The sequence below is a fragment of the Pinus tabuliformis genome, chromosome 4_2 (assembly GCF_031772625.1).
Source record: "Pinus tabuliformis cultivar Carrire ecotype Pingquan chromosome 4_2, CPIR1, whole genome shotgun sequence".
NCBI lineage: Eukaryota > Viridiplantae > Streptophyta > Pinopsida > Pinales > Pinaceae > Pinus > Pinus tabuliformis.
The window spans coordinates 270,801,675-270,945,853 of NC_142304.1; the positions used below are offsets into that span (position 1 = coordinate 270,801,675).

The 144,179-nt window shown below is 38.8% G+C and overlaps 1 pseudogene; it reads right to left on the minus strand.

The window, feature by feature from the left end:
- Positions 1-87,873: 87,873 nt before the first annotated feature.
- On the minus strand, positions 87,874-89,722 carry LOC149169025 (cell division cycle 20.2, cofactor of APC complex-like; annotated as a pseudogene).
- Between the last annotated feature and the right edge of the window lie 54,457 nt (positions 89,723-144,179).

The following is a 144,179-nucleotide window of genomic DNA, read 5'->3' on the forward strand; positions in this document are numbered from 1 at the left end:
GCCAAATCCCGATGGGTGAAAAACCCCTACCTTGGGTTCCAAGCCCACAAGTGACCCTTGTGGCACTTTTCCCTCTAAACCACGAACCCTAAGGCTTGGAGTACCTCCCAGGCTACAAAAATCAACAGTTTTTTGGTTTCCCATGGTTTTGTTCTCATGGAATTCATGTAATAGATCCTTTAAAAGGATGGGAGTAACTCTATTTTAACGGGCTAGGGGATGTGAAGGTGAAGCCTCACTTGGCTAGCTTGGCTAGGTTTTGGCCAAGGGATCTGATGGAATTCCATTAGTTTGGATTTTCCCCGAGGTTGGGTTTTTCCTACGGTCAATATTGTGTGGATTGTATTTATGCTTTGTGTTTTTTTATTGGTTTAATTTTACTTTGTATAAAACATTATTTCTCTCTAGTAAAATTTCTGCATCTTCCATGTTGGATCAAGAAGAGGAGCGAGTCCAACCTTCCATAGAGTATCTATCTCGAGATTCATAAGCCTAGTTGTAAGAGGATACAATGTTGTAGAAGAATATATAACTATAAGATAAGGAAAACATCATCTTTGAAAAATTGTGTTGAAATGACAACTTCCAGACAAGGCTAAATGGTATTCCAAGGAACCTTACCTCATTTAATAAAATATTTTCTAGACAGAAAACCTCCCAAAATGGAGAGGTGTAATTTATAATGGATAATTGTATTATTTTAAATCTATATTGATGCTTCGAAAGTGGAAAAAGTGAAGGAACAAACTTGCAATACTAGTTTTATTAATGGGACCCAGTTTGGAGAATTATAGTAAAAAACCTTTTGGGGCCATTTTGATGAGTTAAATGACATTTTTTTGGGGTAAATATTTCTCACCAAAGTGAAAGACCATGTGAAATTATTCTACTCTTACTAACGTTTCCAATGGTGTAAGAATCACATCAATTAGAGTTCATATGGAAAAGTTATGCCTCATAGAAATTGACCTATCATGATTGAGCACCATGGTTCAAGTGGATACTAGGTTAGCCCTTATTACTCATGCATATGGGGCTAGCCACATGGGAATTTGAAGAAGTCTCTAGAGGGGTCAAACGTTTAACTTTGATTAAGAGTTGAAGGAGTCAAACCTAACCCTTAGTTGGCTATGAAACAATGTTATAACCAATCCACTACGAGGAAAAGAAGGTTTCATTCATTTCGATTGTAACATGTTCCATAGTAGAAAAAGAAAAATGGAAGTGGGAATGAGAGAGAATAACAAAGATATCTAGTGTTCTATAGTATCCTATAAAGCCACAAGCCTCAAGCAACTCCATAGAGAGTGCCTTCTCCTTTATACTTGCATTATTTCCATTCCAGAGAAAGAGAAAGCAAAAAAACCTCACCTTGTAGCTATTCTTTCTCTCGTAAGTGTTTCCGAGAGCATATCTTGTGTTCATTGGTGGTTGATGTGTGATTATATTTTATTTTTCACTATTTTTTTCATTTTATTTATTACATGGATAACGAAAAAACAATAATTATTAAATTTGGAAGCAAAGGAAAATTAATCCTCATAGCATAGATTTTAGTTTATTTTATCATATCTATTCTGACAAACATTCTAATGGAATATCCATGAAAATTTATGGATCATATTCATTGTTTGATTACTAGAGGAATCAAAAATTGGATTGGTCTCGTACTCGTGTGACACATTAGTCGATTCTGACCACTACCACTATAACCCCATGATGCCCCAAACATCTAGCCATGGTAAACTTAGGGGATTTGAACCTAGAATCCCGTGGTGCATAACACTTCGTTTTCACAGTGATCGCTAATTGAGTTTCCCTCAAGGGGTTATGGATCATATTCATATTAAATAAATGCTTCATATGAAAAACTTGTTGGAATTTGAGGGATTAAGTTCGGTTAATCCTTTCATCAATCACTATATTGTCATTTATTTTGAAATGTTGAAAGTCGTTGATGCCACCAAGTATATTTGTATTGTTTTCAATTCCCTTCTATCAAGAATCTACCATTCTTTGTCTTTCATAGTTGTTGCCTATTTTTCTATTATGGCCAATGGTAGGAGAAAAAAATCGATATAGATAATCTTCCATTTGCAAATCCCATAGTTGGTAGTTTTAACTATTAAACTTCTCAACCCTAAAACCTTCTTCCACTATTGCTCCTAGTTGAACTAGGAAACCTTATTTCCCATGAGTTTTATGGATCAAAGAAACCTTTAGCTTTGATACCATTTGCGAGGAATAAGATCATGCCACAATAAATCAAAACAAATGAAAAAATAAAACATAGAATGACACAATACAAAGCGAACTCCAATATATGTCGTTCACCTGATTTGGCCATGTCCACAAAGAAACAACCAATCATTCCTTTTAGTCTATCCAACAAAATGAAGGAATATATCCTACAACATAGTTGTTGCAACTTCCTCTTCACTCTCTCCTATTCGCCTCTCCCAATTACAATGCTTTCTCAATAATCCATCGTCATAATACAATGCCATCATAAAAAGAGGGATTTCTTCTAGTAAAAAAAACTCCAACATAAATTCTAGCATTATATCTACAATTTAATGATGAATGGTCCCTATCAACTACAAAATTACAATATTTTACAATAACTTGTTTCCAAGAATGTATCTCCGGAGGCACTTCCTTGAACCCCTAACCAAGGGGGACTCTAAAAAATCATTTCTAGCCCTCATGGACCCCCTAGCAATAGTATTTGGGGGGTAAGCCTCCTCACACCCACCCCATCCCCCCCCCTTCCCTCCCCCCTCTCACACCCACCCCCTTCCCCCCTCTCACACCCACCTTTAGAAACTAGGATACAAACATGGATAAAAATAAGACCTTTTAATCAAGAAGATACATAGGCTCCATAGTCAACAATATGGTGCATTTTACCTATATTTTTGGGGTTGTACAAGCCATACATAGGTTGTATATGCTTTGGTAAGCTACTTTGGTAAGGTACCTTACATTTCCTAGAGGTTATACATTGGTTTCTAGGTGATTGAATATGTGTTGGATCAATTATTTAATTACCTATTGCATTTATAGATTAAGTAATTGGCACTTTGAATGTTGGTTTGCCTAAATGCAAAAAAAAAAAAGATTATTATAACATTATATGGGCTATAAGTGGTTCATGGCTATTACATACATCATTCTCTTTTATTCATCAAATCAATGATTTAAACCTCCACCACCATTTCCTATAATTTGGATCATATTTATAATATGGTATCCTTGGTATGGCCATAGACCCCTTTAAATGCTTAAGTATTCTTAACTACAACTCACACCCAAGATTGTTAGTGTTGGAATCCCCCATATCGACTCCAAGGACATATATATTTGTATTTAATTATAAATTGGGCATTGTGTATTTTTTGAATTGTGCATGAAGGGTTTGTTTAAGTAATTGTTCGTAGTACTATCAATGTAGATTCATTTTAAACCCAAATCTATCAAGGACCTAGAGGGATACTATTTCTTAAGGTGTAATTTTGTTATTATTTAATTACATGTCATGTATTATTTCCTTCATATTAAATGATAAAAAAAAAAATTATACCCTCATAAATTAGATCCATCTTGATAGTTTATGATGGATTTAGGTTGTTTTTTAGATATTGTCATGTACATATGTAGTTATTTATTTATTTTGTTTATTTGTATTTTTTATTTTCATGGGCATATATAGATGTATAGTTATTTATTTTTGTTTTCATAATGGGTTTAATAGCACCTCGTTACTCTCCATGCAATCAACCATGAATAAAGTACATATTTTAGTTCCTTTTTAACTAAGAAAAACAATCCTAGTTTCATTAGTAGCTTATGAGCTTATTAATAAGTCTTCATTACTTTTATTATTAAGAATCTAAATAAGAAAACATTTTTTTCTACTTCCATTACCAACTCATAATCAAAAGTAAATCTTTGTTATTATTATTACTACTATTATTATTATGTAAAATTGACAATATTTTCTAGTTCTAACTCAAAAACATTAATATAAATTTACTCTAAAGATGACTTGGATTTTTTTATTTTTTTGAATGGAGTATCTTTTTATTTTATTTTTAGTATATTGTTATTTAACAATAACATGACAACACCCCCCCATATTGGATTGTAAAGTGCCTCGCAACATAATGATGCTTCTTATTAATGGAAGTAACAGATAGATGTATGTATGGGAAAGTTTACCACTAAAGTTGTTTTTGCACATATAAGACCATAGAGTGTTGTGTAATCACTTTCAAATAATAGAGTATATATATGATTTTTGCTTGGTTGAGTAGGAGTGTTATGTAGATGAAATTCAAGCATATAAATTCAATTGACATTTTGGATCAGAGTAATTTTTTCCTCTACTCTTGCATTAGATGTGTCATAAGTAGAAGATAAACTCAACTTCAAAACAAATATGGAGTGCTTATGTTAAATAGAGATATTCCTACTTAATTGGCATTACAAAAAAATAGTTGAGAAATGAACCAAGTATGGAATAAAGACATCCTCTCATGCATGCTAGTGATTAGTAGTTGATAAACTCTGCACCCATATTATATCAACAACAAAGAACAAATCATTCTTGATGATGGACATTAGTAATTGGTTCAAAATGACGATATAATATAAATGGATGTAGTAGCTCTAGAAATCTCCCCACCCAATGACATTTCATGCATAAGTCTCAAATATGAAATAAAAAAACCAATTATATTATCTACATAGAGATCCTTGTTGGTGGAAATAGGCAGGCATAGTGGATTATCTCTAAATGGGCACTCATTTGAACTTGCACATACCATTAGAAGTTTTTGGAACTAGCCTTCATTGAGAATGGAGACATTGTAACCATTCCAAGAACAAAGATTTGCGTACATGACAAAAAAATAAAAATCGGAAGTTAATTTCCATAGAGAATCCATGTTGGCAAAGTGGGTGGGCTATAAGACTCTCATTTATAAATTAGTTGAAGGAAAAAAAATCTACTTTTGAATTAATGAGACCCCTAAATCGAGAACAAAACAAGCATGATGAGCACTTTCCCATTGATGAAATGACCCTACAAGCAACCTTATTGTATATATCTAGTGAAATAGTAGAAGGCAAACGGAGGGGGGAAAAGGATCCAAATTTGTGCTTTTTAAGGATTTTGGTAACTATAATAAGTTGTATGATGAATTTTATGGTGGATCGAGATAGATGCACTTTTTATGTTTGAGAGTGGGTTATTTTCCTTTGTTTAAGGTTTTTCCCACTATAAATAATGACTGGGTGCTATGTTCAGGCACTCCTTGAAGTGAAGTCACTAATTCAATTCCCCCCCCCCCCTATCGGGGTGAGATATTGGACATGATGAAGATGTAGTTGGTCAAGCTTACAAACAAAAAAAAATGTCTGTAAAACATTATATTTTTACAAGATCCTATCATTATGCCTTTGGTTAAATACTTAAGAAGTTGCTAATACAAGTCGCAAATAAAGAATTTTCAAATTTAATTAACTGTAAGGATTTCATCCGATAACAATTATGAAAGAAAATGGATGTAGATTGTGTATAAAATGCATGTGTAGGGAATCCAATGTATCAACAATTAAAAGGAAGGAACATAAGTGTCTTGTACCAAAAGTCGTATCCAACAAATCTTACATAACTATTCTAATGTGAATCAATAAAGTGAAGTGAAAAAATTACCAAGTAATTTTCAAGTTTGCAATTACTCCCATGAAACATGGATGAATTTGGCAATCCTAACTTGAAAGTCACCATACATGAAGGAGATGTTTTTATGTTAAGATAGATACTCATATTAGTGGCTTGAATTATTAGTGTTTTTTTATTATTATAATTTATTGACAAATTTTGAGTTAATCTAAAACACTAAATGTTGCTACATTAAGTTAAGGCACGTGCCAATATTTCCTTTGAATTACCATAGAATTAAGAACAAAACAACAAGAGTTTCATCCAAGCATTTCTTATTCATCATTTGCAAAATTCATTACCAAAATTTATTGGGAGGTGAAAATAAAAGGATTAAACCATGATTCAAATTTAAGTAAATATAATTTATCTTCTAATGAAAATCTCCACTACTTGGCATACATAAAGGTATAAAACACTACTTTGGAAAAGGAAAAATGTATAACATCCATGAACTAATGATGGGTATGTTAGATTTTAGAGGTACTAGCAAACATTTTAATATATTGAACATAAAGTATGATAGAAAATATTTTAGGTTAGGCATGCCAAAATCCAACACTACTTTATATAATGTGTAGCTACATAATCATATATAGTTTCACTTATTGTTATTGATGAATTAATCTAAAAACTAAACGCTGCTACATTAAGTTAAGACATCTGCCAATATACCTTTGAATTACCTTAGAATTAAGAACAAAACTATAAAAGTTTCATCCAAGTATTTCTTATTCATCATTTGCAAAATTCATTAGAGGAGTTTATTTGGAAGTGAAAATAAAAGAATTAAACCATGATTCAAATTTGAGTGAATCTAATTTATCTCCTAATGAAAATCTTCACTGCTTGGCATACATAAAGGTATGACACACTACATTGGAAAAGGAAAAAAGTATAACATTCATGAAATAATGATTGGTATGTTAGGTTTTAGAGGTACTAGCAAACATTCCAATCTATTGAACATAAAGTATGATAAAAAGGACTTTAGGTTAGGCATGCTGAAATCCAACACTACTTTATATATTGTGTAGTTACATGATCATATACAATTTCACTTATTGTTATTGATGAAAGCTCTAAATTAGCAATAGTTGCTTGCTTGTACCTCCATCACCAAGTCTAGGTCACAGTAGTCTTGTGGCTAACCTTTAATTGCAATATCCACATGTCACAATGGATGTGTTCGTGACATTTGAAATCACGAACCATCTCATTGTAAAGCTAACCCCTCCATCCCTTTTGTTGTCTTACACAATTTGATATTTTTATCAATGCATTGTAATTGCAATATTTTTGAAACCTCCCCACCCCTACCTTGATATATAAGGCTTAAAGAATTGATAGATACTTACAATTTAGATGTGATATAGTGCATGTATTTGTCACATTGACATTTCTGCAATATTATTCTAAACTAATAAGAATAATAAAAATAATTAATAATAATTGCAATTAGAGGTGACATATTCCATATATATATATATATATATCACATTGAAAATTCTGCAATACAATTTTAAGATATAAAAATAAAAATTCATAAAAGACCTGCAATACTCATATTTGCAAGTCCATATAAAATAAAACATATAATTACACCTAAATATCAGACTTGTACATATTTCATATAATTGTTGTCAAATCCATCTTCAAATATTTTGTCTATTCAAAACATACATTTATTTATCCAATCTAATACCATGTTTTCAATACTATTTTCAAATATTCCACTTTATACTAAACCTTAAACCTTATATTTATTTGTTAGATTTTCACAGTATTCACTATACATATTCAAAAACTTATTTTTGGAAGTTGTGCACTTTTTGTGTTTTCATGTTGTCATGTTAAAATAGCTACTTTTTAAGGATAAATTTAAAAATAATAATAATGATGATAATTTAAGAATATTTGATATTTAATTTATGGATTTATAATAAATATCTAGTCTTAATAATAAAATAGAATATATTGACTCATTACACCTTAATAATAAAATAAAATATATTGAAGCATTACACCTTAATAATACAATAAAATATATTGATGCATTACACCTTAATAATAAAGTAAAATATATTAAGCATTACACCATTATGTATGAAAATTAAAAGAAATTATGCATTTCACTTTTTACAGTTGTTTTTAAAACATTTTACTCTGAAGAAATGTTCACTACAACTTATAGTTGTTTTCAAGAGTAATTCATATTATAATTTATGACAGTGAAATGTATATATTGTAGATTCAGTAAAGGAAATGAAATGTATATATTGTAGATTCAATAAAAGAAAATACAGGGCATAGTTATTCAATTCAATGTGAAATTGTAATTCAGAACCCTAAGCACTAGAATAACAACAGAATTTTGAAGGTTAAATTAAACTATTTTCAGAAAACCTTTATCTAAACACTTGGATTTATATCCACACATAGGGGTTGGCCTTTCAAAAAATGATCAAAAACTTTGAAGTAATGGAGGTTGCTCATCAACATTTTTTCCTATATCTGGGTTATTCCGAATGCCTTGAACATTAATCCTAAAGAGACTTCAAGTTGATTTGAATTTAAGAAGTTGAAAGGTGGAAAAATTTCCTCTAGATTGATGGCATTGAAAAATGCCCTTGGAATATTATGGGGCAGACATCAATAGATATTGATTATCAATGCCCAAAGGGAAGAGGGAGGAGCTACAATGAGACAATTGTCAGTAAAAAATGTAATACAATAAAATGAAATTACAAGACAATTCATGCCATAAAAGATAATAAAGATGATTCACAGACAGTATCAACCAGAGACACTTACCAATTTAATTGTGCTGGAAAATTCTAACACAACTGGCTAAGTAGAGAACTAATAACAAAAGAGGGCACATTAGGATCTTGACATAACTAATAACAAAAGAGGGCACATTAGGATCTTGACATAACTAATAACAAAAGAGCCCACATTAGGATCTTGACATTAAAAAAATGCAATTGAGGAACTATGCTACTCTTCTTTGTATGATTCTTCTTAGGAGAGTTGAACCCATCCTCGAACATCTTAGAATGCCGGCAAGATCCCATGTTCCTTAAAGGCACCTTGAACTATCTTCTTTAACATGTGTAGTAAAGAGAAGTAATTCATCGTGTTAGACAAATGTTATGGGAGTGCTAAGTATAGCAATGCATAACAAATTAAACAGTATCCTGCAAATTCAAAATGTCTCTCATTTAATAAATTTTGCTACGTTAGATTGAAATACTGGACAATGTGTCATTTAGCCTTCAAAGCTAGAGGAAAACCTAGAATTTATCTTAATTATTTCCACTGATCCTTCAGAGACCTCATTTGCAGATTACATCTCATTGATCCAATTTTAATTGTTGACTAAATGGATGAAAATGTGTTCGCCAGACATCTGGTAAATGATAATATTATCAATCAGCCATATATAATGACTTATAAATCATCTGCAAATTTTGAATAAATTTGACAAACTGAATGGTACCAGTATACCTGTCAGTGTTTCCTTACCTTGGAAGGTAATTTACGAACAGGCAAAGACAGAATTCATTACCAGAATTCATTAACTGAATTCATTACCAAAATTTACTGAGGAAGTGAAAATAAAAAATGAAACCATGATTGAAATTTCAACTTAATTTGATTTAGATGGTAGTGGTAACCTGTATTATCCGGTAAGAAAGGTATTGCAAAACACATTTAGAAAAAAAATTAAAACAAAATGAGAACATCCATGAAATAGTAGAGATGGGGAATGTAGAGATGGGCATGTTTCTTCGTATTGGGGCAAGCACAGCATATTTCTTCTTAGCTTTCACCTCGGTCTTCGATTCTGCTTACCCCGCGTTCCCATTACCATTCGATACCCCTGCCCTTGGAGGGCTCCTGGAGACTTGCACCTCAAGTTTCATGTTGGTGTTCCTGGATTTTACCTATGGCAACCGACCAAAAGATCCCTCGCTATACCTTCCAACCAAACTTTTCAAGGAGGGCTTCAAATGGTGGAGTGAACAGCGCCCAGCATGGCGCTCTTTATTCATCTTTACATGCTGGTTTTTGTGGAAATGGAGGAATGTTCACATCTTTCAAGAGTCCAAGACGCCCCCTGCCACTGTCCGGGTTCATATTTCTGCTTTGCTCGAACTTGCTGGTTAACCTCCAGTCATGGTTTTGTCTATTTTTCTCTTATAGTTTCCATCTTGGTTCATGTCGATCATTTTTCTCTTGTGATCTTCCTCTCTGTATTTGGATGGTTTTTAAATATAGACTCAAAATGATGATATATCTGTAAGCTATCTGGTCAGTTATTTTTTGTAAGAGCTCAGAACATTTTACAGTATCAGTCCTATCTGTCTTATCTCCAGGATGAGACTGCCATATTATGTACCAGATCTTTATTTTCTCTTAATATAATCTATGATGCTTTTCTCTCTGAAAAAAAAGAGATGGGCATGTTTCATTCCGAGGTAACTGCAAATATTCTGTATAATATGAAAAAAAAATGTGTTATGCAAACCAAAATATGGCAACAACTCCAAAAACCATCAAAGTTTCATAGAAAAATACAGGCACAGGATGGCTATCGGACAAAGCAAAAATGCCAGAACTTGAACCGACATGAAATGCAAAGACTGACTGGTCTCTCCAAGAGCCCAATAATAGATGCCAGTAATCATAAGCAAGATATAATGACCAGATAGAACCAATAAGCGTCAACAACTTCGAAAAACATTCAAATTGTGTTTGGCGACATAGGGCAATCGTGATGGATCAGGAAGACAAATTGATGAGAGCGGAGGAATACAGAATGTAATGGCTCATCGGTCAAACATCCCAATAACAAATATTAGTAACTAGAGGCAAGAGATGATCCCCCCTAAAATTCGAGATTTGTTTGGAGATTATTGATGACGCCAGCAGTTCCATGAGAGCCAAGGTTTAAAACCATGGACATGACCTCGCAACAGGTACACAGCACAAAATGTCCATATTGCCTGTCCTGGCAGGACATGAGAAGCTCTCAATTTAGTGTCTGCTTATTTAAGAAGTTAGTCAGTTCAGTGCAGTCAATATTTTTTAATGTTAGAATTGTAGCCACTTGAGTCATATTTTTTAATGTTAGAATTGTAGCCACATGAGTAAGAGTAGTACTTACGTTATGTGATTAGTTACTCTGATTAATATCAATCAAAATCCTATCAAAATGCACCAGATGCCAAAATATTGTTCTGGAAGGGGTACCATGCCAAGGCCTTGACTGCCGCACAATGTTCATCTAATTGGTGGAAATATTGAGAGGAAGGATTATGGGATGCCATGCTCTTGTCCCAAATGTAGATTAGATTGTCATTTCCCCACTTGTAAGTTGTTGGGCGAAAGGAGACTATTTCAATCCACAAACCTCCTGAGTATGTCCTTTGTATGTTTGAACAATGTAGTCATGGATGCGAACATCATGATTGATTATAATCCCATCCAGCCCTCCTGTGGTGAGAATAAACAAGTTTTATTTACCATCCAGCAAGTGCACCAACGCGCTCATGATGACCTTTCAAGGCTCTTAGCTGCAATTGCCATTACATTAGAATGGGAAAACCTTGGCAGAGATAAACAAGTTTTATTTACCCTTTTATCAGATTGCGAGTCCCATAACTGTACACAGAATTATTCAACCCAACGGCAATTTGCCTCCGATCGAGTGCCCAACTAACGCTAGTAACGGGACCCTCTTCTTCATCTGCAATCAGAAGCTGAGATATAGAGCTATCAGAAGCATGCCACAAGTATACAGTGTTGTTCAGGGCTATGGACAAAACAATGGTGGAACTCCAATCCAATAGATTCATGTAATAATCATCCAGAAGTTCGGGCGCATCCAGGGTTCTATCTGCAGACTGTAATCAACATAGATAAGTTAAATTACTAGGTGAAGAAAAAAGGACAAAGAACAATGGTCCTCATATAGGCATATCCAGTGTACTAATAACAAAAACCCCAAATACTATGTAGTTTATCTGGTGTCCGAAGAGTATATCAATGATTAACAAAAAAAAAAATGTGATCATGGCTTTGTTTGCAAAGGGGTACTTTTCCTGTACTGAAATGATTTCTAACATTATTCTGTTATAAAAAAATTTAAGAAATTGGAATGGATGTGGTAGCGATTTCAGCGTTGCAAATGAAAAAGAAAGAAACCTGTAAAACGCATTCCTGTATATGGGATAATGCTGCAATTGCAAATAGGATCAAGGGCTTTGATTCAGTAACGAGTAAACATCAATGGTATTCAAGATTTGATTATGGAATATCTAGTGAAAATGACTGTAAAAAAATATGAAATCCAGGCCTACCTGAGGAATATATCTGCGTGCTCTTCTACAAATAGGGAGAGATTAAGCAGCACATTTTCATGTGAAGCCTGGGAAACAGTCGATGATTTTCCATTAAAAGAAAGAATTCTGCAATTGTTGTCAGCAGATAATTGTCCATTGAAAGAAAGAATTCTGCAATTGTTATCAGGAGGACCGGCATTATTCAATAAAGTGGCTGCCATCTCCTTCTTGTATGCTTTTTTGGAAGGGGGGGGGGGAAGAGGAGAGGGCATGGGTATCATCATTGTCATTTTTCTTTTGCGTAATCCTGAATCGATGGATCCTCTTGCCGGGATAAATCTGTCACTCTGTGATAGCAAAAACAATAAAACCAAATCTTGGTTCACACTTCCAATTGAACGTGCCAAAAATGGGTATCCACTTAAAAATTGTTCGATGGTTAAGTAGGGAGGCTGAATTGGGGGAATGACACGTTTGCAGCATATAAATTATCTGTTAAAAAAGGAGAGAATGCATATGTTGTGTTTATTCATTGAAGTACCCTCTTTCTGCAGAGGACAGAGACCCCGTGGGAAGCCTTTTAGAATTCATTGAACTGCAAGAGGATTCCATTACTCCTACTCTAGTAAAATAACCAGACAAAACACAATGTATGACAAACAATCAATGTGCCTAAATTTAAATTCGTAAAACAAAAGAAATCAATAGTTGCGAAGGAATGTGAATTCTAAAAGTTAGCGTTGCGAAATTTAAAAAAACAAACAAAACAAAACAGTAGTTGCAGATGAATTCCAAGAAGTCTGGTTCGTTTAAAAAAAAAACAATAGTTCCAGATGAATTCCAAAACGTCTGGTTCCCGAAACGTTAGCGAAAAGTATCATAAGCCCCTGGTATCCTCCTAGCGTTCTCTTTGCCCCAGAGCAAAGCTATCTGCACAATCAGACAATCATATGGAAACTGTGAATTGATAGTAATTGATAGTAACTAGATTTAGGCCAGTGGTCATATAGCCAAAGTAGATGTGGCATCTTGTGTTTCTTGTTCCCTGTTCCTAGAATTTAATAATAATTTTCTATGGTAATTATTGTTGGAACCTTAATATGTGAGGGTAATATTTTTTTTGGAAAAACCTTTTTTAGGATTTTTTCTTCAAATTTCACTATGTCAATGTATGTTTTTATTTATTTTTATTAATTTAGATTTAATATTAAATTTATTGAAAATAATCTTTATATTAAAAATATTGAATTAGCTTGGTATTAAGATTGAATTAGATTGAATTATAATTTATTAAAATTTTATATTAACTTATAATATATTGTGGATTTATATAAAGAGATCTAATGATGTTTAGGGTATGGGCAACAAGGTAAGGGTTTTGGACTCTTGAGTTTGAGGTCATTGATATGGAATCACTGTGGTTACAAGTTTAAGAATAGCTTGAGAAAGGTTATCGCAATCATCTCTCTAATCCAAACTAGAGCAAACGCATTAGCAAGAAACATTTTAGGAGGATTTTCTAACAAGGTTTATCTACCATGATTCTCTTATTTGGATTTTTCCGATAATTTTATTGTGACATGCTTTTTTTGGAGGCTATCCATCATGGAAGAACACATTGTGGACTATGGGGCAGATAGCCCTTATCAAGTCCAAATATTTTGACAACTCCACTCTAAATCTCAAGGGACACTTGCCAATCTCAAGTCTAAATATTGAGGTGGTGATCCTTTTGTTCTATACTGAGATGGATCTCCAAATAGACCATGTAGTACATACATCATTTTTAAGCTTCGAGTGCCTTTCTCCACTACCCTAGGAAATTGAATATCTAGATCCTTCGGAGTAGAATAGGAAGAACTTCTCCTAGGAGGTCATTCAAAGAGTGGAATCCAAGAAATGGAGTAAAAGGTTCATTCGTGCCAAAAAACAAAGGTGAAAATGGTGTTAGGGTTTGATGTGTGGATTGAGGACGTCTTAGACATCTTAGGAAAGACTATAGTGGAGTGTTTCTATGGTAAGATTATCTCGCTAGAATCCCTTAAAATATGGATTGAGGATAATTGGGATTCGATACTGGATATGCTTTGATGGCCCATGTTTTAACTAGAGGATGGATGTGTTTTCCTCCACATTTAGACTTAGGCGCAAACAACCTTTCAGGTAAAATTCAAACTTGGGGGCCATTAGGTCTTGTGGTACAAAGATGAAGCATAAACTTTGACTCATCAAGGGAACCAATTTTCCACACAAACAATATGGAACATTTTGTTTGGGCTCCCATTAGTTTCTTGGTGAAAATAAATCTCGAGTTCAATAGGAAATAAGATCAACAAATTTGTGGAGTTAGAGTCAAATTGGGACTCAAAAAATGATAGAACATGGGCATGGACTTAAGTTGAGGTGGACCTGCAAGATGGTTTGTTGGAAGAAATAGAATTGGTCTGTGGATATAACACCCTCAAGATGACCCCTTGTAGATGTTTGTAGATACTTTTATTAGGTTGGTGAACTAGGTTGTGTTGATCCTACGTGCCCCTGTATATATATGTGCATATTTTCCTTTTGGGTCCATGTGCCTATGCTTATACATCTTGAAGCTAGAATGCTTGTGTGATTAAGGCCAGAGAGATTTTATGTAAAAATGCTAGTGAGACTAGCTATGAATATATGTAATCACACCCATGTTATAAGAAAATACACCATGGCTGCAAAACACCAGATGAAAAGAGTATGAGGGGGTATGACTCCATAGTCAGAAAGGTGAGGATGTGGAATTAAGACATGGTTCGTAAGCCATGGCAATAATATTATATTCCAAAAGTGACTTTATGGACATAACCAAAACTAAAAAGAAAAGGGCATCTATAAGCCTAAGTCATACCCTGATTTTCTATCCTAAGTCCAAAAGTTAATGGAAAAATAAGGCTATGTCAGTTCCCATGTGGTGAGGGTGAGCTCCTTGGTGACATTTGGAAAAATTACTTCATGCATACTTAAGTCATGTTTTCTATGATTGTGAGGTTTCATTCCATAGTTTTCGTCATCATCCAAACAACCATTCTCTTTGGTACTTCCCTACTTTTGTTGAGACTAGTTGAGTATGAGCTTAGATATCCATTGAAGCTTATGACTTATGTAAACTATTGGAAGTTCCTCATTGGAATTATGAGGGAAATTCTCCTTTCTCATCTTGGGAAAGGATGGAGCTTGTTGGGGGAACTTATTGGGTAAGAATTCCGAGTGTGAGGCCTAGGGGGTTTCTAGAAGATCCTTGAGGGTAGTTGGAAATCCTAGAGTTACAGCTCTTTGAGACTTTCATGATGGACTATACTAGAAGCCCAAAAAGTGTAGTGGCATAGCCTAAAGGATTAAAGTGATAGAGAAGGGGGTGCCTTACCCTGGGTAGTTTAAGCTAGGGGATGCAGGGATGTAGTTAGGGAGGTTATTGGAGTCAGCGCTTGTTTGGTACAAACTATGTGTCCAATGTTGGCTCTAGGTGATCTTTTTTACTTTGGTAATCATAGCCCAACTCGAAGGTGACCCACTACTAAAATATTTACAACAGTGTGGTCTATGGCTAGGTGGAATATCTCAGGTTTGTAGCCACTTAGTCGATATTTACAAAGACAAGTGCTCATGTGTCTTGCGTGATATTTAGTTGGTGTAATTATCTTATTAATTATTGTTAACTTTTCAATGGGTTGCACTTGATATATGTGTTCCTATGCCATTTGCAAGAGATTGCATATTGTTATACTTGAACATTTATATCATTTATGGAGCATTATCACCTACATCATTTATATTTATGTAGTCGATAGATAATAGATAAAGTATGTAGCTCACAAAAGTTTGATGGTTGGAGGAATCCACATTTATCATTGACAAGTAGATCCATTAAAACAATCAATGACAAGTAAACAATATATTTAATTAGTTGACTCAATTGATAATACATAGGTGTTTGATGAGTAATGAATTCTCATGTCTAGTCGACTAGTTAGTTATCCTCATCGTTCATTAGGTTAAGTCAACTTTTGGAGACAAATACTAGAGGAAAGAATTAGTACCATAATGAAAATATTCAAATACCATTGTTAATTGAGGTGCACTATATAGCTAATGGTGGATAGAAGGTTTTAGGTGTACCATAAAGTGATAGCAAAGTGTCAATTTCAGCATTCGGCCTCCATCAACTAGAGAAAAAGCACAAAGAAAATTCTTAGAATCATAGCTGGTTGAAAATGTGTAGAAGCCTAAAATTAGCTAAGTTTTAGATTACCAAGATGACCATGGAGAGTTGGAGGAAAAATATGGTCAACTATATCAACTACCTATTCAATTTGTGCATTATAGTGATCGACTAGCATTATGGTGGTAAATTCCATCAACATTCAACTGATTCAACTATCAAGTCAAGTCATATTTATATTGGAATAAAATAGTCTATTATTTAGTTCAATGAGATAATAAATTTGTTAGTCACCATAACTGATAGTCTATTGGTTAGTTGAATCGAATGATGGCCAACTAGTTAGTTAACTCAATCAATGGTTGACTAGTTAGTCATCCTGACTAATGGTTGACTGGTTAGTTAGCCCAACCAACAGTCGATTTGTTAGTTACTCAACCAACGATTGACTAGTTCATTAACCTAACCAATGGTTTACTAGAATATTACATTGGTTGTGTTTAACATTATGGTTAAATAACTCTACCATTTGGTCAACTCATGTTTGCAGTTTGTAATACCCCTCACTTAATCCCCAAATTGTAATGTATATATACAAGTGACACTCAAGACGATGAGCCAATACATGATAGCAAGGCTAGTGAGTCAGTTTATGTTGACACCAAAGTGTCTATGTGTATAACTGTGTTAGGTTTATGGGCTAATGTATAGATGTGATTTTAAGGCCAGAGTGCCTGTTTGCTTAGGCTAGAGAGCGTGTGTTCAAAAAGGCCAATGAGTCTAGTAGATGTAATATGCAAAAAAGTTGAGTTTCATAAAATAAGACCATAGTTGCGAACTGTGGGATAAGGAGAATATGAAGGGCTAAGACTCAGCAAGAGGGAAAGTGGGGGTGTGAAACTAAGAGATGGTTCCTAAGCCAAATAACTATTACCAATACAATATTCCTAAAATAACTTTATTTGATGATGTTAAAATATATAGTAACATTATAATATATTTTAATGTAATATTAGTTATCCTAAGCTATAAATAAAAAGTAAGTAAGGCATTGCACATTTTCAATGCTACTGATGAGATTATTGTGTCTTTGCTAAGCGCAAACATACAAGGACTAGCTACTATACCGTAAGGATATTTGGTGGATCTAGGTACAAGTGCACTTCTCCTTGGGTTGCTTTGGGGAAGGAGAGAGCCCTAAAGAGAGAAGTGTAGGTATAGGTGTCCTTGTGTGGGGTTTGGAGGGTACTCGAAAGCCCCTAAGGGTAGCTAAAACACCTAGAAACCATAAGACTTGGAGATTCCCTAACTATTCTAAGTTGAAATCCCTAGAAGGATAGTGGCATATCTCGATGGATTGTGGGTGCAACAAAGGGAGTGCACTATCTTGGATTCAGTAGATTGATAGGGAAGTGAAAAAGTGAAGGAATAAACTTGATCGATGATTGACTATGGTTGTAGTATGGTTGTTATGGAGAATTTGATATTGATTTCATGAAATGTATCTATCATGAGTATGTGACTAGTTGCATATGGATTATATGTCGCTTACATGTTGATTTTATGTCGCCTACTTACATCCTTGTATGTTAGGTTACATTCTTGAATATGTTGATTACATGTATCAGTCTTGTAGGTTGATTACAAGAATTGATCACTTATGTTTGACTACATGCGTTTATGCATATGTGTAGTTGATTAGGCATTGCTTATGCATGTTCTTGGTTTCATGGGGAAATGTGTACAATGGAGTAATGGTTGTTGTAATGCATGAGTTCATAGCATGCATTGTTGATATGGCCTTGCATTGATGACTGGACCCTAGCTAGAGTGATGTTTATATGTTGATACATTTATTTGTGTATGTCTATATGATGTTATGATTATGTTATACATGTATCACACTAATTTGGTGGTTTTAGAGACAAGGTATCCTCCTCGAGCTATACTAAGGTATGTTGGTTTATTTTGATTTGGTTTATTTGACATATTATGCATTGCAAAAGAAATATCACCTTGCTAGCAAGATGGTTGAATACAAAAACTTTCTCTATGAATCCAAAGAGAAGTACAGTGTTGGGAATCCTTCTGATTTGGAAGTTACACTGAGAAGCTTGAAGGAAGAGATAAGGAGTTGTAAGGCAGATAATGACCGGATCATACAGGCACAATAGAAGCAGGTAGAGGTTAATTCTATAATTCTTCAGAGTTTATCAGAATTGCAACGATAAGAGTCGCCTCGGATCAGCCATGGATATGAGGATGGAACTAATGTGGCATATGGTAGTAGGTCTCCTGGTAGACATAGGTTAGATAGATCTGACATAGTGAGAGATGGCAATTTGATGGACACTCTCGATAGGAGGGGCGATGAGTACATGTACTATTCTAGTTCTAGTTCTGATAGACATCATGATCGTGATAGCTATCATCCTTACAGGAGGAATGGTACAGGATACTTGTCGAATGAATTCAAGAAAGCAAAACCACCTACTTTTTATGCATATGTGAAGAAGTCAGAAGAGGCAGAGGCTTGGATACTCGAGATGAAAAAATTCTTTGAGTTGCATGAGTACATAGACAACATGAAGGCTAGAATAACTATCTTCATTTTGAAAGGTAAAGCATACATCTGGACGGAAGATGTTAAGCAGGTCAAAGACATCAGGACAGATGACTTGAGTTGGCGGGAATTCAAGTGGATTTTCAGGAAGAAATATTTGTCAAAGAGGTACTGCGACATTAAGGCTGAATGTGATAAATATGGGATCAATGACATATGAAGAGTACACCACCATGTTTTTGGAGCTATGTAGGTATGTACCGTATCTTACTGATGAGAATGCTAAAGTTCAGATATTTTTCATTAGTTTTCCATTAGCATTTAGAGATCAGATTGTGTATGATCAGCCTTGCTCACTTGAGGAAGTCATTGGGAAATTGAAGCATTGCTATGAGCAGTCAAAGTGTAAGAATGAATCTCAACATGGATGGAAGGGAAAAGACAAAGGTAGGGATAAATGGTAGCCTAAGAGGACAAGGCCTCAAAATGTAGATGGGAAAGAAAATATGGCACCACAAATGAGATTTAATGCAGCAAGATAGGGAAATGGGTCACAACAGCATCAATAACAGCATAGAGGTGAGGGCACTGTCCGGTTGGAGTGTTGGACATGTGGTGAGGAACACCTTAGGAGATATTGTCTACAACATCAGGTTGGAATGCCTAATATATACAAGGCACAGGAGGCACATAATTTAGGGAATGTTGGTGACAGTATTCCACGTATCTATGCAACAGTGGACAACATGCAGGCAGAACACTAGGTATCTATCATTGAGATGGACGGTAAGCTTTGTGATCAATTTATTTCTATTTTGATTGACTGTGGATCTAATTATAGCTATGTTAGTCCTAAATTGTTGGATAATTGTGGTTCGAGTAAGGAATTGCATGCATAATCTTGGTTATTGCAATTGGCTACAAGTACGAAGAAGCGAGTTCATAATTGGGTAAGATCTTTTGCATTTGATTTGAATGGTATGACTACCGCAGCACATCTAAATGTGTTACCGTTGAGATCATACAGTACGTTGTTGGGCATGGATTGGTTGCATCTTCATAAAATAAAGGTAGACTGCTATGACAAAGACATTGAGTGTGTTGATGATAATGGGCAAGCAAGAGTCTTGTAGGGTAATAAGAAATCCACATCAGTTAGGATGGTGATAGTTATGCAAGCAAAGTGTAGTTATGGGAAAGGGTGCAAGCTATTTGTAGTACACATTTCTAGTGATAAGGGTAAGGGGGTTGAGGATGCAAATGTGTTGAACAGGTATCTAGTTTTGCAGTAGTTTCAAGATGTATTCCATGAGGACATTACCGCGTTTCCACCTCACAGGAAGGTAGACGTTTCTATTGAGTTAGTGCCAGGGGCATCTCTAGCATTGGAATCACATTACAGGATGAGTTGGTTGAGATAAAGTTGCAGCTAAAGGAAATGTTGGATAAGGGGTACATTAGGACAAGTATATCACCTTGGGGCGCACTGGTATTGTTTTTGAGGAATAAAGATGGTACTATCATATTATGCATTGATTACAGGCAGTTGAACAAAGTGACTATCAATAACAGTTACCCTTTTCCGAGGATTGATGACTTGTCCGATTAGCAAAAGGGAGCATAAGTGTTCTTGAAGATCAACTTGAGATCCAGATACCATCAAGTACGCTTCAAAGAGGAGGGAATTTACAAGACTACATTCATGACCATGTATGAGAATTATGAGTTTGTTGTTTGTCCATTTGGATTAACTAATGCTCCAGCTACATTCATGTGCTTGATGAATAGTTTGTTGCATCCATATTTCGATAAGTTTGTTATTGTCTTCATTGATGATATACTGGTATATTCTAAAAATGAGGAAGAGCATGCCAATCATTTAGTAGCATGGTTGAGGTTGTTGAGATAACATCAGTTATATGCTAAGCTCTGCAAGTGTAGTTTCTTTCAAACTGAGGTACATTACTTGGGGTATGTTGTCTCCAAGGAGGTCATTGCAGTAGATTCAGAGAAGATAAGATCCATCATGGAACAGATAGCTCTTAACAGTGTGGATGAGGTTATATATTTCATGGTTTTGGCAAGCTACTATAGGAGGTTCATTAGGATCTTCTCGCAGATTGATTAGCCTATAACATCATTGCAGAGGAAAGGTAAGAAGTTAAAATGGACAGAGGAGTGTGAGGCTAGCTTTGAATAGCTTAAGAATTTTTTGACACATACACCAATGCTATAGATTGCGAATCCGGAAAAAGAGTTTGTGGTATGCACAGATGCTTGCAAGAGAGGGCTTGGTGGATTCCTTATGCAGGATAGACAAGTGGTATGCTATGAGTCTTGGAAACTAAACGAGCACAAGTAGAACTACCTGATATATGATCTTGAGTTAGCAGCGATCATACATGCATTGAAGATGTGGAGACATTATCTTATTGGAAAGAGGTTTGTACTTATGAGTGATCACATTGGGTTGAGTTATTTGTTTGACCATTCGAATTTGAGTTCTAAGCGGGCTAGATGGTTGGCCAAGATCATCAAGTTTAATTTTGAGATCAGTTACATCAAAGGTAAAGAGAACAATGTGGCATATGCTCTCAGAAGACGGGTACAGGGAAATCACTTGGCAGCTATGAGCTCCTGTGGGAAAAATCTATAGGATAGGATCTTGCAAGCAGGTCAGCAGGATGTCAGGTACTTGGAGATTGTGCACAAGTTGCAGCAAGGTGCTGGTACAAGTACAAGTGATAGTACAGGTACAGGTAATGGTAGAGGTACTGATGGAAGTATAGGTATAGGAACAGGTACAGGTATAGGTGTAGACAGTATAGATTATTGCCTTACAACAGATAGATTGATCAGGTTTCGAGACAAGATATATGTACCGAATAACAGTGAGCTCATGAAGGTGATCTTGAGGGAGTTTCATGTAAGACCATATTTGGGACACCCAAGTTATCAGAAGACTCTGACAACAGTAAAGATATTTTACTATTGGCCAAATTTGAAGAGGGATGTAGCAGAGTTGTGGCGAGGTGTTTAGAATGTCAACAAGTGAAAGCAAAGTGTAAACATTCAGGTGGACTGCTACAACCGATCGTAATTCCATATGGAAATGGGAGGTTATTTCCATGGATTTGATCACAAGGTTTCCTACGACAGTGAAGCAACATGATTCCATCATGGTTATCATGGACAAGTTGACAAAGGTTTCACATTTCATTCCTGTAAAGTCTACATTCTTCGCTAGCAATGTAGCATAGGTATTCATTAGAGATGTGGTTAGGTTGCAAGGTGTTGCAAAGAAGATTGTGTCAAACAAGGATGTGAAGTTCACTTCTAGTTTCTGGAAGCAGTTGTTTGTAAGTTTGGGCACAGATTTGGCCTTCAGTACAACTTATCATCCGCAAGCAGATGGACAGACAGAAAGGTTCAATAAGATGTTGGAGGACATGTTGAGGATGTATGTGATGCATTAGCAGCGAAAGTTAGAAGAGTATCTCCCCTTGGTAGAGTTCGCATACAACAATGGTTATCAAGAGTCATTGAGGATGAGTCCTTCTGAGGCATTGTATGGGTGGAGTTGTAACAATTCTATCAATTGGAGTGATCTAGTTAGCAGGGTGTTGATTCGACCAGAGATGTTGGCAGACATGGAACAGTAAATGCATGTGATCAAGAAGAATCTAAAGGAAACACATGATACGCAAAATAGTTATGCAGATAGGAACATCTTGTTCAAGGAGTTCTAGGTTGGGGAACAGGTGTACTTGCGCATCAAACCAAAGAAGAACTCCTTGTGTATTGTATCATGTGCCAAGATGGCACAACGGTTTTGTGGACCCTTCAATATCATTGAGAGGATTGGGCGAGTACCTATCGACTTGCACTCCCTTCGAAAATCAAAGTCCATGATGTTTTCCATGTATCTTTACTTAAGAAGTATGTTAAGGATGTTAATCATGTGGTTGAATGATCTGTATTACAGGTGGAACCAGATGGATAATTCTAGCTGGAGCCTAAATGTATATTGCAGAAAAAGGTGCTCATGCTCCGGAACCGAGAAATCAAGCAAGTTAAAGTGCAATGGAAGCACTTTTGGCCCGATGATGCTACATGGGATATGGGAGATCAGATGCGGGCTATGTATCCTTCCTTATTTTCCAGTTGAGTCAAAGAAACTTTGATATGGTGGTTTGGTATATGCTTTGATATGGTGGTTTGGTATATGCTTTGATATGGTGGTTTGGTATATGCTTTGATACGGTGTTTTGGTATATGATTTGATATGGTGTTTTGGTATATGCTTAGATATGGTGTTTTGGTATATGCTTAGATATGGTGTTTGGAATATGTTTTGATATATGTTTTGGTATATGTTTTTGGTATATATTTTTGGTGATATTTCTATATGTACATATGTATATGGATGTAAATGTAGGTTTTAACCCCATACAGAAGTTACCTGCATACGGATTCTAAAACACAGAAAATAAAAAATGTGAGAGCATAACACATAAAACACATATACACAGATATTTTCCCTTGGATCCCAAAACCGGGACTACCAGCTTGATTTTTCATTATGTTCCTTTCAATGTTACAATACATATTTATACATGCCGAAGCATCCAATACCATGGATCGAAAACTATCGTGTCCAAAACCATGGACCGAAAACCATCGCGTCCAAATCCATGTGCGAAAAAACATGCACAAAACCATAGGTAGGTCTACCCAACCTAATATAGGGTCCATAGAGGGTGGTTACGTGCACCCCTCAAAACCCCTATAACCCCCCCGCTACGCAATCGTCGCAATGAATGGGGGGCTCCGCCACCCCTCTAACTCCCCAGTCAACTACGTGGGCTAGATGTGGAAAGAATATAACACAACCTAACATTCTCCCAGTTGTTGTTGTCTTTCCACAGGGGGCCACAAGAGAGCTTAGTCATTTATCCAGCCCTACAATGCCCATTGTTTCTCTACACCAAGAGAACTTCTCAAAGCTCACAGATATTGTCAATGCATTTGTAGTATTCTTCAAAGTGTCCACCTTTACTAGCAACACATTTTTGTCTTCTATTATATCCTTGACAAAGTGATATTGAACATCAATGTGCTTTGTCTTTGAATGATATGCAGGGTTCTTTGCCAAGAAAATTGCACTTTGGCTCTCATAGTCTATTCTTATAGCTCCCTGTACTAACCCCATACCTGAACACAATCTCTGCAACCAAACTGCTTCCTTGCTTGCATGAGTGGTTGCCATGTATTCTGCCTCTGTAGTTGATAGTGCCATTACAGATTGTTTCTTACTCATCCAACTGACTACACCTCCAAATAGGTTAAACACATACCCACTTGTAGATCTTCTCTGATCCAGATCTCCAGCCCAGTCTGCATCAACAAAGCCACGAATATCCAACACTTTCTCCAATCCTGGTCTTCCTTGGTAGCACAAACCATAATGACTAGTTCCAGCAAATACCTGAAAACTTACTTCACTGTTGTCGAGTGCTCCTTCCCTAGTTTTGACATAACCCTGCTCAATACTCCCACTACATGTGCAATGTCTGGTCTAGTATAGACCATTCCATACATCAGGCTACTGACTGCACTTGTATATGTAACACGAGACATGTCCTCTTCCTCTTCTTGTGTCTTGGGACACTGTTCAACAAATAACTTCACACCTAGAGGATTAGGAACCTTCACTGGTTTACTATCTTTCATATTAAACCTCTGCAGTATTGTCTCAACATACTTCCTCCGGTTTAACCAGAGCTTCCTCTTTGCACGATATCTTTTAATTTCCATGCCCAAAATATAGTTTGCAGCACCAAGATCTTTCATGTCGAATTTGGAGGACAATTGGGTCTTCAAATCTTGGATAATTTCTTTGTCATTTCCAACCAGCAACATATCATCCACATACAAGACCAAGTAAATAACACGGTCACCAATTAATTTAAAATACACATAGTGATCTGCTTTGCTTCTGGTGAAGCCAAGTCCCCGTATAAATGTATCAAATTTCTAATACCACATCCTTGGTGATTGTTTTAACCCATACAGAGACTTCTTTAACTTGCATACCAATTCTTTCTTACCCTTCACTGCAAATCCTTCAGGTTGCTTCATGTAGATATCCTCTTCCAGATCCCCGTGAAGAAATGTTGTCTTCACATCCATTTGTTATACCTCAAAATCAAAAGTAGCAGCAACAGATAAAAGTAATCTAATAGAAGTTACATTGGCAACAAAAGAAAAAATATTACCAAAATCAATTCCTGGCACCTGGGAATAACCTTTTGCTACCAACTGAGCTTTGTATTTCTCCACCTTTCCTTCTACATTTGTCTTCTTCATGAACACCAATTTGCTGCCTATGGGTTTCCTTCCAGCCGAAAACTCCACCAAATCCCAAGCCTCATTTTTGTGCAAAGATGCCATTTCATCAACCATGGCCTCTTTCCAGAGTTTGCCATCCTGTGAATCTACTACTTCCTTCATAGTTCTAGGATCATCGTCAGTAATAGATAAAGCAAATGGACTATACCTTTTTGGCTGCCTTGTTTCTCAAACTGATCTTCTCACACCTAGAGTTTGTGGCTCTTCATCTTTTGATTCTTCCTCTATTGTAGAGTCTGATTCTTCCTCCTTAAGCTCAAACTCTATCTTCTCAGGTTCCTTTGGTTGGACTTCATGTTTAATAACATCTTTTACCTCTCTGAACACCACATCTCAATTGTACACAACCTTCCTTGTTACTGGGTTCCAAAGCTTATAACCCTTTACACCATCCTTATACCCAATAAAGATGCACTTTTCAAATTTACGATCCAACTTGGTTCGTTTCTCCTTCGAAACATGTACATATGCATCACATCCAAATACCCTCAAATGTGAAAGAGAGGGTTTCTTACCAGTCCATACCTCTTGTGGAGTCTTATCCTCCAACACTGATGAAGGTGATCTGTTGACCAGGTAACATGATGTCTCCACCTCTGTCCAAAATTCCTATCCTAACCCGGCACCACTAAGCATGCTTCTTGCCCTTTCCATCAACATTTTTTTCATTCTTTCTGCAACTCCATTTTTCTTAGGTGTGTATGGAGTAGTCTTCTGTCGTGCTATACCACACTTCTTACAGAATTCTTCAAATTCGTTACTGCAAAACTCTCCACCATTATCTATTCTCAACACCTTTGTCTTCTTCTCTATTTGGTTTTCCACTAGAGCCTTAAATTCTTTAAACTTGTCAAAGACTTCAGATTTCTTCTTAAGGAAATATATCCATGTATTCCTTGAGAAGTCATTTATAAATGATACATAGTACACAGACTTACCCAGTGTGGGAACCTTCACAGGTCCAAACACATCACTATGCACAAGTTCTAATATATGTTTTACCCTCTTACCACCAAAAGGGAAACTCACCCGATTCTGCTTCCCATATACACAATTTTCACAGAAATCAAAATTCAGAGAGCTATTACTCATACCTTCTACCATACCTTACCATGAAGTATTCGAAGGCCCTTCTCTCCAATATGTCCAAGCCTTTGATGCCACAACATGGTCTTCTCTCGAGACACCACAAGATTTTATGCTCCACTTTCAGGAACCACAGAGCTGTTTCACCCATCAACAACAATGCTACCTTGCAGATTGTACATAGTTCCAATTCAAAGTCCTCGCATCAATACGAGTGCCTCCTGAACCATCTTGCAAGTATCCTTCTCGAACAATGTTTTTACACCTGCATCATCCAACTTGCTTATAGAAATGAGATTTCTGGCTAATGCAAGAATATGTAGAACACGCGGAAGTGTTTTAACCCTTCCACCTTGCAACTTCAACTTTACTTTTCTGGGACCAATGATTCTAGCCTTCCTGTCATCCCCCAAGAAGACATCACCACCATCATATTTCTCATACTCATAGAACCACTCTCTATGGGGAGTGAAGTGAAAGAATGCACCTGAGTCAATCAACCATGCCTCATGATCTACATGTGTACTTGAAGAAGCCAACTACACATCCCCACCTTCATCTGAGGTGGTTTTTGCCTCTGCAGAAGTAGCATCATCAGATTCCTTTCCTTTATCAGGATCTTTAGATTTACAGTCCCTTTTGTAGTGTCCTTCCTTTCCACATTTCCAGCACACCACCTTTACAGGTTTTCCTGGAGATTTAGATCTCCCTCTCGATGACTTATTTTTGTTTTTGTTCTGGGACCGTCCTCGTATAGATAAGGCATCACCATTATGGCTCTCCATATTTTTCCATCTCATTTCCTCCGTCAGCAATGATGAGACTATTTCATCAAACTGCAAGGCAGTTTTTTTCCACTGGAAAAATCATAATCTTTCATTATATTTGATAAATTACATGTTGTATATGCTTTTTAGCATATGCATTCATATGGTGCATTGCATCAGCAGTGTGGTTGCTGATCAAAGATCATGAAAAGAAAACAAGTAACAATGTACAGATGGGGGAAAAGTCAAGCTTTTCACCCTTTTTTCTTCTCAACCTTTCTCCACCCACCCTGAGACTCTATTGGAGATGTAAGTGCTAGCGCTGTATCAGCCACAAGTTGGGGGTTTTCTATCAGAATCTGATGTGTCTGATATGTGTTGATGTTTTGATCTCCTCATATCAATTGTTTATGGTATCCTTGCCGACTGTGTGTCTATAGGTTCTTGTGGATTTATGTCTTCTACTTCTGGTTCTTTGTTTTTCTGATTGGTCTCGTTGGGGGTGACATGTTCCACCTCTTCTTCCTCCTCATCATCCGAGAGTGGTGGAGGAAATTTCCATCCCTTGGCTTGTTTCCCCGTTTTCTTCTTCCTATGAGTGTCTTTTCTGGCTGTTGGGCACGTGCTTTGTAGGTGTCCTATTTGTCGGCAGGTTCTGCATCTGAATGTTGTATTTTCATAATCTAAAACCTATTTCTAGCACCTCTGTCTATGCTTCAGTTGAATTTGGTCTAGCAAGCCTTTGCTAATGTCTACTTCCACACATATTCGTGCAAAAGTGTAGATTCTTTCCTCTAGTATTTGGGTGTCCATTTTGATGTAACTCCCAATAGTATTACCGATTTCTACAAGTACTTGTTGACTCTAGAGGTTTATTAGGAGATTGTGCAGTCGAAACCAAACTAGCATCTTAGAGACAACCATTGTATTTGCATCAAAATTTGGGAACCATGGTGTGATGAAGAATCCTGTGGACCCCCAAGACCAAGGTCCTTCCTGTATTACGAAATCTCTAGCCTCTGTTGTAGGGAAGTTTACTATGAAGAACCCTTTGGAACAGAGATGTATTTCACATTGTGTAGTTCAGTTTGTGAAGATCCAATGAAATAGATCATTCGGTTTGGGCCAAAAGCAGTTAAATCTACATATTATTGCTTTTCTTTCATATATAGTGTAGTGTTCATCTGTTTCTGGAATATCTATGATATATTCTGGGGTATGATTTGGTTGTTCCATGATATATGCCCTTGCGTCCATGCCTGTTTTATTTGGTGCTACTTCGACTGTATTTTTCCCTTGAAGAATATTTTTGAAGGATGTACTTCCTGTTTTCTTCCCTTGATGTGTTCCTGTAATTTTTGTTGTACCAGTCCCACTTCCCTCACCTCGATAAGGGTTTTTGCTATTGTCTGCCACACCCATTCTTATTCTCAGATTGAGAATTATTGTTGACAGAGGTGCGATTTTGTAGTCCCTGAGGTACTTTGTATCCTGGAGTACTCTGCCCCCATGTAGCAGATTTTTTGATCTGGTGGGATATCCAACTTGTTGTAATATAATATTCAGCAATTGCTTTACAGAGTCGGTCTCTTTTACCCAAAGTAATTTTTTTTTTTTTTTCCGGCAGGGGTTTTGACAAAAACTTGGAAGCTATGAGTACTTACCGGGGATCCAGACTTTGTTGCCAACTGAGAATGGTTTTTCCATGGATCTACGGATTCACCTCACCACTGAGTGTGCTCTGCATTCCCTACGTTATGGACGTTGCTTCCCTTGGGGTGATTGTCCTTGCTAGGCTCAGATCCATCCTCTGCGGTCTCGTATTCCCCTGTTCTTTTCTTGTTCCTGGAAGAAACCCTCTTCCAATACATTTCTTTTGTCCAGAACCGAATCGGGTTTTCTGTGGAGGGCAACGGATTAGATCTCTCCTTGTTGGGCTTCTCGTCACCATAGATCCTATTCCACGTGGAATTTCCTCCATAAATAGTCCCTGGTTCAAGAGTTAGGTTCTTGTTTTCACCGCTTTGGCTCTGATGTCCTGCTACAGCAGCCTTTGGCTCTGGTGCTCGTGGCATTTCCTGCAGAAAAAATGCATGCAACGTTTTGTCCTTGGCATAGTTGTTGGGGCTCACCATGAGATTTATCAGGGGAAGATCTGCTTTAACTTCACCCTGACTATTGGCCCGGCACCCATCCTGCGCTACCCAACCTTTCCAAATGGCATCCTCTAATCCTTTGCCAATTTTTTGATCTAATCGAAGCAGATGCCTGACTAGCTTCAAAAAACCCATTCCTATGATCCCTTTTCCTTCTCTGGAAAAACCGTATTGGATCTGGAGGGGTGAGTTCAATCATGACCTGAATGATAGTCAATCTACCTCAGGGGATGCGTATTTTGGTTTGTGGAGGAACTTGGCAGCTGTTGTGCTATGTGGACCTCGAACCCCCTTCCTGATTACTCCTATTCCCCCTACCTCTGGTTTGGTGTGCGGCAGCGTTGCAGAGGATAGATTCAGAAACCCTAGACATCACTCCCGTTTTTCAAATTACTCTAATCCAAACTGCAAGGCAGTTGCATTGCTACCTATTGCAATAACCAGACTATCCCACGAATCTGGTAGAGAACACAACAAACTAATGCACTTCTCTTCATCTGAAATTTTAATATAAACAGATAATAATTGACTTACCACAGTATTAAATGCATTTAGATGCTTTGTCATTGAGTCTCCATCTTTCATCCTTAGGTTATACAATTTTTTCTATAGGAATAGTTTATTCACCAGAGACTTAGATTGGTACAAAGTCCCTAACTTGTCCCACAAAGCCTTCGTCGTAGCTTCCCCTTATACATTCAGCAATACTGAATCTGAGACTAATGAGCCTCATAAATGGGTAATTATATGGGCTCATTTTACCTCCTAACCTAGTCAAATCAACCATTCTCTTAGCTTATTGTATGATTTTCTAATTATATTTATGCTTATAGAGTGAATTGAGTTAGTTATTGTGCCATGCTTATTTAATGCAGATTATTGATGAGTTCAAGGTCAAAGTCAAGGATCCAATGGACAAATGGCAGAAATAACTCGAATTGGACAAAGGAGAGGACTTATAGGAGGTAATCCCCCTCATTTATTACTCCTCATTTCGAATTCCCCTTCATTTAGCTCGGAGTACAAGCAGCAAAATCATGCACTAGAAGGCAGCCGAGCAAGTGGAGGATGACTGATGATTATCTTGAGTTTTGGGAGCCAAGCCTCCCTGATTTTAAGGAAGCTATTGGTAGCTTCATTTGTATAAGTAGAGGGGCCTAGGGCCTCACTAGGGTTGGATTTTTGTTGTATTTTTTCTTATGTAAACTCTGCTCCAACTTCGAGCTTATTATTTTGTGACAGTTTCAGTAATCTTGCTATTGTGTTGATAATAAAGATGGAATATTTTTTGAGCTAGCACTGAGTTACCTCAGAGGGCTAAATCTCTTGTCTTAGGGCCCAATCCAAGCATCCAAGCTCCTCTTTACTTGTATTTGTATTTTTTATTTCAGTTTGTAGATTAGGTTGCTCTTAGATTTATTTCTTTTATGGTTAAGAATAGGTTTCTTTTGATGATCTAGTAGTTTGCTTCTATTTGTGCTTTCTGTAGTAGGTTAAATAGTGATCAAAAAAGATTCAAAAGGCTAGCAACAGTGCCTTGGACTCTCTTCCTCCCTTTGGGACCATGATATGAGGCAAAGACCCTCTTGTTGCCCCAAAAACATAGATTTTCCTCCTTCATAGGACTTATAGTGTTTGCAGCTTTTTAATAGTCCAACTTTGTTTTGCTCTAGATCTTCTTCATCATGCTCACTTCCTAATTTGCAATAGTCTTCTTTCATGCTTTCTTTTCCTGCAGCATTTCTCAGCATTTCCTTCCATAGATCATAGTTTAGACTATTTTGATGCAAAACTCTGTTTTTCTAGATGCACTCATTTCATTGTTTGCTTGCTCTTTTTCGTTGAATGTCAGTTCCTTTGTAGCAAATATCTTCCAGCAGTAGGCCAGCTTATCATCAATCACACCCTCCATCTGATCCATGCCCTATAGGTCTCCCAAATCTTACCTCAATTCTACCCTAGTTTCCTGCATTTTTCCATAGAACTTCTTCCATTCTCCTTGAGCAAACCCAATCATCTTTCTCTCTCCTGGTGATTTATGGTGGACCCTAGGCGCCCTAACACCTCATTCCAAAATTCAACCGCCTTTTTCACCCACTCTCACACCCTCAAAACATTGAAAACCACTCTCGGCCTCCTCCTATAGGCCTCATGTAGATTCCCTATTTTCCTGCTGTAGATTTCCTGTGTCCTCCTGTAGATTTTCCTGTAGGCTTTCTTTTGAAGGCCGAGTGTGGGAAAAGCCTCCAGAAGGCCACCTGAGACCTCCTAGGATCCATCCACGCCATCCTACATCCTCTCAAGTCCCAAAAGTTCCCTTCAACACCACCTATTTGCTGCCACACTCACACACAATAAATTACATGCATGTCAAATTCACATAAAAATACATGAAAATCCAAAAATATGTATTTTTCCTATTTACTTCCAAAAGTAGCATAGTTAGATGTTGTTTACTTCTTGAGTAGGTAATGGCATTCCTTTCATGGTTTTCATAGTTCTTTCTGCAAAAGTTGAATTAGTTGGTTAATTAGGGTTTACTAAGTTTGCTTTACATTTCAGTCTTTCCCCTTTCTGCAATTAAAATAGCATCTGTAGAGTAATATTTCTTTCCTTACATCACATACAGAGCTTCTTCTGGAATCCATAGAAGTTGGCTTGAGCTCCTAGTGATCTTGCACCGGTTGACCAAGTGACAACCTGTAGTGAGAACTAGTACTTGTGCATACAACACCGACGCTTCCAAGTTTGTTACGAACTACCGGGTTGATAAGAGTAAAGTAGGCAGCCCAAGAGTTGCAACAGTATTGCTACAATACTGGTGCTCACCACTTTTTTGCGTCGTTGCCGGGGAAGCGTCAGATTATTCTGTGATTACTACTTTCTTCTATTTTCTATTGCAACATTCTACTAATAGTTTATTTCAACAAAAGTAGATTAGTCCTTTCTTTTCCTTCAGTTCTACATTTCCTTGCCTTCCTTTTCAATTCTAAAAATTTCATTCAAGCAAGAGTAGACTAGTCATTCATTTTCCTTCAGTTATGCATTTCCTTGCTTTCCTCTTCAATTCTCCAAATTTTGTTTCAGCAAGTTCATATCAGTTAGTGGCAATTTGTTTTGTTCAATCACAATTTCATTTTCTACAGGTACTGTCAGTGTGGGAAAAAAGAAACAAAGAAACCAACCAAAAAAGATTTCCTTTCATGCCTCGTAGGAATAGAGATAACTCAAGGAAATTTTTTCCCAACACCACCACTGCTTCACACAGCCAACCTTCTCTCTTCTTCAGTGGCTGCGATCAAGAAGAAACCTTAGGTGAATAGCCAGACATATTTGAAGAACCTATAGGGGAAGAAGAAGAAGAAAACATTCTTTTGGAGCCAATGGCTGAAAACAGAAATGCTAGGGGGAATGGAGAGAGAATAGAAGGTACCTTTCCCATTCAGGAGACCAATGGGGACACCAAAATGAAGAATATAAGCCCTTCTGCCCTACCTCATTTCCATGGTTTGACTACAGAAGATCCTAACACCTTTTTGTTCGAGTTTGTTGTCATCTTTCGAACCTATGACTATGCAGAAGATGAGCAAAAGTTGAAACTGTTCCCTTCTACTCTCAAGGATGTAGCACTACGCTGGTGCATGGGATTACCTAGCAATAACATCACAACTTGGGCTCAGATGCAACAAGCCTTTAACAACAAGTATTGAGACTATTGTAGGTCGAAATATACTAAAGAAGAAATTTTCTGAATGACCATAGGAAGTGATGAGTCCCTGGAAGACTATGAAGAGAGGTTCCAGCTCAGTTACAAAAGGGTCAGGGGTACACTTGACCCTGAGTCTCTGAAGTTGGTCCTGCTTAAGGGAATCCAGGAAGATCTTTTAGACACCCTCCATCTACTGGCTGGGGAAGACATCTACCAACTATCCTATGAGGACATAAAGACTATTTTTAGAAACCATTCTAAAGCAGCCAGAAAGAAAGGTAGGGGGAGTCAACCCATAGCTAGTACCTCTTCCTCCAACTCATCCATTAAAGGTGAAATCTGAAACATGCTAGAAGACTTCAAGAGTGAGTTTTTGCAGACTCTTGCCATGCAAATGGATACCTTACATATAAAGAGAAAACAAGAGGAATTAAAGAGGGCTTTGGCCATTTTTTCCCCTAGATGCACCAGGAGGCATCCTAGGAATGAATGCCTATTGAACTCTATAGAGGGTTGTTCAGTATGTGAAGAAAATCATTCTATAGATAAGTGCCCTTCCTTGCCCAGACTTAAAGCTGTATATCAAAGGGCTGAGGGAGTCACTGAACAGCTCTATTACATAAACCAAAGAAGGTTGCATGGACCTTGACCATACTAGCAGGGGATAAAAGGGACATCTCAGGCATACTACAACCCCAATCAAGTGCCCCCTATACCTTCTTGGGGGTCCCCTGCTCATCCTTCTTGGTCCACACCACCTCTTGGTCCTTCACATATCAATATCATGCCCAACTAGCCACCCATTCATTTCAATCCTATGCTTAGCCGCAGCCTCAGTGGAATGCATCTCATCAGGGGTGGAGGCCCCAATACAACTCTTTTCCCGCTCTTATGCCTCCACCATCTGCCCAACCACAACCGTTACCTTCTGCTCCACCAAAGCAACCCCAAATGCCTGCCTAGCCAAATCCGAACCTAAACAATAGACAGGCTTAGCAAGTGTATAGTGGGGAACCATCATGCCCAACTTATGCTGTGGAGATTCAAGAAATCAACTTGGGATTTGAGAAATTTCTCCTAGATATCTAGCCTCCACCCAGGAAGGTTGAGGAAGATAAAGAGGAAAGCGAACCTAAAGAAAATCCACCCTTTCCTGAGAGACTATCTGCGACAATCTAGCCTACCCCAGAAGAGACTGAACTCCTGGGAGAATTGAAACATTTATGTGTGAATATACCACTTCTCGAAGCCATAAAAGATGTGTCTATCTACAATAGGTTGATCAAAGAGAAGTTCTTTAGGCATCCAAGAAGTTGCAAGAGAGACTCCCCAACCATCAATGTCATAGGACAACTGTCTGACCTGATGTTGGGGCATGTAATCTATCCAAAATATTTGGACCCTGGAAGCCCAGTAGTTGATGTCCACATCAATGGCACAATGATCTCGCATACCTTGATTGATCTGGGAGTTGCCATTAATATGATGACAAGGAACACAATGCTCAAACTCACCTCCAAGGCTCCTTGAGGAAGACCACAACAGTGCTACAGCTAGCAGACCGCTCCACAGTGACCCCTGAGGGGATGGTGGAAGATGTGATGGTCTCCATTTATTCTTGGGAGTACCCTGCTGATTTCTTAGTTCTCTAGCCAAAGGAAAAGCTCACTGGGTATCCTTTCATTCTGGGAAGACCCTGGTTGGCTACAACCGATGCCTACATCAGTTATCAAGCTGGGAACATGACCATAAAGAACGGGCACATGTCCAAGCAGTTAATCATAAATCCTCCTGCCCAACCCTTTCTAGAACATGATCTACCTCTCTGGTTGGAGGAGGAAGATGAGGATGAAGTTTATTCTGCACCGCTTTGTGGATTAGAAATCTCCATGGGGGGAAAACAGCAATATGAGGATGATATAATTGAAATTTTGATTCATAATCCACCTCCCAGTGTATCACCATTAAATGACATAGTAAGAGAGGCCAAAAATAACCCCTCAACTGATCTCTATGCGGTTGACTCCACTTCTCTCTGTGTTAAGAATATAGAGTTCGGCCCAGAAAGAACCTTGAAAATCAATCCATGCCTATCCACTTCCCAGGAGAAGGAACTGAGCAGCCTACTGAGAAAACATCTAGATGCCTTCACCTGGAGTTATAAGGAGATCAAGGGAGTGCACCCTTCAATATGTACTCATCATATATACATCAAGGAATATTTCAAACCAGTCAGGTAGCCTCAAAGGACGATGAATCCAGCACTTAAATATACTGTTAAGGAAGAACTATAGAAATTGCCTAATTTAGGATTCATCTATCCCATCTATGACAGTGAATTGGTCTCTCCTTTGGTGCTAGTGCCCAAGAAAAATGGTAAGTGGAGAATCTATGTCGACTATCGGGAATTGAACAAAGCCACTAAAAAGGACCATTTTCCTTTACCTTTCATAGATCAAGTGTTAGACGGTCTGGCAGGGAAAAAAAATTTCTCTTTCCTAGATGGGTTTAGTGGGTACAATAATATTCAAATAAGCCAGGAAGACCAAGATAAGACCACTTTCACTTGTCCTTGGGTTAACTTTGCATATCGAGTCCTTCCTTTTGGTTTGTGCAATGCTCCAACCACTTTCCAAAGAGCGGTATTGAAAATATTTTCTGAATTAGTTCATGATGCTGTAGAGATATACATGCATGACTTTACGCCTTATGGTTATGACTTTCAGGAAGCTTTATCTAACCTAGGAAAAGTTCTAGACAAGTGGATTGAGATGAACCTATCCCTCAGTCCAAAAAAATGTGAATTTTTGATGACTGAAGGGACAGTGTTAGGTCATGCAATATCTCAGCAAGGACTGCAGGTGGACCCCAACAAAATTGCCATCATCCAAAGGGTCCCACCTCCTCAAAAGGTGAGAGATGTCAGAAGTTTCATAGGCTTAGCTGGGTATTACAGGAGATTCATTAAATATTTTAGCAAGCTAACCTCTCCTTTGTTTGACCTCTTAGGCAAAGATGTTGAGTTCATATGGTCAGAAAACTGTCAAGAAGCCCTAGATACCTTGAAGAGCAAGTTAGTGACTGCCCCAATTCTCAAAGGCCCAAACTGGGCCCTACCTTTCTACATTCACACAGATGCATCGAAAAAAGCAATAGGAGTAGGCTTAGGACAAATTGATGAAAATTTACCTTATGCCATATACTTTATAAGCAAAAACTTGTCAAAGGCAGAGTTAAACTATACAGTGACCGAGAAGGAACTCCTAGCTGTCGTGCATTCCTTAAACAAATTCAGACATTATATCACAGGCTATCAAACCTTTGTGCACACTGATCATGCTGCAATTAGATATTTAATGAACAAACCAGATGTAAATGCTTGCATTATTAGATGGTTGCTTTTACTGCAGCAGTTTGATTTGACCATTATTGATAAGCCTGGTAAAGAAAATGTTGTTGCTGACTTTTTGTCTAGAGTAAATTTGCCTGCAGGTGAAGAAGGAATGGTGGATAACCAAATGCCAAATGAACATCTGTTTTCTATCTTAGTACTCTCTCCATGGTTTTCTGATATAGCAAACTACTTGGTTTCAACACAGTTCCCACCACACTTGTCCTCAAAAGAGAAGAGCAAGATAGTAAGGAAAAGTGCCCCTCTCACCTGGATTGGGGGCAATCTCTTCAAACTTGACCCAGATCAAATCTTGAGAAGATGTGTCAGGGAGGAGGAAGTCTTTGACATCCTCCTGACCTGTCATGACGAGCCTTGTGGAGGTCATTTTGCAGCAAAAAGAACTGCCTTCAAGATATTGCAAGCAGACTACTACTAGCTCACTCTTCATCAGGATGTGAGGAGATATACCAGCCAGTGTGACTGGTGTTAGAGGATGGGGAAACCTACTCCAAAGGATGAGATGCCCATGCAACCTCAAGTGACCTTTGAGCCATTTGAGAAGTGGGGCACGGACTTTGTGGGTCCTATCAACCCTCCTTCAAAGTAGAAACAATACATCATTGTGTGCACCGATTACCTGACAAAGTGGGCAAAGACAAAATCAATCAAAGCAGTGATAGAGGAAAATGTAGCTGAGTTTTTGAGAGAAAACATATTCTACAAGTTCGGGTATCCAAAAGAGTTGGTCACAGATCAAGGCTGTCAGTTCACTTCCAATTTGATTAAAGACCTGCTCACACATCATAAAATCAAGCACAGGACTTCCACCCCTTACCATCCACAAGCCAATGAATAGGTGGGCGTCACTAACAGAGCATTGGAAGGGATCCTGACCAAGGTAGTGAGCAGCAGCAAAAAAGACTGGGCGGATAGATTAGTTGAGGCCACTTGGGCCTACAACACAACATGGAAGGCCACCATAGGGTTCACACCATATGAACTGGTCTATGGGAAGAAGGTTTTGCTATCAATAGAATTTGAGTTCAATACACTAAGGATGGAAGCTCAGCTATACCTAGACCTCAGCCATGCACAGAAGGAGAGATTACTTCAGCTCAATGGATTGGATGAATACAGATTGCAAGCCCTTCTCCATACAGAGGTAGCTCAGCTTCAGAGAAAGATATGGCATGACAAAAATATCAAAGAGAAGAAATTCCAAGAGGGAGATTGGGCACTACTCTATGATTCAAGATACAAAGATTTCAAAGGCAAGATGAGGACAAGATGGCTGGGACCCTACACTGTGGAGAAATGCAATGACAATGGTTCAATTCTGATCAGAACCATTGAGGATGAAGTCATCCCCATGCTTGTCAATTGACATCAGTTGAAAGTTTACAAGAAACCCATCTCCAAGCAAGAAATTATTGAAGAATTGAATAAAACAGTGATGGTAGTGGAGCATGTCTCAGGTTCCACTTCACCCACTCACTGAAGAAAAAAATAATAATAATATGGACTCAAGTGAAAACCTCCATGAGGTGATTGAGTCCCATCATTGGGTTAAAAACCTCTTCTGAGGCGGCTCAATGATGCCAAAAAAAAAAAAGAGAGAGAAAAAAGAATAAGGTCTCTGGGTGAAAACCTCCCTTGGAGGCGCCCAGGGCAAGCAATTAGGGTGAAAACCTCTCTGAGGCGCCCTAGTTGTTTTTCAAAAAAAAAACACAAAAACAAAAACAAAAGAGAGAAAAGAAATGAATTTTTGTTGCATTGCAGGTTTGCAAGAGGACTACAGGGAGCAGAAGAAGGTGCCAAGGGGACCTTGACATTCATACCAGCACCCATCTCATCTTCTCCACACTTTTCTCCATCATTTTTGGCATTTCTTTCACCCCACTGTGCTTCTTTTTCAAAAACTGTGTTTTCTACAGGAGGCTCTGTGTTTTCTACAGGAGGCTCCTGTAGGAATTACAGAGAGCCAGAAATGGATACAAAAGGCAGTTTGAGGGACAGGGAAGCTTCATGAAGAACCTATAAACCCTCCTATAGTCTTCAAACCTCCTTGTCATCATTTCCAAGCCTGCATCACACCCCAAGCATCATTTTTCTTCCTGTCCAAGAAAAACACAGAAAAAAACAATTTTTTAGTAAAAGAAGAAAACAAAAAATAAGAGAGGAAGCAGCACCATCCACCTCACCTGAAGCCTACCTACTACCTCTCCATCTTTATCTATACCTATAGCATCACCCTCAAGCTCCAAGCACAGGAAGAAGCTTAAGTTTCAAGGGGAGAAGCAGCTATAGGAGCTCCTATAGGAATTCCTGTACCAGCTAATCCCATCAAAACCCAGCACCAACAACAGGAGAATGCACACATGAAGGTTGAGAAGGCACCTGAAGCTCAGACCCAGCCAGAGAAGAACCTACACAAGACACAGCCACACATCAGCAAGCAGATAGCATACATCAAAATAAATAAAGGTATGCAGCAAAGAGAGAGCCACAACACCTCACAGCAAATACATTCGGATCACAGGTATGTGACTAAATCGCTCCTCTATTTGCATTTGTGTAATTATAAGTCATGCAAAAGAAACGAGATGTTTGAGATTGAACAAGGGAAAGGTGGCCAATTAACTTGGCCACCTTCATATAGTTGACTCCACTCATCTGAGATGTCATCCACACATGTGCATAGTCAACTCCAGAACAAGATGCCAAGGACAGGTAGTGGAGGAAGTGTGAACTCCAATGCAATGATGGGAGATGATTATGAGGAGAAGCCATGATGACAAAGCAGGTGGGGACCAACGGTCTGAATATGGCCAACGTATACCTCGCCGGCTCACCCCTCATGACTTGAAATATCCATAAAGGGTAATAAGTACTCCTCCCCGAGCATTCTCACCACCTTTTCCTTCATTCTCTCCTCGTAACTCAGCTACAACAGTCTCCTTGTGCCCCCACAGCCTCGTAACCATCGTCCTCCATCGATCTCTCCCATATTCCTTCTCTCGACGTTTTCTATTGGAGCACCGACAGGTTCTATAGGAGCACCTACAGGAATTCTACAGGAGGGACAACAGGCTTCTACAAGAGGGGCAGTGAGTTGTTTTGAAGGGAGAAAACACGAGTTTTAGCACGATTTTCGGTCTGAAGAGGTAGGGCTCATGCATTACCCCTATTGAATATCAATATATGCAAGAATTGGTTCCAATTTTAGGAGGAAATAAAGTCTTTAGGAGAGGAGAAAATACGAAAAAAAATCTGTTTAAAAAAAAAAACAGAGTCTCCTCTGTTTCTCTGTTTTTCTAAAAATTTGTTGTCTCCATCTCCACATTTGGTTTTCCAAAAGAGTATAAACAAAATTATAGGAGGGTTTATGAGAAAGGAGCCCACTAACTCCACTAGGCTCCAGGAAAATCCATGAGCGGTGGACATCTTCACAAGGGAAAACTGGATGAATTTCTTTGAGAAATTCCAAGGGTTTGATGAGGAAATTGCCCAAGAGTTTTCTCTCTCTCTGGTGCCCCACACAAGAACTCATGCCACTGTCACCTTTAGAGGCCTTTCCATGGAGATAACCCTTGAATTTATCAGTAGGGTCACTACCCTTCCTCTTGGGCTGCCTTGGAGTAAGGATGAGAAACCAATTGGCCAGGCTGCCAAGAAAAATTTTTTCCAAAACAATGAAACCCCTGTAGAGGATAAAAATGGCATTAGAAGGGCTAGCATACCATATCCTTGGGATGAGGTTAGCTATCAAATAATCAAATACATTTCCTGTGAGGGGAGTTACAACATTGTATATGGTTATCACTTTAGAATCCTCCATGAATTAAGGTATGGCATGAACACTCCAGCACCTTAGAAGCTCAGTATACCTTACTTCCTCCTGTAGTCCCTCATTGACTCCAGAAGTAAGGTACAAGAAAGAAATTTAGAACAATTAGCTCACCATGGCTTAATCAAAATCCTAGTAGAGGAGGCCCTCCATACCTTTACACTCCCTATAGCATGGGAAGCTTTCCGAAACATGACAGTTGAGGATGACACAAAGGCCTTAACCTATGATGTCAGTCCTAATGGCAGTGAGGAGGAAGAACAGCAAGGTGGAGAAGGTGAAGACACTGGTGACATAGAAGAACAAGGAAGGAAGGAGGAGGGAACTAAAATAGAGGAGGAGAAAGCTGAAGAAACAGAATAGGAAGAGATATAAAAAGAGACAGACAAAGAGACAGAAGAAGGAGAAAAAGAGGTAGAAAAGGCAGAACAAGGAGAAGATTCACCTAAGACTCTGGAAAGGGAGGCAGCAGCTACCCTCACTGCCCTCAGTATACCAACAAAGCCAAAGCAAAAGAGGAAAAGACATGCCTCCATGTATTTCATGGTTAGGGAGAGCACAAGAATCAAAACAAGCAAAGCTCAGCCCTCTTCAAAAATGCCAATTACAGTTGAAGATTCACCCTTTGCCAAGGGGAAAGAATCCCCTTCCGAGACACCTATCACATATGAAAGGGGGACTCCTAGATCTTCCACATGGAAGGAAGAGGTAGTACTACAGGACCCAAAACTAGTCCTACAGGAGGCTCAGATAGTTCTACAGGAGACACAGTCAAAACTACAAGAGACCCAAAAGCTTGAGAAAAGGATGGAAGGACAGCCACAGGTAAATGAGGAAGCAACAGAGCTACAAGAACCTGATCCCCAGAGTAGTCTTGCCTCCTATTACAATCTACTTGAGGGAGGAAAGATAATCCCACAAAAACTTGTAATTCCACTATTCTTTGAATTAGAGAAAGAAAGAATAAGAACAAATAGGTGGATGCAAATAGCCAAACCCAAAGGAGTTGAGGATGTTGGCCATATGGAAAACAAACTTAGAGAAATGGGCAGAGAGTTGAGTACTCTCAGAGACATGGAAGAACTTACAAGAGGTCACCTTGAAATTGAAACTGAATTGCTAAGGAGGCAGCTGCAAGAGAAAGAGACTCAACTGGCATGCATAGCCAGCTTATCCATGGAGGAATTGCAATGTGTAACACCAAAAAAATACTATGGCCTCTATCTCAAGGACCAATGGTTACAATTCTAGATAAAGACTTTGGCTCAAAGAGGCACAATGCCTTTCCAAGATTACAGGCAGTTTATGGATTTGTGTGACCAAAGCACCTTAGAGGATAAGACAAAGATGGCAGAATTCTACCTACATAACATGGCCCTCACAGACATGAATGTGTGGGACCCCAATGCCAAGCTAGGGGACCTACAATTAATGGCCATGGCCTCATGGATGAACCATGAGGAATTGAGGGCAGCATAAATAAAAAGATTGATGATAAAAGAGCAGAATGAGCCACTAATGATAAGAGCTAAGCCATCATATCCTATGGCACTCATTATCACACACAACCTGCTTGCCAACGACCCTCAGATTGCCCCCAGATATTCACCAATCAGGCACAAGCCATTGCGCACTTTGAGGATATGCAAAGGCTACTTGGGGATGATTGTGTGCATGCATGCATGAGGAGATGGAACACCTTACCACACAAAGTTTGCAGATCAGGGAATATCATTCCCCCATGAGGCTGGAGGAGGCATTGAAAAGAGTGCCAATGTACAAGCACTCCATGCAGAGGCTAAAGGTTAACTGGATTTGCCTCAAACTGAGTCCCCCACTACTGTTAGGCATGCTAGAAGGAAGAAGAGGAAGAGCAGTGGAAGGAGATAGACATGAAGGCAAGATTCTATGGCAAAAAAGAGCAAGCCACATCAGAAGCCTAAGATGCTAGGGAGGCCACCAGGGCCATAAAAGATGAGGAGATTGACTAAGTTGCTCAGAGGATGAGCAACACTTTTAGTAGGGGGTTGATGATGAGCCTCATAAATGGGTAATTATATGGGCTCATTTTACCTCCTAACCTAGTCATATCATCCATTCTCTTAGCTTATTGTACGATTTTTTATTATATTTATGCTTATAGAGTGAGTTGAGTTAGTTATTGTGCCATGTGGTCTAACATGTATTTAATGCAGATTATTGATGAGTTTGGAGGTCAAAGTCAAGGAACCAATGGACAAATGGCAACAATAACTCAAAGTGGAAAAAGAAGAGGACTTATAGGAGGGAATCCCCCTCATTTATTACTCCTCACTTTGAATTCCCCTTCATTCAGCTCGAAGTACAAATAGTCGAATCATGCACTAGAAGGCAGTCGAGCAAGTGGAGGATGACTGATGATTATCTTGAGTTTTTGGATCCAAGCCTCCCTGATTTTAAGGAAGCTATTGGTAGCTTCATTTGTATAAGTAGAGGGACCTAGGGCCTCACGAGGGTTGGATTTTTGCTTATGTAAACTCTGCTCCAACTTCGAGCTTATTATTTTGTGACAGTTTCATGTAATCTTGCTATTGTGTTGATAATAAAGATGGAATCCTTTTTGAGCTAGCGTTGAGTTACCTCAGAGGGTTGAAGCTCTTGGGTTAGGGCCCAATCTAAGTAGCCAAGCTCCTCTTTACTTGTATTTGTATTTTTTATTTCAGTTTGTAGATTAGGTTGTTGTTAGATGTATTTCTTTTATGGTTAAGAATAGGTTTCTTTTGATGATCTAGTAGTTTGCTTCCATTTGTGCTTTCTGTAGTAGGTTAAAAAGTGATCAACAAAGATTCAAAAGGCTAGCAAGAGTGCCTTGGCCTCTCTTCCTCCCTTTGGGACCATGATATGAGGCAAAGACCCTCTTGCTGCCCCAAAAACACTGATTTTCCTCCTTCATAGGACTTCTAGTGTTTGCAGCTTTTTAATAGTCCAGCTTTGCTTTGCTCTAGATCTTCTTCATCATGCTCACTTCCTTATTTTCAATAGTCTTCTTTCATGCTTTCCTTTCTTGCAGCATTTCTCATCATTTCCTTCCATAGATCATAGTTTAGACTATTTTGATGCAAAAATCCAGTTTTCTAGATGCACTCATTTCATTGTTTGCTTGATCTTTTTGGTTGACTATCAGTTCCTTTGCAATAGATCTCTTCCAGTAGTAGGCCAGCTTATCAGCAATCACACCCTCCATCTGATCCATGCCCTATAGGTCTCCCAAATCTCACCTCAATTCTGCCCTTGTTTCCTGCATTTTTCCATAGAACTTCTTCCTCTCTCCCTGAGCAAACCCAATCATATTTCTCTCTCCTGGTGATTCTTGGTGGACCCTAGGTGCCATAACACCCCATTCCAACCTTCATCCACCTTTCTCACCCACTCACACACCCTCAAAACAGTGAAAAATTCTCTCGGCCTCCTCTTGTAGGCCTCCTGTAGATTCCCTGTTTTCCTCCTGTAGATTTCCTGTGTCCTCCTATAGATTTTCCTGTAGGATTTATTTTGAAGGCTGAGTGTGGGAAAAGTCTCCAGAAGGCCACATGAGACCTCATAGGACCCATCCACGCCATCCTACATCCTCTCAAGTCCCAAAACCGCCCTTCAACACCACCTATCTGCTGCCACACTCACACACAATAAATTACATGCATGTCAAATTCACATAAAAATACATGAAAATCCAAAAATATGTTTTTTGCCTATTTAATTCCAAAAGTAGCATAGTTAGATGTTGTTTACTTCCTTGAGTAGGTAATGGCATTCCTTTCATGGTTTTCAAAGTGCTTTCTGCAAAAGTAGAATTATTTGGTTAATTAGGGTTTACTAAGTTTGCTTTACATTTCAGTGTTTCCCCTTTCTGCAATTACTATAACATTTGTAGAGTAATCTTTCTATCATTTCTTCACATATAGAGCTTCTTCTAGAATCCATAGAAGTTGGCTTGAGATCATAGTGATCTTGCGTCGACTGACCAAGTGACAACCTGTAGTGAGAACTAGTACTTGTGCATACAACATCGACACTTCCAAGTTTGTTACGAACTACCGGGTTGATAAGAGTAAAGTAGGCAACCCAGGAGTTGGAGCATTAATGCTGCAATAATGGTGCTCACTAGAGACACACAATCGTATTGTGCTCTTTGCCTTCTGATCCAACTTCTTCCATTCTTCATCGGACACTCCCGTTGGTTTAGTACCCGGAGCTACCGCGATCCACTAATCTTTATCCACCGACAGATCCTCCATCTTGAGTTTCCACAACTCAAAACTTTGACCATTAATTTCTCAATCTCTATCTTTCCACTACTCTCTATCTTCTTTCACCACCAAAATCGATCTCGCAAATCTCCCACTGAACAGGGTCGACCACAGGCCCGAGTGAAACCCCTCAGCAACAAAGGCATCCCCTTGAAGCCAAAACAACTCTAATACCAAATGTAGGTTTTAACCTCGTACAGAAGTTACCTACATATGAATTCTAAAACACAAAAAGTAAACAATGAGAGAGCATAACACATAAAAATATATACATAGAGATTTTCCCCTAGATTCCAAAACTGAGACTACCAACTTTATTGTTCATTATGTTCCTTTCAATGTTACAATACATATTTATAAATGCCAAAGCATCCAATACCATGGACCGAAAACCATCGCGTCCAAAACCATGTGTGAAAAACATGCACAAAACCATAGGTAGGTCCGGCCAACCTAATATAGGGTCCAAAAACAAAATTTTCCAAGCGCTACCCCAGACCCCATAAAGGGGGGTTACCTACACCCCTCAAACCCCCTATGAGCCCCTGCTATGAAATCAATGCAACAAAGGTGGGGCTCCACCCCCTCTCTAACCCCCTAGTTAACTACGTGGGCTAGATGTGGAAAGAATGTAACACAACCCAATAGTAAATATTGCCATGAGCTATGTTATAAGGATCCACTATGCGGTATTGTTATAGACATTTTTGGGCCCTACAACCCCAAGCATGAAATTTCCATAAACCAAGGGCTCCTAATTCCCTAAAAGTGTTGTTCTAACCCCTAAAGGAACAAGGTCAACAGATTACAGCTTCTCCCAGAAGTTCTCCATGATAAACTGCTCGGAATTGGTAAAAACAGGATCATTGCAGCTGCTCCACTGGCTAGGTGTGTTGCATCTCACCCAAATACACTGTGACGGTGCGTTACATTTCAAAAGTCCCTTCTGTGGGGTGCGATGGGCGAGAAATGACAAATGGCAGTGTCATTCCGCGAGGTGGGGAGGCAATGGAAGCTTCCAGAATCTTCTCCTGTGACACTTGCCTCACTGAATTCGACTAAGGATGAGTAAGAGGTCCTCAGTCTCCAAGTGGAAGTAAGAACTATCAGAGAGAAGACACTAATCAAATCACAAGCTGACTCATCCCCCTTACAGATATCTATATATGGATCCCTCATCCCAGAGATCCAGAGGCTGGAATTTTGCATATTGTAAGGAATTGTTGTTGGTTTTCTGAGACAAACATCAGATTGTTGGGTGATCTAAGCTTTGTTTGAGTTGAAGAGGGGCTTCTTTGCTGGGAGGTTGATGCTGGGTCAGAACAACTGGTTGTAACTCCTCCTGGCTCTTTTCTTGTTTATCAATAAAAACTATTTGAGTTTTCCTCCATGCTTTTGTATCATTGATTCTTGTTACATTTGTATGGTCAATTTACATCTGATCCTAGATTGTTTATGATTATAGATCCATGTCTTTGTATAGTGCTATGCTTCTGTGATCTTATAGGTACTTTGTGAAGCTGGGCGTGCAAGGGAGCAGATAGCTGAGGACTATCAAAGAAGAGAGGGATCAAATTGAAGGATTAGCGCAAGACAGAGGTTGGTTTTTCTGTTCTTCTCTATCAATAATTCATAAAGGAAAAACAAAAGTAGTTTTTCTCTGTTTGTTTCTAAGGCAGCTGTCACACCTTAGTGGGATAGAGCAGTTCTAAATAGACACTTTTCCCTGTAACAAAATGGCGACTCCACTGGGGAGCTAATTAGTTTGTTTGTTTATCATTCTTTGTTGTTTGTTTCATAAACTTACAAGTAGCATTCGAACTGCATTTGCCATAACAAATGCAAAGTAGACAACTAATACTTCAATCTGTCTACTGGATCTATTTATGATTTAAACAACTGATTCACAAACTATCTGATTGCCCTTGTGATAGCTCTTAGATCCTCCTTAGATCTACCCCTGATTGTTGCATTACTAATTGCTTTTTACTCGACCAAAACCCAAGAACTGAACAGCAAACTGTGACCCGGAACCCGAACAGAGTCTCGTTTCTAGCCCAGCGCAGGTACTGTTCAGAGATTTTGAATTTCAGCGCACTTCCCGAGTGGACAACCTGCGCTGCATTTCAGATTCTCTGTGTTACAGGTGCGCTGATCAGACTAGCTCTGTGTAGTTGTGGCTTCTGTGATTCATTCTTTTCAGTTCTATTCCTAAATTTTGCTGCCTGTGATCAGTATATGTCTGTTTGAAACCCCTTTTCCTTACTGTTATTCTGCCTCCTTTGTACAAAAGAAATGTAGATGTTTTTGTGTGTTTGTTGAGTCGTTTACAGTTCTCCTTTGCAAAAGTAGCATAATCGTACTGTCGCCCTTTGATTTGAAACTGTCGCAAGTGTCGATTTCAGTCCTAGGAAAGAGTTTGATTGCTGTTGATGGTCGATTATCCTGTTACTATTGCTTTTGGTCTGAATTTGTAATTTTCTAGTGTCAAAAACAAGTATCCATTTCAAAATCGTAAGGTGTCGTAATCGTCTCCATTTTTTTATTTCGAAAAGAAACTTGTTTATATTTGTCGCTTGAAAAGAAATTCAGATTTGTGCATCAACTTTCTTTTTAGCATTCATAAACTAAGAAAGTCGAAAAACAAATACATGCATGTGCATTTGCATATAGACAGTCTGATTGGCTTGATTTAGGAAAGTGCATTTAGAGTGTGCTCTTTGCTCTTTGTGAAAATATTATGTCTTTCTTTTCCCTAGTAGCTAGGATTTTCATTGCATAAAGAAGATAAAAAGTTTGTTTATCATCTTAGATTGAATTTTAGGAATTACATCTACATCTCGTGGTGAACCCGAAAGGCAAACTTCATAAACAAGATCAACTTAAAATAAATTCAATGAATCTAACAACGCTTTGGAACTTAACGCACAACATTTAGAATTCTAGGCTAGAGACGTATTCCAGCGTCGTAAAGCCTGGTAACTGTTGTTCTCACTGATGGTTGGGTGATTCCTCCACTTTGAGACGATAAGTGCCAGTACGGACTTGTGCTCCCACGTACCGTCGAGTATATTTTTGGAGACCCCAATAGGCTTAATCCTTTATCCATAGGAAGCCGTGTCTGCTGCCCTATCGATCGCAATGCACTGAACATAGCATTCGGGAAGATTGACTGCCGTACCGTAAAAAGTATTCTGCAGTTTTGCGATTGGTTTGGTACTCCCTCTACCTAGATAACCTAGCAGTCCCTTTCGTTCCTTTTCAGACTCCTTAACGGAAAAGGTCCATCTGAGCACTTGTCACTTCAGGCTCATTAAAAATCGAAGGAGACTAGAGTCATCTTTTGTTTTTTCTCGACTCTTAAAAACTGAAAAAACAAGTTGTGTCAAAGCGTCTAAAATTTATTTTAAACGGAATATTCATTACCCCTTTCCTACGTTGATCTTGGGTTGAGAAAATGGAATCCACCAACCAAGGGATTCCCCTTGGAGGAAATCCTAGTCCCTTCTCCTCTTGGGGAGATGTTGGTGCACCCCATATGGCCACATTGTCGCTTCCAGGACTGACAATTGGTTTGCCTGTATGGCTCTTCTCAACCTCTGTCATTCAGAACACCACAATTCCTGAACAATCGAATCAGCAATTAGACGAGTCCAGAGTTACCCACCAACCTTCTACTTCCTCTAATTCTTCCTCTCCTCCTTCCTCTTCGCTTGATGGGGCTGGTAAAGCCAAAAATCAAGTACCTAAGGAGAAGAAGGAAAAGAAGAAGAAAGAGAAGAAGAAGGAGCCAAAGGCGAATGGGGGCAAACGAGTGTCGTCTAGCGAAAATCCACACACTGCACCGACCAGGCCTAAATCGCCATGTGTCATTTGCAAGGGAGACCACTATCACAAAGATTGTCCTTGTATCCCTCGGATCTTAAGGGACTGGTCTCCTCGTTTGCACAACCCGGTGTCGTCAACCTCTGATGATCATGTTGAAAACACACCGTCAACTAGTGAAAGTGAAGCCCCTGGACAAAAAGGAAAGTATAGATTTCCTTGTAAACTGTGCGAAGGCGATCATGTCATCCATCATTGTCCCTTCTTAGACGAAGCTAAAAGAGTTTTGGATGATCGTCCGGTTTCACCGTTACGACTTCCTCCTGGATATAAAAAACTCTTGCTGAGTCCGTCACTAGTTGAAAATCCGGATGGCCCACTCAGGTGGTCGGCCAAAGCATCTATCATTGAAGATAAAACACCTGAACCCATACCAGACGAAAGTCAAAAGGTCGAGGTGGCAGTTGACCCGGTCTTGCCTTCGGAGGTTCCATCTTCAGATGATATAGTCACTGAAGAGAACAAGGATGACACCGTCCAAATTCTTTTCATAAGCACATATTCCAACAAACATGGGGTCAATTTACCCGTTCCTTTACCACAGGAAGGAATTTCGTCAGAGTCGTACCCGGCCGTCTATTCGGTCCCACCTCCAAGCAACCTAGTTGTCTCCTTCGACTGGAATCAACTAGGCAGACCCCGTTTACCAGCTAGTATACCATTCCGAATTATTGTTCAAATATATAGAATGGTTATGGCTGGTACCATCATATATGAAGGGGCTTCTGTGGGTATCCTTTCCTCAACTACTTGGAAAGCGCTTGGTTCGCCATCGCTTTTGCCTGAGATGAGAAATCTAACAGGCTTTGATAAAGGAACCAGTCGACCGTTAGGGATCCTTCCCAATGTGCCCATAACATTGAGAGGGAAAACCGTTCACATGAACGTGATGGTAGTTCAAGGACCCCTGGATTACAATCTACTCCTTGGACGAGACTATATTTATTACATGAGAGCCATTGTCTCATCACTCTTTAGAGTGATGTGTTTTCCACACGAAGGAAGAATGGTCAAGCTCGTAGACCAGCTTTCATTTCCCAGATCACACATAGCAAATATTCATATACCATCCCTAAATGGTCTTTTCAAGCAAGAAATGTCTCAATCTCCAGTCCGTCCACCCGATGAGCACGAGTGATTTGAGGGGACATGACTGAAACCCAGGGGGCATGCACCCTGGTCTGCTTCGGCAGGAAAACTTCAGGTATAGGGTAGGTTTTCGCGAGAGAATATGACCTCCGTATTCCCGTCTGTGATTGGAAGAGGGAGTTGGACTGGAAGAAGATCCTCTTGTCAAAGTTATGTGGGTTGGCGGGCATCACCGCTCACCTTTGTTTATTTTGGTAGACATCGTCGGAGAAGTGTTTTGTTTACGCACTAAATAGAACAATCTTTGGGTAGCCTGAAAGAGGTATACCTTTCCTGATAAAAACAAATGTTTTGTCAGCTCGAATAGAAGGTGACCTTGAAACTCTGTTTTATACCTGGGGGCATGCAAGCCTTTTGGCGTGCAAGCGAAGAGCAACTATTTATTTTTTAAAATTTGTAGGACCTCTAACCCTTTAAACTCGTAGGATTAGTCGTTTCCTAACTTGCATAAATAAAGGATGTGGGGCAAAACTCTAAAAGTTGTCATTTTATATGAGACATTCTTATCACACGACTGGATTAATCGAGCAGTTTTAGCACATAGTTCAAGCTCATTAAAAAATAAACATAAGACATGAGCAAATGTTTCCACCCGTGTTTAAGCTCGTTAAAAAATGAACTATTCCCCGATAAATAACCATCGTGAATGTAGTACTTCAGCCGTTAAAGCCTTGGTTGTGTTTGCACCGTCACCTCCACTTTTTCATTGGTTGATCATTCACCTCCATTTGATTGTTTACCCATTTTGAGGAACAGCTGCGAAGAGTGATTTCACTAGCATCCTTGTGACACTGCCGTGATTGGAAAATTCCAAACCTTACCTGGAATCAGCTGCTACCCGTTTTATCACTCGTTCCTCAAAAGACGAGTCTCCTTTAAGCTCTTTTCAACTGACTCGTAAAAAATGAAAAGATTTCCGAGCCATTGGCCTCTCCAGCTCGTTAAAGGGACAGGAAGTGCTATCCCTCCTCTAGATTTTAATCTTTTTGGACTTGAGGGATTATTACACAAAAAGATCGAGTGCTTGTTTTGTTCGGCTCGTTAAAAGTATCGAAAATCCATCCCTTCTGTATTGTTTTATACTTTTTCGGACTTAAGGGATTAGATGACGAAAAAGGAATTTTGGAGTTACCTTTACGTTCCTTTTCATACTCTCTAAAATTGAAAAGGATCGAGTTATCTTTGTCACTAAACTCGTTAAAAAGATTAATAGCCACAAACTTGTCTATAGACGAGAACGAGTTTCACTATCGCTAGGCTCGTTAAAACATAGCGATGGGTTTGCCCGAAGGACAAATTATAGAAAAAGCATATGTTATCCTCCTCAAGCTTGACAAAAATAAAGAGGTACTAGTCAGCATTGACTGGGGAAAATTGGGAAGAAAATTCAAAGAAACTTTGTTGGTAGCAAGTCGCTCTTGAACATGACACTTCTGCTCCGTGTTTGAGTCGGGTTGGGTTGTTTCATTCACCGGTCACATCACCATGGTCACGCCATACCATCCACATTTGGGGTTAATGCTACCAATCCATCACATCAGTGTCGCTGATATGTTCAAGAGAAGTCATTCAAAGAATTCACCTGTGTCTCACCCACTACCATACATTATACTCCATTCTTTCATGACCGCCACCTTGAACCTTATATCACCAGATCGTTTTCACCTCCATTAAAATCATTTGCTCAGTTCCGTGTCATTGATGTGGGATTCATTAAGGCCCACCTGTGACGGATCACTTCTTGTCGACATGAGCTCATTATCCAAGAAGTTGATCTAGGAACACCCCATTCAATAATTTGAAGCTTGCATGCCTCAATGGCAAGTTTCTCACTTCCGGTGATGGGTTTACATCAATGGCCTTCGACCGAAAGATTTCGCGTGGTGTTCGACGCCAAGTCCTTTATTCACACCACGTGAATTGTACTGCAGTACCTTGAGGGTCATTATCATTATCGGTGATTCCTCTCGCGCTTGTTAACAGTTTACATCATTGACTGGTAATCAAGCGATGTCTTTCCATGTTCGACTTCAGAACATTTCTCACATGGATCGACTTGTACTTTGAGTGAAGATCAGACGAGATTGAAGACCCCAGATCTAGTTTCATCCATCCGGGCTGTGATATATATTCAGGGAAATAAAACATTAAATGTACATCATTGCAGCACAGATAATCATCCTATCAAAAGGATGATGGCTCTACCAGAATCATCCGTCTACACTCAGACGATTGTCTGTCCTATGTACGTGAAAATGAATTTATAAAGCTGAGCATGGGAATGCCTGCCTCAGCTAGATCATGAAAACAGTATGAAGATAATGTATTGTATTGTATCTTATTATAGGTCTCCTCCTAGCATTGAAAGAACTTCGGATCCTCATAATAAAGCATTTCACCCGACACCAAAAGATTAACGGCCTCATACTTTAGGGGGCAACTGTTATAGACATTTTTGGACCCTACAACCCCAAGCATGAAATGTCCATAAACCAAGGGCTCCTAAGTCCCTAAAAGTGTTGTTCTAACCCCTAAAGGAACAAGGTCAACAGATTACAGCTTCTCCCAGAAGTTCTCCATGAGAAACTGCTCAGAATTGGTCAAAACAGGATCATTGCAACTGCTCCACTGGCTAGGTGCGTTGCATCTCACCCAAATACACTGTGAGGGTGCATTGCATTTCAAAAGTCCCTTCTGTGGGGTGCGATGGGCGATAAATGACAAATGGCAGTGTCATTCCGCGAGGTGGAGAGGCAATGGAAGCTTCCAGAATCTTCTCCTGTGACACTTGCCTCACTGAATTCGACCAAGGATGAGTAAGAGGCCCTCAGTCTCCAAGTGGAAGTAAGAACTATCAGAGAGAAGACACTAATCAAATCACAAGCTGACTCATCCCCCTTACAGATATCTATATATGGATCCCTCATCCCAGAGATCCAAAGGCTGGAATTTTGCATATTGTAAGGAATTGTTGTTGGTTTTCTGAGACAAACATCAGATTGTTGGGTGATCTAAGCTTTGTTTGAGGTGAAGAGGGGCTTCTTTGCTGGGAGGTTGATGCTGGGTCGGAACAACTGCTTATAACTCCTCCTGGCTCTTTTCTTATTTATCAATAAAAACTATTTGAGTTTTCCTCCATGCTTTTGTATCATTGATGCTTGTTACATTTGTATGGTCAATTTACATCTGATCCTAGATTGTTTATGATTATAGATCCATGTCTTTGTATAGTGCTATGCTTTTGTGATCTTACAGGTACTTTGTGAAGCTGGGCATGCAAGGGAGGAGATAGCTGAGGACTATCAAAGAAGAGAGGGATCGAATTGAAGGATTAGCGCAAGACAGAGGTTGGTTTTTATGTTCTTCTCTATCTATAATTCATAAAGGAAAAACAAAAGTAGTTTTTCTCTATTTGTTTCTAAGGCAGTTGTCACACCTTAGTGGGATAGAGCAGTTCTAAATAGACACTTTTCCCTGTAACAGGTATGAGTGTCATGTCATTATGATTATGTTGTCATGTTACTATTCTATCATGATGTTATTATGTCATGTGGGTTGGCGCTTAGAAGGATAATCATTGTAAATACCATAAAGAGCTATGTTATACAGCTCCAGTATACGGTATGTTGTCATGACATTTTTATTTTGAGCAAGTCTTTCATTGTAAATACTACATCAAATAATGTTATAAAGCTCCATGAGAAATATGTCTTCTTTCAACGGGTTGCTAAGTTATATGTGTGATTGAACATCGAAGACATTTTCCCCCAAGGGGGAGGGTTCTGTAACTGCCTTGGTGAAAATTCCATGTAATGAAAGTTAAAAACAATAACCATGGTTTATGGGAAACTTATTCCAAGATGAGTGTTGGGAAAGACATCCTAGGCGGTGTTCATTTTGTTTTTTATCACTAAGGAAATTGGCAAAGGAAATGGCCAAGGCTTTAGAAATGAAAAATGGAATTTTTGGCACAATTATTTATGAAAATAATGGAAATTAGGAGAAAAAGGAGGTGAAAGGTCACAGGTTGCATGTAAGGAGGAAAATGAAGGAAAATAATGGGAAAAGAAGAAAATAGAGGCCTCATTCATAAAAAGGCTTATGAGGATTAGTTGGTAACCTTTTGTCACTTAAGCGTTGGATCTCTTCCATTACTCTCTCTCTCTCTCATACTATTGGACATTTAGAGTTTCTTGGAGCACTTTGGCATTGGAGCTAGAAAGGAAAGGAAGGCAAGAGGAAGCAAACATAAAGCAGGGAAAGGCAGGATCAAGCAACTACAACATGCTTCATTGCAAGTATCAACTTGCATGTGTATTTTCCTTCCTAGATTTGGCATGCATGGGATTAAATGTGTTTCTTTTCTACCATGGCATGGGTTTTGCCAGGTGTGACAATATTTTTAGTCTCATCTTGCCATTTCCAGATAGCTTTGATGAGATGGTCTCTCATTCGGTTTATTTGGGATGGTCGGATTGGATTCGAAGTTGAGTGGGGTGGATCTCCAAATTCACAAACACATGGTGTGAGTGGTCCCTGAACTGGACTAAGGATCACAAAGCCAATGGCCCAGTAACCCTTGAACCAGACCGTGGGTTGTGGTAAAGCCAGATTGTGTGCCTCGATGGGCCTAGGAATCCTTGCCGATGAGTGGTGGGATATATGGTAAATCCAAGAGGTGGATTTTCTTTCTGTTGGGACTAGTGTTCCTGAGATGGGATGCATGGTAAATCCTAGAGAGTACCTCTCAGTGTAGGGCCTAGTGATCCTTGGATCGGAATGTGGATGCACGGTAAATCCTAAGAGACTAGGAGGCACTCAAATTCCTTATGGTGAAGACGGAGAACTCTGGTGGAATCCATCCTTGTTGGTGATTTTGGTGTGTTCTATGAGTCCCACATTCATGTTTGGAATATGGGACGGGGGTGATTGGCTGAAGAGAGGCTTGTCTTAGCCAATCTATGGTCGAGTGGAACATGGTAATCACATCTCTGATTGGTTCATTTTATTTGTTAATGAGAAATTCATTCCCTTTATTTTCATGTGTAAATGTATTGATGTATATGTGAATTTTCATGGCTGATATGTTTATGGTATTTTTGTTCCTATTATGCTGGTTATATGTTTATTTTATGACAACAACTATGTATGGCTCTCAACATGTTTTTACTTGTACATGAATGGATAATGTGTCTATGACATAATAGGTGATAGTGCAGCAACTGAAATAAGGGAACAATGGTTCATATCTATTCTCAGATAAGTATGAGATCCCTATTCTTAATTATGTTGTTTAAACTTATAGGCTACACGTTGATGATATGTTTGACGAAATTCCTGTCATGGCTAATAGGGGTCTGGTTATGATCTTTTTTCAGCTTATTACTTTTCCATCATTGTTCCCCTGTACTTTTATTTATTTCAAGCTATCACTCCATTCTAGGCAGTGACCTGGGCTCTGAGCCTGAAAAAGTGGCTTAAATCCCGGTGTCGCTGCAACAAAATTGGTAACTTTGGTCTCTGGTCACTGCCAGGCAAGCTTGTGAGAGCGACTTTGGGTTTTTGGTCACTCCCTTGCCCATAGAATGAGAGTGACTATGGCCTAAGAGATCAAAAACAGTTACTTTTATTGATTTCAAGCAATTACTCCATTCTAGGCAGTGACCTGGGCTCTAGGCCTGAAAAAGTGGCTTAAATTCCGGTGTCGCTGTCACAGAACTGGTAACTTTGGTCTCTGGTTGTTGGCAAGAAAGCTTGTGAGAGTGACTTTGGGTTTTTGGTCACTCCCTTGCCCATAGCATGAGAGAGACTATGGCCTAAGAGATCAAAAATAGTAGTGGGACCCAAGCACAGGCTGTCTGAGTGGTTGACATGTCTCTTGAGGATTTTGAAGCTGATGTTGGATGATTTTGTATGATTTTTATGTCCATTCTACTTCCCTAAGGTTACATAGGAGGTCGAATCTAATCATAGTAGCCTCTCATCTCATGTTTACCCCAATTGTCATGGTTACATAGGTAGATGTGGGAGGAGGGTGTTACAAATGTTGAGAAAAATAGTAAGAACCATTTATAAGTACAAGAGACATTGAATAAGTCATATGAAAAATATGAGTCCAGACATCATCAACATAGGACAGAGAGGCCCCTGAGGGGTAGCGTAATTAGCGATAACTTTATTATGAAGTATTATGTAAAATATGTGATACAAGGTTCAATTCTCCTTGATTTAGACTATGAGCCATGTGTTGGGGAGCATGTCATTTCATATAGAAGTTATAGTGGTAGTGGTTGGAATTAACCCCATTTCATGTGAGTATGAACCCATCCTAGTTGTTGATTCCTCTAGTCACAAAAAATAAAATCATAAGGCATAGAGGTCATTCAGAATGGGAGATAGAGTATGGTTACAATGAAACAAGGATAGGCTATAGGTTTTGGCAATAGAATCAAGGCTCTATAATATTGTCCTTTCAAGATACTAGAAATATGGGATTTAATTCCAATAGACTCAGTCTACCCACATACATGCACATTTATTTAGTGATGAATGTGGAAAATATCAATATTTCTGAGCCTTCTATTAGTTAAACTTGACTTGAGGAAAGATTCAAAGTTGACTAGGTCAAAATTAGTGGTTCTAGTTTCGGTTTCCCATGGTTTTGTGTCCATGGAATTAATGTAATGGAGACTTTAAAAGGTTTGGAGGAGCTCTATTGTAATGGGCCAACGTATGTGAGTGGTAAAGGCTCACTTGGCCAACTTGGTAGGGTTTTTCCCAAGGGATCTAATGGAATTTTGTTAGCTAGATTTTTCCCTAGAGTTGGGGTTCTCCAAGGGTAAATATTGTGTTCATTGTATTTATGCTTTTTGTTTTGTTGTTGGTTTAATTTTCTTCATTATAAATATTGTTTCTCTTAGATAAAATTCCTACATTTGGCATCAATGATAAATATTGGCTTTAGAGGGATGCCTTTGTTGTAAAGGGTTTATATAGCTTGATGAATAAGGCATCTTCAAGGAAACCGTGTTGTTGAAGAGAGGCCTAAGATTTTCTAAAACGTATAGTTGGATTGATGATTGAGGGGAGGAGCGTGGACTGCCCAGAAGTGGGTTGCGTTGAGAAGAGTTGGTGGCCAAATATAAGCCAGACATAGTTGCAATGAAGAGGGAGAATGAGTGCACTCCTATGCTAGGGAGGACCATATAGAATAGTGGTGCTGCAAGCACACATCAAAATGAGAACTAGAGGTATAGGTAGAATCCATCTAGAATGCGTTTCATTACAAGTGGAAAGACGTGAAATAGTTGCATCAACAAGATCACATGTATATGCAATATGGTTGGTTGATTTAATATTTTATCTTTTCACCTATATTATAAGTTGAAAAGTGATCCACATGTGGAGATGGGTGCATGAAGGAGGTATGATCTACTACACTAGTGCAGATCTATATCTATAACCTAATGGTTAGAAGAGTCGACAATGGATCCTAGTGGTTAAGAAATGGTGGGATGGAGGAAACAAAAAAATACATTGTGAACTACATGTGCTCCATGATGGAGCCACCAGTGATCTCTATGGCCATGATGGTGAATGCCTATTAGTACAAAAAATATGCACCGTCAACATTAGATGTGGTAGAAGCGTTCAGGTTGCATTGGAGGCAATTGAGGATGAAAGGTATGGGACAATCCATTGAACAAAACTCCACAACAAACTTCATTGCTAGCTATGAAGGAATGGGCAGTCTATTTAATTGGGAAGAAAAACTTAAGGGAAATTAGGCGAAGTTGAGGAAAGGAGAAGTGAATGATATAAATTGTTACAATAACCCGTTGGCTATGAAGACCACTATGGAAGCCTTGTCGTTGATGGTAATATTAGAAAAGCGCCTTATTATTATTTTGAGTGTGTGGTCTACAAGGAGGATTTTGATAAGGAGTTTGACTTATCTATGGCATTAGATGTGGTGGATCACCAAAGAAGACTCAACCATTAAGGGGGTTTTGAAGCTCAATAAATATGTTAAAAGAGTGAGAAGAGATGACCAACTAGATGGATCATTAGAGAAATTTTTTTGAGAAATTAATTAATGGAGCAATGAAATACAAAGAATATTGCAGAAACACAAATACAAAAATGCATAGAATAAGAAAGACATAGATATACATGGTTCACCTAATTTGGGCTACGTCCACAAAGAAACAGCCAGTCCTTCCTTTTATGTTATCTAGCAAATGAAGAGATACAACCTACAATAGATTCGTTGTATTTTCCTCTTCTCTCTCGCAGAGTCTCCTCTCCTTTTCTCGCTTAGAATAATAATACACAATCACAATATAATTTCCTCATATAAACCTAGGGTTTCCTTCTAGGTAAAAAACCATAAATTAACATAACTTCTACCGTTAGATCATCCGCCTAATGAATGATCCATATTTACTACGAAATTATAATATTTTACAAAAACAAAAAATCATCTATTTCCACCCGCTGGACCCCCCAAGAGGCAATAGTGGGGGGGTAATCCCCACCACACCCCGCCATTGGGGATTGGTATCCAAACGCGTTTGAAACAAGACCTATGAATCAGGAAGATAATCAGGCTCCACATCCAACAATCTCTCACTTGGAGACTGATTATATCAACTCCATCGTTCCTTCACTTGTTGGAAAATGCTTCCACTTTGAACCTAGTTGTTTCTCATCTTCATCATCATTCTTGAAGGCCAATTGAAATTGAGTAGCAACTCAATTTCTTCCTAGTTACAACCTTTGTTAACATATCTACAACATTCTGACTAGTGTGTATCTTTTCCAGCTTCAATTGTTCATCATCCAAAACTAACCATAGGAAATGATACTTGAGACCTGAGATGTTTATGTTTAGTCTTAGAATTAAAGGTTAATTCCTTGCAAGATGAATTGCACTATGGTTGTCACTCTATAACCTACTCATCTCCTACTTCTTACCAAACTCATTTATAAGCCTTTGTAACCAAATCATTTCTTTACTAGCCTTTGTAGCAACAACATACTCTACTTCCGTTGTTGAAAGTGCAACAATGTTTTGCAATTTTGAAACCCAATTGACAGTTGTTCCACCTATAGTAAACACATATATTGTGGTGCTTCTCCTATTATCTCTATCACTTGCATATCTACATCAAACATATCCCTATAGAGAAATGTTTGAACTTACAAAACATAATTCTTGATTTGTGGTACCTCTCAAATACATGAGAATCCACTTCACTACCATCCAATGCTCTTTTCCCGAATTGTTCATATACCTGCTTAAAACTCCCACTGCATGTGCAATATCAAGTCTTGTGCATACCATTGCATACATCAATCTTCCAACCACTAATGCATATGGAACTTTACACATATAATCCATCTCTTATTGGGTCTTGGGACATATCTCCTTACATAGTTTGAAATGGCTAGCCAAAGGTGTACTTACTGGTTTTCCATTAGGATTATTAAATATTTACAACAACGTTTCTATGTACTCACTCTGAGACAATGTTAATTTGTGATTTTTCTTGTCTCTAGTTATTATCATACCAAGGATTTTCTTTGCAGCACCCAAATGCTTCATTGCAAATGAATTTGCCCATTTTCCTTTGAGCACATTTTTTTCCTACATGTTAGACCTTGCAACATGCATTTCATCTACATACAATAGCAATATAATACAGTTTCCATCAGTTTTCCTTTTAAAATAAACACAATGATCAAAGTGACATATACTATAACCTTGTTCAAACATAAACCTATCAAAATTTAGATACCATTGCCTTGGAGCTTGTTTTAATCCATACAAGCTCTTCTTCAATTTGCTCACCAATTTCTCCTTCCCTTTGACCTCATACCCTTGTGGTTGCTACATATATATATTTCTTCCTCCAAATCCCCATGGAGAAAGGTTGTCTTTACATCTAACTGCTCAAGATGCGAATCTCATGTTGCCACTAGACTTAAAATTGTTTTGATTGAAGTCATTTTAACAACAGGAGAAAAAATTTCATTAAAGTCTATACCTTTCTTTTGTGCAAATCCCTTCACCACAAGTCTAGCCTTATACCTCTGTTTACCTCCCTCTTCTTCCTTCAATGTGAAAACCCATTTGTTTTGTAATGTTGTTTTACCATTAGGCAACTTGACTAACTCCCAAGTCTGGTTCTGCATCAAGGAGTCTATCTTTTCTTCTCTGTGTTTCTCTCACTTCTTCTTAGTTTCTACCTGCATTGCTTCTTCATATATTTCCGGTTCACCAAAATAATTCAACCATACATAATATAATGAAGGGGAGCATCATTCAAGGGGTCTAATTATCCTGATAGATCTTCTAACACCACTTTCAGGTGTTTTAGGTACTTGTTGTTGTGGTTTTTGTGGCTACTGATCATTATGATTTTTAGGCACCTTTAGTTTTTCTGTGATCTCATCAAGCACTACGTATACTTTGTTTTCTTTTTCATGTTTCTTTCCCAGCATTTGATCCTTATACAATACCTTTTCATTAAATATGACATCTATGCTCTTAATGATTTTGTGATTTTCATAATCATATAAGCAATAACCAAAATCATTTACATCATAACCGATAAAGGTACATTTCTTTGATTTTGCCTCAAGCTTTGTTCTATTTTCTTTATTGATGTGGACAAAGGCTTCACAGTTGAAAATCTTTAAAAATGAGTAGTTTACCTTTTTACCTGTCCATGCCTCCTCTAGAAAACCACCATCCAAGGAACTTGAAGGCCCTCTATTTATTAGATAAAAAACAGTATATATAGCATCTTCCCTAAATTATTAGAGAAATCATACATGCAATCTCATGCACCTTTCACGCTCCGTGATTGTACTATTCATCCTTTCAGACACACCACTTTCCTATGGTGTTCCTGGAATTGTCTTCTCTCTGTGAATTCCATGCTCTAGACAGTAGTTATCAAGCTCTTTTTTGCGGTTTTCACCTCCATTTTATGATCTAAGACACTTCAATTTGTTTCCTATTTCATTCTCAACCAAAGCTTTCCATATCTTGAAAGTATCAAATAAATCAAATTTATTTCAAATACAATAAATCTAGGTTTTCCTAGTTTCATCATCAATAAAAGTAACATAATAGCGAGAGCCACTCAGAGATCATACATGATTTTCCCCATACATTTATATGCAAGATCTCTAATTTTTTTCTCTTCTTTTCCTTCCCAAATCTAATAAATTTGACTCTCTTCTATCTTCCTTAGAAACAATTTTCACAAAAATCCAAATCAACATGCTTCAAACCTGGCAACAAATTTCTTGAGTGAAGAATTTGTATCCCCTTCTCACTCATGTACCCGAGCCTATGATGTCAGATTGTCATATCTACTCTCGTGGAGGTTGAAGAATTAACAAAATTAGAAATATTATTGCATAAATAGAATGTACCAAACTTTTCTCCTTTTGTTATTACCAGGGCTCCTTTAGTGACCTTCCAAGTTTTGTCTGTAAAAGTAGTTACACAACCTTCACCTCCCAACTTACCTGTTGAAATTATATTTTCTTCATATCTGGAACATGCATTACCTCCTTCAATACTAGTTGGTTTCTGTTTTGTTTACTTATAAAAACCTTACCCATTCCAACGATTTTACAGGGTTTATCATCACATAGATGAACTTGTCCAAAATCTCCTTGAACATAGTCATGAAAACATTTCCTATCAGGTGTTTCATGTAATGAGGCCCCTAATCTACCACCTAGGCATCAATAATATTCTCTAATTAAAGAACCAAATCATCTTGCAAAACATCACTTGTCACATTCGCTTCATTATTTTTCTCTTGGTGTACATCTCCTTTGTTTCCCTTCTGAGATTTACAATATTTCTTCAGGTGTCCTTTCTTCCCACATTTCTAGTACACTATCCCTGATCTGGATTTCGATATGTCTTTTCTTGACTTACTGCAATTTCCTAGGCTCCTTCCTCTTTCCATTGAAAAATTAATTTTTTAATTTTTTAATCTTTTTACCTTTTTACTCCAAAAATCGTGACTCATTCGCCATGGTTGAAATCATCATCTTGAATCCTATTGGTTCTTATAAAGTTGATTTTGGTTGTACATTTTTTTTGAGGCCAATTTTATACCTCAAAACTTCTCTAATGCTCGTAGTGGCCAAGGTTTTCGCCACAACCATGGTTGAGAATTGGTTATTTGAGCTATAACCTAGGGAATGGTTGGTGATTGTTAATAGGACAACCATCGGGTTGGCTATGATACCACGGTGCTCTTCAATGCTAACATGGTTATGCTTCTATTAAGATGTTCCTTCTGCGATTTTCTCTAAAGGTCGATGTTTTTTATATATATAGTACAGAATAAAGGTGGAGGTTTGTGTTTCTAGAGACTAAAGGCTTGGCTACATGTAGTGGGAGTGGAATGCAGTGGTGTGTACATCCATAGAGAGATAAATCATAGTTGGTGGTTGCACACAAAGTGTTTAAATGAATACTTAAATGAAATAACCGTTTCATTGGTCAAATGTAGTCATGAAATTCAACTCTAGAGAGGAAATCATGAAGCTCATAGTGTGTCAAGGAAAGAGGATGGTCATATAAGGAGAGAAAAAAAGAAAAAATATTACAATGGAGTCAAAATTATTGCATGTAAATGGGAATATTATTGTAATACCCGTTAAGGCATGTGTACCCCTAGGAAGTTGTCAGTAAAGTATAATGTTAGACCCAAATGATAGGGGGCATGTCATGTTAGAAAATACCATGGGTAAAATTTTTGAGGGGGGTGATGGATAGAGTAAGTGGGACTAACTCATTTTGTCGGTTTGGTTGGATTTGCTCTCTAAAACCTGAACTCAAGGTTTAAGAGGGGATTTTTAGGTGAACTTGACTCAAGGAAAGAGTCAAATTTGACTAACTCAACATTAATGATTTTGGGCCCATGGTTTTTATTGAATTTCCATGATCTCAAGTCTAGGTTTGAATCTTAAAATATCTGACACTACCAAACCAAGAATCTCAACAAGAACTACTTTGCACAGTTGAAAATATAAAGCAGTAAATCACATGTACACAAGTATACACAATTTTTAACAAATATTGTACAATAATGTACAACCCAATCTTCGTTACATTAAACCAAATCTAAATAATACAACAGTCTATGGTATATGATGAGCCTCATAAATGGGTAATTATATGGGCTCATTTTACCTCCTAACATAGTCAAATAAACCATTCTCTTGGATTATTGTGTGATTTTTTTATTATATTCATGCTTATAGAGTGAGTTGAGTTATTTATGATGCCATGTGGTCTAACATGTTTTTAATGCAAATTATTGATGAATTTTGGGGTCAAAGTCAAAGATCCAGTGGAAAAATGGCAGCAATAACTCGAAGTGGAAAAAGGACAGGACTTATAGGATGGAATCCTCCTCATTTATTACTCCTCACTTCGAATTCCCCTTCATTCAGCTCGAAGTAAAAGCAACCAAGTCATGCACTAGAAGGCAACCTAGCAAGTGGAGGATGGTTGATGATTATCTCGAGTTTTGGGAGCCAAGACTCCCTGATTTTAAGGAAGCTGTTGGTAGCCTAATTTGTATAAGTAGAGGGGCCTAGGGCCTCACTAGGGTCAGATTTTTGTCAGATTTTTGTTTTATTTTTGCTTATGTAAACTCTGCTCCAACTTCAAGCTTATTATTTTGTGGTAGTTTCATGTACCCTAGTTATTGTTTTGATAATAAAGATGGAATCCTTTTTGAGCAGCCCTCTGAGTTACCTCAGAGGGATGAAGCTCTTGGGTTAGGGCCCAATCCAAGTAGCCAAGCTCCTCTTTACTTGTATTTGTATGTTTTATTTCAGTTTGTAGATCAGGTTGTTGTTAGATGTATTTCTTTTATGGTTAAGAATAGGTTGCTTTTGATGATTCAGTAGTTTGCTTCCAGTTGTGCTCTCTATAGCAGGTTAAGCAGTGATAAAAGGAAGATTCAAAATGCTAGAAACAGCGCCGTGGCCTCTATTCTTCCCTTTGGGACCATGATTTGAGGCAAAGACCCTATTGCTGCCCCAAAAACACAAATTTTCCTCATTCATAGGACTTCTAGTGTTTGCAGCTTTTTAGTTGGTTAATAGTTTAGTTTTTTTTGCTTCAGAACATCTTCATCATGCTCACTTCTTTATTTAAAATAGCCTTCTTTCATGCTTTCCTTTATTGCAACATTTTTTAGCATTTCCTTTCATAGATCATAGTTTAGACTATTTTGAAGCAAAACTCTGTTTTCCTAGATGCACCTCTTTCATTGCTTGCTTGATCTTATTGGTTGACTATCAGTTGTTTATGCAGAAGATCTCTTCTAGTAGTAGGCTAGCCTATCATCCATCCCATCCTCCATCTGATCCATGCCCTACAGGTCGCCCAAGTCTCCCCTCAATTCTGCCTTAGTTTCCTGCATTTTCCATAGAATTTCTTCCTCTCTCCTTGAGAAAATCCAATCATCTTTCTCTCTCCTGATGATTCTTGGTAGACCCTAGGCACCCTAACACCTCATTCCAACCTTCATCCACCTTTTCCACCCACTCTCACACCCTCAAAACAGCCAAAACTGCTCTCGGCCTCCTCCTGTAGGCCTCCTGTAGAACATTGTTTTTCCTCCTGTAGATTTCCTGTGTCCTCCTGTAGATTTTCCTGTAGGCTTTGTTTTGAAGACCAAGTGTGGGAAAAGCCTCCAGCAGGCCATCTGAGACCTCCTAGGACCCAACCACACCATCCTACATCCTCTCAAGTCCCAAATCCACCCTCCAACGCCACCTATTCACTGTCACATTCACAAACAATAAATTACATGCATGTCAAATTCACATAAAATCCAAAGATATGTTTTTTGCTCATTTGCTTCCAGAAATAGCTTAGTTAGATGTTGCTTACTTCCTTGAGTAGGTAATGGCATTCTTTTCATGGTTTTCATAGTGCTTTCTGCAAAAGTAGGATTAATTGGTTAATTAGGATTTACTTAGTTTGCTTTACATTTCAGTGTTTCTCCTTTATACAGTTAGAGTAGTGTCTGTAGAGTAGTCTTTCTCTCCTTTCATCACATATAGAGATTTTTCTGGAATCCATAGAACTTGGCTTGAGCTCCTAGTGATCTTGCACCAGCTGACCCAGTGACAACCTGCAGTAAGAACTAGTACTTGTGCATACAGCGTTGTCGCTTCCAAGTTTGTTACGAACTACCAGGCTGATAAGAGAAAAGTAGGCAGCCCAGGAGTTGCAAAATTATTGTTCCAATACTGGTGCTCACCATCTTTTTGGTGTCGTTGCCGGGGAAGCGTCAGAATATTCTATTATCACTGCTTTCTTCTATTTTCTATTGCAACATTCTGCTAATAGTTTATTTCAGCAAGAGTAGACTAGTCATTTCCATTCCTTTCAAGTTCTGCATTTCCTTGCTTTCCTTTTCAATTCTGCAAATTTCAATTCAGCGAGAGTAGACTAGTCAATTCCTTTCCTTTCAAGTTCTACATTTTCTTTCTTTCCTTTTCAAATTCTGCAAATTTCATTTCAGTTAGTTGCAAGTTGTTTTGTTCAATCGATTTCAGTTTTGCAGGTACTATCAGTGTGGAGACAAAAGAAACAAAAACCAACCAAAAATATTTCCTTTCAACCTCGTAGGAATAGAGATAACTTAGGAAAAAAATTTCCTAACACCCCGATTGCTTCACACAATCGGCCTTCTCTCTTCTTCGATGGCTGCGATCAAGAAGAACCCTTAGGTGAACAGCCAGACATATTTGAAGAACCTACAGGAGAAGAAGAAGAAGAAAACATTCCTTTGGAGCCAATGGATGAACACATAAATTCTAGGGGGAATGGGGAGAGAATAGAAGGTAACTTTCCCATTCGGGAGACCATTGGGGACACCAAAATGAAGAATATAAACCCTTCTTCCCTACCTCATTTCCATGGTCTGACTACAGAAGATCCTGACACCTTTTTGTTTGAGTTTGTTGTTATCTTTCGAACCTATGACTATGTAGAGGATGAGAAAAAGTTGAAACTGTTCCCTTCTACTCTCAAGGATGTAGCACTATGCTAGTTCATGGGATTACCTGGCAATAATATGACAACTTGGGCTCAGATGCAGCAAGCCTTTAACAAGTATCGAGACTATTGTAGGTCAAAAGATACTAAAGAAGAAATTTTCCAAATGACTATAGGAAGTGATGAGTCCCTGGAAGACTATGAAGAGAGATTCCAGCTCAGTTACAAAAGGGTTGGGTGTACACTTGACCCTGAGTCTCTGAAGCTCGTCCTGCTCAGGGGAATCCGGGAAGATCTTTTAGACACCCTCCATCTACTGGCCAGGGGAGACATCTACCAACTGTCCTATGAGGACATAAAGACTGTTTTTGCAAACCATTCTAGAGCAGCCAGAAAGAAAGGTAGGGGGAGTCAACCCATAGCCAGTACCTCTTCCTCTAATTCATCCATTAAAGGAGAAATTGGAAACATGTTGGAAGACTTCAAGAGTGAGGTGCTACAGACTCTTGCCATGCAAATGGATACCTTACATATAAAGAGAAAACAAGAGGAAGCAGAGAGGGCTTTCGCCATCTTTTTCCCTGGATGCACCAGGAGGCATCCTAGGAATGAATTCCCAATGAACTCTATAGAGGTTTGTTCAATCTGTGAAGAAAATCATTCGATAGATAAGTGCCCTTCCTTACCCGGACTTAAAGCTGTATATCAAGGGGCTAAGGGAGTCACTGAACAACTTTATTACATAAACCAAAAGAGGTCGCATGGACCTAAACCATACCACCAGGGGATGCAAGGGACATCTGAGGCATACTACAACCCCAACCAAGTCACTTCCATACCTTCTTGGGGCCCTCCTTCTCATCCTTCCTGGTCCACACCTCCTCCTTGGTCCTTCACATCTCCATATCATTCCCAACCAGCCACCCATTCATTCCAATCCTATGCTTAGCCGCAGCCTTAGTGGAATGCATCTCATCAGGGATAGAGACCCCAATACAACTCTCCTCCCGCTCTTTTGCCTTCACCACCTACCCAACCACAACCGTTACCTCTTGCTCCACCAAAGAAACCCCAAATGCCTGCCAGCCAAATCTGAACCTGAACAACAGACAGGCTTGACAAGTGTATAGTGGGGAACCATCATGCCTGACTTATGCTGTGGAGATTCAGGAAATTAACTTGCGATCTGGGAAATTTCTCCTAGATAGCCAACCTCCACCCAGGGAGGTTGAGGAAGATAAAGAGGAAAGTGAACCTAAAGCAAATCCACCCTTTCCTGAGAGACTATCTGCAACAGTCCAGCCTACCCCAGAAGAAACTGAACTCCTGGGAGAATTGAAACATTTATGTGTGAAGATACCACTTCTCCAAGCCATAAAAGATGTGCCTATCTACAATAGGTTGATCAAAGAGAAGTGCTTTAGGCATCCAGGAAGGTGCAAGAGAGATGCCCCAACCATCAATGTCATAGGGCAACTATCCAACTAGATGTTGGGGCAGGTAATATGTCCAAACTATCTAGACCCTGGAAGCCCAGTAGTTGATGTCCACATCAATGGCACCATGATCCCACACACTTGATTGATCTGGGAGCTGCCATTAATGTGATGAAAAAGTACACAATGCTCACACTCAACCTCCAAGGCTCCTTGAGGAAGACCACAACCGTGCTACAACTTGCAGATCGCTCCACCATGACCCCTGAGGGGATTGTGGAAGATGTGATGGTCTCCATTGATTCTTGGGAGTACCTTGCTAATTTCATATTTCTCCAGCCAAAGGAAAAGCTCATAGGGTATCCTCTCATTCTAGGAAGACCGTGGTTGGCTACTGCCGATGCCTACATCAACTGTCAAGCTGGGAACATGACTATAAAGAACTGGCATATGTTCAAGCAGTTAATCCTATATCCTCCTATCCAACCCTTGCTAGAACATGATCTACCTCTCTAGTTGGAAGAGGAAGATGAGGATGAAGTCTATTTTACACCGCTTTGTGCATTAGAAATCGCCATGGGGGGGAAACCGCAAGATGAGGATGATATGATTAAAAATCTGATTCAGAATCCACCTCCCAATGTATCACCATTAGAGGACATAGTAAGAGAAACCCAAAACAACCCCTCAACTAAGCTCTCTGTGTGGCTAACTCCACTCTTCTCTGTGTTAAGAATATAGAGTTCAGCCCAGAAAGAACCTTGAAAATCAATCCATCCCTATCCACTTCCCAGGAGAGGGGACTGTGTAGCTTGCTGACAAAACACCTAGATATCTTCGCCTGGAGTTATAAGGATATGAAGGGAGTGCACCCTTCAGTATGTACTCATCATATATACATCAAGGAGGATTGCAAGCTAGTCAGGCAGCCTCAAAGGAGGATGAATCCAACACTTAAAGATATTGTTAAGGAAGAACTTCAGAGATTACTTGATGCAGGATTCATCTATTCCATCTTTGATAGTGAATGGGTCTCTCCTTTGGTGCTAGTGCCCAAGAAAAATGGTAAGTGGAGAATCTATGTCGACTATCGGGAATTGAACAAAGCCACTAAAAAGGACCATTTTCCTTTACCTTTCATAGATCAAGTGTTAGACGATCTGGCAGGGAAAAAAAATTTCTCTTTCCTAGATGGGTTTAGTGGGTACAATCATATTCAAATAAGCCAGGAAGACCAAGATAAGACCACTTGCACTTGTCCTTGGGGTACCTTTGCAAACCAGATCCTTCCTTTTTGTTTTTGTAACACTCCAACCACTTTCCAAAGAGTGGTACGGAGTATATTTTCTGAATTAGTTCATGATGCAATAGAGATATACATGGATGACTTTACTCCTTATGGTTCTGACTTTCAGGAAGCTTTATCTAGTCTAGGAAAAGTTCTAAACAAGTGTATTGAGATGAACCTCTCCCTCAGTCTGGAAAAATGTGAATTTTTTATAACTAAAGGGACCGTGCTAGGTCATGCAATATCTCAACAAGGACTGCAGGTGGACCCCAACAAAATTGCCATCATCCAAAGGGTCCCACCTCTTCAAAAGGTGAGAGATGTCAGAAGTTTCCTAGGCTTAGCTGGGTACTACCAAAGATTCATTAAAGATTTCAGCAGGTTAGACTCTCCTTTGTTTGGCCTCTTAGGTAAAGATGTCAAGTTCATATGGTCGGAAAACTGTCAAGAAACCCTAGATACCTTGAAGAGAAAGCTTGTGACTGCCCCAATTCTGAGAGGCCTAAACTGGGCCCTACCTTTCCACATTCACAGAGATGCCTCGAACAAAGCAATAGGAGCTGCCTTGGGACAAATTGATGAAAATTTACCTTATGCCATATACTTTATAAGCAAAAACTTGTCAAAGGCGGAGTTAAACTATACAGTGACCGAGAAGGAACTCCTAGCTATCGTGCATTCCTTAAACAAATTCAGACATTATATCACAGGCTATCAAACTTTTGTGCACACTGATCATGCTGCAATTAGATATTTAATGAACAAACTGGATGTAAATGCTCACATTATTAGATGGTTGCTTTTACTGCAGCAGTTTGATTTGACCATTATTGATAAGCTTGATAAAGAAAATGTTGTTGTTGACTTTTTGGCTAGAGTAAATTTGCCTGCAGGTGAAGAAGGAATGGTCATTGACCAAATGCCAGATGAACATCCGTTTGCTATCTCAGTACTCTCTCCATGGTTTGCTGAGATAGCAAACTACTTGTTTTCAACATAGTTCCCACCACACATGTCCTCAAAAGAGAAGAGCAAGATAGTAAGGAAAAGCACCCCTTTCACCTGGGTTAGGGGAAATCTCTTCAAACTTGGCCTAGATCAGATCTTGAGAAGATGTGTCAGGGAGGAGGAATTCTTTGACATCCTCCTAACCTGTCATGACAGGCCTTATGGAGGTCATTCTGTAGCAAAAAGAACTACCTTCAAGATACTGCAAGCAGGCTACTACTAGCCCACTCTTCATCAGGATGTGAGGAGATATAGCAGCTAGTGTGATCGGTGTCAGAGGATGGGGAAACCTACTCCAAAGGATGAGATGCCCATGCAACCTCAAGTGACCTTTAAGCCATTTGAGACATGGGGCATGGACTTTGTGGGGCCTATCAGCCCTCCTTAAAAGCAAAAACAATACATCATTGTGTGCACTGATTACCTGACAAAGTGGGCAGAGACAAAAGCAATCAAAGCAGCGTCAGAGGAAAAAGTAGCTAAGTTTTTGAGAGAGAACATATTCTACAAGTTCAGGTATCCAAGAGATTTGGTCACAAATCAAGGTAGTTAGTTTACTTCCAATTTGATTGAAGAACTGCTCACACGTCATAGAATCAAGCACAGGACTTCAACCCCTTACCATCCACAATCCAATGGGCAGGTGGAGGTCACTAACCAAGCATTGGAAGGTATCCTAACAAAGGTAGTGAGCAACAACAGAAAATACTAGGTGGACAAATTAGTTGAGGCCACTTGGGCCTACAACACAACATGGAAGACCACCACAGGGTTCACACCCTATGAGCTGGTCTATGGGAAGAAGGCTTTGCTGTCAATAGAATTTGAATTCAATACCCTAAGGATGGCAGCTTAGCTATACCTAGACCTCAGCCATGCACAGAAAGAAAAATTATTTCAGCTCAATGGATTGGATGAACATAGAATGGAGGCCCTTCTCCATACAGAGGTAATTCAGCTTCAGAGAAAGATATGGCATGACAAAAATATCAAGGAGAAGCAATTCCAAGAGGGAGATTGGGCACTACTCTATGATTCAAGATACAAATATTTCAAGTGAAAGCTAAGGACAAGATGGCTGGGACCCCACACTATGGAGAAATGCAATGACAATGGTTCAGTTCTTATCAGAACCATTGATGATGAAGCCATTCCCATGCTTGTCAATGGACACCGATTGAAAGTCTACAAGAAACCCCTCTCCAAGCGAGAGTTCATTGAAGATTTGAATAAGACAGTGATGGTAGTGGAGCATGTCTTAGCCTCCACTTCACCCACTCACTGAAGAAAAAGAAAAAATAAAATAAATAAGGACTCAAGTGAAAACATCCATGACGCGCTTGAGTCCCATCATTGGGTTGAAAACCTCTTCTGAGGCGGCCTAGTGATGTCAAAAGAAAAAAGAGAGAAAATAAGATCCCTGGGTGAAAACCTCCCTTGGAGGCGCCCAGGGCAGGCAATTAGGGTGAAAACCTCCCTGAGGCGCCCTAGTTGTTTAAAAAAAAATGAATTTTCATTTGCATTGCAGGTTTGCAGGAGGACTAAAGGAAGCAGCAGAAGGTGCTAAGGGAACCCTGAAACCAACACCATCACCTATCCTACCTTCCCACACCTTTCTCCATCATTCTTGGCATTTTTTTCACCTCACACTGCTTCTTTTTCATGAACTGTGTTTTCTATAGGAGGCTCCTGTAGGAATTACAGAGAGCCAGAAATGGATATAAAAGGCAGTTTCAGGGACATGGAAGCTTCATGAGGAATCTACAAATCCTCCTATAGTCTTCAAACCTACTTGCCATCATTTCCAAGCCTGCATCACACCCCAAGCATCATTCTTCTTCTTGTCCAAGAAAAACACAGTAAAAAACAGTTTTCAGGAAAAGAGAAAAAACAAAAAATAAGAAAGGAAACAACACCATCCACCTCACATGAAGCCTACCTATTACCTCTCCATCTCTATCCACATCTCTGGCATCATCCTCATAGCTCCAAGCACAGAAAGAAGCTAAAGTTTCAAGGGGAGAAGCATCTACAGGAGCTCCTGTAGGAATTCCTGTAACAGCTGATCCCATTAAAATCTAGCATCAGCAACAAAAGAGTGTAAACATGAAAGTTGAAGAAGACACCTGAAGCTCAAATCCAGCCAGAGAATAACCTGCACAAGACACAGCCACACATCAGCAAGCAGACAACATGCATCAAAAGAAATAAAGGCATGCAGTAGAGAGAGAGAGCCACAGCACCTCACAGCAAATACATTCAGATCTTAGGTAAGTAACTAACCCGCTCCTCTGTTTGCATTTGTGTAATTAGAAGGCATGCAAAAGAAATGAGATGGTTGAGGTTGAATGAGGGAAAGGTGGTTAGTTAACTTGGCCACCTTCATCTAGTTGAATCCACTCATCCGAAGATGTCACCACACGTGCGCACAGTCAACTCAAGGAAGATGTCAAGGACAGGTAGTGGAGGAAGTGTGAACTCTGATGCAATCATGAGGGATGATTACGAGGAGGGGGGACATGATGACAAGGTAGGTGGGGACCAACGGTCCGAATATAGCCAACGTATACTTTTCCATCTCACCCCCCATCACCAAAAATATCCATAAAGGGCAATAAATACTCTTCTCTGAGCACTCTCACCACCTTTTACTTCATTCTCTCCTCGAAACTTAACTACAGTAGTTTCTTTGTGCCCCCACAGCCTCGTAACCATCATTTTCCATTGAATTCTCCCATATTCCTGATATCGGCATTTTCTACAAGAGAACTTACAGGTTCTACAGGAGCACCTACAGGAATTCTACAGGAGGGACAACAAGCTTCTACAAGAGGGCAATGAGTTGTTTTGAAGGGAGAAAACACGGGTTTTAGCACGATTTTCAGTCTGAGGAGGTAGGTTCCATGCATGCCCCCATTGAATATCAATATATTAAGTAGTGGTTTCAATTTGAGGAGAAGATAAACCCTTTAGGAGGAGAAAATACATAAAGGAATTTCTGCTTATTTAAAAAAAACACACTATCTCCTCTGTTTCTCTGTTTTTCTCAAAAATTGTTGTCTCAATTTCCACATTCGGTTTCCCAAAAGAATATAAACAAAATGATAGGAGGCTTTATGAGGAAGGATCCCACCAACTCCTCCAGGCTCCATGCACATCCCCAAGTAGTGGACATCTTCACGAGGGAAAATTGGATGAACGTTTTTGAGAAATTCTGAGGGTTTGATGAGGAAATTGCCCAAGAGTTTGCCCACTCTTTGGTCCCTCACTCAAGAACACATGCCACTATCACCTTTAGAGGTATTTCCATGGAGATAACCCCTGAATTTACCAGTAGAGTCACTACCCTTCCTCTTGGGCTGCCTTGGAGTAAGGATGAGAAATCAATTGGCCAAGCAGCCAAGAAAATTTTCTTCCAAAACAATGAAACCCCTATAGAGGATAAAAATGGCATTAGAAGGGCTAGCATACCATATCATTGGGATGAGGTTAGCTACAAAATAATCAAATATATTTCCTTTGAGGGGAGGTACAACATTGTCTATGGGTACCACTTTAAAATCCTTCATGAATTAAGGTATGGGATAGACACTCCAACACCTCAGAAGCTCAGCATCCCCTACTTCCTCCTACAGTCCCTCATTGACTTCAGCACTAAGGTTCAAGTAAGAAATTCAGAGCAGCTGGCTCACCATGGGTTAATTAAAATTTTAGTGGAAGAAGCCCTCCATACATTTACACTCCCTATAGCATGGGAAATCTTCCGAAACATGACAGCTGAGGATGACATAAATACCCTAACCTATGATATCAGTCCTACTGACAGTGAGGAGGAAGAGTAACAAGGGGGAGAAGGTGAAGCAACTGGTGACTTAGCAGAACAAGAAAGGAAGGAGGAAGAAACTAAGATAGAGGAGGAGAAAGCTGAAGAAACAGAGACAAAAGGAGGAGAGAAAGAGGCAGAAAAGACAGAACAAGGAGAAGTGTCCCCTGAGACTCTAGAAAGAGAGGTAGCAGCTGCTCTCACTGCCCTTAGTACACCAATCAAGCCAAAACAAAAGAGGAAAAGGCAAGCCTCCATGTATTTCAAGGCTAGGAAGAGCACAAGAATCAAAACAGGGAAATCTCAACCCTCTTCAAAAGTGCCAATTACAATTGAAGATTCACCCTCTGCCCAAGGAAAATAATCCCCTTCCAAGGCACCTATCACATATGAAAGGGGGACTCCTAGATCTCCCACATGGAAAGAAAAGGTAGAACTACAGGACCCAAAAACAGTGCTACAGGAGGCTCATACAGTTCTACAGGAGACACTGTCAAAACTGCAGGAGACCCAAAAGCTAGAGAAAGAAATGGAAGGATAGCCACAGGTAAAGGAGGAAGAAATAGAGCTACAATAACCTGATCCCCAGCCCAGTCTTTCCTCCTACTACAATCTGCTTGAGGGAGGAAGAATAATTCCACAAAAATTTGCAATTCCACTATTCTTTGGATTAGAGAAAGAGAGAATAAGAACACATAGGTGGATGCAAATAGCCAAATTCAAAGGATTTGAGGATATTGGCCATATGGAGAACAAACTCAGAGAAATGGGCAGAGAGTTTAGTGCTATCAGACACAAGAAAGCAATTACAAGAAGCCAACTTGAAACTAAAAATGAATTGCTAAGGAGGTCGCTGCAAGAGAAAGATACCCAGTTGGCATGCATGGCCAGCTTATCCATGGAGGCATTGCAATGTAGAACACCAGCAAAATCCTATGGCCTATATCTCAAAGACCAATGGTTGCAATTTCAGATAAAGACTTTGGCACAAAGAGGAACAATGCCTTTTCAAGATTACAGGCAGTTTATGGACCTGTGTGACCAAAGCACATCAGAGGATAAGGAAAAGATGGCAGAATTCTACCTACATAACATGGCCCTCATAGACATGAATGTGTGGGACCCCAATGCCAGGCCATGGGACCTGCAACTAATGGCCATGGCCTCATGGATGAACCATGAAGAGTTAAGGGCAGCAGAAATAAGAAGATTGATGATAAAAGAGCAGAATGAGCCATTAATGATTAGAGCAGAGCCATCACATCCCATGGCACTCATCAGCACACATAACGTACTTTCCAATAATCCTCATGTTACCCCTAGATATATAAGTGATCAAGCACAAGCCATTGCACACTTTGAGGAAATGGAAAGGCTACTTGGGGATGACTATGTGCATGCATGTATGAGGAGATGGAACACCTTACCACACAATCTGCAGATCAGGGAATATCATTCCCCCATGAGGATGAAAGAGGCATTAAGAAGAGTTCCACTATACAAGTGCTCCATGCAGAGGCTGAAGGTCAACTGGATTGGCCTCAAATTGAGTCCCCCACTGCTGCTAGGCATGCTGGAAGGCAGAAGAGAAGAAGAAGAGGAGGAGCGGTGGAAAGAGATAGAAAGGAAGGCAGGATTCTATGAAAAGGAAGAGGAGACCACATCAGAAGCATTGGATGCTAGGGAGGCCAGCAGGGCCATAAAATATGAGGAGATGGACTAAGTTGCTCAGAGGATGAGCAACACTTTCAGTAGGGGGTGATGATGAGCCTCATAAATGGGTAATTATATGGGCTCATTTTACCTCCTAACCTAGTCAAATCAACCATTCTCTTAGCTTATTGTGTGATTTTCTGATTATATTCATGCTTATAGAGTGAGTTGAGTTAGTTATGATGCCATGTGGTCTAACATGTGTTTAATTCAGATTATTGATGAATTTTGGGGTCAAAGTCAAAGATCCAGTAGACAAATAGCAGCAATAAATCGAAGTGGACAAAGGAGAGGACTTATAGGAGGGAATCCCCCTCATTTATTACTCCTCACATCGAATTCCCCTTCATTTAGCTCGGAGTACAAGCAGCCAAGTCATACATTAGAAGGCAGTCGAGCAAGTGGAGGATGACTGGTGATTATCTCGAGTTTTGGGAGCCAAGCCTCCCTGATTTTACGAAAGTTGTTGGTAGCTTCATTTTTATAAGTAGAGGGGCCTAGGGCCTCACTAGGGTCAGATTTTTGTTGGATTTTTGTTGTATTTTTGCTTATGTAAACTCTGCTCCAACTTCGAGCTTATTATTTTGTCGTAGTTCATGTAACCTGGTTATTGTTTTGATAATAAAGATGGAATCCTTTTTGAGCTAGCACTGAGTTACCTCAGAGGGCTGAAAATCATGGGTTAGGGCCCAATCTAAGCATCCAATCTCCTCTTTACTTGTATTTGTATGTTTTATTTCAGTTTGTAGATCAAGTTGCTGTTAGATGTATTTCTTTTATAGTTAAGAATAGGTTGCTTTTGATGATTCAGTAGTTTGCTTCCATTTGTGCTCTATATAGCAAGTTAAGTAGTGATAAAAAGAAGATTCAAAAGGCTAGCAACAGTTCCTTGGCCTCTCTTCCTCCCTTTGGGACCATGATTTGAGGCAAAGACCCTCTTGCTGCCCCAAAAACACAGATTTTCTTCATTCATAGGACTTCTAGTGTTTGCAGCTTTTTAGTTGGTTAATAGTCTAGTTTTCTTTGCTTTAGAACTTATTGATCATGCTCACTTATTTATTTACAATAGTCTTCTTTCCTGCTTTCCTTTCTTGCAGTATTTTTTAGCATTTCCTTTCATAGATCATAGTTTAGACTATTTTGATGCAAAAATATGTTTTCCTAGATGCACCTCTTTCATTGCTTTCTTGGTCTTATTGGTTGACTGTCAGTTTCTTATGCATCAGATCTCTTCTAGTAGTAGGATAGCCTATCAGCCATCCCATCCTCCATCTGATCCATTCCCTACAGGTCGCCCAAGCCTCCCCTCAATTTTGCCTTAGTTTCCTTCATTTTCCATAGAATTTCTTCCTCTCTCCTTGTGCAAATCCAATCATATTTCTCTCTCCTAATGATTCTTGGTAGACCATAGGTGCCCTAACAACTCATTCCAACCTTCATCCACCTTTTCCACCCACTCTCACACCCTCAAAATAGCCAAAACTGCTCTCAGCCTCCTCCTGTAGGCCTCCTATAGAACACTGTTTTTCCTCCCGTAGATTTCTTGTGTCCTCCTGTAGATTTTTCTTTAGCCTTTGTTTTGAAATCCGAGTGTGAGAAAATCCTCCAGAAGGCCACCTAAGACCTCCTAGGACCCAACCACACCATCCTACATCCTCTCAAGTCCCAAATCCACCCTCCAACGCCACCTATTCGTTGTCACATTCACAAACAATAAATTACATGCATGTCAAATTCACATAAAAATACATAAAATCCAAAAATATGTTTTTTGCTCATTTACTTCTAGAAATAGCTTAGTTAGATGTTGTTTACTTCCTTGAGTAGGTAATGGCATTTTTTTCATGGTTTTCATAGTGCTTTCTACAAAATTAGGATTAGTTGGTTAATTACGATTTACTTGGTTTGCTTTACATTTCAGTCTTTCTCCTTTCTGCAGTTAGAGTAGTATCTGTAGAGTAGTCTTTCTCTCCTTTCATCACATATAGAGATTCTTCTGGAATCCATAGAAGTTTGCTTGAGCTCCTAGTGATCTTGCGCCAGCTAACCAAGTGACAACCTGCAGTAAGAACTAGTACTTGTGCATACAACACCGTCGCTTCCAAGTTTGTTACGAACTACCGGGTTGATAAGAGTAAAGTAGGCAGCCCAGGAGTTGTAGCATTATTTCCGCAATACTGGTGCTCACCAGTATACAAGATACAATGACAAACATGTTGCGCAAAATCTATGTCATAACTTGTCTTGTCGGTCCTTTGCTCCTGCATGGCTCACTAGTTGCCCTTTAGTCATTCAAAGGAAAACACATTGCTACTCCAAGAGGGTTTCCACATAATGATGCAACACGTCAATTTTGTAGCATGTACATGGGTTGATCCAATCTGCTCTCTGGGTAGGCCTAATTCTCGAGCTCCAAACTGCTAGGCTAGCAGTCACCTTTGTCCATAAAGGCACTGCACTTTGGCACCAAACTTCACCCAACCTTCAGCTCCTCTTCGTCACTTCAAGATAGCTTGTCTAGGGCTACTTCGGTATATCAATGCATTTCCCTTCATTAGACCTATGATACCTAATACTTCACTGCAAAATATACTCCCAATTGAAGTATTCTCACCACCCAAGTCAACTCCAACACATGGCTTCCACAAGCTTCAATACTCTGATCCAAACTAGGACACGATCACATGCATCAAACTAAACAACCACCATCAATACATACCTTGTTCATGGATCTGTTTGATTGTTGTAGATTTGGTTTTGGTTAGGGAATTATTACATGCTAGAACAACCCCTCTCTTCTTCTCCAAAACCTCCTTCACTTGTTGTGGCTTAGTTCCTTGAGTTTCCTCCTTTATGAAGTTTCCCCTTGAGACCCTTGTTCAGTCCTTAAACCTTCACTTATCTCTTTTCTAGGGACAACAAGGTCTGTGACGTGCTTCAGTCTCCTGTGGCCTAATAAATAGAGGTAATATCCTCACCTAAACCACCCTCAAACAATCCCTAACACCCTTTCTCTATTGTGGTTGTCTCTTATGCTCAACTCTGACCTACAATCATATAAAATTCACATAAAAACAGCCTATAACTTACCTCCAAGCTTGCGGCCTCCTTGTTGTGGTGTCTTGGCCCTATCTAGGATCAAATACTCGCCAAAACAATCCTTCTAGTCCCATGTTTTGTTCTTTCTATATATCGGCCTAATTTCATAGATGTATTGTGGTATTTGATGCTCTTGGATGAGGAATAAGTCCTCCACTCCACCTCTAGATATACACATAAAGATGGCTCCATGAATTCAATTGAAGATACATGTGTCTAGTCCCACGTTCTGTCCCTTCTAGAGGTCCAATTTGAGTGATCTTAGGAGCATTGGAATCAACACGCCAAGCCCTATCACCTCAAATTTTCTCATGCTCAAATTCTTCATGGTTTTGTCCCAAATCCTAATGGGTGAACAACCCTTACCTTGGATTCCAAAGCCCACAAGTGACTCTTGTCATGCTTTTCCCTCCAAACCTCAAACCCTAAGGTTTGGAGTACCTCCCAAGCTACACAAGGCAACACTCCCTCTTATCGAGGGAGTTACTTCATAGACTAGGAAGTAATTCAACATCATCATCACTATTCACAACACTTACCCAACTCCTGCCGCTCACAATTACAAGAATCATTGTTTTGTGAACTACGCTCTTCTCGGAAGTGTTGTTGTCACTGGAAGCATTCTCCTTCTTCTTCTTATCCTGTAACCTCTTCCACTCTCTCCATGATTCATTCTTGGAAGTTGTAGCATCACCCTTGCTCCCCACTAACCATACACCCTTCTTGGACTGCGGAGTCTCCCTCTCGAACTCGACTCCCTCCCAGTCTCTGGAATGTGGACCTTCTTCTCAGGAAGGTGTTCCTTCTTCTCAGGAACCTACACCTGCTCCTCTGAAGCCTGCACCTGCACCTACTCCTGCATCTCTCGAACCTGCAACTGCTTCTCATGATCCATAGGCTTCCCTGTCAACTTATATAGACCATGATCTCTAACTCCGAGTACAATTCCATTGGACTTAGAGCCTCTGGGCCTGAGCCTTGCCTTCCCACCCTGGCACAAGACCTCAAACCCCTTCCTCTCGATCATCGAGATAGAAATCACACTATATATGATTCCTATTACAAACAATACATCCTGGACCCACATCACACATCATTTCTCCATCCTGAATGGCACAACTCCTGATCCTTGGATCTCCTTCTGACTCTTGTCGCCCAACACCATGTGCAACTTCGAGTCCCATTCAGCTAGAGTCTCAAAAAACTCATGTGACCCTGTCATATGTTTCATCGCACCACTATCCATGTACCATCCATCCTCATCGACGATACCCTGCAAGAAATGAGAGATCATAGCAAATTCCTCCTCCTCCTATCTCTTAGTAATATCATCTATCTCAGCTGAAGTGGAAACATCAACGACCTACTTTCCTTTCTTTTTCTCGTCATCTGCCTTCTTCTTCATCATAAATCTTGATGAAAAATGACACATCTCACCATAGTTGAAACACTTAACCTTACTCAAGTCCTTCTTTTGCTTACCCTTCATTCGTGCTGCAAGTGCCATGTCATCATTGAAAGTCCTCTTCTTTGTATGAAGATCCTCGTCTCTCAACTCTTCCTGAATGAAGTCGTCACATAATCTATTCCAATCTAGCAACTTCTCTCTAGCAACAATCCCTTTTATGAAGGGCTTCCATTCCTCAGTTAACCCTTTCAAGTCAATCCTCATCATGTCTCCATCTGAAATAGTCACACTAACAACAGGAATCTCATCTTTGACCTAAGACAATCTTGTCAAATACGAAGTCACGTATTCACCCTTTATCATCTTGGTGGACTTCAACTTATCCTCCAATACTAATACCCAATTCTCATTCTTATTCTGAAACAAATTCTAAAGATCCATCCACATCTCATGTGCAATGTTCTTCCCGGACAAATGAGGTATTAGGGCATCCTTCACACCATCTAGGAGGATTAAGCTCGCCCTCGTATCTAAATCTTTGTACTCTTCTAGCTCCTTTGGCTCAATTGGCTTCTTGAAGGCTTTCTCGGCGAACTCCGAGATCATGTTAACCTGCAAGACCAACTTGATCCTTTCCTACCACAGACTATAGTTGGACAACCCCTCCAACCTGTCCTCATACCATATTCCAGCATGCAACTTCGACATTGTCACCTACAATGTGACCAACTCCATCTTAAGATGTACTTCATTGTGCACAACTCTGATTCACTAACTTGCAAAGTAGTTGAGACATGCTCTGATACCATTTTTTTTTTCCATGATCTTGGGTCTCTACTAGAATATTAAAAACTTTGATGCTACCAAGCCAAGAATCTCAACAAGAACTACTTTCCACGGCGGAAAATATAAAGTAATAAATAACATGTACAAAATTATACACATTTTTTAACAAATATTGTCCAATAATGTATAACCCAATCTTCGTTATATTAAACCAAATCTAAATAATACAACAGTCTATTGTATACAAGATACAATGAAAAAAATGTTACATAGACTCGATGGCGTATCTTCTCCTGTCAGTCCTTTGTTCCCATATTTCTCACTAGCTACCCGTTAGTCCTTCAAAGGAAAACACATTGAGACTACAAGAGGGCTACCAACTAACACTGTTGCAAGTCACTTTTGTAGCATGTACACGAGGTGATCCATTCTTCTCTCTCGGTAGACCTGATTCCTGAGCTCCAAACTGCCAGGCTAGAAGTCATCTTTTTCCATTAAGGCACTACACTTTGGAACCAAAATTCACCCAACCTTTACCTCCCCTTTGTCACTTCAAGATATCTTCTCTAGTGCTACTTTGGGCTATCAACATGCTGCCCTCCACCAGATCAATGATGTCCAATACTTCACTACAAAATATTCTCCTAATTGAAGTCTTCTCGCCACCCAAGTCAACTCCAATACATGGCTTCCACAAAATGCAATACTCTGATCCAAACTAGGTCACGATCCCACACATCAAATAAACCAAACAACATCAATACATACCTTGTTCATGGATCTGTTTGTCTGTTACAGATTTGGTTCTGTTTAGGGGATCATTACATGCTGCAACAACCCCTCTCTTCTACTCCAAAACCTCCTTCACTTGTTGCGCCTTAGTTATGTGAGTTTCCTCCTTTATGACATTGTCCCTTGAGACCCCCGTTCAGTCCTTAAATCTTCACTTATCCTTGTTCTAGGGACAGCAAGGCCTGTGGCCTACTTGAGTCTCTTGCAGCCTCACAAACAGAGGTAATATCCTAAACCACACTCAAACAATCCCTAACACCCTTTCTCTATTGTGGTTGTCTCTTATTCTCAACTCAAACCTAAAATCATATAAAATTCCCATAAAAATAGCCCAGAACTTACCTCCAAGCTTGCGGCCTCCTTGCTGTGGTGTCTCTGCCTTGTTGAGGATCAAATACTCTCCAAAATAGTCCTTCGAGTCCCACGTTTTATCCTTTCTAGAGCTCAACCTAATTTCAAATATGTATTGTGGTATTTGATGCTCTTGGACGAGGAATAAGTCCTCCACTGCACCTCTATATATACACATAAAGAGGGATCCATGAATTCATTTGAAGAGACATGTCTCTAGTCCCACGTTCTATCCTTTCTAGAGCTTCGATTTGAGTGATCTTGGGAGCGTTGGAATCAAAATTCCAAGCTCTATCACCTCAAATTTTCTCATGCTGAAATCCTTCATGGTGTTGGCCCAAATCCCAATGGGTGAAAAACCCCTACCTTGGGTTCCAATCCCACAGGTGATTCTTGTGGCACTTTTCCCTCTAAACCCTGAACCCTAAGGTTGGAGTACCTCCCAAGCTACAAAAATCAATAGTTTTTTGGTTTCCCATGGTTTTGTTCCCATGGAATTCATGTAATAGAGCCTTTAAAAGGATGGGAGTAAGTCTGTTTTAATGGGCTAGGGGATGTGAGGGTGAAGCCTCACTTGGCTAGCTTGGCTAGGTTTTGGCCAAAGGATCTGATGGAATTCCATTAGTTTGGATTTTCCTCGAAGTTGGTTTTTCATACGGCCAATATTGTGTGGATTGTATTTATGCTTTGTGTTATTTTGTTGGTTTAATTTTACTCTGTATAAAATATTATTTCTCTCTAGTAAAATTTCTACATCTTCCATGATGGATCAAGAAGAGGAGTGAGTCCATCCTTCCATAGAGTATCTATCCCCAGATTCCTAAGCCTAGTTGTAAGAGGATACAATTTTGTAGAAGAGTATATAACTATAAGACAAGGAAAACATCATCTTTGGAAAATTGGGTTGAAAGGACAACTTCGAGACAAGGCTAAATGGTACTCCAAGGAACCTTACCTCATTTAATAAAAGATTTTATAGACCAAAAACCTCCCAAAATGGAGAGGTGTAATTTATAATGGATAATTGTATTATTTTAGATCTATATTGATGCTTCCAAAGTGGAAAAATTGAAGGAACAAACTTGCAAGACTAGTTTTATTAATGAGACCCAGTTTGGAGAATTGCAGTAAAAACCTTTTGGGGCCATTTTGATGAGTTAAATGACATTTTTTGGGGATAAATATTTCTCCCCAAAGTGAAAAACCATGTGAAATTATTCCACTCTTACTAACATTTCCAATGGTGTAAGAATCGAATCAATTGGGGTTCATATGGAAAAGTTAAGCCTCATAGAAGTTGACCTATCATGATTGACCACCATGGTTCACGAGGATGCTAGGTTAGCCCCTATTACTCATGCATATGGGGCTAGCCACATGGGAATTTGAAGAAGTCTCTAGAGGGGTCAAATTTTTAACTCTGATTAAGAGTTGAAGGAGTCAAACCTAACCCTTAGTTGGCTATCAAACAATGTTATAACCAGTCCACTAGGAGGAAAAGAAGGTTTCATTCATTTCGATTGTAACATGTTCCATAGTAGAAAAAGACAAATGGAAGTGGGAGTGAGAGAGAATAACAAAGAGATCTAGTGTTCTATACTATCCTATAAAGCCACAAGCCTCAAGCAACTCCATAGAGAGTGCCTTCTCCTTTATACTTGCATTATTTCCATTCCAAAGAAAGAGAATGAAAAAAAACCTCACCTTGTAGCTATTATTTCTCTCGTAAGTGTTTCCAAGAGCATATCTTGTGTTCATTGGTGGTTTATGTGTGATTATATTTTATTTTCGCTATTTTTTCATTCTATTTATTACATGGATAACGAAAAAACAATAATTATTAAATTTGGAAGCAAAGGAAAATTAATCCTCATAGCATAGATTTTAGTTTATTTTATCATATCTATTGTGATAAACATTCTAATGGAATATCCATGACAATTTATGGATCATATTCATTGTTTGTTTACTAGAGGAATCAACAATTGAATTGGTCTCGTACTCATGTGACACATTGGTCGATTCTAACCACTACCATTATAACCCCTAAGTGAACCATGATGCCCCAAACATGTGGCCATGGGTAAACTTAGGGGATTTGAACCTAGAACCTCGTGGTGCATAACACTTCATTTTCATAGTGATCGCTAATTGAGTTTCCCTCAAAGGGTTATGGATCATATTCATATTAAATAAATGCTTCATATGAAAAACTTGTTGGAAGTTGAGGGATTAAGTTCAGTTAATGCCTTCATCACTCACTATATTGCCATTTATTTTGAAATGTTGAAAGTCGTTGATGCCACCAAGTATATTTGCATTGTTCTCAATTCCCTTCTATCAAGAATCTGCCATTCTTTGTCTTTCATAGTTGTTGCCTATTTTTCTATTATGGCCAATGGTAGGAGAAAAAAATCGATATAGATAATATTCCATTTGCAAATACCATAGTTGGTAGTTTTAACCATTAAAATTCTCAACCCTAAAACCTTCTTCCATATTAAATGATATTAATATTATTTCCTTCACATTAAATGATAAAAAAAAAATTATACCCTCAGAAATTAGATCCATCTTGATAGTTTATGATGGATTTAGGTTGTTTTTTTAGATGTTGTCAGTACATATGTAGTTATTTATTTATTTTGTTTATTTGTATTTTTTATTGTCATGGGCATATGTAGATGTATAGTTATTTATTTTTGTTGTCATAATGGGTTGTATAGCACCTCGTTACTCTCCATGCAATCAACTATGAATAAAGTACATTTTTTAGTTCCTTTTTAACTAATAAAAACAATATTTTTTCTAGTTTCATTAGTAACTTATGAGCTTATTAATAAGTCTTCATTACTTTTCGTATTAAGAATCTAAATAAGAAAATATTTTTTTCTACTTCCATGACCAACTCATAATCAAAAGTAAATCTTTGTTGTTGTTATTATTATTATTATTATTATTATTATTTATTATTATTATTATTATTATGTAAAATTGACAATATTTTATAGTTCTAACTCAAAAACATAAATCTAAATTTACTCTAAAGATGACTTGGATTTTTTAATTTTTTTGAATGGAGTATCCTTTTATTTTATTTTTAATATATTGTTATTTAACAATAACATGACAACACCCACCCATATTGGGTTGTAAAGTGCCTCTCAACATAATGATGCATCTTATTAATGGAAGTAACAGTTAGATGTGTGTATGGGAAAGTTTACCACTAAAGTTGTTTTTGCACATATAAGACCATAGAGTGTTGTGTAAGCACTTTCAAATAATAGAGTAGATATATGATTTTTGCATGGTTGAGTAGGAGTGTTATGTAGATGAAATTCAAGCATAGAACTTCAATTGGCATTTTGGATTAGAGTAATTTTTTCCTCTACTCTTGCATTAGATGTGTCATAAGTAGAAGATAAACTCAACTTCAAAACAAATATGGAGTGCTTATGTTAAATAGAGATATTTCTACTTAATTGGCATTACAAAAAAATAGTTGAGCAATGAACCAAGTATGCAATAGAGACATCCTCTCATGCATGCTCGTGATTAGTAGTTGATAAACTCTGCACCCATATGATATCAACAACAACAAAAAAAATCATTCTTGATGGAAATTAGAAATTGGTTCAGAATGAGATATCATATAAATGGATGTAGTAGCTCTAGAAATCTCCCCACCCAATGATAATTCATGCATAAGTCTCAAATATGAAATAAAAAACCAATTATCTTATCTACAAAGAGATCCTTGTTGGTGGAAATGGGGAGGCATAGTGGATTATCTCTGAAAGGGTACTCATTTGAACTTGCACATACCATTAGAAGTTTTTGGAGCTAGCCTTCATTGAGAATGGAGGCATTGTATCCATTCCAAGAACAAAGATTTGTGTACATGACGGAAAAAAAAAAAAATCAGAAGTTAATTTCCATAGACAATCCATTTGGCAATGTGGGTGGGCTATAAGACTCTCATTTATAAATTAGTTGAAGGGAAAAAATCTACTTTTGAATTAATGAGACCCCTAAATCAAGAACAAAACAAGCATGATGATTACTTTCCCATTGATGAAATGACCCTGCAAGCAACATTATTGTATATATCTAGTGAAATAGTAGAAGGCAAACAGAGGGGGGAAAGGATCCAAATTTGTGCTTTTTAAGGATTTTGGTAACTATAATAAGTTGTATGATGAATTTAATGGTGGATCTAGATAGATGCACTTTTTATGTTTGAGAGTAAGTTATTTTCCACTGTTTAATGTTTTTCCCACTATAAATACACATGTTTACTATTAAAGGCTAATCTTTTAGCTTACAAATATTTGATATGCATTTATTTAGATTAATTTATACTAATAACATAATATAATTACTTCATATATATATATATATACGAAAAACAATATAAATTGAATAATTTAATGTTTATAATTGTCTGTAAAGCATTGTCCACGGGGTCTTAGATAGATAGTGAGTGGGTGCTATGTTCAGGCACTCCTTGAAGTGAAGTCACTAATTCAATTCCCCGCCCCTATCGGGGTGAGATATTGGACATGATGAAGATGTAGTGCGGTCAAGCTTACAAACAAAAAAATGTGTGTAAAACATTATATTTTGACAAGATCCTATCATTATTCCTTTGGTTAAATACTTAATAAGTTGCTAATACAAGGTGCAAATAAAGAATTTTCAGATCGAATTAACTATAAGGATTTCATCCGATAACTATTATGAAAGAAAATGGATGTAAATTGTGTAGAAAATGCATGTGCACGGAATCCAATGTATAAGCAATTAAAAGATAAGAACATAAGTGTCTCATACCAAAAACCACATCCAACAAATCTTACATAACTAATCTAATGTGAATCAATAAAGTGAAGTGAAAAAATTACCAAGTAATTTTCAAGTTTGCAATTACTCCCATGAAACATGGATGAATTTGGCAATCCTAACTTGAAAGTCACCATACATGAAGGAGATGTTTTTATGTTAAGATAGATACTCATATTATTGGCTTGAATTATTAGTGTTGTTTTATTATTATAATTTATTGACAGATTTTAAACTAATCTAAAACACTAAATGTCGCTACATTAAGTTAAGGCATGTGCCAATATTACCTTAAAATTACCTTAGAATTAGCTGAACGTAGAGTATGAAAAAAAGTTGTGTTGTGCAAGCCAAAATATGGCAAAAATACAGCGGGAACCCAGATGGAGGAGTCGCAACAATTCCAAAAACCATCAAAGTTTCATAAGAAAAATACAGGCACAGGATGGCTATCGGACAAAGCAAAAATGCCAGAACTTGAACCGATTTTAAATGCAAAGAAATACAGGATAGGACTGGCTGGTCTCTCCAAGAGCCCAATAATAGATTTCAGTAATCATAGGCAAGATATAATGACCAGATAGGACCAATAGGCGTCAACAATTTCGACAAACATTCAAGATGTGTTTGGCGACATAGGGCAATCGTGATTGATCAGGAAGACAAATCCATGATAGCAGAGGAATACAGAATGTAATTGCTCATCAGTCAAATAGCCCAATAACATATATTAGTAACTGGAGGCAAGAGATGATCAGTGGATACAAGAAGCATAAACAATTTCCACAAAAATTCAAGATTTGTTTGGAGACACAGGACAAGGATTATTGATGGCGCCAGCAGTTCTATGAGAGCCAAGGTTTAAAACCATGGACATGACCTCGCAACAGGTACACAACACAAAATGTCCATATTGCCTGTCCTGGCAGGACATGAGAAGCTCTCAATTTAGTGTCTGCTTATTTAAAAAAGTAGGACATGAGAAGCTCTCAATTTAGTGTCTGCTTATTTAAAAAAGTAGTCAGTTCAGTGCAGTCAATATTTTTTAATGTTAGAATTGTAACCACATGAGTCATATTTTTTTAATGTTAGAATTGTAGCCACATGAGTCAGAGTAGTACTTATGTATGTGATTAGTTACTCTGATTAATATCAATCAATATCCTATGAGAATGCACACTTGACAAGAATTGCATGATGGGATAGTGTATCATATTACATAAATAAAATATACAGGAGATAAAAATATAGATAGAAGTTCCTTACAGCTAATGAACAAGATAAATAATTCAAGCATTACCTGCAACATTGAGCATCCCCTCATCATCATTCCATGTGTAGAAGCATGGAGGCCTTTTTATAGATGCGAATCAGATACTTGCTAACAGCCATAACATATCATTTTTGGAACAGTCTTTGAAGTTCCGAAGACTTGCCAAAACCACTTTAAAGCTTATCACGCAGCTGAAGAAATGGATCATTGTCTCACAAAGCTGTTGCAACATTGTTCCATCAGGGTCCACAATAGATAAAATACACAATTCATACTATGAGTACAGAACTATAGAGCGCCTGCAAAAGAGCTTTGCAAGCAGAAAATAAAACATCTAATTACTACCTTTAGTTGAACATCCATTCTGATTCCATGAATCTGGACAAATACTTGGCGGATGTGAGCATGAAACTTGCAAGCCCCTCTATACACAATTCATGCTATATTACAAAAAAGAAATTTGAATTAGCTACAGGAAAATCCATCCTGATTCCATGAATTTGGACAGATACTTCTTAGCGGATGTGAGTATGAATTTGCATCTTTAGTCTTAGTCTTCTTTGAGGCATCGGGATTCGGAAGCCCCAAAAACTTGCCAAAACCTGAGAGTTTAGTCTGCTGCAGCTGACGCGACTGTGTACCCATCAGGACTCTGACGAAGTAAATCAATGGAAGGGTCGTTAGGACAAATTTAAAGGGAAAATATGGATGCATGCATAAGTACTCACAAAAAGCATGAATTTTCATACCTGTGCCATATGAAGAACTCTAGCAGTATGCCCTGTAAGTTCAGTAATTTTCACCATGGATGGGTATTTCCATAAGGTTAACTGGTTCTGATTTGGCCCATGCGAACTCAATAGCTCGCGCTCATTTCTATTCCACAGCAATGAACAGACTTGAGAATGGGTGTCGACGGTATTCAGGCATGCACCTGTTTGAGTGTTCCAAAACTTTATAGAACCGTTTGAACTCCCTCCACCAGATGCCAAAAGATTGTTCTGGAAGGGCACCATGCCAAGGCCTTGACTGCCGCACAATGTTCATCTAATTGGTGGAAATATTGAGAGGAAGGATTATGGGATGCCATGCTCTTGTCCCAAATGTAGAGTAGATTGTCATTTCCCCCTCTTGCAAGTTGTTGGCTAGAAGGAGACCATTTCAATCCACAAACCTCCTGGGTATGTCCTTTGTATGTTTGAACAATGTGGTTACGGATGCGAACATCATGATTGATTATAATCCCATCCAGCCCTCCTGTGGTGAGAATAGGACCATTCCAAGCAAGTGCACCAACACGCTCATGATGACCTTTCAAGGCTCTTAGCTGCAGTTGTATCATATCAAATTTAGCCATTGCCATTATATTAGAATGAGAAAACCTTGGCAGAGATAAACAAGTTTTATTTACCCTTTTATCAGATTGTGAGTCCCATAACTGTACAACAGAATTATTCAACCCAACGGCAATTTGCCTCCCATCGAGTGCCCAATTTCTTCATCTGCAATCAGAAGCTGAGATATAGAGCTATCAGAAGCATGCCACAAGTATACAGTGTCGTTCAGGGCTATGGACAAAACATTGGTGGAACTCCAATCCAATAGATTCAAGTAATAATCATCCAGAAGGTCGGGCGCATCCAGGGTTCTATCTGCAGACTGCAATCAACATGGATAACTTAAATTACTAGGTGAAGAAAAAAAGACAAAGGACAATGGTCCTCATATAGGCATATTCAGTGTACTAATAACAAAAACCCCAAATACTATGTAGTTTATCTGGTGTCCGAAGAGTATATCAATGATTAACAAAAAAAAATGCGATCATGGCTTTGTTTGCAAAGGGGTACTTTTTCTGTACTGAAATGATTTCTAACATTATTCTGTTATAAAAAAATTTAAGAAATTGGAATGGGTGTGGTAGCGATTTCAGCGTTGCAAATGAAAAAGAAAAATATATGTATAACGCACTCCTCCATATGGGATAATGCTGCAATTACAGATAGGATCAAGGGCTCTGATTCAATAACGAGAAAACATCAATGGTATTCAAGATTTGATTATGGAATATCTAGGGAAAATGACTGTAAAAAATTATGAAATCCAGACCTACCTGAGGAATATATCTGCGTGCTCTTCTAAAAATAGGGAGATTACGCGGCACATTTTCTTGTGAAGCCTGGGAAACAGTGGATGATTTTCCATTGAAAGAAAGAATTCTGCAATTGTTGTCGGCAGATGATTTTCCATTGAAAGAAAGAATTCTGCAATTGTTGTCAGCAGCACCGGCATTCTTCAATAAAGTGGCTGCCATCTCCTTCTTGTATGCTTTTTTGGAAGGGGAGGGGGAACGGGAGGGGGAAGGCAAGAGGGCTTGGGTATCATCATTGTCATTTTGCCTCTGCGTGATCATGAATCTAGCTACGTCCAAATCGATGGATCCTCTTGCCGGGATAAATCTGTCGCTCTGTGATAGCAAAAACAATAAAACCAAATCTTGGTTCACACTTCCAATTGAACGTGCCAAAAATGGGAATGGCCATGCTAATTGGGGGAATGACATGTTTGCAGCATATAAATTATCTGTAAAAAAAAGGAGAGAATGCATACGTTGTGTTTATTCATTGAAGCACCCTGTTTCTGCAGACAGAGGCATCGCTTCTCTGTGGAATGCCTGTTAGAATTCATTGAACTGCAAGACGATTCCATTACTCTTACTCAAGTAAAACAACCTGACAAAACACAATGTATGACAAACAATCAATGTGCCTAAATTTAAATTCGCAAAACAAAAGAAATCAATAGTTGCAAAGGAATTTGAATTCAAAACTTAAAAAAACAAAACAAAACAGTAGTTCCAGATGACTTCCAAGACGTCTGGTTCTCCGAAACGTTAGCAAAAAGTATCAGCAGCCCCAGAGCAAAGCTATCTGCACAATCAGGGAAAGCAGGTCATATAGAAACTGTGAATTGATGGTAGGTAGATTTAGGCCAGTGGTCATATAGCCAAAGTAGATGTGGCATATTGTGTTTCTTGTTCCCTGTTCCCAGCATTTGCATTATTTGCGCTTCACGAGCCCAGCATTAATATTTAATAATAATTTTCTAGGTTAATTATTGTTGGAACCTTAATGTGTGAGGGTAATATTCTTTTGGGAAAAACTTTTTTAGGTTTTTTCCCTCAAATTTCACTATATCAATGTATGATTTTATTTATTTTTATTAATTCAAGTTTAATATTAAATTTATATATATATATATATATACAAAAAAAAAAGTTTGAATGTATTGTTATGAGATATTACAGAGGAACAAAAAGTAATGCAGAAGTGTTTGAAAGTCAATATTCCACCAAAAAAAAGAAGTATATGAGCTGCAAACAAGCTATAAACCAGAGGGGAAAGCAATGCTTTACCATATAGATAGTCTAGATAAGTCAAAGCCTCATTCGGGGGCATTCTATGCCAGCTGAGAGAAGATATACAAAATGTGCAAAAAAATGCAAGATAAAACAGTAGCTTGAAATATACCTAAGAATTTGAAATGAAAATAGTAAGATTATGTGCCGGGTAGAGAAAAATCCTGAATCTAATAATAAGTTGTAGCTTCTATTTTTATATCCATTTTCCATTTGCCCATTTGTGATAGGAGTCCTTTCTTTGATAAGATATGAGCTTGAGCATATAAGTTGTAGCTTCTATTTTTATATCCATTTTCCATTTACCCATTTGTGATAGGAGTCCTTTCTTTGATAAGATATCAGCTTGAGTATTTTGAGCTCTGTTAACATGCTGAATAGAATAATCATTCCTCCTCTGGAGAGTGTGTCAATTCTGTTCATCCAACCAGATAGATGTTGATTTTTAATATGGTCAACTATTTCAACTACCTAGTCAATTTGTGCATTCTAGTGATTGACTAGCATTATGGTGGTAAATTCCATTGACATTCGACTAATTCAACTATAAAGTCAAGTCATATTTATATTGGAATAAAATAGTCTATTAGTTACTTCAATCAGATAATAAATTTGATAGTCAGCTCAACTGATAGTCTATTGGTTAGTTGAATCGAATGATGGCCAATCAATAGTTGATTTGTTAGTTACTCAACCAACATTTGACTAGTTCATTAACCTAACCAATGGTTTACTATAATATTACATTGGTTATGATTAACACAATGGTTAAATAACTCTACCATTTGGTCAACTCATGTTTGCAATTTGTAATACCCCTCGCTTAATCCCCAAATTGTAATGTATATACAAGTGACACTCAAGACGATGAGCCAATACATGATAGCTAGGCTAGTGAGTCGGTTTATGTTGAGGCCAAAGTTCTATTTGTATAAGTGTGTTAGGCTTAAGGGATAATGTATAGATGTGATTTTAAGGCTAGAGTGCCTATTTAGAAAAGGCCAATGATTCTAGTAGATGTAATATGTAAAAAAATTGAGTTTCATAAAATAACACCATAGTTGCAGATTGTGGGATAAGAATAATATGAAGGGCTAGGACTCCACAAGAGGGAAAAGTGGGGTTGTGAAACTAAGACATGGTTCCTAAGCCAAATAACTATTACCAATATAATATTCCTAAAATAACTTTATTTTATGATGTTAAAATATATAGTAACATTATAATATATTTTAATGTAATATTAGTTATCCTAAGCTATAAATAAAAGGTAAATAAGGCATTGCGCATTTTCAATGCTACTGATGAGATTATTGTGTCTTCGCTAAGGACAAACATACAAGGACTAGCTACTATACCCTAAGGATATTTGGTGGATCTAGGTACAAGTGCACTTCTCCTTGGGTTGCTTTGGGGAATGAGAGAGCCCTAAAGAGAGAAGTGTAGGTATAGGTGTCCTTGTGTGGGGTTTGGAGGGTACCCAGAAGCCCCTGAGGGTAGCTAAAATGCCTAGAAACCTTAAGACTTGCAAATTCCCTAACTACCCTAAGTTGAAATCCCTAGAAGGATAGTGGCATATCTCGATGGATTGTGGGTGTAACAAAGGGGGTGCACTATCTTGTATTCAGTAGATTGATAGGGAAGTGAAAAAGTGAAGGAATACACTTGATCGATGATTTATTATGGTTGTAATATGGTTGTTATGGATTGATATTGATTTCATGAAATGTATCTATCATGAGTATGTGACTAGTTGCATATGGATTATATGTCACTTACATGATGATTTTATGTCGCCTACTTACATCCTTGTATGTTAGGTTACATTCTTGAATATGTTGATTACATGTATCAGTCTTGTAGGTTGATTACAAGAATTGATCACTTATGTTTGACTACATGCATTTATGCATATGTGTAGTTGATCAGGCATTGCTTATGCATGTTGTTGGTTTCATGGGGAAATGTGTACAATGGAGTAATGGTTGTTGTCATGCATGAGTTCATAACATGCATTGTTGATATGGCCTTGCATTGATGACTGGACCCTAGCTAGAGTGACATTTATATGTTGATACATTTATTTGTGTATGTCTATATGATGTTATGATTATGTTATACTTGTATCACACTGATTTGGTGGTCTTACAGACAAGGTATCCTCCTTGAGCTATACTAAGGTATGTCGGTTTATTTTGATTTGGTTTATCTGACATATTATGCATTGCAGAAGAAATATCAAATGGCTAGCAAGATGGTTGAATACAAACACTCTCCCTATGAATCCAAACAGGAGTATGGTGTTGGTAATCCTTTTGGTTTGGAAGTTACACTAAGAAGCTTGAAGGAAGAGATAAGGAGTTGTAAGGTAGATAATGACTAGATCATACAGGCACAATAGAAGTAGGTAGAGGTTAATGCTATAATTCTTTAGAGTTTATTAGAATTGTAGTGACAAGAGTTGCCTCATATCATCCATGGATATGAGGATGGAACTAATGGGGCATATGGCAGTAGGTCTCCTGGTAGACATAGGTCGGATAGATCTGACATAGTGAGAGATGGTAGTTTGATGGACACTCCCGATAGGAGGGGCGATGAGTACATGTACTATTCTAGTTCTAGTTCTAATAGAAATCATGATCGTCATAGCTATCATCCTTACAGGAGAAATTATAGGGGATACTTGTCAAATGAATTCAAGAAAGCAAAACCACCTACTTTTGATGCGTATGTGAAGAAGCGGGAAGAGGCAGAGGCTTGGATACTAGAGATGAAAAAATTCTTTGAGTTGCATGAGTACATAGATAACATGAAGGCTAGAATAACTATATTCATTTTGAAAGGTAAAGCATACATCTAGAGGGAAGATGTTAAGTGGGTCAAAGACATCAGGACAGATGACTTGAGTTGGTGGGAATTCAAGTGGATTTTCTCGAAGAAATATTTGTCAGAGAGGTACTATGACATTAAGGCTAAATAATTTTATGTGATAAAGATGGGATCAATGACAAATGAAGAGTACACCACCAAGTTTCTGGATTTATGTAGGTATGTACCATATCTTATTGATGAGAATGTAAAGTTCAGATATTTGTCATTGGTTTTCCATTAGCATTTAAAGATCAGATTGAGTATGATCAGCCTCACTTGCTTGAGGAAGTCATTGGGAAATTGAAGCATTGCTATGAGAAGTCAAAGTGTAAGAATGAATCTCAACATGGATGGAAGGGAAAAGACAAAGGTAGGGTTAAATGGTAGCCTAAGAGGACAAGGCCTCAAAATGCAGATGGGAAAGAAAATATGGCACCGCAAACGAGATTTAATGCAACAAGATAGGGAAATGGGTCACAACAATGGCAACAACAACATAGAGGTGAGGGCACTGGCCAGTTGGAGTGTTGGACATGTGGTGAAGAACACCTTAGGAGATATTGTCTGCAACATCAGGGTGGAAGGCCTAATATATACAATGCACAGGAGGCACATAATTTAGGGAACGTTGGTGAGAGTATTCCACGTATCTATGCATCAGTGGACAACATGTAGGTAGAACACCAGGCATCTATCATTGAGATGGATGGTAAGATTTGTGATCAAGTTATTTCTATTTTGATTGACCATGGATCTAATTATATCTATGTTAGTCCTAAATTGGTGGATAATTGTGGTTCGAGTAAGGAAATGCATGCAAAATCTTGGTTAGTGCAATTGGCTATAGATACAAAGAAGCGAGTTCATAATTGGGTAAGATCTTTTGCATTTGATTTGAATAGTATGGCTACCGCAACACATCTAAATGTGTTACCGTTGAGATCATACAGTATGTTTTTGGGCATGGATTGGTTGCATCTTCATAGAACAAAGGTAGACTGCTATGACAAAGACATTGAGTGTGTTGATGATAATGGGGAAGCAAGAGTCTTGCAGGGTAATAAGAAATCCACATCAGTTAGGATGGTGATAGTTATGCAAGCAAAGTGTAGCCACAAGAAAGGGTGCAAGCTATTTGCAGTATACATTTCTAGTGATAAGGGTAAGGAGGTTGAGGATGCATATGTGTTGAATGGGTATCTAGTTTTGTAACAGTTTCAGGATGTATTCCATGAGGACATTACCGAGTTTCCAACTCACTGGGAGGTAGACGTTTCTATTGAGTTAGTTCCAGGGGCATCTCTAGCATTGGAATCACCTTACAGGATGAGTTGGTTGGGATAAAGTTGCAGTTAAAGGAAATGTTGGATAAGGGACACATTAGGACAAGTATGTCACCTTGGGGCGCATTGTTCTTGTGTGTGAGGAATAAAGATGGTACTATCAGATTACGCATTGATTATAGGTAGTTGAACAAACTGACTATCAATCATAGTTACCCTTTGCCAAGGATTGATGACTTGTTCGATCAGCAGAAGGGAGCATCAGTGTTCTCGAAGATCGACTTGAGATCTGCATACCATCAGGTACACATTAAAGAGGAAGGCATTTACAAGACTGTGTTCAAGACCAAGTATGGGAATTATGAGTTTATTATTTTTCCATTTGGATTAACTAATGCTCCAGCTACATTCATGTGCTTGATGAATAGTTTGTTGCATCCATATTTGGATAAGTTTGTTATTGTGTTCATTGATGATATACTGGTATATTCTAAAAATGAGGAATATCATGTCGATCATTTAGCAACATGGTTGAGGTTGTTGGGAGAGCATCAGTTGTATGCTAAGCTCTGCAGGTGTAGTTTCGTTCAGATTGAGGTACATTACTTGGGGTATGTTGTCTCCAAGGAGGGCATTGCAATAGATCCAGAGAAGATAAGATTCATCATGGAATGGGTAGCTCCTAACAGTGTGGATGAGGTGATATCTTTCATGGGTTTGGCACGCTACTATAGGAGATTCATTAGGAGCTTCACGCAGATTGATTAGCCTATCACACCATTGCAGAGGAAACATAAGAGTTTTAAATGGACAGAGGAGCGTGAGGCTAGCTTTGAGTAGCTTAAGAAGTTGTTGACACATGCACCAATGCTACAGATTGCAGATTCGGACAAAGAGTTTGTGGTATGCACAGATGCTTGCAAGAGAAGGCTTGGTGTTGTCCTTATGCAAGATGGACAAGTGGTATGCTATGAGTCTTGGAAACTAAACGAGCACGAGTAGAACTACTCGATACATGATCTTGAGTTAGCAGTGATCATACATGCATTGAAGATGTGGAGACATTATCTTATCGGAAAGAGGTTTGTACTTATGAGTGATCACACTGGGTTGAGGTATTTTTTTGACCATCCGAATTGGAATGTCAGGTAGGCTAGATGGTTGGCTAGGATCATCAAGTTTAATTTCAAGATCAATTACATCAAAGGTAAAGAGAACATGGTGGCAGATGCTCTCAGAAGACCGGTACAGGTAAATCACTTAGCAGCTATGATCTCCTATGGGACAAATCTATAGGATAGGATCTTGCAGGAAAGTCAGCAGGATGTCAGGTACTTGGAGATTGTGCACAAGTTGCAACAAGGTGTTGGTACAAGTACAAGTGATAGTATAGGTACAAGTAATAGTAGAGGTACAAGTGGAAGCACAGGTACAGGTACAGGTGCAGAGGGTATGGATTATTGTCTTATAGTAAATGGATTGGTCAAGTTTCGAGACAAGATATATGTACTAGATAACAGTGAGCTCAGGAAGGTGATCTTGAGGGATTTCCATGCAAAACCATATTTGGGTCACCCAAGTTATCAAAAGACACTGACAACAGTGAAGATATTATACTATTGGCTGAATTTGAAGAGGGATGTTACAGAGTTATGGCGAGGTGTTTTGAATGTCAACAAGTGAAAGCAGAGTGTAAACATTCAGGTGGACTACAACAACTGATCACGAATCCATATGGAAATGGGAGGTTATTTCCATGGATTTGATCACAGGGTTGCATAAGACAGTGACGCAACATTATTACATCATGGTTATCGTGGACACGTTGACAAACGTTTCACATTTCATTCCTGTGAAGTCTACATTCTCCGCTATCAATGTAGCACAGCTATTCATCAGAGATGTGGTTAGGTTTCAAGGTGTTGCAAAGAAGATTATGTAAAACATGGATGTGAAGTTCACTTCTAGGTTCTAGAAGTAGTTTTTTGTAAGTTTGGGCACAGAGTTGGCTTTCAGTACAACTTATCATCCGTAGACAGATGGATAGACAGAAAGGGTCAATAAGATATTGGAGGACAAGTTGAGGATGTATGTGATGCATCGGCAACAAAAGTCGAAAGAGTATCTCCCCTTGGTAGAGTTCGCATACAACAATGGTTATCAGGAGTCATTGAGGATGAGTGCTTTTGAGGCATTGTATGGGTGGAGTTGTAACAATCCTATTAGTTGGAGTGATCTGGTTAGCAGGGTGTTGATTGGACCAGAGATGTTGGAAGACATGGAACGGGAAATTCATGTGATCAAGAAGAATATAAAGGCAACACAGGATAGGCAGAAGAGTTATGCAAATGGGAACATCTTGTTCAAGGAGTTCCAGGTTGGGGAACAGGTGTACTTACGCATCAAACTGAAGAAGAACTCCTTGTGTATATGATCATGTGCCAAGATGGCACAATGGTTTTATGGACCGTTCAATATCATTGAGAGGATTGGGCGAGTAGCATATCGACTTGCACTGCCTCCGACATTGAAAGTCCATGATGTTTTCCATGTATCTTTACTTAAGAAGTATGTTAAGGATGTTAATCATGTGATTGAATGGTCTGTACTATAGGTGGAACCAGATGGATAATTCCAGCCAGAGCCTCAGTGTATATTGCAGAAAAAGGTGCTCATGCTCTGGAATCGAGAAATCGAGAAAGTTGAAGTGCAATGGAAGCACTTTGGGCTCGATGATGCTACATGGGAGATGGGGGATCATATGTGGGCTATGTATCCTTCCTTATTTTTAAGTTGAGTCAAAGCAACTTTGATATGGTGGTTTGGTATAGGCATTGATATGGTGGTTTGGTATATGCTTTGATATGATGGTTTGGTATATGCTTTGATACGGTGTTTTGATATATGATTTGATATGGTGTTTTGGTATATATTTAGAAATGGTGTTTTGGTATATGCTTAGATATGGTGTTTGGAATATGTTTTGGTATATGTTTTTGGTATATATTTTTGGTGATATTTCTATATGTACATATGTATATGGATGTAAATATCGCCATGAGTTATGTCATAAGGCTCCACTATGCGGTATGAATGTCATGTCATTATGATTACGTTGTCATGTTACTATGCTATCATGTGGTTATGTTATCATGATGTTATGTTATAGCATAACATAAAGAGTTATGTTATACAGCGCTGTATTACGGTATGTTGTCATGATGTTTTTATTTTGAGCAGGTCTTTCATTGTAAATACTACATCGACTAATGTTATAAAGCTCCATGAGAAGTATGTCTTCTTTCAACGGGTTGCTAAGGTATATGTGTGATTGAACACCGAGGACATTATCCCCCAAGGCGGAGGGTTCTGTAACTACCTTGGTGAAAATTCCATGTAATGAAAGTTAAAAACAATAACCATGGTTTATGGGAAACTTATTCCAAGATGAGTGTTGGGAAATACATTCTAGGGGGTGTTCATTTTGTTGTTTATCACTAAGGAAATTGGTAAAGGAAATGGCTAAGGCTTTGGAAAGGAAAAATGGCATTTTTGGCACAATTATTTATGGAAATAATGGCAATTAGGAGAAAAAGGAGGTGAAAGGTCACAGTTTGCATGTGAGGAGGAAAATGAAGGAAAATAATGGAAAATGAAGAAAATAGAGGCCTCATTCATAAAAAGGCTTATGAGGATCAGTTGGTAACATTTTGTCACTTCAGTGTTGGATCTCTTTCATTACTCGCTCTCTCTCTCTCATACTATTGGACATTTAGAGTTTCTTGGAACACTTTGGCATTGGAGCTAGAAAGGAAAAGAAGGCAAGAGGAAGCAAAGATCAAGCAGGGAAAGGTAAGATCAAGCATCTACGACATGCTTCATTGCAAGTATCGACTTGCATGTGTATTTTCCTTGCTAGATTTGGCATGCATGGGATTGAATGTGCTTCTTTTCTACCATGGTATGGGTTTTTCTAGGTGTGACAGTATTTTCAGCCTCACCTTGCCATTTCTGAATAGCTTTGATGAGATGGGTTCTCTTATTCGGTTTATTTGGGATGGCTGGATTAGATTCGAAGCTGAGTGGGGTGGATCTCCGAATTCATAAACACATGGTATGAATGGTCCCTAAACCGGACTAAGGATCACAAATCCAATGGCCCAGTAACCCCTGAACAAGACCGCGGTTTGTTGTAAAGCTAGATTGTGTGCCTCGGTGGGCCTAGGAATACTTGCCGATGAATTGCAGGATATACGGTAAATCCAAGAGGTGGATTTTCTCTCTGTTGGGACTAGCGTTCCTGAGATGGGATGCATGGTAAATCATGGAGAGTATCTCTCAGTGTAGGGCCTAGTGATCCCTAGATTGGAATGTGGATGCACGGTAAAGCCTGAGAGACTAGGAGGCACTCAAATTCCTCACGGTGTAGGTGGAGAACTCTGGTGGAATCCATGCTTGCTTGTGATTTTGGTGTGTTCTATGAGTCCCACATTCATGCTTGGAATATGGGACGAGGATGATTTTCTTAAGAGAGACTTGGCTTAGCCAATCTGTGGTCGGGTAGAATGTGGCAATCCCATCTCCGGTTGGTTCATTTTATTTGTTAATGAGAAATTCATTCCCTTTATTTTCATGTGCAAATGTATTGATGTATATGTGAATTTTGATGGCTAATATGTTTATGGTATTTTTGTTCCTATTATGTTGGTTATATGTCTAATTTTTGACAACAACTATGTATGGCTCTCAACATGTTTTTACTTGTACATGAATGGATAATGTGTCTATGACATAATAGATGATAGTGCAGCAACTGAAATAAGGGAACAATGGTTCATATCTATTCATAGATAAGTATGAGATCCCTACTCTTAATTATGTTGTTTACACTTGTAGGTTACACGTTGATGATATGTTTGATGAAATGCCTGTCATGGCTAGTAGGGGTTTGGTTATGGTATTTTTCATCTTATTACTATTGCATCATTATTCCACTATAATTTTATTGATTTCAAGCTATCACTCCATTCTAGGCAATAACCTGGGCTCTGGGCCTAAAAAAGTGGCTTAAATCCCGGTGTTGGTGGCACAAAACTGGTAACTTTGATCTTTGGTCGCTGGCAGGCAAGCTTGTGAGGGCGACTTTGGGTTTTTGGTCACTCCCTTGCCCATAGCATGAGAGTGATTATGGCCTAAGAGATCAAAAATAGTTACTTTTATTGATTTCAAACAATTACTCCATTCTAGGCAGTGACTTGGGCTCTAGGCCTGAAAAAGTGGCTTAAATCTGGGTATCGTTGCCACAGTACTGGTAACTTTGGTCTCTGGTCGCTGGCAGGCAATCGTGTGAGAGTGACTTTGGGTTTTTGGTCACTCCCTTGCCCATAGCATGAGAGCGACTATGGCCTAAGAGATCAAAAATAGTAGTGGGACCCAGGCACAGGCTGTCTGAGTGGCTGACATGTCTTTTGATGATTTTGAAGCTGATGTTGGATGATTGTGTGTGATTTTTATGTCGATTCTACTTCTTTAAGGTTACATAGGAGGTCGAATCTAATCATAGTAGCCTTTCATCTCACATTTACCCCAATTGTCATGGTTACTTAGGTAGATGTGGGAGGAGGGTGTTACAAATGTTGATGAGAATAGGAAGATCCATTTATAAGTACAAGAGACATTGAATAAGTCATAGGAAAAATATGAGTCCAAACATCATCAAAATAGGACAGAGAGGCCCCTAAGGGGCAGCTTAATTAGCGATGACTATATTATGAAGTATTATGTAAAATATGTGATACAAGGTTCAATTCTCCTTGATTTAGACTGTGAGCCATGTGTTGGAGAGCATGTCATTTCATATAGAAGTTATAGTGGTAGTGGTTGGAATTCACCCCATTTCATGTGAGTATGAACCCATACTAGTTGTTGATTCCTTTAGTCACAAAAAATAAAATCATAAGACATAGAGGTCATTTAGAATGGGAGATAGAGTATGGTTACAATGAAACAAGGATAGGCTATAGGTTTTGGGAATATAATCAAGGTTATATAATATTTTCCTTTCAAGATACTAGAAAATATGGGATTTAATACCAATAGACTCAGTCTACCCGCATACATGCACATTTATTTAGTGATGAATGTGCAAAATAACAATATTTATGAGCCTTCTATCAGTTAAACTTGACTCGAGGAAAGATTCAAAGTTGACTAGGCCAAAATTAGTGGTTTTGGTTTTGGTTTCCCATGGTTTTTTTCCATGGAATTAACGTAATGGAGCCTTTAAAAGGTTGGGAGGAGTTCTATTGTAATGGGCCAATGTATGTGAGTGGTAAAGGCTCACTTGGCCAGCCTGGCAGGGCTTTTCCCAAGGGATCTATTGGAATTTTGTTAGCTAGATTTTTCCCTAGAGTTGGGGTTCTCCATGGGTAAATATTGTGTTCATTGTATTTATGCTTTGTGTTTTGTTGCTGATTTAATTTTCCTCTTTGTAAATATTGCTTCTCTTCGATAAAATTTCTACATTTGGTATCAGTACTAAATATTGGCTTTAGAGGGATGCCTCTGTTCAAAAGGGTTTATATAGATTGATGAATAAGGCATCTTCAAGGAAATTGTGTTGTTGAAGAGAGGCCCAAGATTTTCTAAATATTTGGATTGATGATTGAGGGGAGGAGCGTGGACTGCCCAGAAGTGGGTTGCAGTGAGAAAAGTTGGCGGCCAAATATAAGTAGGACATAGTTGCAATGAAGAGGGAGAATGAGTGCACTCCTATGCTAGGGAGGACCATATAGAATAGTGGTGGTGCAAGCACAGATCAAAATGAGAACTAGAGGTATAGGCAGAATCCCTCTAGAATGATTTTCATTACAAGTGGAAGACGTGAAATAGTTGCATCGGCAAGATCCCATGAATATGGAATACGGTTGGTTGATTTAATATTTTATCTTTTCACCTATATTATAAGTTGAAAAGTGATCCACATGTGGAGATGGGTGCATGAAAGAGGTATGATCTACTACATTAGTGCAAATCTATATCTATAACCCAATGGTTAGAAGAGTTGACAATGGATCCTGGTGGTTAAGAAAGGGTGGAATGTAGGAAACAAAAAAATACATTGTGAACTGCATGTGCTCCATGATGGAGCCACCATTCATCCCCATGGCCATGATGGTGAATGCCTACTAGTACAAAAAAATGCACCGTCAACATTAGATGTGGTAAAATCATTCAAGTTGCACAGGAGGCAATCGAGGATGAAGGGTGTGGGACCATCCACTAAACAAAACTCCACAACAAGCTTCATTGCTAGCTATGAAGGAATGGGCAGTCTATTTAATTGGGAAGAAAAACATAAGGGAAATTAGGCAAAGTCGAGGAAAGGAGAAGTGAATGATATAAATTGTTACAATAACCCGCTCGCTGTGAAGACCATCGTGGAAGCCTTGTCATTGATGGTAATATTAGAAAAGTGCCTTGTTATTCTTTTGAGTGTGTGGTCTACAAGGAGGATTTTGATAAGGAGTTTGACTTATCTATGGTGTTGCATGTGGTGGATCACTGAAGAAGACTCAACCATTAAGGGGGTTGTGAAGCTCATTAACTATGTTAAAAGAGTGAGAAGAGATGACCGACTAGATGGATCATTAAAGAAATTTTTGTTAGAAATTAATTAATGGAGCAATGAAATACAAAAAATATTGTAGAAACACAAACACAAAAATGCATAGAATAAGAGAGACACATATATACATGGTTCACCTAATTTGGGCTACGTCCACAAAGAAATAGCCAAACCTTCCTTTTATGTTATCTAGCAATTGAAGAGATACAACCTACAGCAGATTCGTTTTATTTTCATCTTCACTCTCGCATAGTCTCCTCTCCCTTTCTCACTTAGAATAATAATACACAATCGCAATACAATTTCCTCATATAAACCTAGGGTTTCCTTCTAGGTAAAAAGCCCTAAATTAACATAACTTCTACTGTTATATCATCTGCCTAATGTATTACCCATATTTACTATGAAATATAATATTTTACAAACAAAGAAAAAATCATCTATTTCCACCCGCTGGATCCCCCAAGAGGAAATAGTGGGTGGGAACTCCCCACCACACCCTGCTGTTGGGGGTTGGTATCCAAACATAGCTGGAACAAGACCTATGAATGAGGAAGATAATCAAGCTCCACATCCAACAATCTCCCACTTGGAGATTGATTATATCAACTCCATCGTTGCTTCACTTGCTAGACAATGCTCCCACTTTGAACCTGGTTGTTTCTCATCTTCATCATCATTCTTGAAGGCCAATTGAAATTGAGTAGCAACTCAATTTCTCCCTAGTTACAACCTTTGTTAACATATCTACAAGATTTTGACTAGTGTGTATCTTTTCCAACTTCAATTTTCCATCATCCAAAACTGACCATATGAAATGATACCTGAGACCTGAGATGTTTATGTTTAGTATTAGAATTAAAGGTTAATTCCTTGCAATATGAATTGCACTATGGTTGTCACTATATAACCTACTCATCTCCTACTTCTTACCCAACTCATTTATAAACCTTTATAACCAAATCATTTCTTTACTAACCTTTGTAGCAACAACATACTCTACTTCCATTGTTGAAAGTGCGACAGTGTTTTGCAATTTTAAACACAATTGACAGTTGTTCCACCTACAGTAAACACATATATTGTGGTGCTTCTCCTATTATCTCTGTCACTTGCCATATCTACATCAAACATATCCCTATAGAGAAATGTTTGAACTTCCAAAACATAATTCTTGATTTGGGGTACCTCTCAAATACATGAGAATCCACTTCACTGCCATCCAATGCTCTTTTCCCGAATTGTTCATATACCTGCTTAAAACTCCCACTACATGTGCAATATCAGGTCTTGTGCATACCATTGCATACATCAATCTTCCAACCACTAATTCATATGGAACTTTATGCATATAATCCATCTCTTCTTGGGTCTTGGGACATATCTCCTTACATAGTTTGAAACGGCTATCCAAAGTTGTAATTACTGGTTTTCCATTAGGCATATTAAATATTTACAACAACATTTCTATGTACTCACTCTGAGACAATGTTAATTTGTGATTTTTCTTGTCTCTAGTTATTATCATACCAAATATTTTCTTTGCAACACCCAAATGCTTCATTGCAAATGAATTTGCCCATTTTCCTTTGAGCACATTTTTTTCCTACATGTTAGACCTCGCAACACGCATGTCATCTACATACAATAGCAATATAATACAGTTTCCATCATTTTTCCTTTTAAAATAAACACAATGGTCAGTGTGACATATAGTATAACCTTGTTCAAACATAAACCTATCAAAATTTAGATACCATTGCCTTGGAGCTTGTTTTAATCCATACAAGCTCTTCTTCAATTTGCACACTAATTTCTCCTTCCCTTTGAACTCATACCCTTGTGGTTGTTGCATATATATTTCTTCCTCCAAATCCCCATGGAGAAAGGTTGTCTTTACATCTAATTGCTCAAGATGCAAATCTTATGTTGCCACTAGACTTAAAATAGTTTTGATTGAAGTCATTTTAACAACAGGAGAAAAAATTTCATCAAAGTCTATACCTTTCTTTTGTGCAAATCCCTTCACCACAAGTCTAGCCTTATACCTTTGTTTACCTCCATCTTCTTCCTTCAATGTGAAAACCCATTTGTTTTGTAATGTGTTTTTACCAATAGGCAACTTGACTAAGTCCCAAGTCTGGTTCTGCATCAAGGAGTCTACCTTTTCTTCTCTGGGTTTCTCTCACTTCTTCCTAGTTTCTACCTGCATTGCTTCTTCATATATTTCTAGTCCACCAAAATATTTCAACAATACATAATATAATGAAGGGGAGCATCATTCAAGGGGTCTAATTATCCTGATAGATCTTCTAACACCACTTTCAGGTGTTTGAGGTACTTGTTTTTGTTGTGGCTACTGATCATTATGATTTTCAGGCACCTTTAGTTTTTTTGTGATCTCATCAAGCACTACGTATACTTTGTTTTCTTTTTCATGTTTCTTTCCCAGCATTTGATCCTTATACAATACCTTTTCATTAAATATGACATCTATGCTCTTAATGATTTTGCGATTTTCATAATCATATAAGCGATAACCAAAATCATTTACATCATATCCGATAAAGGTACATTTCTTTGATTTTGCCTCAAGCTTTGTTCTATTTTCTTTATTGATGTGGACAAAGGCTTCACAGCCGAAAGTCTTTAAAAATGAGTAGTTTACCTTTTTACCTGTCCATGCCTCCTCTAGAAAACCACCATCCAAGGAACTTGAAGGCCCTCTATTTATTAGATAAACAATAGTATATATAGCATCTGCCCTAAGTTATAAGGGCAACCATACATGCAATCTCATGCACCTTGCATGCTTCATGATTGTACTATTCATCCTTTCAGACACACCATTTTCCTATGGCGTTCCTAGAATTGTCTTCTCTCTATGAATTCCATGCTCTAGATAGTAGTTATCAAACTCTTTTTTGAATTTTTCACCTCCATTGTATGATCTAAGACACTTCAATTTGTTTCCTGTCTCATTCTCAACCAAAGCTTTCCATATCTTGAAAGTATCAAATAAATCAGATTTATTTCAAATACAATAAATCTAGGTTTTCCTAGTTGCATCATCAATAAAAGTAACATAATAGCGAGAGCCACTCAGAGATCATACATGATTTTTTACCCATACATTTGTATGCACAAGCTCTAATTTTTTGCTCTTCTTTTCCTTCCCAACTCTGATAAATTTGGTTCTCTTCTATCTTCCTTAAAAACAATTTTCACAAAAATCCAAATCAACATGCTTCAAACTTGGCAACAAATTTCTTGAGTGAAGAATTTGTATCCCCTTCTCACTCATGTGCCCGAGCCTATGATGTCAAATTTTCATATCTACTCCCGTGGAGGTTAAATCATTAACAAAATTAGAAATACTATTGCATAAATAGAATGTACCAAACTTTTCTCCTTTTGTTATTACCAGGGCTCCTTTAGTGACCTTCCAGGTTTTGGCTGTAAAGTAGTTACACAACCTTCACCTCCCAACTTCCCTGTTGAAATTATATTTTTCTTCATATCTAGAACATGCCTTACCTCTTCCAATAGTAGTTGGTTTCTGTTTTGTTTATTTATAAAAACCTTACCCATTCCAACGATTTTATAGGGTTTATCATCACCTAGATGAACCTGTCCAAAATCTCCTTGAACACAGTCATGAAAATGTTTCCTATCAAGTGTTGCATGGAATGAGGCCCCTGAATCTACCACCTAGGCATCAATAATATTCTCTAATTAAAGAACCAAATCATCTTGCAACACATCACTTGTCACATTCGCTTCATTATTGTTCTCTTGGTGTACATCTCCTTCTTTCCCCTTCCGAGATTTACAGTCTTTCTTCAGGTGTCTTTTCTTCCCACATTTCTAGTACACTATCCCTGATCTGTATTTTGATATGTCTTTTCTTGACTTACTGTGGTTTCCTGGGCTCCTTCCTCTTTCCATTGAAAAAAAAAAATAATTTTTTGATCTTTTTACCTTTTTACTCCAAAAATCGTGAATCATTCGCCATGGTTGAAATTATCATCTTGAATCCTATTGGTTCTTATAAAGTTGATTTTGGTTGTACATTTTTTTTAGGCCCATTTTATACCTCAAAACTTCTCTAATGCTCGTAGTGGCCAAGGTTTTGGCCACAACCATGGTTGAGAATCGGTTACCTGAGCTATAACCTAGGGAATGGCTAGCGATTGTTAATAGGACAACCATCGGGTTGGCTATGGTAGCCATGGTGCTCTTCAATGCTAACATGGTTATGATTCTATTAAGAGGTTGCTTCTATGATTTTCTCTAAAGGTCGTTGTTTTTTTATATATATAGTACAGAATAGAGGTGGAGGTTTGTGTTTCTAGAGACCGAAGGCTTGGCTACACATAGTGAGAGTGGAATGCAGTGGTGTGTAAATCCATAGAGAGATAAATCATAGGTGGTGGTTGCACATAAAGTGTTTAAATGAATACTTAAATGAAATAACCGTTTCATTGGTCAAATGTAGTCATGAAATTCAAATCTAGAGATGAAATCATGAAGCTCATAGTGTGTCAAGGCAAGAGGATGGTCATATAAGGAGAGAAAAAAAGAAAAAATATTACAATGGAGTCAAAATTACTGCATGTAAATGGGAATATTATTGTAATACCCGTTAAGGCATGTGTACCCCTAGGAATTTGTCAGTGAATTCTAATGTTAGACCCAAATGATAGGGGGCATGTCATATTAGAAAATACCATGGCTAAAATTTTTAAGGGAGGTAATGAATAGAGTAAGCGGGACTAACTTATTTCGTCAGTTTGGTTGGATTTGGTCTCAAAAACCTGAACTCAAGGTTTAAGAGGGGATTTTTAGGTAAACTTGACTCAAGGAAAGAATCAAATTTGACTAACTCAACATTAGTGATTTTGGGCCCATGGTTTTTATTGAATTTCCATGATCTCAAGTCTAGGTTAGAATCTTAAAATCTCTGACGCTACCAAACCAAGAATCTCAACAAGAACTACTTTGCAGAGTGGAAAATATAAAGCAGTAAATCACATGTACACATGTATAAACAATTTTTAACAAATATTGTACAATAATGTACAACCCAATCTTCGTTACATTAAACCAAATCTGAATAATACAACAGTGTATGGTATACAAGATATAATGGCAAACATGTTGTGCAGAATCTATGTCATAACATGTCCTGTTGGTCCTTTGCTCCCACACTGCTCACTAGCTGCCCCTTAGTCCTTCAAAGGAAAACACATTGCTACTCCAAGAGGGTTTCCAACTAACGTCACAGCACGTCAATTTTGTAGCATGTACATGGGTTGATCCAATCTACTCTTTGGGTAGGCCTAATTTCTGAGCTCCAAACTGCTAGGCTAGCAGTCACCTTTTTCCATCAAGACATTGCACTTTGGCACCAAACTTCACCCAACCTTCAACTCCTCTTCATCACTTCAAGATAGATTTTCTAGGGCTACTTTGGGATATCAACACGTTTCCCTTCATCAGACCAATGATACCCAATACTTCACTGCAAAATATACTCCTAATTGAAGTATTCTCGCCACCCAAGTCAACTCCAATACATGGCTTCCACAACCTTCAATACTCTGATCCAAACTAGGACATGATCACATGCATCAAACCAAACAACCACCATCAATATATACCTTGTTCATGGATCTATTTGATTGTTGTAGATTTGGTTTTGGTTAGGGCATTATTACATGCTGTAACAACCCCTCTCTTCTTCTCCAAAAACTCCTTCACTTGTTGCGGCTTAGTTCCTTGAGTGTCCTCCTTTATGAAGTTTCCCCTTGAGACCCTGGTTCAATCCTTAAACCTTCACTTATCTCTTTTCTAGGGACAACAAGGTCTGTGACGTGCTTCAGTCTCCTGTGGCCTCACAAATAGAGGTAATATCCTCACCTAAACCACCCTCAAACAATCCCTAACACACTTTCTCTATTGTAGTTGTCTCTTATGCTCAACACTGACCTACAATCATATAAAATTCCCATAAAAATAGCCTATAACTTACCTCTAAGCTTGCGGCCTCCTTATTGTGGTATCTCGGCCCTATTAAGGATCAAATACTCGCCAAAACAATCCTTCCAGTCCCATGTTCTGTCCTTTCTAGATCTCGGCCTAATTTCAGAGATGTATTGTGCTATTTGATGTTCTTGGATGAGGAATAAGTCTTCCACTCCACCTCTAGATATACACATAAAGAGGGCTCCATGAATTCATTTGAAGATACATGTGTCTAGTCCCACGTTCTATCCTTTCTAGAGCTGCAATTTGAGTGATCTTGGGAGCGTTGGAATTGACAGGCCAAGCTCTATCACTTGAAATTTTCTCATGCTCAAATTCTTCATGGTTTTATCCCAAATCCAAATGGGTGAAAAACCCTTACCTTGGGTTCCAAGCCCACAAGTGACTCTTGTCATGCTTTTCCCTCCAAACCTCGTACCCTAGGGCTTTGAGTACGTCCCAAGCTACATAAGGAAACACTGCTCTTAGCAAGGGAGGTACTTCCAAGACTAGGAAGTAATTGAACATCATTATCACTATTCACAACACTTACCCAACTCCTGCCGCTCACAATTACAACAATCCTTCTTTTGTGAACTATGCTCTTCTCGGAAGTATTGTTGTCACTGGAAGCATCCTCCTCCTTCTTCTTATCCTGTAACCTCTTCTACTCTCTCCATGAACCCTTCTTGGACTGCAGAGTCTCCCTATGAACCTACAAGCTCCCTCTCGAACTCGACTCACTCCTAGTCTCTGGAACCTAGACCTTCTTCTCAGCAAGTTGTTCCTTCTTCTTGGGAGCCTGTACCAGCTCCTCTGAAGCCTACACCTACACCTGCTCCTGCATCTCTCAGACCTGCCACTACCTCTCATGATCCATACGCTTGCTTGTCAACCTATATAGACCATGCTCTCTAACTCCGAGTACAATCCCATCGGACTTAGAGCCTTTGGGCGTGAGTCTTGCCTTCCTATCTTGGCAAAAAACCTCAAACCCCTTCCTCTCAATCATCAAGACAAAAATCACGCTATATCTGAGTCCTGGTACAAATGATACATCTTGGATCCACATCACACATCATGTATCCATCTTGAATGGCACAACTCCCAATCCTTGGATCTCCTTCTAACTCTTGTCACCCAACACCATGTGCAACTTCGAGTCCCATTCAGCTAAAGTCTCAAAAAACTCATGTGACCCTATCATATGTTTTGTCGCACCACTGTCCATGTACCATCCATCCTCATCGACGATACCCTGCAGAAAATGAGAGATCATAGCAAAGTCCTCCTCCTCCAATCTCTTGGTAATATCATCTATATCAGCAGAAGTGGAAACATCAACGACCTACTTTCCTGTCTTTTTCTCGTCATCTCCATTCTTCTTCATCAGACATCTCGATGAAAAATAACCCATCTCACCACAATTGAAACACTTGACCTTACTCAAGTCCTTGTTTTTCTTACCCTTCATTCGTGCTGCAAGTGCCATTTCATCATCGCAAGTCCTCTTCTTTGGATGAAGATACTCATCTCTCAACTCTTCCTAAATGAAGTCGTCGCACAACCTATTCCAATCTATCAACTTCTCTCTGGCAACAAACGCTTTTATGAAGGGATTCCATTCCTCAGTCAACCCTTTCAAGTCAATCCTCACCATATCTCCATCTGAAATAGTCACACTGACCACAGGAATCTCATCTTTGACCTGAGACAATATTGTCAGATACGAAGTCACGCATTCACCCTTTATCATCTTGGTGGACTTCAACTTATCCTCCAATACCAATACCCGATTCTCGTTCTTATTCTGAAACAAATTCTAAAGAGCCATCCACATCTCATGTGCAGTGTTCTTCCCAGAAAAATGAGGTATTAGGGCATCCTTCACACCATCTAGTATGATCAATCTCGCCCTCGTATCCAAATCTTTGTACTCTTCTAGCTCCTTTGGGTCAATTGGCTTCTTGATGGCTTTCTCGGCAAACTCCCAGATCATGTTAATCTGCAAGACCAACTTGATCCTTTCCTACCACAGACTATAGTTGGACAACCCCTCCAACCTGTCATACCATATTCCAGCATGCAATTTCGACATTGTCACCTACAATGTGACCAAATCCATCTTAAGATGTACTTCATTGTGCACAACTTTGATTCATTGACTTACAAAGTAGTTGAGACACGCTCTGATACCATTTTTTATTTCCATGATCTTGGGTCTCTGTTAGAATCTTAAAAATTTTGATGCTACAAAACCAAGATTCTGAACAAGAACTACTTTCCATGGCGGAAAATATAAAGTAATAAATCACATGTACAAAAGTATGCACAATTTTTAACAAATATTGTACAATAATGTACAACCCAATCTTCATTATATTAAACCAAATCTGAATAATACAATAGTCTATGGTCTACAAGATATAATGAAAAACATGTTACATAGACTCGATGGTGTATCTTCTCCTATTGGTCCTTTGTTCCCATATTTCTCCCTAGCTGCCCGTTAGTCCTTCAAAGGACAACACATTGAGACTCCAAGAGGGCTGCAAACTAATACTATTGCAAGTCACTTTTGTAGCATGTACGCAGGTTGATCCAATCTTCTCTCTGGGTAGGCCTAATTCCTAAGCTCGAAACGGCCAGGCTAGAAGTCATCTTTTTCCATTAAGGCACTACACTTTGGAACCAAAATTCACCCAACCTTTACCTCCCCTTCGTCACTTCAAGATATCTTGTCTAGTGCTAATTTGGGCTATCAACACACTGCCCTCCACGAGACCAATGATGGCCAATACTTCACTGCAAAATATGCTCCTAATTGAATTCTTCTCGCCACCCAAGTCAACTCCAATACATGGCTTCCACAGGATGCAATACTCTGATCCAAACTAAGACATGATCCCACACATCAAATAAACCAAACAACATTAATACATACCTTGTTCATGGATTTGTTTGACTGTTGCAGATTTCGTTCTAGTTAGGGAATAATTACATGCTGCAACAATGATCCAAAATGGATCCTAAAACCTCTAAGTCTAAGTCTTTAATACTATCAGAAAACACTATCGCAAAAGAAAAACCATGAAGAATGGCAAAAAACAGAGTAAAATGAAGGTTGAAGTATATTTGAATCAGAGTCGTTGCATCAGACCGATCAACAGTCCATATCAAATCAGTGGATCGCATCAGAGGGTTCGGAGATATCGCATCGGTAGAGTGTATTGGGGACAGCTCGAGGGGAAATTCGACTGCGATCGGCGACACAACATGAACTGTTAATCGAGCGCGCAGATCAATAGCTTTGATTACACCATCGCATCGCAGGTTTCCAAGGGAAGGACTTACCAAAGGCCCGAAGACCGTGCGATATGCGATTGTGATATATCGTATCGCAATATCGCACTGCAACAATACAAAGGGGTGAAGACCCGTAGCCCATGCGATTTGCGATAGCGATCAAGGCGGACCTGAAAGGGTTTATAAATGCGGCTCTATAAAATTTGAGTTTCGATATAAAAGTGTTTTGTCGTGCTTTTTCTGTGTATTGGTGTATTTATGTTATAAAACCGAAATACAAAGGAGACATGGTATATGGCGCTACAGTGATAAAACACGGACCCGAAAGGATTTATGAATGCAACTTTATGTTATTTGGGTTCCGTGGTAAATGGTATTTCGGGTGGGCTTCAAGCGGTAAGTGGTATTGGATAGGCTCCGCCCAATCCCATACACTGATCGACACGTAGCACAAAGCAAGGAGAGAGAAAACCATTTTTTCGGACGGGTGATCTTTGCACAAGTAAGCCATCCGAAATGCACATCAGTGGTCAGATCAAATGGTCGCAGATCAATGGTGTAGAAGGCATGAGCAGGTTGGATGATCCAGATGGATGTGAACCGCCAGATGAGAACAAATATACGGTGTGGGATGCCAAAGGACCGATAAGGAACGAGGCATAACAGTCGCCTGATTCCTCTGTTTTAGAGTTTTTCCTGTGTATTTCTCTATGTAAACAAAGAAGCAATTCTTTGGGATTTTTCACCGCACCACTCTTTTCGTTTGAGAACAAGTGGCCACCATACCTTAAGAGTTTTATAATTATTGTTTAACGCTCGACAGGGAGTTGAACGGACAACAGCAGGGAGCCAGAAATCCCAAGAATGTATATGAACGGACAGACACAAGAGGCTTAAAAGAAACTCTATGGCAGACAAAGAGGACACAAAGAAGAGAGCAAGAGAAAGCAAAAGACAGAGAGCAAGAGGGAGAGTCTGTGCACACTTTTAGACTCGAGGATTTTGAGTAAATCCATGTTGTTTTCCACTGTTGTGTTGAGACTCTATTCGAGCTCACACTTGTAATATTCTGCTCTTAAAGACATAATATAGAGGTCGACACTAACAGCTGGACCAGGAGAGGTAGCCAGGAAGTCTGGTGAGCTCCTTGATTATTTTGTTGTGTTGATGTGTGTGTTTATTATGTTTTATAACTGTTCATTGTCTTATTATTCACAATCATTTCAATCCGTTGCACTAAATAATACAAGCATTCCTGCACATGAATCTATAATACCTTAATATTGATTTAAGATCTCATTTTTAGATTAAGTGGTATCAGAGCATTTGGTTTTGGTTTTGTAAAGGTTAGACAAGCTTGTGCTGGATTTTGAATGCTAACTAGATTAAAGCTCAGACTAGGAGAAGGAGAACTTGTTGAGGCTAATCCAGAGATTGGAAGAGTTTATTCTCAGAGGAGAATGGCCGAAGAAGCTCCATTGGGACCAAAATCTCAATTTATAGAAAGTTTTAAGGCACTGCAAGCCATGGTGGAAGTGATGTATCTGGAATTTAAGAAGGGTCGATGTGAAATCACTTCAACACCTAAACCAGACAAAGGAGGAGAGGAGCCTTTTCTAGTTGCCCCTCCAGAAGGCAAAGGGAAAGGGGAAATGCCTCCTCCACCATCTCCTCCATCATCACCTTCATCATCCTCATCATCTTCTAGCTCTTCTAAGAAGAAGAAGAAAACTTCCTTAATCAAATTAGGCGTGAAGTTTGATTTGCCAATTTATGATGGAGAACTCAATGCAGAAAAGCTAGATAATTGGATAAGACAAATTGATGTATATTGTAAGGTACAGAACGTTGATTCAGAAAGGAAGAAGATTCAGCTGGCTAGCCTTCGACTTGGGGGAACTACACTAGTATGGTGGGAAGGAAAGACACAAGCTGATCTGCAAAAACATGGTAAAATCATTTCTACCTGGAATGAATTTGTTTCTGCTTACATGCAATGATGAGTTGGAAAACTCTTCGTCAGTTGAAGGGTCAAAGTGTATAGAGTTATACTCAAGAATTCCAAAGAGATCTTTAACTCTAGGTATATCATTAGACTCACCTGATACTTTATTAAAGTATATAGGTGGTCTTCATAGCTATTTAAAGCATATTATTCTCATGTTTAATCCCACTAGCTTAGATGATGTATCAGTTCAGGAAACACATCTAGAAGCTAGAGGTAATAATGTAAACGCAGAGGTTGGGGGATCATCTAAATATTCAGTAAGCAAGAGTAAGGAAAAGAAGAAACTGAAATGGAAGGAGAGGAAAGCAAACACTGTAGAGAAGGATAAACCTTCATGCACTCATTGCAAGAAAGAAGGACACGATGAGGCACACTGCTGGTTTTTGCATCCAAAACTGAAACCTAAGAAGTTCTGTGGAAAGAAGAAAAATAATGTTTCAGCTATTCAACAGGACTTGGGATCAGATTTAGGTGATGAAACAAGAGTTACAGCCACAGGTATTAAAGGTAAGGATTATGAAGCATCCACAAGTAATTCTGCACAATCTGTTGATAATGAAAGTAATGAGAGGGAAAGGAATGAGCTTTTTCGTATTAAAGCAATTTCTAAGCATAACAAGATTGATACCTTATTTGATAGTGGATCACAAGTAAATTTGATTTCTAAAACAATTGTAAAGAAGTTGGGATTACAAACAAAACCTCATGAGAAGCCATATCCATTAGGTTGGGTGTGTGATAAAACAAATCTACAAGTAACGAGACAATGTAAACTTAGGTTTTGATGAAAAGAAATCTTGGGGTAAGCCCAAAATCCCTTTTCGTATATAAATATCGATCCTGGGCCTGTGGGTTATGGCCCATTAAGCCTTATCGGAAGCGTTTTAAAACTTTTAAAACACAGATCTTCATTAAATATCGAACCATCCCTTTATTACATAAAACAACGTTTGAATGCTTTTTAAAATAACCACCACAATATTACAAAATACGTGCTAAGATCCCACGACAGTTCTATTAATTCTGAACCAAGTAATCGGAAGTCACATATTGCAACGACTTGAATGCCAAAGCCCGATGTAATCACAATTCCGATCCATACAATCGGCGATTGACACGATTACAATGTCAATTATCACAAGTTTGTGGCTCCTATCCGACTGATTGGCAATCACAAATTGGCTATTTCAACACCGCCCTCTCTTTTCCACGATCCAAAGTTCCAATCTGACTGATCGGAGATTGGAACTCAACAGGATTGAATGGTATTTTAATTATGGTCGATTCTACAGTGCCAATTCACCTTTAAAACCATTATATAACATTTCTCATTCGGATCCATCGTTGTATGGAACGCCTTCTTTATTTTGATCGATTCCGATCACTTTATCTTCCTTCGCGCTGCATGCTATCTTCAACAAACAATCATATATCACATATACACATTAGTTAGATCGCCATCGATCCTCAAGTGATCGATGGTCGATCAACAAGCTCATGACACGGAATTAGCTCAATTATAAAACACTCATTGCATATACAATTCACACTCGAACAGGCTTTTATATATTATACAAAACAGTTACAAATTAAGGCCTTTCAGCCTTAGAAACGAGCTCACGCTCGACTACATCTTGCTCACTCACAATTTTCCTCACAGAACAGATATCTATCACACCCCTATCACATTTATATAAGAAGCCTTAGATAGGAAGGATCGATCCGATCCTCTCCTAATTTTTTTCCAACGAAAACTCTCCAAAATATATGCACGCAGATAACATATCCATCAAATCCTCTTTAAATCTGTTTTAGAGCATATTTTCCTCCCTTCGTTCAGCTCGACTGTCCACGTCTTCCTCACTCTACTTGGATTCCTCTTTAATTTAGAAGGGGTTTAGATTCTCCTGCATCAAACTCCCGAGGTAAAAAAAAAATTATGACCTCCTGGTCATATTCTTCTCCTGGTCCTTAGCAATTCTATCCACTGCATTCCTTCAGTATAACTGCTTTCATGATCTTCTGTGAGCTACAACCAACCTCTGCAGTAACAGTCTCCTCTATTACATGATACCTCACCAAGCCCTCCGCACTCGGTCTTTTGGCATCCTTCTGGTTCTCTTCTCTGGAACCAATTGAGCACACCTTGCTCTAGGTTGTTGCAAATCTTCTCACCTTCCGTTGTCGCCATCTGCATGACGGTAAGATCATAAACGCTCCAGCTTTAATACAACTATACCTCTTTCCCCTTCTGCTTGCATTCTTCTTCCTCCTCACAGGAAATCCTTTCCCTGCTCTGATACCACTTGATGAAAAGAAATCTTGGGGTAAGCCCAAAATCCCTTTTTGTATATAAATCTCGATCCTGGGCCTATGGGTTGTGGCCCATTAAGCCATATCGGAAGCATTTTAAAACTTTTAAAACACAGATCTTCATTAAATATCGAACCATCCCTTTATTACATAAAACAGCGTTTGAGTGCTTTTTAAAATAACCACCACAATATTACAAAATGTGTGCTAAGATCCCACGACAGTTCTAACAATTCTGATCCAAGTAATCGGAAGTCACATATTGCAACAACTTGAATGCCAAAGCCCGATGTAATCACAATTCTGATCCATACAATTGGCGATCGACATGATTACAATGTCAATTATCACAAGTTCGTGGCTCCTATCCGACTGATTGGCAATCACAAATCGGCTATTTCAACACCGCCCTCTCTTTTCCACGATCCAAAGTTCCAATCTGACTGATCGGAGATCGGAACTCGACAGGATTGAATGGTATTTTAATTATGGTCGATTCTACAGTGCCAATTCACCTTTAAAACCATTATATAACATTTCTCATTCGGATCCATCGTTGTATGGAACGCCTTCTTTATTTCGATCGATTCCAATCACTTGATCTTCCTTCGCGCTGCATGTTGTCTTCAACAAACAATCATATATCACATATACACGTTAGTTAGATCGCCATCGATCCTCAAGTGATCGATGGTCGATCAACAAGCTCATGACACGGAATTAGCTCAATTATAAAACACTCATTGCATATACAATTCACACTCGAACAAGCTTTTATATATTATACAAAACAGTTACAAATTAAGGCCTTTCAGCCTTAGAAACGAGCTCATGCTCGACTACATATTGCTCACTCACAACTTTCCTCACAGAACAGATATCTATCACACCCCTATCACATTTATATAAGAAGCCTTAGATAGGAAGGATCGATCTGATCCTCTCCTGATTTTTCTCCAACGAAAACTCTCCAAAATATATGCACGCAGATAACACATCCATCAAATCCTCTTTAAATCTGTTTTAGAGCAGATTTTCCTCCCTTCGTTCAGCTCGACTGTCCACGTCTTCCTCGCTCTGCTTGGATTCCTCTTTAATTTAGAAGGGGTTTAGATGCTCCTGCATCAGGTTTGCTATTGGATCAACATTTGTAGATGAGGTTGAGTTAGATATAGTTCCATTGGATATATGTGGTATTGTTTTGGGAAGTCCATAGTTGTATGATAGGAAAGCTATCTTCTATAGAGCTGAGAATAAGTATCAACTCACTAAAAATGGAATAGAATACATTGTAAGTGCTCATAAACTCAAAGATAACTATTCTGTCATAAACTCAAGACAAGCAATTTCTACTAATGGTTGTAAAGGCAAAGGATCCTGAAAAATCCAATGCATTTGAAGGCTGTGATTCTGTTAGCCTCCTGTTGCAACAGGTTTCATATTTCATGATTGACAGTGGAAGTGCCAAAAATGTTCATCTTTTCCATGCTGCAAAGGTTCCATTTTTGAAAGGTTGCTCAGTCAAAGGAAAGCCAAATAGCCTAAGCTTGGTTTCCCTAAAGTTTAAATTGCTTGTCTTAGAATATAGAGAATAATATATGGCCAAACAGTTTAAACTTGGCAGATGTGCAGGTAGGTAGAGAATCTTGGGAGCTCAACAGTTCAAGCTGAGCCCCTAGTAGAAATAAGGGTAGTTTTTAGATAGGAAGGTAGTCTAAAAGAAAAAGAAATCAGGGTTTGCAAGTCTAAGTGCACCCTTCCTGAAGTAACAAAAAATGCTAGGTGTTGTAAAAAGGGTAGCTAGCTTGGGGTTGCAGAAACAAGATTGTCTTCAGTTTTGGCTTTGACAAAGACAGCTTATCTCATCAGTACCAGAGCTAGCAAAGCAGTGTTTTAATGGCAGAATTTTGGAAGCATGTCTAACTTCCCTACTCCTCCCCCTCAAAGTTCCTAACTAACATCCCCTTAAGGACCTTGGGATCTACCCAAAAAGTCCTGATTTTGCTCCATTTCTATGAAGCATCAAGGTAATGTTGGCTTTCTTAAATGAAAAGAAGCCACATTTCTTGTCTAAAAACACTTTTTCACTTTCATTTGTCCCTACATCTAAGTTTTACTGTTGAAACTTAACCTTCTACTCTTCTTTCCCCTCAAAATCCATATTAACTCCTAGTTTTACTATGTAGCTCCCTAAATCATTCCCCATCCCCATTTACTACAAAAAATTATATAAAAATCCCAAAAAATATTAAATAGCCCTCCCATAGGCATTATAGCCATATGTTTGGTCCGGGAAATAGTAGTCAAACTAGGACTCATATTTAACCTTCCTCGTCTGTCCCTTGGGATCAGTTAACCTCTGGTGAACTGATAACCGTTTCATCCCCCCTCCGCAGTCGTTTCCCACAGTTAATGTTTAAAATATTTCATTAAACATTAAGTTGTTCATTTCCCCCTCGCTTAAACCTTACCCGCAAAACCCATCTCTACAAAGTTCTAACCCCCCGCACTCACACAAACCCAAATCTGCTTTATTAATATTGTAACCCCCCTGCTGTATCAATAAATTAAATAAAATGTCGGGCGGGTCCCCGCCATAACCCACCGTCACATTGATTGTCCTGCCAGCCGTTAGATCTGGCCCGCCCCAGACCTACGGTGGGCGAGCTTTTCTATATGACACACACCCGAGCATTAGCGTCCGGGAGTTCGGCGGTTTTGCCATCGTACTCTCGCCACGCGTCAAGCTCTGGGGTTTGGTGGAGCCCCTCCCCCCAAAACTGCCCAGGCGCTAAGGCGGTGCGCCCAAAACCGCTTACCGCCCTCCCCTGTGACGCAAGCCCCACGTCACCCGCCTGCGTCACCCCCCTGCTCAGTCATCTGCTAACATCATCCTGCCACATCACCCGACCGTACCCCGGGACCTGTCGATGACGTCATGCTGACGTCATCCCGAAAAAGTGCCAAAAACGCCAAATGTCAATTTTTTCGCTTAAAAGAGCGCGGACGACCGTTGTAATTCATTTTTATGGGTTCATTTGAACGCGCCGGTTCCCTGTTCCATTCATTCTCTCACTCCCGAAGCTTCAAAGCGACCAGGCAAGCTACTGCGGACTCCAATTCAGCTTCATCGTCTATCTGTGCACTAGTTTGTCCACTTTCGGCACAGTCTGAACCAGGTATTTGTCATATCCTCCTCTTTTTCGCTCCTGCTCGTTCATTTTATCCACTGCACTCACTGTAAACCTGTAAAGTTCCCCAATTCGTAGTTCTGCTGCGCCTGAGACTTCATTAAACCTGCTGGAGGCCCCTCACTTCAGAAAAATCTCAGAAACCTTATGCCCATTTACACTTTTGCGGGCGAATTCTGTTTAAAGCTCGGCCCCCAGTAAAAATTGCTCAGCAGCTCAGTATTGCCCAATTTTACCCCGTTCCGCTGTTCAAATCCGTCCACTGAAACTGCAATTTCCCTCTGCTCCCCTGCATTGTTCCTCACAGTCTTTAGCTCCAGAGAATTCACCAAGAAAAGGGAGGTTGACCCAAAACTCCTCCAAGTTGGTCTCTTACAGCATAAGCTCTCAAGCCGTTCAACTACTATCACATTTGAAGTTCAGTTTGCCTACTCTTGCTGGTTGTTGCAAGCAAATTTGATAGCCGATTGTTTCATTAGCCCTCCTTTCAGCTCAAGCACTCAAAATTGCATAATGGCTGCTCCATCTGCTCTGAATGTTACTCCCATCAACCCACCAAGTAAAGAACTGGAGTCCATGCCCTTGGCCGATACAGGTTACCTCATTCAAGACTTTGTTGCCAAAATAAATCATCTACGCACCCACTGCCAGCTGAGAAACAGCTTCCTAGACAAAACTGACAAGTATTACATATGGGAGTCCAATCTGCCCTATTATTTCCTCCCTTCTGTGAATATTTTTCCTGAAATTATTCATCTCTGTGCTGCAAATTATGAACCAAGTCAGAGGGCTGTCAAGTCTTCATCTGGAAGCATACTTTTCTACATCACTCCCGACTCCATCAACCAGATGTTGAACTTCAAAAAGACTGAGACACTATTGCCCTTCTCCATAAATAATTTGCTGCAAGAAGCCTCTTGGTTCCCCGGTACCAAGATTGAAGTGGTTGCTGAGACATTTATGAGGGCAGATTGCCAACCAAAGGAACCACCTCCATTTCCTTATGATCATTTCAATGAGGTGGGCAAATTACTGGTAGATATGATATCCTATGTGTTGGGATTCACATCAACTGAACTTGTAGACGAGACAGTGTTGGTTATATTGTCTTCTTTCAGCCAAGGACAGCCTCCTGCTGTCAAGTATAATTATGCGAGGTTCATATCAGACAAAATCCATGACCAGCTCACAAGACTAGATAGGCAGGGAATTTTCAAATATTCCTCCTATATCTATCATCTCTTCATGTTTTATCAATCTGACATCTTCCAATGCCCTATCCAAAAACTGGATTCAAGGGGAGAAAGGAGGTCTGTTGTCTTCTGGTTATCAGTTTTCCACCAAGTTCAAGACTCCCCTTATTCATACTGTGAGTTCATTGACCAGTTTGTATATCCTGTGTCCTGCCTCCTAATGAAGGTTCCTCCTCCTAGAATAACCTATGAAATGCAAAAGATCTTACAGTTGTCTAAGAATTTCAAATTAGGTGATTGGTACCTATATCAAAACCATACTGTTATCAGAATCTATGGCTGTGAGTTGTGTCCTTACAGGCTTCCGAGATATGTACCAATGAGGCTGTTTGCATTAGAATACTACAGGAAACTTATAAATTCATATTTGACTCACTTCCACAACACTAAGAAAAGGACACAACTGAAATTCAGAGACCGCCTAGGCCCCTTCATCATGAACAAGAAGGATGGTTGGCAAGAAGCTGACCTAATACTCAAAGATCAATTTAAATTGAAGAGAAGTTTCTGGTGGGTCCCTTATGACCCGCTTGGTTTTATTAATGCCAGAAGGGTCAAGTATAGATTGACACCATATGACCACTTCAAAACCCCTCAAGTCGAACCATATGCTAACCAAGATGCATGGGTACAAGGAACTTTAGTGGAAGAATTAACTCAAGAGGAAATTTTGGAACAAACTGCTAAGGATCTTGAAAAAACTCTTGACTTGGATTCTAATGACCAGGTATATTTCAGGCTGCCATACCAAGTGGAAGAGGGCCCGTCTACAGCTGCATCTTCACAGATTGCCCAAGGAGCTTCTACATCAGCAACAGGTACAACCAAAGGGAAGGAACCGATGGAAACAGAGCAAACGGTCAGGGAACAGCCGGTCACCTCAACGGGACAAACTCAAGGGCAAGCCCTTCCACAACAAACAGAGGCAGCCCAAATACCAATTTTGCAGACTCCTGCCCATGAAGAGAGAGGCAGGAAAAGAGATCGGGAAGACTCCACACCTGCCAGTGGGTCTACACAGCAGCCTGAGTCAAAAAGGCAAAGAGGTGACTCTCCAATTGAGGAGGAGGTCAGTGAAGAGGTTATAGAGAGCCCAAGAAGGGAAGCAAGTCTGCATACACCAACAAGCTCTGTTCAGCAAGAGCAACAGAGACAGCAAGAGCAAGATGTACAATGCGGATTGGAGGTATCTTCCTCCACGAAGAAAGGCAAGAAACCAGCCAGCACCAAGGCCAGCTTCAAAGAAATCAAAGCTCAAAATGAGCAACTGAGAGTGCAATTGTATGAACAATTCTTGAAGGCGACACCTACCAAACAGGAAAGACTGATGGCAGCATTTGATATAAAGCAAGAAAAGATGTTTCTGACCCACTTCAAGCCCAAGGTGCAGCAGCCACAATCAGCTGCAGATTTTTTTAAGACAAGGCTAGAGGCCCTGTCCAAAGATATTCACCCCATGGACCAAATAGAGCTACACAAGCAGACAACTGAAATGCTTTATGCTACACTTGCTGAAAAGGCCACATTGGCCCATGAGTTAAATGAATCATTGAAGAATACCAACACTCAATTGGATTTTGAAAGACTATCTTCCACGGCCAAAGATAATAGAATTAAAACACTGGAGGAGATTATTGTGGACTTAGGACATGATCCTAAAGATCCTAAGGGTGTGAGGACCCTTATGAAAAATAAATATGACGACATTGCTGCATTAATGAAGAGATTGAGGTTGCTTCCTACTGAGCATCCTCAAACAGGGGAACTGCAAAAAGAAAAAGAAGTTGAGGATCAACTGGATTTGATCATGAAATTAAACCAAAGAGTGATTGATTTGGAAGGGGAATTGGAGAAGGCACTGCAAGAAAAACAGGGAGATTCGACCTCCCAGCCGCCTCGAACACTTCCAATTGGTGTTACTATTCCTCAAGCACAAGCAACGGCCACCCCTCCAATTATTCCAGCAACCCCAGCAACTACAGGTGCTACAACAGCAACAACAGCAATTCCTGAGTCTAGCATGAGCATGGACGAATTAAAAAGGGCTATCAAAGAAGTAGAGCTTCAGGCAACAGAGATTAAACAAGCCAGAGAAAAATTGGCTGAGCTAGAAACAAAATATGACAAATCTAAAATGACAGTGGGTGAGCAATCAAGAGAAATCAAGGCCCTGAAGGACAGAATCAAAACCTTGGAAAAAGAGTTGTCATTGAATAAGACTTTGGCTGAAGTAAAGAAGATCCTGTGGGCCAAAGTAAATCAGTCAATCACCGGCCAATGGAGGTCAATTCAGGCCATATATGAACAGGTGGAACTGCTTGGTCATGCTAAGACTGAAAGCCAGAGAGCCAAGGCAGCGTTAGGAAATATGCCTGACCAGGCCAACAGAATGATCAATTTTCTGAATCATCAGACTAGGGAAGAGCTAGCAGCACTCCATATCATGAGCAGAACAGATGCCATACTGACAGCAAAAAGTGTGCTCACATTGAGAAGCCTGGTGCAAACTCTGGAGGCAAGATGTCGGGATATACAAAGAGATGTAGACAATTTTGACGTAAGGCTTGCAGCATTACAAACCAGGGGATTGCCCAGCCTGCTGACCAGTGCTGGAAAACTATTGACATGTGACCAATATTCTACCAGGCTCAATAATTTTGTCAATAATCAGCTTACTGCTGCATCAAGTTCCGCAACAGAGGCAGGGCCACCTACAGGAGAGACGCTCTACGACAAACTGGAAAGTTTATTTTACCTGGAGCATGAGGTCAATCATCTATTTGAGATGCCTCCTAGTTATTACAAGTACATAGAGGCCGATGAAACACTTGTCAAAATACAAAGACATCAGTGGCCTTCTGAGAATTGGTGGCAAGCAATGCTGGTCGTATTGCCCAGGTGATTTCAGTTTTTCCCTCTTTTTGTTTATTTCAAAATCACAGACAGCCGCAGGTCATCAGCAAGCCCAGGTTACGGCACAGAGTGCACTAGACAGAGCAATGAAGGAAGGCGCAGGACAGGTGGGAGCAGTTACCAAGCAAAAACGCTAAGATGGCGAACCTAAGGGCGCGGATTTCTAAGAACGCAGCCCAGCCAAATCAAAGAAACTCAAAAGTCAACATTCGCTGCCAGAAGAGAACAGTTGTTGCACTTGTATTTATTCCAGCATCTACTTTCATCAGTTGTTGTACTTGTATTTATTCCAGCATTTACTTTCATCAACCACTCCGTAAGAGTTGGTAGAGAAGTTATCAGCTATTAACTTCTCGTCTAGATATTTTTTGTATTCAATTTTTGTATAAATACGACCCTCTGCATTGTTAGAAGGGTTGGTCGGCTAATGTATCTCAAGAGAGACTCGCACTGTATGTCTGATACGATTTCTATAATCAAAGACTGCTCAAAAGTTTTGGAGAATAACGGTCTGCGTTGTGTTTAATGGTTGAAGATGTGAATGTGGAATTCTTGCGCTGCTGTATGAATCAATAAGTGTTCCTCATCTCTGTTATTTTCATCTCATATATGCTCAAATCATAGAAAGAAAGATTGGTTTAGAAATTGCATGCTTGCACTCTATGCTCAATTTCTGTGGTCTCTTAATGTTTTCCTCTTGACTTAGGCATGAATATGAATTCCTTTATGGCTCATGTTTCACCTTTTCACATGTGAATGACTGTTAACTAGGAATTCTTAATTGCTCCTAGGCAGACCTCATTCATCTTCCTTCTGCTAAACATGTTTGAGAGATTCTTAATTTCCTCTCATGCCTTAGCTTTCACTCCATCCTTTTAGCTTGAAAGATTGCCTCATATGCAGCTACCTTGCTCCATGTTTGTCTTGTGACCAAGAAAACGCACCAACGGTCCTACTCTTTGACTCCATGCCCAATGGTTTGAAATAGACCAGATAATGTTTTGCCTCTCTACTTGAAAGCACCATCCTTCCCACCAAAATAGAAGTTAAACCCCTGAACTCAATAGCTAGCCTAAAACCCTTCTAAACAAAGCTGAATCAGAAAGAGAGAGCCCTCTCTGATTGCAGGTGGGCTAGAACCTGCAGTCCAAAGTTGGTTTGTGGTTACCTCGGCCGTATCCTTTTCCGGAGCTTAAGGACAACCTGAGTGATAACATAATGGCGACTCCACTGGGGACTTTCCTCAGATAATTTCACAAAATTTCACGAACAAGGTAAGAAAGCTCCACTGAGAGAACCAGACCTTCAGAACTAGTTTTTCAAGTTTAGTTCTGATCTTTGATGGTGGACAGAGATCAGACACTCCAAAGTTGATCTTTCACCTGGCGACTCCACATCATCTGCATAATTAAGGCTCCACTGGAGGAGCGAACCTAAGAGAAAACTTTTCAAAAGTTTTGAGCGGCTTTACAGCCAAATAATCTCGTTCCACAGTGTTAGTAGTCAGGTCAAATGACTAGGTGTGGGGAAGATGAGGTTGAACAAGCTGTAAATGAATTTAGAAAGTTATTATCAGAATATGAGCTTGATGAAGATTTTGTTAGATCCGTGCTATTAAAAGTCAAAACAATAGAGCAGCCCGAGATCAGAATGTGTTTTTTGGACCTAATGGTTGCAGAACATGAAAATGAGATTGAACTTTTGCATTCTCAAATCCAGTCCTATGATGTTCGTGATCCCAATTTTTTTCTTCTAGACCTTCCTTCTCCAAGTCATAAGGAAATTGTATTACCTACTAAGTTACAGATTAAAGATGATCACCCTTTCAAGAGAAAGAATGAAGTATTGGCTGCAGAGGTTGTAACTAAGGATGCAGTCGTTCCATCAGACAAAGCTAGTCTAGAAGAAACTCTCACACATAATGCTTTTATATATCCTGTAGCTGATTACATGGACGATCTTTTCAACTCAAAATCTGTAACATATTGTCTCTATGAAGACCAAGACATTCGGCAAATACCGTCGTATGTCACAATTTTGATTATGGGAGCACATAACCAGAAAATGTTCCTGATTTCACCAACTATCAGTCAAACAGTGGGTTTTCTTCTACAAGTGCTAACGTGGTTGCACTGGTTGTTTCATTTTACCTAGCCAGCAAACAAGTGCTGATTAGGGTAGGTAGGTAGGATTTGAGTTTTCTGTTTGTATAGCAGCTTGATGCAGTTGAAGCCTGAAGTGAAGGCCCTAAGCTCTTCAACCCTGTCGTGGTATATACAATAAAGCATCCAGCCAAAAGGAAAGGTTTTTAAAGTACAGAAGTAGTTGAAAAACAAGGCAGTCTGACCTGCTACTCTTGGCCTTCCACAAGGGAAGGCCATCCCCAAGTGGAGCCACTGTTAGCCTCCTGTTGCAACAGGTTTCATATTTCATGATTGACAGTGGAAGTGCCAAAAATGTTCATCTTTTCCATGCTGCAAAGGTTCCATTTTTGAAAGTTTGCTCAGTCAAAGGAAAGCCAAACAGCCTAAGCTTGGTTTCTCTAAAGTTTAAATTGCTTGTCTTAGAATATAGAGAATAATATCTGGCCAAACAGTTTAAACTTGGCAGATGTGCAGGTAGGTAGAGAATCTTGGGAGCTCAACAGTTCAAGCTGAGCCCCTGGCAGAAATAAGGGTAGTTTTTAGATAGGAAGGCAGTCTAAAAGAAAAAGAAATCAGGGTTTGCAAGTCTAAGTGCACCCTTCCTGAAGTAACAAAAAATGCTAGGTGTTGTAAAAAGGGTAGCTAGCTTGGGGTTGCAGAAACAAGATTGTCTTCAGTTTTGGCTTTGACAAAGACAGCTTATCTCATCAATGCCAGAGCTAGCAAAGTAGTGTTTTAATGGCAGAATTTTAGAAGCATGTCTAACTTCCCTACTCCTCCCCCTCAAAGTTCCTAACTAACATCCCCTTAAGGACCTTGGGATCTGCCCAAAAAGTCCTGATTTTGCTCCATTTCTGTGAAGCATCAAGGTAATGTTGGCTTTCTTAAATGAAAAGAAGCCACATTTATTGTCTAAAAACACTTTTCCACTTTCATTTGTCCCTACATCTAAGTTTTACTGTTGAAACTTAACCTTCTGCTCTTCTTTCCCCTCAAAATCCATATTAACTCCTAATTTTACTATGTAGCTCCCTAAATCATTCCCCATCCCCATTTACTACAAAAAATTATATAAAAATCCCAAAAAATATTAAATAGCCCTCCCATAGGCATTATAGCCATATGTTTGGTCCGGGAAATAGTAGTCCATCTGGGACTCATATTTAACCTTCCTCGTCTGTCCCTTGGGATCAGTTAACCTCTGGTGAACTGATAACCGTTTCATCCCCCCTCCGCAGTCGTTTCCCACAGTTAATGTTTAAAATACCTCATTAAACATTAAGTTGTTCATTTCCCCCTCGCTTAAACCTTACCCGCAAAACCCATCTCTGCAAAGTTCTAACCCCCCGCGCTCACACAAACCCAAATCCGCTTTATTAATATTGTAACCCCCCCGCTGTATCAATAAATTAAATAAAATGTCGGGCGGGTCCCCGCCATAACCCACCGTCACATTGATTGTCCCGCCAGCCGTTAGATCTGGCCTGCCCCAGATCTACGGTGGGCGGGCTTTTCTATATGAAACACGCCCGAGCATTAGCGTCCGGGAGTTCGGCAGTTTTGTTGTCGTACTCCCGCCACGCGTCAAGCTCTGGGGTGTGGCGGAGCCCCTCCCCCCAAAACCGCCCAGGCGCTAAGGTGGTGCGCCCAAAACCGCTTACCGCCCTCCCCTGTGACGCAAGCCCCACGTCACCCGCCTGCGTCACCCCCTTGCTCAGTCATCTGCTGACGTCATCCTACCACATCACCCGACCGTACCCCGAGACCCGCCGATGACGTCATGCTAACGTCATCCCGAAAAAGCACCAAAAATGCCAAATGTCAATTTTTTCGCTTAAAAGAGCATGGACGACCGTTGTAATGCATTTTTATGGGTTCATTTGAACGCGCCGGTTCCCTGTTCCATTCATTCTCTCACTCCCGAAGCTTCAAAGCGACCAGGCAAGCTACTGCAGACTCCAATTCAGCTTCATCGTCTATCTGCGCACCAGTTTGTCCACTTTCGGCACAGTCTGAACCAGGTATTTGTCATATCCTCCTCTTTTTCGCTCCTGCTCGTTCATTTTATCCACTACACTCACTGTAAACCTGTAAAGTTCCCCAATTCGTAGTTCTGCTGCACCTGAGACTTCATTAAACCTGCTGAAGGCCCCTCACTTCAGAAAAATCTCAGAAACCTTATGCCCATTTACACTTTTGCAGGCGAATTCTGTTTAGAGCTCGGCCCCTAGTAAAAATTGCTCAGCAGCTCAGTATTGCCCAATTTTACCCTGTTCCGCTATTCAAATCCGTCCGCTGAAATTGCAATTGGCCTCTGCTCCCCTGCATTGTTCCTCACAGTCTTTAGCTCCAGAGAATTCACCAAGAAAAGGGAGGTTGACCCAAAACTCCTCCAAGTTGGTCTCTTACAGCATAAGCTCTCAAGCTGTTCAACTACTATCGCATTTGAAGTTCAGTTTTCCTACTCTTGCTGGTTGTTGCGAGCAAATTTGATAGCCGATTGTTTCATTAGCCCTCCTTTCAGCTCAAGCACTCAAAATTGCATAATGGCCGCTCCATCTGCTCTGAATGTTACTCCCATCAACCCACCAAGTAAAGAACTGGAGTCCATGCCCTTGGCCGATACAGATTACCTCATTCAAGACTTTGTTGCCAAAAGAAATCATCTACGCACCTACTGCCAGCTGAGAAACAGCTTCCTAGACAAAACTGACAAGTATTACATATGGGAGTCCAATCTGCCCTATTATTTCCTCCCTTCTGTGAATATTTTTCCTGAAATTATTCATCTCTGTGCTGCAAATTATGAACCAAGTCAGAGGGCTGTCAAGTCTTCATCTGGAAGCATAATTTTCTACACCACTCTCGACTCCATCAACCAGATGTTGAACTTCAAAAATACTGAGACACTATTGCCCTTCTCCATAAATAATTTGCTGCAAAAAGCCTCTTGGTTCCCTGGTACCAAGATTGAAGTGGTTGCTGAGACATTTATGAGGGCAGATTGCCAACCAAAGGAACCACCTCCATTTCCTTATGATCATTTCAATGAGGTGGGCAAATTACTGGTAGATATGATATCCTATGTGTTGGGATTCACATCAACTGAACTTGTAGATGAGACAATGCTGGTTATATTGTCTTCTTTCAGCCAAGGACAACCTCCTGCTGTCAAGTATAATTATGCCAGGTTCATATCAGACAAAATCCATGACCAGCTCACAAGACTAGATAGGCAGGGAATTTTCAAATATTCCTCCTTTATCTATCATCTCTTCATGTTTTATCAATCTGACATCTTCCAATGCCCTATCCAGAAACTAGATTCAAGGGGAGAAAGGAGGTCTGTTGTCTTTTGGTCATTAGTTTTCCACCAAGTTCAAGACTCCCCTTATTCATACTGTGAGTTCATTGACCAATTTGTATATCCTGTGTCCTGCCTCCTAATGAAGGTTCCTCCTCCTAGAATAACCTATGAAATGCAAAAGATCTTACAGCTATCTAAGAATTTCAAATTAGGTGATTGGTACCTATATCAAAACCATACTGTTATCAGAATCTACGGCTGTGAGCTGTGTCCTTATAGGCTTCCGAGATATGTACCAATGAGGCTGTTTGCATTAGAATACTACAGACAACTTATAAATTCATATTTGACTCACTTCCACAGCACTAAGAAAAGGGCACAACTAAAATTCAGAGACCGCCTAGGCCCCTTCATCATGAACAAGAAGGATGGTTGACAAGAAGCTGACCTAATACTCAAAGATCAATTTAAATTGAAGAGAAGTTTCTGGTGGGTCCCTTATGACCCGCTTGGTTTTATTAATGCCAGAAGGGTCAAGTATAGATTGACACCATATGACCACTGCAAAAACCCTCAAGTCGAACCATATGCTAACCAAGATGCATGGGTACAAGGAACTTTAGTGGAAGAATTAACTCAAGAGGAAATTTTGGAACAAACTGCTGAGGATCTTGAAAAAACTCTTGACTTGGATTCTAATGACCAGGTATATTTCAGGCTGCCATACCGAGTGGAAGAGGGCCCATCTACAGCTGCATCTTCACAGATTGCCCAAGGAGCTCCTACATCAGCAACAGGTACAGCCAAAGGGAAGGAACCAATGGAAACAGAACAAACGGTCAGGGAACAGCCGGTCACCTCAACAGGACAAACTCAAGGGCAAGCCCTTCCACAACAAACAGAGGCAGCCCAAATACCAATTTTGCAGACTCCTGCCCATGAAGAGAGAGGCAGGAAAAGAGACCGGGAAGACTCCACACCTGCCAGTGGGTCTACACAGCAGCTTGAGTCAAAAAGGCAAAGAGGTGACTCTCCAATTGAGGAGGAGGTCAGTGAAGAGGTTATAGAAATCAAAGAAATCAAAGCTCAAAATGAGCAACTGAGAGTGCAATTGTATGAACAATTCTTGAAGGCGACACCTGCCAAACAGGAAATACTAATGGCAGCATTTGATATAAAGCAAGAAAAGATGTTTCTGACCCACTTCAAGCCCAAGGTGCAACAACCACAATCAGCTGCAGATTTTGTTAAGACAAGGATAGAGGCCCTGTCCAAAGATATTCACCCCATGGACCAAATAGAGCTACACAAGCAGACAGCTGAATGCTTTATGCTACACTTGTTGAAAATGCCACATTGGCCCATGAGTTAAATGAATCATTGAAGAATACCAACACTCAGTTGGATTTTGAAAGACTGTCTTCCACGGCCAAAGATAATAGAATTAAAACACTGGAGGAGATTATTGTGGACTTAGGACATGATCCTAAAGATCCTAAGGGTGTGAGGACCCTTATGAAAAAGAAAGACGACGACATTGCTGCATTAAAGAAGAGATTGAGGTTGCTTCCTACTGAGCATCCTTAAACAGGGGAACTGCAGAAAGAAAAAGAAGTTGAGGATCAACTGGATTTGATCATGAAATTAAACCAAAGAGTGATTGATTTGGAAGGGGAATTGGAGAAGGTACTGCAAGAAAAACAGGGAGAGTCGACCTCCCAGCCACCTCGAACACTTCCAACTGGTGTTACTCTTCCTCCAGCACAAGCAACGGCCACCCCTCCAATTATTCCAGCAACCCCAGCAACTACAGGTGCTACAACAGCAACAACAGCAATTCCTGAGTCTAGCATGAGCATGGACGAATTAAAAAGGGCTATCAAAGAAGTCGAGCTTCAGGCAACAGAGATTAAACAAGCCAGAGAAAAATTGGCTGAGCTAGAAACAAAATATGAAAAATCTAAAATGACAGTGGGTGAGCAATCAAGAGAAATCAAGGCCCTGAAGGACAGAATCAAAACCTTGGAAAAAGAGCTATCATTGAATAAGACTTTGGCTGAAGTAAAGAAGATCCTGTGGGCCAAAGTAAATCAGTCAATCACCAGCCAATAGAGGTCAATTCAGGCCATATATGAACAGGTGGAACTGCTTGGTCGTGCTAAGACTGAAAGCCAGAGAGCCAAGGCAGCGTTAGGAAATATGCCTGACCAGGCCAACAGAATGATCAATTTTCTGAATCATCAGACTAGGGAAGAGCTGGCAGCACTCCATATCGTGAGCAGAACAGATGCCATACTGACAGCAAAAAGTGTGCTCACATTGAGAAGCCTGGTGCAAACTCTGGAGGCAAGATGTCGGGATATACAAAGAGATGTAGACAATTTTGACGTAAGGCTTGCAGCATTACAAACCAGGGGATTGCCCAACCTGCTGACCAGTGCTGGAAAACTATTGACATGTGACCAATATTCTACCAGGCTCAATAATTTTGTTAATAATCAGCTTATTGCTGCATCATGTTCCGCAACAGAGGCAGGGCCACCTACAAGACAGACGCTCTACGACAAACTGGAAAGTTTATTTTACCTGGAGCACGAGGTCAATCATCTATTTGAGATGCCGCCTAGTTATTACAAGTACATAGAGGCCGATGAAACACTTGTCAAAATACAAAGACATCAGTGGCCTTCTGAGAATTGGTGGCAAGCAATGTTGGCCATATTGCCCAGGTGATTTCAGTTTTTCCCTCTTTTTGTTTATTTGAAAATCACAGACAGCTGCAGGTCATCAACAAGCCTAGGTTAAGGCACAGAGTGCACTAGACAGAGCAATGAAGGAAGGCGCAGGACAGGTGGGAGCAGTTACCAAGCAAAAACGCTGAGATGGCGAACCTAAGGGCGTGGATTTCTAAGAATGCAGCCCAACCGACTCAAAGCAACTCAAAAGTCAACATTTGCTGCCAGAAGAGAACAGCTGTTGCACTTGTATTTATTCCAGCATTTACTTTCATCAACCACTCCATAAGAGTTGGTAGAGAAGTTATCAACTATTAACTTCTCGTCTAGATATTCTTTGTATTCAATTTTTGTATAAATACAACCCTCTGCATTGTTAGAAGGGTTGGTTGGCTAATGTATCTCAAGAGAGACTCACACTGTATGTCTGATACGATTTCTATAATCAAAGACTGCTCAAAATTTTTGGAGAATAACGGTCTGCGCTGTGTTTAATGGTTGAAGATGTGAATTTGGAATTCTTGCGATGCTGTATGAATCAATAAGTGTTCCTCATCTCTGTTATTTTCATCTCATATATGCTCAAATCACAGAAAGAAAGATTGGTTTAGAACTTGCATGCTTGCACTCTATGCTCAATTTCTGTGGTCTCTTAATGTTTTCCTCTTGACTTAGGCATGAACATGAATTCCTTTATGGCTCATGTTTCACCTTTTCACATGTGAATGATTGTTAACTAGGAATTCTTAATTTCTCCTAGGCAGACCTCATTCATCTTCCTTCTGCTAAACATGTTTGAGAGATTCTTAATTGCCTCTCATGCCTTAGCTTTCACTCCATCCTTTTAGCTTGAAAGATTGCCTCATATGCAGCTACCTTGCTCCATGTTTGTCTTGTGACCAAGAAAACGCACCAGCGGTCCTACTCTTTGACTCCATGCCCAATGGTTTGTAATAGACCAGATAATGTTTTGCCTCTCTACTTGAAAGCACCATCCTTCCCACCAAAATAGAAGTTAAACCCCTGAACTCAATAGCTAGCCTAAAACCCTTCTAAACAAAGCTAAATCAGAAAGAGAGAGCCCTCTCTGATTGCAGGTGGGTAGAACCTGCAGTCCAAAGTTGGTTTGTGGTTACCTCGGCCGTATCCTTTTCCGGAGCTTAAGGACAACCTGAGTGATAACAGATTCTAAACAAAAAGCTAATTTAGTTAAAGTTGTTTCAGAGTATGATTTTCTATTTCAAGAATCAAAAGGTTTTCCACCCAAGCAAGAAATAGTACATGATATTTGTTTGCAGCAAGATGCTCCATTATCTAACATTGGAATGTACAGGTTGTCAACTTTAGAGAATGCAGAGATAAAGAAGTGGATACAAGAGTTGCTCGATAAAAGGTTTATACGACCAAGCACATCACCATGTTGATCTCCAATCGTGCTGGTGAGAAAGAAAGATGGTTCGTGGAGAATGTGCATTGATTATAGAGCTCTAAATAAAATAATGATCAAGAATCATTATCCTCTTCCTCATATTGATGATTTACTAGATCAATTGAAAGAAGCAACTTACTTTTCTAAGTTAGACTTGCGAAGTGGTTATCATCAGGCTAGAGTTGCAAAACAAGATGCATGGAAGACTGCTTTCAAGGCAAAGCAAGGACTTTATGAATGGTTGGTTATGCCTTTTAGCTTAACTAATTCTCTTGCTACATTTATGAGAGTTATGAATGATGTACTCAGACCTTTTATTGATGATTTTGTAATTGTTTATTTAGATGACATTCTTGTTTTTAGTAATACATGCGAAGACCAAGTGAAGCATGTAAAGCAGACTTTAGATGTTTTAAAAAGAGAAAATATCTATGTAAAACTGTCAAAACGTGAATTTGACAGAACATCTTTAAATTATTTGGGTTATATTGTAGGGGGTGGTGAATTGAAGATAGATCCCTCTAAGGTTGAAGTCATTGTGAACTGGCCTAAACCCAAATCCGCTACAAAGATTAGGAGTTTCCTAGGGGCAGCACAATACTGGAGAAATTTTATTGCTAAATTTTCATTGATTGCAGCTCCATTACATGCTTTAACAGGATTGAAACAGGTGTTTCAGTGGGGAGGCAAACAACAGAAAGCCTTCGACACCTTAAAAGAGAAAATCAATACAGCACCAGTACTAGCACTGCCATATCTTCAACATCCATTTGAGATTGAGATAGATGCCAGTGACTATGCCATGGGAGCAGTGTTGATGCAACACGGAAAACCCATATGCTATCATTCTGAGACATTTACTTCTGCAGTACTTAATTATCCTACATATGATAAAGAATTGTATGCATTAGTACAAAGTGTGAAAAAGTGGAAACATTACCTAACGGGTAAAGAAACAATCATACATACAGATCATCAAACACTTCAATATTTTCACTTACAAACTAAATTGTAGCAATCAAGACATTCATAGAAAATTTTAGGGGCGAATGTTCGCCCTTTGGCGAAATTAAGGGGTTTTAAATTTTTAGATGGTAAATTAATAAAATTATAAATAAATGAGAGGTATGGTAAATAAATAAAACATTTTTTATATTTACTCCGTAAGTCACCTTTATACATGCAAGGGTGTAAACAAATAAAAATATAAGTAAAGTGGAGGTATGGTAGATAAATAAAACGTCTTTTTATGCTTCATCAAAAGGTATGGTAAATAAATAAAAATATAAATAAACTAGACCTATGGTAAATAAATAAAACCTCTTTTTATATTTAGTTCATAACCCTCGTTCTATTTATGAAGGATCAAGAAAGAGGTTTTATTTAAGTGAATCCTATGGGCCAAATACCATATTTGTAATATTTATGAAGGCTCAAGAAAGAGGTTTTATTTAAGTGAATCCTATGGGCCAAATACCATATTTGTAAAAGAGGTATGGTAAATTAATAAAAATATAAATAAACGAGAGGTATGGTAAACAAATAAATCATTTTTTTATATTTACTCCATAAGTCACCTTATATTTACGAACACTCAAAAAATGCGTTATATTTAGGTGAAACCTATGGGCAAAATACTATGGGACAAATACCACGGACTAGATTGTTATTAATACCATGCAAAAAAACATTATTAACCCTAATATTAGTATTAATAAAAATAAAAATGGCACATGAAATTGACCCATGGTATTCACCAAAATGGCACATGGTATTGACCCATGGTATTCACCAAAATGGCACATGGTATTGACCCATGGTATTCACCTGGAATGTAGCCTATTTAAATGGGGGAATTAAACCAGCATAGATCCATCTTTACTATGGATCTACTAACCCCCGAGAGGTATCAAATATCGTGATATGCAAACTAGCATAGAGTGAAAAAATATTTGATCCCTCTCGAGGCTTGGTGGATCAAGAGTAAATATGGATGTTGTAATTTAATGTATGTTAAACATTTTAGCTTGGTTAAAATAAAAAATAAAATAAAATTCAACTATTAATTTTATTAATTTTTATAAATTACTAATAGTAATTTGTAAGCTCCAGGTTTATGATAACCCATGGTATTGACCCATGGTAATACCATGGTATTCATGTGAGCATAGACTATTTAAAGGGGAAATTCTATCATCTTAGATCCATCTTAATTCTGGGTCTACCAAGTGCTCAAAGGGATAAATAGATTTCATCCCCCTAAGAGTGGTATATGTGGAGCTAAAATGGATATAGGTTGGTTTTTATGATAATGAAGATATGAAATAGACTTAGGAAATTATATTGTAAAAACATCTTAAGGTGAATAGTTAAAGCATAGACATTGGACAGGTATATTTGTATACTTCTGTTTTAAATTGAAACAAATCCAGGGCTAAAAGAAATGGATTGATTGCACTAGTCATCCTTCTATAACTTTCCAACATATGCTGGAGTAAACAGATTGTAATTTGGGTAATTTTTCTAACTGCAAATAGGAACATACTTGTGTATTGGCAGGGTGGTTACGAGGTCCCTAGAAGTGATGAATTTGAATTTTTCTTGGTTTTATATATAGTATTAGGTTTTTTCTCATGCTTTATGTGAATGACATGGGTGAATTTTATCCTACACCCACTAGGTTATCGATATGTAATTTCAGTAATTTTGATTTCAAAAGATATTTTAAAGAAATGCAATGATTTCATTTGTGTATTCAATAAACACAATATTCTAATGGAATTCTGCATTTGTGGTTTACCTATATAGATTCCATGGAGAAGTGTTAGTGGTGTGACATCAATTGTCCTCAAGTAGAGGCTTTAGTTTTACTCTTTTTGGAAGCAAATACTTTCTTCCAACATTTTTGAGTTCCATTAAAAATTTGAAAGTCTTAGTAGTATTCAATTATGGGTTCAAGAGAGACATAGTATTCAATTATGGGTTAAAGAGATCCACACTAAATGATCTATCGGCCTTATCTTCACTTAGTTTAAGACTATTCACTTGGAGAGCCTGCATGTGCCCCCACTTCAAGAGCATAGTAAAGTCATGTAGAACTTAGAGAAGCTATCTTTAAGCATTTAGTGAAGAATGGAAAAATGTCTGGGTTCAATAACAACCAGTCAAGCATTAAGCTTCCAATAATGCTAGATTTTAACTTGGAGCACTTTTTTGATTTGGAGGAGATGCCCACTCGTATTTGTGACACATCTTCAGTTGTGAATTGGACTATTACTAACTGTCATTTCCTTCGAAAGTTACCTAATGACTTGGGGAACCTCAACTCTTTAAGAATGTTAAGGAAGGAAAGAAAGTACATTATGCTAAGTTCTCTTATGCTTTTCAAGTTTTTCTTGGATATCTACAATGTTTCAGGTAGGAAAGTACATTTTGTTAATGAAAAATTTTCTTGATAGAAAGGCCCAATTTCAAATTCTAATGCTTTCAAAAAACATTGTATAACTGTAATGTTTCTAAAAGGAAAGCATATTTTTTCAATTTAAGTATCATGATCCCATATTCCAACTTATTTTTGAGTAACCCATTAGGCTTTATAGCTTTGAATAAATCCATGTCTTTTGATAAGATCCTCTTCCAAATTAGAACACAGTTTCCTTTTGGCAATAACCACATACAATGTCTTGATTTTGTTATTGAGAAAATAGAGGTTGTGAAACAAGCTTGTGCCATACAAGGACTTGATTCATTGATTATGTATCAATTATGGTTCTTGATGTAACAATTTCTTGATTTTGTTGCTTGAAAATAGAGGTTATGCTTTACTATTTGACAGAATTTCTTACAATCTTTCCATAAGTATTGATTTGTAACCTTAGTCACTAAGGGATGACAGTAATGACAAAGGTAATATTCCATGGTTTGAATTTACCCTCTTACTAAATATTTAAATATATCACCACAATTTAACTGTTAGTTAAAGGAATTGTATTTGATTTGTAAACAATTCATTGCTTGATTTATAAATTTTGATTTTTTCCCTTTTTTATTTTTTTCTCAGATTTGGTATGAGATATCTTCCAATATTTGGGTTCCCTAGTTTCCCCACCATAGCTATGAGGTTCAGATGCTATCATTAAATATTCTCAGAACGTTACAAATTTTCTAGTAAGTGTACTTTGAAACATTGTTGTTGCTTTTCCATGGTGTTAATGCAAATAAGCACTACAACTAGTGCCATTATTTAGATTAAGTGGCGAAATCTAGGTGGTCTTGTAATGATGGAGTGATTGTTTTCTAGCTACTAAGGCCATATGCATTTTTATCTCTTATGTTGTCCTGAGATATTCAAATTCAAAATAAGAATTGAGGTCTCCTTTCCACTGTAGATTGCAGTCAGTTTCTTGAACATAATATATAGTAGATTATATTTTACTAATCAACTGTGGATGTGATTCCTCGCAGGAAAGGAAATTCAAAGTGACTTTGATTTCACATTGATTTGTCAAAACATCCACACAGGAAAGGAGATTCAAAGTGACACTGATTTCACACTGATTTGTCAAAATGGAGGCAAGAGAAAAGGAAACTTTGTATTGAACAATGCTCTTAATTTCATATGTACATGCACAGACATATTAGTAGAAAATATTGAAGGGTTGCCTAAGTAATATTTTCCATTCCACTACATTCTTTATAGCTTGTAAATAAATAACTCAGAACAATTCATTACACTACTTGTTATTCTTTATTAATCAGTGGTTAAGATTTTGATATTGAACTGGCTAAGATTTTTCTTCCTTCTATGAAATTGTATGTTCTATAATGCTTCTTTTCCATTCACTATGTATAGCATATAAAGTGTGTCTAATGGAGTAGGAATATTGGAAAGTCTTGTGATCCTTGAACTATGTTACAAGGCAGAAACCCAACGGGGCAGGGTAGGTGCATCCCCACAAAGGGATCACAAATACCAAAGTTGGTATTGGCTAGTGCCTTGAGCTAGAAAATTTCCTCTACCCTTGTATTAACTGTGAATCCGGAGAGGACTCTAATATTATCTTTATAAGATTTATATTAGTTAAGATTGATGAATAAAATTCATGAGACATGAGCTAGGATGTCCTTGCAAGGTGGTTGTTGATTATTGGAAGCTATAATGGCCATTATGTCAGGCTAGGTGGTCGCACTCCCTTGATCGTGAGCACGATTGTGATCAAGATGGAAGACTTCATAGTCTATATTGATTGTTTAGCAGTGATAATTAGTGGGCTCATTCACAAAAGCTTCTATTTCACTAATCCTTTTTATAGATTTGTCAGATTCAATTTCCAAAGGTTTTAATTACACTATAGAGTTGAGTTCTGAGAGAGTTGTGATTCACAGTGTTAAGTATAGCAGCTATGACACTTGAATGAAGACAAGCATAGTAGATGTATCAGACTCTGTTATAAAATTACCTGCATATTATAGGGGACTTGGTTGGCTTTTTTATAATTTTATAAACAAGTTCCATTTCGTGGAAATGTGAAAAAAACAGTGATATTGCCACCATGTGGCTCTTGTCATATATGGTTTTATACTTTTTCAAAAAATTCTCTAAGAGTTCACAGTGCTAAGATTCACTAGGACCTTACAAAGTTTTATTATTTAGTGAAAGACTCACCAAGATCTTACAAGATTTTATAATTGAGTAAAATATTCGCCATGCCTGGAAAGAGATTCGCCAAAAAATTATATATACATATTATATTATTGATAAAATCGCCTTCCATTTTTCCTATATACCATGGAGATTTTCCCATTTATTATACATATAAATTTAGAGGGGGTTCTTAAAATTTCCCTTAAGACATTATAGGTGGATGGGTTTCCTACAGCAATTTCATCTTGTCATCAGATATAAGAAGGGCATACACAATAAGGTTGCAGATACGTTGTCAAGACCAATCATAAATACATCTACTATACTTAAGCATAACTCAGTAATGCATGAAAGTTACATTGAACAGTATGCTCAAGATGTAGATTTTAAAGATGTATATGCAACTTTAAGTCATGGAAAGCAGGTAGAATAATTGGGTTATTATGTAAAGGACCAACTCTTATATCATTTGGGAAAGTTATGCATTCCACAAACTAAAAGAGTTAACATAATCCGAGAATAACATACTTCTCTCATATCAGGTCATTTTGGTGTAAGTAAAATAGTTGCACAATTGCAAAGGTTCTATTATTGGCCAAGAATGCATGAGACAGTTTCTAGATATATCAAAGGGTGTACTATGTGTGCTACAAGCAAGCCCAGTAATAGAAAATTAGGCTTGTACACTTCACATCCAATTCCTTCTCGTCCTTTAGAAAGTGTTTCCATGGATTTTGTTGGGGGATTACCAAAATCTAGGAATGGTCATGATTATTTGTATGTTGTTGTGGATAGGTTCAGTAAAATGTGTATTTTGATACCATGTAACAAGAAAGTTACAGCTGAACAAACATCAAAGTTTTTCTTTCAGAATGTATGGGTTCATTTTGGGTTCTATTGTATATGATCGAGATTCTCGATTTGTTGGGAAGTTTTGGTCAAATATATGGGAGTTGATGGACACCAGGTTGAAGAAGAGCACAACATTTCATCCACAAACAGATGGTCAGACATAAGTGGTCAACAGGACAGTGATCCAGTTGCTCAGAGGTTATTGCAGCAAGCATCCCAAGCTTTGGGATGAGCATTTGTGTTATGTGAAACATGCTTACAACCATTCCAAGCACTCTTCTACTAAGAGATCTCCTTTTGAGACTTGACTTGGTTTTATACCAAAGTCTCCCTTGGATTTTGTCTTTGGTAAAGACATATCAGTTAATGGACATAGTGATATGGACAAAGCAACCAAGTTCATTGAGAAAATCAAAGCAATTCACTAGGCAGTACAGGAACAACTGGAAAGAAGTCAAGCCAAGTATAAGGCAAGACATGACAAGCATCGAGTTGAACATAGTTTGCAAGTTGGTGATAAAGTCTGGTTGTACATCAGCAAAGACAGAATTCAAGGTGAAGGTAAGAAGCTAAAACCAATAAGGTATGGACCTTTCAAGATACTTGATAAAATTGGTGAAATTACTTTTCGCCTTGATTTACCAGCTTATATGCAGATCTATTTAGTCGTTAATGCAAAAAGCTTGAGATTGTATGAACCATCAATGATTTAAGATCCTGAAGAGCAAAGACAGTTTTCTTCTATTGAGGATCTGTTGCCTAAATATCTCAATGAGTTACAGGAAGACACAGTTCTGGACCGGAAGGTGAGAACTATGCGTCGAGGGGATGTTGAGTACCTGAGAGTAGGGCTCAAAGGTTCAAATATAAGCAAAGAACGATGGATAGAAGTTAAACAAGTGAGGGAGTTGTATCCTCACTTGATCGATGCCTAAAAACCAACTTTTGGTGGTCCAAAAGCTTTTCAGTCGGAAGGCGTGATCCAAAATGGATCCTAAAACCTCTAAGTCTAAGTCTTTAATACTATCAGAAAACACTATCGTAGAAGAAAAACCATGAAGAATGGCGAAAAACAGAGTAAAGTGAAGGTTGAAGTATTGTTGAATCAGAGCTGTTGGATCGGGCTGATCAACAGTCTAGATCAAATCGATGGATCGCATCGGAGGGTTTGGCAATATCGCATTGGCAGAGTGTATCGGGGATGGCCCAAGGGGAAATGCGACTGCGATTGGTGACACAACACGAACCGTTGATCGAGCATGTAGATCAACGACTGTGATTACACCATTGCATCATAGGTTTCCAAGGGAAGGACTTACTAAAGGCCCGAAAACCATGCGATATGTGATTGTGATATATCGCATCGCAACAATACAAAGGGGCGAAGACCCGTAGCCCGTTTGATTTGTGATAGCAATCAAGGCGAACTCGAAAGGGTTTATAAATGCGGCTCTATAAAATTTGAGTTCCAATATAAAAGTGTTTTGTCAAGCTTCTTCTGTGTATTGGTGTATTTCCATTATAAAACCAAAATACAAAGGAGACATGGCATATGGCGCTACAACGATAAAGCATGGACCCAAAAGGATTTATGAATGCAACTTTATGTTATTTGGGTTCCATGGTAAATGGTATTTCGGGCGGGCTTCAAGCAGTAAGTGGTATTGGACGGGCTCTGCCTGATCCCATACACTGATCGACATGTAGCACGTAGCAAGGAGAAAGAAAACCGCTTTTTCGGGTGGGTGATCTCTACGCAAGTAAGCCATCTGAAATGCACATTAGTCGTCAGATCAAATGGTCGCAGATCAACGGTGCAGAATGCATGAGCAAGTTGGATGATCATGATGGATGTGAACTATCGAATGAGAACAAATCTACAGTGTGGGATGCCAAAGGAATGATAATGTACGAGGCATAACAGCCGTCTAATTCCTCTGTTTTATAGTTTTTCCTGTGTATTTCTCTATGTAAACAAAGAAGCAATTATTTGGGATTTTTCACTGCGCCAATCTTTTCATTTGAAAACAGGTGGCCACCATACCTTAAGTGTTTTACAATTATTGTTTAATGCTCAACAGGGAGTTGAATAGACAGTGATCGGGAGCCAAAAATCCCAAGAATGTAGATGAACGGGTAGAGCCGAGAGGCTTAAAAGAAACTCTATGGCAGATAAGGAGGACACAAAGAAGAGAGCAAGAGAAAGCAGAAGACAGAGAGAAAGAGGGAGAGTCTGTGCACTCTTTTAGACTCAAGTGTTTCAAGGAAATCCCTGTTGTTTTGTCACTGTTGTGTTGAGACTCTATTCAAGCTCACTCTTGTAATATTCTTCTCTTAAAGACATAATATAGAGGCCGACACCGAAAGCTGGACCAGGAGACGTAGCCAGGAAGTCTGGTGAACTCCTTAATTATTTTGTTGTGTTGATGTCTGTGTTTATTATGTTTTACACCTGTTCATTGTTTATATTATTCGAAGTATTTTTTATCCATTGCACTAAATAATATAGGAATTCCTGCACATGAGTCTGTAATACCTTAATATTGATTTAAGATCTCATTTTCATATCAAACAACCCCTCTCTTCTTCTCCAAAACCTCCTTCACTTGTTACGGCTTAGTTCCATGATTTTCCTCCTTTATGACATTGTCCCTTGAGACCCCCATTTAGTCCTTAAATTTTCACTTATCCTTGTTCTAGGGACAGCAAGGCCTATGGCCTACTTGAGTCTCTTATGGCCTCACAAACAGAGGTAATATCTAAACCACACTCAAACAATCCCTAAAACCCTTTCTCTACTGTGGTTGCCTCTTATGCTACCTTCAAACCTAAAATCATATAAAATGCCCATAAAAATAGCCCAAAACTTACCTCCAAGCTTGCGGCCTCCTTGATGTGGTGTCTCTGCCTTGTTGAGGATCAAATACTCTCCAAAATAGTACTTCCAGTCCCACGTTTTATCCTTTCTAGAGCTCAACCTAATTTCAAATATGTATTGTGGTATTTGATGCCCTTGGACGAGGAATAAGTCCTCCACTCCACCTCTATATATACACATAAAGAGGGATCCATGAATTCATTTGAAGAGACATGTCTCTAGTCCCACATTCTATCCTTTCTAGAGCTTCGATTTGAGTGATCTTGGGAGCGTTAGAATCAAAATGCCAAGCTCTATCACCTCAAATTTTCTCATGCTGAAATCCTTCATGGTGTTGACCCAAATCCCGATGGGTGAAAAACCCCTACCTTGGGTTCCAAGCCCACAAGTGATCCTTGTGGCACTTTTCCCTCTAAACCTTGAAACTTAAGCCTTAGAGTACCTCCCAAGCTACAAAAATCAACAGTTTTTTGGTTTCCCATGGTTTTGTTCCCATGGAATTCATGTAATAGAGCCTTTAAAAGGATGGGAGTAACTCTATTTTAATAGGCTAGGGGATGTGAGGGTGAAGACTCACTTGGCCAGCTTGGCTAGGTTTTGGCCAAGGGATATGATGGAATTCCATTCGTTTGGATTTTCCCTGAAGTTGGGTTTTTCCTACAGTCAATATTGTGTGGATTGTATTTATGCTTTATGTTTTTTTGTTGGTTTAATTTTACTCTATATAAAATATTATTTCTCTCTAGTAAAATTTCTACATCTTCCATGTTGGATCAAGAAGAGGAGTGAGTCCAGCCTTCCATAGAGTATCGATCTCCAGATTCATAAGCCTAGTTGTAAGAGGATACAATTTTGTAGAAGAGTATATAACTATAAGAAAAGGGAAACATCATCTTTGGAAAATTGGGTTGGAAGGACAACTTCTAGACAAGGCTAAACGGTACTCTAGGGAACCTTACCTCATTTAATAAAAGATTTTATAGACCAAAAACCTCCCAAAATGGAGAGGTGTAATTTATAATGGATAATTGTATTATTCTAAATCTATATTGATGTTTCCAAAGTGGAAAAAGTGAAGAAATAAACTTGCAAGACTAGTTTTATTAATGGGACCCAATTTGGAGAATTGCAGTAAAAAACCTTTTGGGTCCATTTTGATGACTTAAATGACATTTTTGGGGGGTAAATGTTTCTCACCAAAGTGAAAAAACATGTGAAATTATTCTACTCTTACTAACATTTCCAATGGTGTAAGAATCACATCAATTGGAGTTTATATGGAAAAGTTATGCCTCATAGAAATTGACCTATCATGATTGACCACCATGGTTCAAGTGGATGCTAGGTTAGCCCCTTTTACTCATGCATATGGGGCTAGCCACATGGGAATTTGAAGAAGTCTCTAGAGGAGTCAAATTTTTAACTCTAATTAAGAGTTGAAGGAGTCAAACCTAACCCTTAGTTGGCTATCAAACAATGTTATAACCAGTCCACTAGAGGGAAAAGAACGTTTCATTCATTTCGATTGTAACATGTTCCATAGTAGAAAAAGACAAATGGAAGTGGGAG